The sequence below is a fragment of the Gopherus flavomarginatus genome, chromosome 3 (assembly GCF_025201925.1).
Source record: "Gopherus flavomarginatus isolate rGopFla2 chromosome 3, rGopFla2.mat.asm, whole genome shotgun sequence".
NCBI classification, from domain to species: Eukaryota; Metazoa; Chordata; order Testudines; family Testudinidae; genus Gopherus; species Gopherus flavomarginatus.
The window spans coordinates 177170947-177292842 of NC_066619.1; the positions used below are offsets into that span (position 1 = coordinate 177170947).

A 121896-nucleotide genomic window follows, 5' to 3' on the forward strand; every position below is an offset into this window, starting at 1 on the left:
GCTGGTATCTTTTGGGAGTTAATGTGACTGGACTAATTTTGTCTTGTTTCTTTGTATGTTGCTATTGGTTGTGATTGTCTTATGTTAGGGCCTCATCTTGCAAATGTTTGTTCCTGTTGTGGTTCTTTGCTGCTGTGAGTAGGTCTATTAACTTCAATATGAGTGGACCTGATAGAAAGTGTTTGCATGCAGTACTGGGCTCTTAATCAGCTATCTGGTTAAAGTGCAACCTTGCTGAATATTTTTTAGATTCTAAGTATACAGCATATATCAAGAAATACGTTGCTTTATCCCTGAGAAATGGCCTGCTCTTTATTCCTCCCTGGAAAAATGAATGACCACTCTTGTGAGCTTGCTGGTAAAATAGTTCTTTCTTGTTAGGATTCCTCTATTTCTATAGCAGCAGTTAATTAAAGCTTCCTGCTTCCCTGGCATCAGTTATGCTGGTGCACATGCAGATAGGTAAATAAAAATTAATGTTAAATTTTCATCTCTTTTGGAATACATGGTTGGTGGAATGAGGTGCGGAGAGCCTGTTTGCTATATAGAAAAGACCGACATTGGAAGGAGAGCCGTTTGATTTCAAGTTCCTGTGAGGTTATCATGAACAAAAGCCCCTGTCTTGCAATGAACTTGTTATAGGTGGACCCCATGCACCTGCATGAGTTTATGGAGTTCTGCCTGCTTTTACACAGTTCACTGCTGGACGGGATCCTTAGATTTAAAGAACAGTAAAACTGTTCTGGGGCCATGCCACCCAGCTGCCCTGCGTTCCGGGGCTGGTGACACTCGGGTGGCCTGTGGGGGGGGCGGGGACACCCACCGACTGTGCCCGAGGCTCCCAGCCACCACTGTCGCAGTAACTGGGAGGGCCTGGGCCCTTTTAGATCACCTGAGCAATTGCACGGCCTGTTTACATTTTACATTCTTGGAGGGTTATAACTTGGTTTTATATCTTTGCCTTGAGTCGAAACCTGGCTTATAACTGCTCAGGCTATAAGTGAGTTGTGTTTTCTCCATCCATGTAAGCACTTTTAATTACCAAATGAAATGGTCACATTTTTAAAAGTCTGACTTTCTTTAACTATGGAACTATTCTGTGCACATGATGATGCACTTTATTAAGCCTAAGTCAACCTACACTTAAAGTTCTGTCTTTAAAATTCAGTTGTGCAAGGTCCCTGATCTAGCAAAAACTGAGACCACAATTCAGCAAAGCATCGAATCTTCTAGACACTATTATTTGATATTGGCAACAGATTAAGAAATTGTCAGTAACATTATTGTAATAATGAAGTGAAATGTTATTTATTGTTCTGCAATAATATAGAGTGCTTAAATTAGTAATTTAATTTAAGAATTTCATGTAAACCTGTACAACGTTCTAAGAATTTAATTTCTTTCATTGGTGTATTTTTACAGGAACAAGGAAGAAGATTTATCCTCCTCCTTTAATATGAAACATGGTAACACTAAGCATTCATCCTTAAAAACTGCTTCCACAGTTTTCTCATTTTTTGCTTCATACAAAACAAGTGTGTAAGTTTCTTGTTTTTTCCTCAATACCCCCATTTTTGGTGTCTGTATACATTTAATTATGCAAAGCAGGCTGAATAATTGCATTATTTTCTGTAAAATTGTTCCTTTTTATACTGAAGCCAAGCAGACATTATACATGCCCCTACTCGTATGGCTAAGTGAAAATGCTAGCATTGTTCACATACTTCCATTTCTTTTACCTTTACCAAAAAAACCAAACCAACAACTTACTCAGTGGTGTTAGTACTACTCTACTGTTTTTGTAAAAACAACTGTGTAAATGTGACATGATTTTAAGTTTGGATCAAAATATATCTTCTTACAGGTACTCAGAATTTGTTATGAATATATAATACAGCCATATAATTTACCAAACAGAGGCCCTAAGTCTTCTCCTACTGAAGTCAATGGGACTCTTGCCATAGACTTCAGTGGGAGCAGGATCAGGCCCCGAGTTTATAACATTATAGATATACACTTTGAATAGCAATCATAGTGATATGTAGTCTTTAGGTTATCGTTAGTGTGTATTTTTGGCATGGCTTCAAACATGGTTGTGAAACTATCACAGAACTTGTTTTGATTGCTGTCATTTTTTATTTGCTCTTTTGTACTGTGTTTGACATGACAAGTTGCCTTAATCATGGCAGTTTTTAAATACTAGGCAGCCAGAAATTGAATGTAATCTTTTTAGACCCCAGTTTTAAAGGAAAGGATAGCATTTATTTTTCTTTAAGACTGCAGTCTTTTGTTAACTTTGTAACTTTGTTCTAAATTAATTTAATCTCAGTGATCCACATTACAAAGTTCCTTTGTTGTGTTGTTTGTTCAGTATTGTGTGCTTTTGTGTCCATTATACAGCTGATTTATCTGAGGCCCAAATTAACAATATATTTGCTTAAGAAATTTTTCTGAAGGGGAAAAAAATACAATAGATGGCTAGTCAGAATGGGACAGATATGGGCCTGTTATAACTCTGCTGAAGCTGGTGGTGTTATACCGATGATGAATTTGTCTTATTAAAAGAGATCTGTTACCATGATGGTAGGTCTGCTTTACAATTGATTTTAATCAATGACCTGCTCGTGTATTGATTGCCCTCAAAAAGTTCCCATACAAATCAATGGGAGGGCAAGGGATGCAAGACCAGGCCTATGGTATCTAATTTAAAGCTCTCTCAGGGGCACAGCATGCCGTCTATTGATGCCATTTAAAAAATTAAAATAAAAAAGGACGTGTATGTATAGATATCGAGATACATGGTTTTCTCTTATCGGTTCCAAAATATGCCCTCATTTTACAGTCTGCCTTTAACTGTTAACAACCTCTAATCTGACCTGGTCTTGATTTGTATATGAAAGAAAAATAACATTTTGTTTTTTAGTAAAATGCTGTGCTGTTCAGAGAATAGGGTAGAAATTTAAACCAGAACACCCAAATATTGTAGGGGACAACCTTAGCTCTGCCAATTCTAACTACATACACACTAGTTTCCATTGCTGGTCAATAATAATCTTCGATTCCAAAGCTTTGGTACCTAGAAGTCAGAAACTGTTCATAAATCATAGACTTTAGAAAATGAATGACTGAGGAGCCTCAGAACCAATTTTAAGATCAAGTAAACTTTCAGTTATTTAGAACACACACAGGAACTTCACAGCAAAACAAAATTACTCTTTTGTGTTGCTAAATTGTCACCTTTTGAAGGTGATTATCTCTCTTAGTTTTAGAAAACTCTTTTATATCATGTGCCATTCTAAAATACTTATGGCTTAAAATACTTAAATGTTTAGAACTATAACCTGTTTATCTTGTGTGAAAGATTTGAAGTAGACTTTTGCTTTACCGGTTCGTAAGAACTAAAAATGAGTGTAACTTTAAAACATCAGAAAGACTTGAGACTTCCCAAGTGTAAGAGAAAGCAAACTTTTCTTTGAGAGTATATCTCAAAGAAAAGTATATATTTAGTTCATGGCAAGCTGGGAAATCTACCTCGCGCTAGCCTGTTGTACATGAAGTGTTCATGTGGAGACTGTTGCTGCAGACTAAAGGTTCTATAGAGCTCTTTGAGCTACCCTGCTTTGAAATGGGAGTAGGTCAAAGCACCCTAGGGAACTTTCAGTATTTGTATAGACAGGTGCTTGGATGAGATGTGTTTCAGGTTCTTAAGTTGAGTAAAGAAAGATACTTAGTTTTGAATACTTATAAATATAACCATCTAAAAGAATGTTGACAAGATGTCAAAATTCAAAATGTCAGATCTTGCATTCTTTACTCCGTCCTTAAGTAAAATTCCCATTAATTTCAAAGCCTTTTTCACAGAGTAAGGAGACATAACCCAGTCTTGCTCCCTTAGCAGTTTAGCCACTGGCTTCAGTGGAAATAGGATCAGCTTATAAGTAAGGAGTGTGGGATTTGTCTCTAAATTCATTTAGTCATTTGACATATTTTAATATAAAAGGTTGTTTTCCATATTTAAACTTACTGCAGTTGAATTTGATCAATGGAGGAAACCTGTTCAAAAATACAATGTTTAATTGTATTGAATACCCAACTTTCTTATTTATGACTTTCTGCAGAAGAAAATATCTGGAGCCTTCTGACAATGCAAGCCTGGGAAGGCTGTGGCTTTTGGCTCTGGGAAGCATTGACCTATTCAGAAGAAAGGTCTGCCTTCCACTGAAGCCCTAATAAAATAAAATCTAACAGCTCAGTTGCCAAAAATTGTGGAACTGATAGACAGCTGGAAAGCTCATGCAAATAAATTTGCCTCCCAGAATGCCTGATTCTTGCTTTCTTTGTAACTGTCGTCCTCCCCAACCGCCTGTGGCCGTTCAGCACATTGGAATTATTCCAGCTGTAGGTCAGAGTAGCTCTTCTTCACAGGCTTTGGAGATTTTTCCTCTGATGACCTACCTATATATAATGTAACCTTAATTATGGTGTGATGACTGCTCCACTGTAGCACATGTTTAAGGCTTTAAAAATGACTTTAGAGTTCGGAACCTATTTGCCCCATGTCCATTGTTTAATCGCTGGTCTCTTCATTCTTTTCTGTAGCTCACAGGTTCATTTGTGAAACCAGCCAACAAGAGCTGTGATTCTGCGTGGCCCAAGTGCCATCAGTAATGGTTCCTGCACTACAGTCCATGGATCACAAATGGTCTCTACAACAAAATGTTTTCAAATTGAAACAATAGGGGATTGGGAGGAGAGATGCTATGAGAAAATCTCTCTCACAAACTAGTCCACAGAATGAAACGTGCATCCCTGCCATACAACAAATCCCTGTCATATATATGGAATACTCCATATATGGAGTATATGGAAATTAGACTCCTGAAAATGCGGTTGGAGATTCCATTGAACTTGCTCAGGGATTCTCCTAGGATTGATGTCTTGACCTGTCAGCCTAACAATAACTCAAATGCAGAACTTCTCCAGGTTAATTCCCTAGAGAACTCATTCCTTTAAGATATCTGGGGAATTGATCTCCCTTCTTTGGGAAACTAGCAGTTTGCTGGAGAGAGACATACGCTCTGTAGTGTAGACACACTCAGTGTCATTATAGCTATGCTGGCATAGCACTCTAGTATTGAAACAGCCTACACCTACCAAGTTTTTCCATCGGTGTAGGAACATCACCTCCCTGAACGATGTTAGCTAAGTTGACAGAAGCTACCTTCTGTACACATAGCTGAGTCTACTCTGGGGGTTTTGTTGGCACAGCATCATCTGTCAGAGGTGTGGGTTTTTTCACACCCCTGACTGACATAGCTGTGCTGGCATAACTTTTAACTCTCATTCAACTTTGACTTTCATTCAACTGTGTGCTCTAACAATCCACAGTGCTTGAGTTGCTCCAAACACAAGTGTCATGGATAGGCCGCAATAACACTCCAGTGCACAGCACATGGTTTGTCATTAAGGTAGGAATAGGGAATCTGAATCATTAGAAATGGATGAGTGCAGGTGTTCGGGAGTTTCAGTTCTCTATATAGTGTTCCCTGAGCATGCTCAGAGAAATCCCCTTGTTTCCTTACATGAAATGAAAGTCATTTCATTTCATGGAGATAGCTAATGCCTACTGAAGTGTTCTGCAGCTATTGAAGAGAGTACATTTCCACAGAAGGAAAAAAATTCAACTTAGGAAATGTAGAACCCAGGAGGTTGACACAGCTTTTATGGACCAGTAGCCACGTATTCTGCTTTCAGGTAGTTTGAGTCCTAAAATCCCCACTTTAATAATTACCAGTGACATAATAAAGGCAGTACAGGATTAGATGGTTCTGTCCAAATCATTTTGGGCTATTCTTTGCATTCTTTACTCTGGCAAAACTGCCAGTGAAGTCAATGGGAGTTTTCAATGAATAAAAATCTAAAGTTTATATGAAAATTTTGAGACTAATATGAAAGTTTTTGAAAAAGACCTTTATCAAAGTAAAAACAAACAAACAAAACTGCTTAAGTGTTTTGTTTTAATACATTTGTTTATTGTAGTGTTTGTCACATTTAAGGAAAATCTTAGGGTTTAATTTACAGTTTTGTTTCCACTGATGAGGTATAAAATATAAAAAATGAGCTACAATTGTCTTGAAGTACACAAGTGTGATTTTATTTCACCAGAATTTATTTGTTTGCAGGCACAAATTGAAATTATCCTCAGGATGAAATGCACTGCACGTATACAGGTAGTGAGTGATTTAACATATGCTGTTCTCATTTACCTGCATCATTGTGGAAATCAGGTGAAAGAAATAATGTTTTACCACTTTAAGAACTCTGAAGTGCACAACTAGAATATATAGCATGTAAAGTTCATCCTTGTGTTCCTCAATAATGTTGCCTAGATTTATAAGTTTTACATTTTTATCAGAATTTTACTTTTCTGTTCAGGTGTCTTTTAAAGAAAATGAATGCATCTTTGCCGTTTTCATGAATGATAATGATAAAAGTCTATATATGTTATAAATAGGATTTCTGTGTTATATGAAACAGACAGTACTTCAGACTGCAGGACAGTATAGCTACCAAAGTAGATTGACCATAGTCACACAAATATATGTATGGTACACACACTATAATACTAGCATCTGCATTTAAAAATATTAGCGACATCATACCTTTTTCTATAACGGTGCTCAGAGAGGAGTTTCACATTACAGTTTACAAGATGTAGGTTTGCACACACAAACTCTCAGGGTTTACAGTTTTGCCCAGTGTACTTGAAAGAAAAAAAATGGTGCCCTGTATTTCAAAAAATATTTGTAGTAAATGTTTTTGTTAAACTACCTGTAAAAAATGAAAGCAATAACATGAAGCAGTATCAACAATTATCTGTTTTCTCAGGGGAAATCTCTTCAATAGAATGTTTGACATTAGGATTGAAACAGTGTTTGCTTAATTTTGTCTGTTAATATTAAACAGACTACATGTTTGCATAAAGTGTCAGTTATGCAAGGTGTTGTGTGCTTTGGTCCTGATCCAGCAAAGCGCTTGAGTATGTCTTTACCCTAAGCACTTGAGTAGCCCCACTGACATGTTTAATTAAGCATGTGCTTTGGTGCTTTGCCTTGTTGGAGCCAGAACTCTCAGCATCCTGCAAGATGGAGCCCTAGGTCCTTCACATTATGTGTATACAAATAGTACTCCAGGTTTGAGTCTGACATGAAATGTGCAGGCATACATTGCTTTATGGTGCTTATGCGTGCTTACCCAGTGGTGAATTTGTCAAGTTAACGTAGTCATGTGTAACCACATATCTTAGATTAGAATCAAGCCCTCTGTGTCAGGTTCACAAGCTGTTAGTATTGTATGTTTCATATTGTGGTCATAGTACCTTAGGGTGAAATTCACCCGTCTGTAGAGAATCAGCACAAAACCCAGGCACTGCTCAAGTTCCATGTAAGCCTTGTGGGCCTGATCCAAAGTCCTCTGAAGTCAACATAAAGAGTCCTGTTGATTGCAGTGGATTTTGAATCACATCCTGCTTGAAGGCTTAAATGAGACTTGAGCGGTCCTTGTGTTAATATGCAGTGCAGGAGGGTGAATTTCACTCTTTTTAGAATTATTGGTACATACTCACTTCGGTGAATAATTTTAAAGGTATATTTATGGGTTGTGTGTTTATTCCCATCTGCATTTGAAGATGAGTTTACTATGTAGTGGTGATGGCCAGAGTGTCATTCCTTTTCGTAGAAGTTACCATAAACTTGTGGCTACCTGAGAATTCATACAGTACTTTAAAACATGCTTGATGTGGAAGATGATCTTTTTTTTTTTTTTGGCGGGGTGGGGGGACGCATCAGTATTAAGGCATTGAACAGCGCAAATATGAAATAAAGACAATGATTGTTAAAGAGAATGTGAGTGGTATGTTTGATTAGAGCATAGTGGATTACATTGTAAATGGTAAAGGCAGAGTGTTATGAAGGATTTGTAATGACAATGTATTATTGCCAGTGGAAAAAGGGAAGATATATACATGGAGAGAATTTGACTCTTTAAATTGCTTTCAACCTAGACAACATTTTGGCAAGTTCCTAGCTGAAGTCTGAAGTGATCACATTACAGAATGCTGTGAGCTTGGAATTTAAGGACAAAAACTACAGCAAAAAAGCTCTGAGAATTGCACTAACTGTGTGTTGCACAAGGCAACAATTTAATTAGATGTGAATCATGTGAGAATGGACTGTTTTAAACCATTGAATACCGAAGTTTGTAATTCATTGGCAAATATCTGCATATGTTTTTTTTGAATGTTATGACAAATGAAATGTATTTTTCAGTAAAAGACACATTGCAAACAAGCATAAACTGTTTGACCTTGTTTTTGTGAAATTGAATGCTTTTGTCATGGCATTATTATGGATGTTATTTAACATATAAAATACCAAATAACAGAAGGAAAGTTTACACTATATAGCAAGCCCCAAAATGTACACCCACAAATTCAAAAGATTTTTTAATTTGTATCTCAAAACGCTGTCACAGAATATAAAAGCTACATAGGAATAAGCAAATTCAGAACATGATTTTCCTGTCTGAACTCCTCAGTGATTTGAATTAGGGTGCAACTTTACAGCATTGGTTCATATGGGCTAATAATGTGGTTCATGGGCCAACCAACTGTCTACTTCCTTGTAGTCCACAGGCTCAGATATGTTAAGAGCCATGTAATTATTGGGGGTGTCGGAGAGGTGGAATCTATGAAAGGGTGATTCTCTTCTGAAATAATTTGTAGTATAAGTTGGAGAAAATCTACTCTGTAGCAAAGTATCCATCTTCCCTATGGACCCAATTCTGCAAGGTGCTGCAAGACATCATTTCTCCCTATCAGCAATTTGAGGCTCCTTCTACATTGAAAAAACATTTTTTCAGTGGAAAGGATATTTTGTGGGAACAGTAGTATTTTGGACCAGTTATTTTCAATACAACCTCACTGACTTTAGAAGGCGTGTAAGTGGCATAAGTCAGGGCAAAATTTGGTGCTTTGAGGCATTGTCCCGGTTCTTGATCAAGATATAAATCAAGTAGAAAATACTGTGCTATTTATTTAAGTAATCAGGAGAACAGCAAGAGCAGATCTCTGGTCCTCATTGAAGTCAGTAGCAAAACTCCAATTGACTTAGATTGTGCCCGATCAGGTCCCAAGATAAAGTACTCCATTATAATAGAGTATAAAAAGCGCTGACTGATAACCTAGGCAGAGTTTTTCTTAGGCTTTCACAGAGCCAAGCCAATAAGGTCCTTATCCTGCACCATTAATGTCTGTGTGAACTTTGCCATTGACTTCAATGAATACTGGATCAGGCCCTAAATGAACAGTGAAAAGACTTGTATTCTCTCATGGGCACCCCAGGATTCCAAGACTCCTGCTGTATGTCATTAGGAGCCTAATTCAGCTCCCAGTGAAGTCAGTTGGCATTTTCCCATTAACTTCCTTGGGAGAAAGATTGAAGTCTAAGGCTGTGTCTACATGGCAATTAAAAACCCCTGGTTGGCCCAGGCTCACAGGGCTCAAACTAAGAGGCCGTTTAATTACAGTGTAGATCCTCTGGCTTGGGCTAGAGTCAAGACGCTAGGATCCTGGAAAGCCAGGGGGGAGGGGTGTTCAGAGCTCAGGCTGCAGCCAGAGCCTAACTTCTATACCATGATTAAACAGCCGCTTAGCCTGAGTCAGCTGGCATGGGCCGCCCTGGGTGTCTAATTGCAGTGTAGACATATCCCCAGTGCTCAGAAGTCGCCCTTTAAAGGAGTTAGAATGTATGATATGCTCCGTGGCCCCAGTCCAGTGAGGAACACGTTGGTTTTCATGGGCATTCAGGGCCCTGGCTTTGAGGCTCTCTGCTTGTTCATGTTTAGCATGCTACAATCACCCTTTGTCAAGCAACTACAGTGCTCTTCTTTAAACATTTGCCTTTTATGGGAGCTTTCAAAGTACAAATGCTTCCTATCTTGAATCTTTTTTTTAAACCAATGGGCTTGATTGTCTTCTCCCACCTGATTTTTACTGGTGTAGCTGCATTGACATCTGTGAAGTTACACTAGTTTGAAAGAAAATCAGGCCCAAACCCGTTCTTACATATAGCAAGTAAACTATGTCTGAATGAGAGAATGACGGTGTAATTGGAAAAAGTGGCAGGCAAACAGAATTAGAATGGGAGAGGGTAAGGAACAATAATTGTGCCTATTTCTACCAAAGGAAATAAGCAATGACAATGTATCTCTTAAAGCAGCCCATTTTAAAAAAATTCCCAATCCCCTAAATTTCATTCTCTGAATGATAATAGAAGTATGTTTTGAATTAAAAGAGTAAGAGACAAGGTGACAGCTGGTTTTATGCAGGTCACCCAGCAGCAGCATGTGGTAAATTTAAACAATTATTGTTAGAAAGTTAGCAATGGAGTTTTAGAAGGTTGTCTTCTAAAATCATTCCAGATTAACTAGTAATGAGTAGGTTTATCTCAAACCATAATACAGTTGAAAGGCAGATGATTAAAAAAAACTCTTCAGCCCCTTGCCCCTCACCCCCCAAAAATTCTTTAAATTGTTTTTGATTAAATTTGATATATGATTTTGGATATCACAAGAGCCAGGTCAATTTCTCTCTTTATGACACTTCCTCCTTGTATACACAGATTAGTGAAGTTCATAATTCTTTTCCAGTCATTCTCTGTTGTTGCAGTTGTCTAATTTTGGGCCAGGATCATAAGCAACATCAGTCTGTTGGCATATAGTGGTATTGCCTGAATTATCTGTAGGCAAAATCTTCTGCAAGTCCATTGTGTTCAACATATCCCAAAGGAAGTTGGGCTGTTTTCCTGTATTGCCAACCCAAATATTAAAAAAATTAGTCAGGAACCGTAAAATTATTAGGCTAGTTTAAAATTCATGAGACTTTTATTTAAAAAAAAGGCTGTGTTTATATTTTCCTTTTTGTTTTGAGCTTTTAGGTGCACGAGTCATATTTTCAAGCTTTCCTTGTAACCATAGGGGGTTGAAACTTTTTTATTTTTTCGGTAATGAAAGCGGATATTCTCACCTAATCAGTTGTCTCTAGGATCTGGGGCTTTAAATCAAACATCAAATATTACAAGACTCATGTTAAAATAGCAGCTCTGTTTCTCTCTTGCAACAAGTACAATTGAATTGTGACTAGTGGTCCAGGTGGCTTGTTGATTAAAATATTAGCCTTTCACATTTTGGGTTGTTCAGAATTTTGAGCCCTAACCTGCATTTGGATTAAACCATGGGACATTCTAGTGTGGTGTTTCTTTAAGTGCTAATAGTAGGCAGAGTGCTTCTGTAAGAGACACAAAGGAGGCTATGGTCCCTGCCCTAAACAGTTTAACATCTAAGCTGACAGCACAAAGCTGAGATACAGTGTATCAGAGGGCCTAGGAAATGGTTCTGTCTTCGAGTGAACCATCTTTTATTTTTTAACAAGGGAGGTGACAACACCGTTAGGTTAGTATTGGAGAGCTTTGTGGAAAGAGTGATTTTTAGTAATTTGAATGAAGTAATGGTGGTAGCCTTGTCCACCCACCAACAGTGGGAAGGCATTCCAAACATACAGGGCAGGATGGAAGAGGGTATGAAGATGAAAATGGGAGAAGGACTTGAGGGGAGTGGTGAAGCCAGAGTTACTGAGAGAAGAAACACTGAGAGGGGGATTTAAGACAAAAAAAGAAATCAGAGCTATAAGCAAAGGGAGTCCTGCAGAGTTCTGAAGACGAGAAGCTTGAGTTTAATATAGGAAGTGAGAAGAAGCTGGTGGAAGGTTTAAAAGAAGGATGATGCTGTCCTAACATCAGGCACAGAAGTTTATTTTAATTACAGCAACTTGGAGAGATTGGAAAGGAGTGAGATGGGAATCAGGGATATCATAGGGGGGAGATTGGCATTTCAAGGCTAGTGGATAATCAAGGAATGTAAAAACATTTTTTCCAGAGGGACAGAAAGGAAGAGTCACTTTTTTTTATTTTATTTTATTTTTTTTTCATGTGGAGAAAATAACCAGTGAAATTTGGTGACAACATGGATGCATAGGGAGGAAAAAGCAGCGTTGTCACTCTGAGTGATGGGGAAAATGTTGTTAAAAGAAAACAAGAATCTCCTGCCATCACCAAACGAGCCATTGTGCACACAGTTCTCCCCCGAGGAGAAGACTAGAGCAAGAAGAAACCAGATGTGACATTAGTCATGTCACTTAATGCACTGGTGCTCAAATACTCTGGTGATGAACTTGTATAACAACTTGTATAGAATAGAAAAGTAATGGAGATGGCAGGGAGAGGACCTAGGAAGAAAAGTTAGTTCAGTATTAGTCAGCTTGTGCGAGATATCCCACATGATACTTAAGAAAAACAGATATGTGACTGGATTGAAGGGGGGAGGTCAGGCTGGACAAGAGAGTTATGAATCTTTGGTACAGAAATAACAGCTTGTAGTCATGTGAGCCACGGAATAGGTTGCCCAGGGATAATATTCACTGGGGGGAAAAGAGGGGATTTAGCATCTAAACCTAAGTCCCAGTTTTAGACACCATTGTGATCCACAAGCCTCCTGCCGAACCCTGTAGGCACCTAAGTGTTTGCCTCTGGGCACATACATTGCTGCCTTGTCTAGGTGTCTGGATGCCTATTTCTTGCCTAAGCCCCAGAGTAATCCATGAATCGACGGAAGGTGGGTGCTCCCCCATGATCTTGAGTGCACAGCCTGATCTTATAGGCATTCTCACTCCCTCTCTGACCCAATGACTGTTTAATATTTATCACAGCGGAGCAGTCATTGAACTAGAGAGAGAATGACTTTATACTCCAGTGGTTAGGGTGCCTATATGGGGAATGGGAGACCTCTGGGCTAGTCCCCCTGCTCAAATCACTCTTTCATTATCTGCAGTGGAACAGCTTTAGCAGGAGAGATGAAGGAAGCTCCACATAAGAATATCCCATAAATCAATGGTTTGAGCACCTCTCTGAGAGGTGTAACCGTTCAAAAAAGAACTGAATAAGTTCATAGAGGGATAGGTACATCAATGGCTGTTAGCCAGAATAGGCCGGGATAGGGTCCCTAGCCTCTGTTTGCCAGAAGTTGGGCATTGGCGACGGGGGATGCATCACTTGATGATTACTGCTCTGTTCATTCCCTCTGGGGCACCTGGCATTGGCCACTGTAAGCAGAGAGGATACTGGGCTAGATGAACCTTTGGTCTGAACCAGTATGGCCATTCTTATGTTAAGTGTGAGACCCTTATTCAGATTATTTTTCCCTTTCACGTAGAAAGGGGAGCTAAACCTGGGTGTCACATATGTGAGGCGAGTCCTCTAACCACTGGGCTACTGTTATATGGTGGGCAACACCATCTCCTGCAGCTGTTTTTGTGTGCAGTGATATAGGTGTCTAACTCATTCCCACAAGAATAACTTAGGCCCCTAAGCTGCCTGACTCCTGGAGAAGGCTTTCCATTTATGGATCACTGAACAGAGAAAGGTGCCTTCCCGTAGCCTGGACTTGGGGAGTTATCTCCGTGAGAGGTCTTAGCTCACACCCTTTCCATCAGGATTTCCCAGTAGCTAGCAAAGGTGGTTCCTCACTTAGCATACTAGCTTTTGTGGATCCTATCCCAACGGCCTATCTATTTCCATTCATTGTACAGGCACCCTAGGCACCAAACTCAGGCTTTGTGGATCACAGTGTTGTTCCTGTGATTTTCTAGCAAGAGAAAAAAGGATTTGTGATCCTGCTCGTAGCTAACCATAAAGGAAAGGGGGGTGGTTGTAACACCATCTGGACCTCTTGCTCACCCCCAGATTGAGAACTTTTAACTGAAGGCTATTCTGTGCTCATGCTATTTTTACATCTATGTAACTTTATTGACTTACACTGTGTAACGCCTGTTTTTACACTCATATCAGTGAGGACAGAATTTATACTGTCAACTCTTTGTGACAGGGACATTTATCATTTACTTGTCTGTATTGCACTGTGCATAGGTTTGGCATTGCAAACACAATTATAAAAGTAATAATGTTCAATCAGTCATAATACATTTCTATTTGTCACTGATTAATTTCAAATGATCAGTTAATGAGTACTCCAGTGACTACTCCAAACTACATTACTAGATGGAGAAATAAGCAAAATTTTTACAAAATTGTCTGTATGTCTGTCTATCATCTTACTAAAGTTGGTGAAAGAGTGGTGCCTTTAGGGCTGATCCATAAAAAGTTCTGTTAGAAAGAAAAGTTTATTTGAAAAAAGAAAGAGATTTCAGTGTGAACCACCTGTGTATTTTTCAAAATTGCACTTTTAAGTAAATTACACAATTCTTGAGCTGCTTAAATTTATTTACTTGCAAGTAGTTTCAAAATTTTCATCTTGAAATTAAAGATGTTGCATTTTGAATTGTAAGAGGGAAAACAACAGAAGTGAAGCCATGCAGGAGTGAGGGGGTATACCAAGGGAGGTGATGGCAGTGTAGTTTGGGTGCTTCTGGTTAGCTGATTTACATAGAAAACATGAGGCTGGTCTTTGAAATGGCAGGTCAGTGATCTTGCTAACTGTAGAACGAGCAACAGCGATGCCAACTGTCCATTAAAAGGAGAGGGATTTAAGAATATAAAGAAGAAAAGAGACCCTGAGAGGAATGCATGAGACTTCTGAGAAACTGATGTTTAAATTCTGCCTTCATTTACATCTGTTCAATCTCACTTAATTCACCTCCTCTCTGAAAACTAACATCTTTGGGGTTGCATGGATGCAAATAATGGCATTGTTTGGTCTTTATTGGGCTAATTGGACCTACTTTCTTTTTTTTTAAGTCCACTACTCTTTGGTGGCCAACTTGATACAGCTAAGCCCTGATTTTTTTCCCCCAGAGGTATTGATCACCTGCAATTTCGACTGATTTCCATCGGAGCTGTGGCCTCTCAGCATCACTGAAAATCAGATCCTACATGTCTCAAATTTCAAGTTGGCTGTCAGTAATTAGTTGGCAGTTTTGAAAACTTAGGGACACTTTTTACATTTATGTCAGCCACACAATGAATCAATAACAGAGCCAGGAATAGACCCCACAAGTCTTGACCTCTGACCTCAGGCTCTAACCATCACTTGTGCGCCCTCTTGTATCAAATAAGCATGCCCATAGCATGACATTTCCACCTGACAATGCCAGGGAAATTCTAAGATTTCTACTCCTGGGTCAGACGCTCAACTAGGGTTCATTGGCTTAGCTTATTGACATCAGTAGAGCTATGCAATTTTATACCACTTTAAGATCTGGCCCAGTGAAATCCGATCAATGGAGCGATGCTAATTTATATCGGTGGAGAATCTGGTCACATGAGGCAGAGTCCTAAACGCAAAGCTACCCTATTGCCTCAGTAGAGAACTTTTCTGGAAGAACATTATTTATGTATATAGAATAATATATAAATTTGTTTTATATGTATTTATATAGGAGATACCTTGATGTGACATACACCAAAAAAGTAGTAGATCACTAGATTTTTTTTTAAGCCGTTCGCATGGCCTTTAAAATGTTCATTTCATGCAATGTAGAGTTTCCCTCTAGAGAAACTGTGCCTGCCAAACTAATAGTTTTTTGTTTTTTTGTTTTATTTTATTCCACCACGTGTGCATGAAGGTACTATCAGGCCTGGCTTGAAAAGCCTTTATCAGGATATTTGTTTTTATATGAGAAATAGCTTTTAAAAATAGACTAAAATTATAAGGAGATGGTTTTAAAAAATCTATTTAATCATGGCTTGTTTTTTTTCCCCCAACTAGCTGTGTTTATAGAGGTCTCTTTTGTGGACTTTCCTTAATAGGAATTAATACTTCATGCATACAATTCTGTTTAGAGGAAATAATGTATTATTTAACTTCCACGTTTTGTCATTTGGAAAAATGACGATTTGTAACTATTTCAAAGGCTTAATAAAAGTAAATACATTCCAACATCTACTAGCCCCAAATTATTTGATAAGCATAAAAATGTTTGCTTTGATTGTAACTAAGTATGTTTTTATTTCAAATGTGGGCATAGGTGGTGTATTATGTTCACCTTATTTTTAGAAGATTGTCAGTTTTGTTGTTTCCGTAACTATAGAGTCAGTGTAAGTAAGCCATTACCTTCTATTACCCAGCTGTTGGGCTAAAACCCTTTAGGAATTTCCATTATGTCCAGCTGTTAGGGTAAAATATCTTCAGAAACAAGTGCACTGGAATGATACCATGTAGTATCCATTAGGACATTTATCACTTCTGGAGTAACACTGGCCTCAGAGACTTTCTTTTACCGACAGCTCCATTTGATTTAATTTCAAGGGACACTCTCAAAGTTGTCAAAGTCGAAAACTTGACCTAGTGAGACAGTTGTTCCATCTGAAAGGACTTATTTTTAATAATGCAGCTATATAGATTTTCTCAGTCTATGCTAGTGCCAGATGAGTAATTTTTTTTAAAAAGCCCAATCATATGAGTGTCTTAGGGGGACTGACTTACTCATGGTAAACAAACTTGTGCATGTTCTCATAAAAGATAGAAAAAGTTAGCATTATTGTATTTTTTGGGTACCTTGCTCTCCAACTGAGTGGCAATAATGAGGTGATCTTGTACAATTGTAAAACATTTTATAAGTGTTACTATTTTTTTGAAAAAGGGGCATATATTATGCTACATTTCCATACAAAGTGCCCAATCCTACAAGCATGTGCCCCAACTTTGGGCATGGGAAAAGTTCTTAACAGTTGTATATTATAAATTTGAGAGGGAGACTGGTCATGTAGTTTAGGTGTTGGTCTGGGACACCCACCACAGACATCCTGTATGGATGCACTGGAGCACTTAAGGCTCCTATCCTGCATTGAGAAGTCAGCAGTGCTCTAAGTGGGTGGTGGTGTCTGCCTGTGCTGATCACAGTACGTGTGCATGTGTCTTTGTGTGAATACATAGCACAACAGCACTCTGATCTCATATTTGATCTGTAGATGCTACAATATACAAATAATAGAGAGACAGGGTGAGTCAGGTAATAGCTTTTATTGGACTAACTTCTGTTGGTTAGAGACAAGTTTTGGAGCTTACACAGAGCTCTTCTTCAGGTCTGGGACCACCATGGCTACAACACTGCTATAAATAATAAATAGTAATAATAAGACATTGAAATAAAAAAGTTATTTAAAAACAATTTAAGATTGCTAAAACAGCAGTGTAGTTAGCTGACACATCATTTACAAAATCAAAGCACTTAAAATCAGGGAAATGAGTAGTTAAGCACAACCTAAAACCTACACTGTCCATGTAATAAAGGCATTATTCTTATAAAAGAACAGCATTTCTCATCACAACAGAAAAGCCTTAACTCTGCCCCCTGGATTATTGGGATTTTAATATATTATTTTTATCTTGATATTGGTATCTAAATATTTTCCTTTATGGGATACTGTAAATTATGGAACTTGATTAGTTAAGATATTTATCAATTGACAGAATAATTTCTTTGTAATTAACATTTATGATTGTTTCTTGAGAAATGCTGGAGAGATGATTTAATAGGAAAAGTGTATAATAATAATGTCAGTGATTTATGGGAAATGTCCTGTGTGGATTTGCATTTGAGACTACTTAAGCTGCATCATTAATGTGTATATGTATTATTCATTTATTTGCATTTAATTGCTTGTGTTTTATAAATGACTTGATAGGTAACTTTGTATAATCATTTAGCAACCTAAACAAGTCATTATGCTGAAGTTTTGTGTTTGGGAGTTTACTGGGTTTCTTTAATATAGTCTTTTTTTTTTTTTTTTTGGTAGGACATGAAGACCGAGTGTAGAAAATTTTAAATAAATGGGATGGATAGTTCACCAGATAATTAAGTTCAAGGAGTGAGCGACACTGGCCACACTAATATTAGCTCTTACAGAGCCGTGTCTCATTTAGTCACACCTGCCAAGATATGTTGTTTCACCGGGTAGCTAAGTTAGTCATGCATACTCAGCACAGCCAGACTACATCCTGTTTTCTGGGTAAAAGTGCCAAAAATTATAAGGTAGGTCTGACACTTAAGTTGCTATGTGTTGCTGCCACTAATGCCTAATACACTAGGTCCTCAACCTTTTCCATACCGAGACTCCTTTTGGACATTCTGAAACTTCACGAGGTCCTCCTCTGATCTACCTGGGCTCCTTCTCCCTCTTAGCAATATGGGAAGGGCAGAAAGGGTTATGATACCCAGACTGAGAACACCTGTACTAGGTCATAGTCATGGGTGTAATTTTAAGGAAGTGACAAGGGATATTTCCATCTCAACTTTGAGCTTGGGGAGGAAATGACGCTGTGCACTTACAACCAATTTTCAGCCCTAGTTGGAGGGGAGAGAGGTGGAAGAGGAGGAAGCAATCAGAGACTGTAGTTTAGTGCAGCTCAGAACTTTCACTGCACCTTACCAGCTGATCAGCTGGGTAAAGAGGCAGCTACAGCCTCTTGCCCTTAGGGGTAATTCTGTTCCTGCTGTTTCTGGAGAAGACACTGAACCTTTATGATAGGGGAATTGGCACTGTAGCTGATGGGGCACTGGACTGTACACAGTATTAGGGGGAGGATCTTGGGGAGTCACAATATTCATAATTAATACCTATGGTGGTCTTAGGAAAAAGACCCAGGCTTAAAGGGGTATCTTGTGGGAGAGTAGCTGTGGGTGGGACAGAGCCTCAGATGAGACACTGGAGGCAGAAGAGTTGGGAGGAGGGCACAGACTGAGAGAGCTTTGAGAAGGGAAGCTGAGCAGGGAGACAGTTTGGGGGTGTCTTGGGTATGTGGGTAGCAGCTGGTTTGGGAGTAGGGGTTTGGTGGGGGAGTGAAGGAATGTTTGGTGAGAAGGAGTTGTCCAGAGCCTTATTGGTAGGGAGTTGCAGGAAAGGAGGAGGAAATATGTATGACTGGGGGCCTCTGAGGGGTCTCATGGTACAGCAAGGATCCGTCTCTCCCCAGCTTTGCTGGCAAAATTACTCTACTGGCCACGTAGTGCATTTTCATCTCTGGACCGCTAACCACTTTACAAAGGTACATCTTAATATCCCAATTACACAACTAGTTGAAGCAATTTATATAAAACTGTGGTTTTCAGCCTGTGATCTGCAGACCCCTGGGGGTCCACAGACTATGTCTAAGATTTCTGAAGGGGTCTGCACCTATATTTGAAAATTTGTACGGGTTTGCAAATGAAAAAGATTGAGAACAACTGGTATAAAGGGTACTGTGATCTAGTGGCTTAGGGATGGGGCTGCTACTCCAGAGATAAGGTCTCTGTTTCCAGCACTGCCACAAACTTACAGTGTAAAATACTTGAACAACATTTCTTTAAACTTTCCAGACTCCATTTTCTTGACCTTCAGAGTAACCAGGTCAATTTTCAGACCAAACCAATTTTCCAAGCCAAAGATGTAATGGATCTAAAACAGGGCTATATAATGGAAGCTGCTCACATCCCTTATTATAAATACCTGTGGGTTGATGGGTTTTTTGTTTTTTTTCTAATTTGACTTTACTTACAACTTTTAAAAAGTTATCAGATATTCAGTATGTAGCACAGGAGTGTGATTTGCATCCGTTCAAATTGAATTCAGCTTAAGTCAAGTTCCAATTGACATTAGCATACTGGGAAAAGAACATTCCTACCAACTGTAATTGATTTTCTAGTATATTTCAAGATTTTACCTGCTGGTGTTGAAGATTGTTCCCATTCACAAATTAATTTATCTTTCTGTTTGAATCCTGAATGAAGTTATACCTCTGTGTTTCCAGTGTGACAACATTGTTATAATAACTGTGACATCACAACGAAAGCTTTATAATGTCTTTGCTGGTAAGGAATGAAGATAGGCTTTCAGCATTTTGCATTGCTAGAGGTATGATTCCCCATCCTCAGAATAGCGTGTAGTGGATCTTGTAGGGCATAATGGATTCTGTGGCTGTGTAAGAGGCCCAAATGGCTTCTGTGTGGGGTAAAACAAGATTTTAGCTTGATTATCAATTAGATGCAGAGTTGAGTTCCATGCATAGAGTGTACATTCTTTATTTGCCCTTCCTTCTCCAATCCTGCTCCTCCTTTGCATCACAGAACCGTACCAGTTCCACTTCAGGGAGAGGCTGCTTGGCTATGAACCAAAGGGCAGCATTTATCCTTGTGATGGGTTGCACCTGGCCTTTGTGGACACCTGGTGGAGGCCCAATGGTCCTCCTACACCCCACCCCAGGAAAGGAGCAGCAAAGGTGGGTCCTCCAGGCCTGTCTAGAGAGGCCTCATGGAAGCAACCAATCGGCACCCACAGGCTGAGATAAAAGGAGCTGCAGGACCATCAGATCCTGGTTGGGGTCAGACTATTGAGGAACAGTACTCCTCTCTGGCCAAAAGAGCTTGAAAAATAATCAGAGTTTGGTTCTGGCTGTATTTTGCTTAGGCTGGGAGAGAGGATCTAAGAACTTTAATCCTGAGGTGAGGGGTGAGAGTGCCAGGAAAGTAACAATAAGGAATTTAAGTGAGTAGTACATGGAATCAGGAGTAGTGGGCAGGCCACCATTGGGGCAAAGTGGTATAAACCCCAAGAAGAGAACAAGGCTCGTTTGGAAGCCCAAGAGAAGGGCTGAATTTGAAGGCCCAAGAGCTGGGGCTGAAGACCCTCATGAGGGTTAATAGACAGTTTTGTTAGACTCTTTGCTACCTGGAAGGGGTGCATTTTGTTGTGACACCTGACTGGAGGACTGAGCCACTGAGGACCCACCAAACAAGGTTGACAATCTACAAGGAGTGCCAGGAGCAGGAAGGGGCCTGCGGTACTGTGTGTAGCAGCAGAAGGAACTCAAGAGGTGAGCGTCCCCCAATTACCACCCCTTAGAGAATAAAACTACCCAAAACACACAAATAACAAACAAAAACCAAGCGTGAATGAAGGATTTTTGTTTGTTTTATTTTGCTCCATTTTATTTTTAGGCTCTGGCAAAAAATGTGCTGTAGCATCAACGGTGTATTTGGGAAATACAGTACTCAGTCCATAAATTCCTGTTTATAGTTCTAAAACAGATTAGCTGTTTGTGCTGAACAGACTGGCAGTTTTGTGCTTTATATCAGGATAAGGATTTTGGGGGTGGGGGTGTGCGTATGTGGGACAATCCAAATGCTTTTTCTGCCTGATTGCATGTTCTGAAATGCAACTTATCCTAGGTTATTTGAGCCCAGCACTTACAGTAGACACTCTGTCCTATGGAATGATAAATAAGGTGGATCACTTGGGAAAGTAGTGTGTTCTGTGATGGGAAATAGTTGTTTTTTTATTACATTGTAATAACTGCAAAATGGTTAACAAATACAGTATTTTTTTTCAGCCAAGGTTGGTCCTGGTCCTGTAAAACCCTTACTTTCACAAATAATCCTTACTGCCCTGAGTAGTACTGTTGATTTCAGTAGAACTACTTGTGTGAGTAATGATAACTTAGGCTCCTCTTTTAGTCTAAATAAGTCATTTCCCAAAGAGGAGAATACTAGAATTTTCTCTCTCCTGACTGGACCTGCTAGATGGTGCATTCACAACTCATTTTCAAGAGTTTAAAACTAATCATATTTCATACTGTTGCTACAGTGAGTGCTCATCTCTAGAAATGTGCCTGCTTTGATGCTTCATCGTTACATGAGGTTTCAGAGTGTGATCTTCAAACACGATCAGCATTGGCTTAACTTTGCTTCCATTAAAGTCAATAGGCATTCTTCAATTTATGTCAGTGGGAGAAGAGTTAGGCCAACGCGAAACACTCTTGAAAATTTCATCCTAAATTTTTAATCAAACGTGTCTAACCATAGCACTCCATTAAAAAAAAAAAAAGATATATAATACTTATGAGACTGAGGCTCAAAAAAAATTGTAAAAATACACCCTGCTTTTGATTAAACAGACAGCAGTGAGCAACCAAGAATTAATGGTCCTCCTTAGAACAATGCTGCTGTGTATTTAAATGAGAACTGGTTAGTTTTTTAACAAATGGCTGTCTCTAAATGTATTTATAAATAATCCATTCTTTTTACAGCATAATTGTTCTTACTGAAAATCAGAAGCATGGGCTTCTATATTCCCACTTTGAGAAAAATATGAATGTCTTTCTGCTAATGGAAAAAAAAATGGAAATCATGCCTCCCAAAGGGGAGTGAATGGATTGCCTCCAAACTGTTTTGTTTTTGTTTTTTTCTTAGCTTTTTACAAAAGTCTTAAATATATGTAAATATGTAAACACTATGCACATAATAAGAGTTTGATCCTGGGCCTGTTGGAAGTCAATGACAAATTTCCCATTGATATCAACAGTGCAGGATCAGGCACTGAGCTAGTACAGTACATAGACGCCTAAGTCACTCAGGGGGCCATGGGTTCAGTAAAATGAAAGAACAGGTGCCCATTTCAAAACCAGCTGTCGGAGAAGTCAGACTGAGTGCTGAAAACCTTTCTGCACATGTTGGAGTTCTCTTGATGGAGAGGGTATTCAGAACCTGCCAGCAGTTTGACTTTTCCTTTCCGAGAGATGTACCGTTTGCCAGATGGCAAGCTTTCGTATTTAGTCACATATTGCCTGCAAAGACACAACACTGTTATCTTATCTAGTATGGCAAAACTGATATAAAATCTGCATCCATACATGTGAATCTAGGTAAGGGCATACCACATCCTTGCCTGATTGATTGATTGGTTTCAGTGGGACTAGTGGTTTGTATATATAATCAGCATACATATCAGTACAACTAATACCATGTTTTCAGAGAGATGGGATTCCTGGGAGAGCTTTAGGAAATTCCTATCTATTGGGCCAATCATTGTAAACATTGTCCTCTGGCCAAGAAACACTAAATGGAAGCCTTTCTCACAGGGACAGAAAATGCTGTCACCAGACCATTCTCAATTCTTAGCAGATATGGACCAAGACGAAAAAGCGAACTTAGGCATCTTACATGGCAATGCAGTGCTACCCCTTGGAAAACATCTTTTACTTTATTGTATAGTTATTATAAATGTCAAGGTAGAAAACTGACTGTAGTCAAAAAAATATTTCCAAACCTGTTGAAGTACTGTATCTATTACAGAGCATGATAATTGAGCTGAGCACTAAATATTCTGGCTAATTTCACAAGCATCAGGAAGCAGTAGGTCATAAAGGCAACCTGGCAGGCTCAAGTGCTTTACAGCTAAGCACCTGCACCGTCATTGGCCTAATGAACAGAGGATAGACATTGCTGGTAGTGCTGCTTTGTTTGACACTCAGGTTTTTTCACCATCTATAATTATGACATGTTGGGGTAATTTAGTGGGGTTATTTCACTTGGTTTTTACTTCTAAAAGCGGGGTGGAAAATCTAACAAAAATGAGAAATCAAAGCAAGTGCAGTGGTGCTTGTCAAAGTCTCTACTAAACATTTATTCATATTTCTGGCATGTTGTAGGTCAGGGATGAATGGCATTAGCAGAGACATTTGTGTGTGGGAGTGATCTTGCACAGCACTTGCTTGTACTACGCTTAAATCTAGTCTCTGTTTTTAATCCCTCATGTTTGTGAACATCAAACACTTGGAAGGAAAAAAGATCTGGAGTTCCCAAATGGTTAATTGGAAATCTCAGATAGTGTTTTTATTTCTTACCTGAATGGAGATTCAATTTTGTCCATCTGCATGCAAACTAAAAATGGATATTCTGAAAATTGCACTGTGGAGATGAAGTTTAGTGTTGCCTCTGTTTCAAAACTGATTTCCATACCAGCCTTCACAAAGAAGGAATCCACAAAGATGTTACCAACTACCACCATGGCTCCCCTACAAGTAAATTCAGATATTAGAATTTATTATTAACAGGGCTTAGAAACAAACAGGAGGTTAAACTGCAAACAGTCCTAACACTTGAACAGTATAGTATTGACTGTTCTCTTGGAGTTTGTTCTTATGTAAGTGTAGCTAGAGAACTTCAGTTGACACCACTGGGGATTGTGCACGTGTGCGCATGCACACACACATGCAGATGCAGAGAGGAGAAAAGAACCATTAATGTTGGGTGGAACATGCATCCTTTATGACTGGAGCTTGCTGCAAAAGCATGGTGCGTAGCCTGTTATGATGTCCAGGGTTGATTCCTCAAAGGGCCTCCTTTAGTTATCTACATGAGATAAAGAGAAGTAAAAAACTACCCTGTTGATTTGGTAGTATTTTATACTCAATTTGTACTGGTGCACATGACCACACCAGGTGTCTCTGGCAGGGCTGGCTCCAGCTTTGTTGCTGCCACAAGCGACGAAGGAAAAAAACAACCCTATTGAGTTGCTGCCGAAGACTGAAGCGGAGGGACTGAAGGACCCACTGCCTAATTGCTGCCGGAGACCCGAACATGCAGGTGCCGCCCCTTTCTGTTGGCCACCCTAGGCACCTGCTTCCTTTGCTTGTGCCTGAAGCCGGCCCTGGTCTCTGGCAAATTTATACCCAAAATCTTTGCTCACTGGCATTTTTGACAAAGCTGTCTGGGGCTTGCAGAACTTACAAAATGTCATTGTCAAGGAGTGAAACTCAGACTTGGTGGAAATGGGACCAGTGGAGATGCACCCACTTACACTAGGATGTCTCTGTTTCAGGGTTATCTTTGAAAGCAGTGGCATCTGTTTTGTAATTGCTTTATTGGTCACCAGTCAAGAACTGTACTATATGGATGGGTAAACTTCACTCAGTATCTAGGAGAGGGATCCTTGCCATTCAAAGCTGGTAAAAGCTAGTAAGGAGAGCCTAAATCTATTGATGACAGTCATCGTTAATGTAAAACACACTACCCTAAAGCAAGTTGTGTTTAGATCTTGTTCAAGAAACCATCAGTGAACATTAACAACCTTGCCCATTTTCCCTCTTCTCTCAAACACCAACCCTTCTGGACTTCATCACACATCCAAAATGCCCATGGAAGTCAACACAACTTGAGGGTGCTCAGCATCCTACAGGAGATGCTTGGCATCTTGCACTGGCAGACACCTTTTCCACTCCCTTTGGAGACTAGCATCTCATAACTCCAGTTTCCATTCAGAGGGCTAAAGATGTAATTCTCCCAAGGGAGGCCACATCCTTACTTCTGGTCAGGATTTAGTGAGTAAACTTCTGCAGTACTGCTTCAAGCTACAGATCCAGTAATATCAAATCCATTCTCAAATTCTAAAGAGGCAACATAATCTATCAGGTTAGACATGAGTTTAGAAGCAAGGAACTCCTATATTTTAATCCTTATTCTGACACTGATTTGCTGTATATTGGGTAAATTGATCTCTTTGCCTCTCTTTACCCACTTTAAAGTGATGGTAATTATTTCACAGGTGAGGATTAACTAATTAGGGAGGTAACATTTTCAAAAGTGATTTAGGCACCTAAGTGCCTAACTCCCACTGACTTTCAATGAAACTTAAGTACCTGTCATTTTTGAAAATGGGATCTAGGTTCCTAAATCACATAGGCGCTTTGGAGAAAATTACCCAGCATATTTATAGCTCTTTGAAGACTGAGGTCAAGTTCAGTTCTCACATCCACCGGTGGGTGGAGCTGTCTCAGTCTAAAAGAGGGCAGAATGTAGCCTTTGAAGCAATAACGTTCATTCAGATTTTCTATAACAGGTTAAAGGTGATTCATTTTTATATCTTTTTTTCCACTGGCATTTGCATACAGACAACATACTTATTGCCACATTATTTTCCCCCTGAAATGTGACTCTAATATTAAAAGGCATTTAATACAACTCTCCCTTAATTTTAATGAAAATGCAAGGTTACTTCTGTTTTGAAAGCCTCAAAATAAACCAGCTCATTTTACATTGTTCGTATTTCAGAGTATAAGGTTACAGTGTGTACAGTAAGTATCTCACCGGTTCTTAACACTGGTTTTGGATTCTCTGTACCAAAGACTGAACTCCATTCCACCTGAAATGTCAATTGCCAGTCCACCCTGGAACTCTGCACTGGCCTTCAGCCCAGACTGTAATTGAATGACCTGAAAGCATACAAGAGCAGAGATCACACTCCATTTTGCTAAATGCAGATCAAAACGATGTTCATTTTCTTTGAGGACTGTTCAAGTGGGGAGAAAGCACATGGCGCTCCCCTCTATCCTCTTCCATCCTTGTGGAGGGGATGAACAGAACTTCATTGGGGAGCATACATAGCCTCTGTTCTTGCCCAGCACCCTTATGAAAAGGAGGGGGTGAGATTGGGACCACGAGCATGTCCTTCCTCCCACCTCACTCACCATACAGCATTACTGGTCAGGCGCAGAACAGGGAGCATCCTGCCCCCTTCTCACAAAGTGTGACAGAGCTACCACACAGGTCTGCACCTCCCAGGAAAACCACGGTGGCATTCTGGCTTACTCTTAGTTTGTCTTGAAGGAGCCTGCTAGCAGGGAGCACCCAGTATAGTATGTTGCCCCATAATGGCAATAGAATACCCACTGTTGCCAGCAGGACCTAGAATGATACAGAACTATAGTGGAAGGATCTGATCTGATCAATCAGGTGGCTACCACAAATAGAGAGATTTTGCTATCAGTGCACTTTTTGCCAGCACTAGGCATGCTTCTGGCTGCTTGAAACCTTTACAGCTGTACTGGAAATGCATTGCCTGGAGTCAGGTTCGGAAGTGATAATAGCTCAGCCTCAGAGCAGCTCGTTACATTTGAATTTTGACAGTCCGCCAAGTTTTTAAAGTTCACACCACTTGGTAATCTGATTTGCCTTATATAACTGCCCCGCTCACCTTAAAACTAGATGATTTCATTCATTTTTTTAAAAGTACATTTCATTTTGAAAAAGGGTGATTTAGGCCATAACCCCCCACCACCTAACTTTGCAGTGTCAATGGCTGGCACTAATCAGTAAATCAAACTCATTGCTAAGGTCCATGGAACAGCATTGGTGGAGAGAGAGGTACAGCACTGAGCACAGACCAGGGAGACAGGAACTCCCAAGTTCTAATCCTGGCTCCGACACCGAGTCCCTTTATAGCCTTGGTCAAGTCCCTTAGGGCCTGATCCAGAGCTCACTGAAGTCAATAAAAAGACTCCAGTTGGCTTTGGATAAGGTTTTTAATCTCTCTGCCTCAGTTCACCTTCTGTGCAGTTAAGACGATTAGAGCTATGCAGAGGATAATTTCATGAAGGATTTTAAAATTTGGCTTCATTTTTAATTGGAATGGAACACGAACATTTCAAAATTCTCCAATAAGGTAAATTCGAGGTGAAGGGAGGAGTGTTGGATCAATCAAAATGTTTTGTTTTATACTTTTTTAAATAATATATTAAAATAGTTCACAACAAAAAAAACCCCAAAAGTTTATTCTGAAAGTGTCAAAATGGGACATTTTGATATTGTCAAATGTTTTTGTTTTCTCCAAAACAAAATCTGAGTGAAATCCACAGGGATTTTGCAAAGCATTCTGATTTTGAAGGACCTGCACTTTCCAGCAAAAAAATGGATTTGTTGGTCTAACTCTAAAAATGATGATTTTCTACCTGATGTAGAATTAGTGAATTAAAGCAGCGCTCTGAGCCTCACTTGGGAGAAGATAGTGGTTGCCCAGTACATTTTTAACTTTTTTAAAAACTGGGTGAATGTATGAGCCCTCAGAACACCTTTCCCTGGCTACTGATGTCTGACAGGCAGCCTTGGCCTCCCGTGTGGTGGCAGCAGCAGGAGGCACTCAGGCATCTGAGGGTACATCTACACTGCAGTAACACACCTGTGGCTGGCCCACATCAGCTGGCTTGGGCTGTGGAGCTATAAAATTGAAGCCCGAATGTCTACACTACAACTTTATAGCCCCGCAGCCCAAGCCCCATGAGCTAACATGGGCTAGCCACGGGTGTTTTATTGCAGTGTAGACATACTCTGAGAAGCCACTGGGTATAAAGACCATTGGCTCCTCCATTCCTTCTGGGGCTTAAAGAAGCAGGATCAAGCTACTCTCTCCTCCAAAAACACCAGCAGTAATGGTGGGGGCAGGAGCCTCTGTCCCCTTTGCACCTGAAGGAAATAGCAGGTGTGGGGAGTAGGCAGTGGGCACTCTGCCCAGAGAACAGTCACAGGAGAAACGAGAATGGGAGCAGCCACTTTCAATACAATGGGAGCTGGCTTCTCTTTCCCCTCCATTCAGGCAGAGGGCCTGTCTCCCCTCACTGTTGAGGGAAGAGGGGCCTGTGGCTGGCCATCTTTCACCCCTGTTGTCCTAGGGAGATGAATTCCCCCACACTGAGCAGGGCCAGCCGTGTGAGAGGGGCTGGCCAGTGGAGGATGTACACACAAACTGCCGGTATCTACGCTCAGTTAAATCTGCTGCTCTTTCTCCTTTTCCCTTGTGACCATGGCTCTTTGGGATGAGGATACTTGTCCTCCCTCCTCCCCACCTGGGTCCCTCCCTCTGCCAGTTTCCCTGCTCCTGTGTTGTTCCCTGTACTACTGCAGGTGTCTGCAGCATGCAGGAGTGCTTGATGCTTCTGCCCTCCTTGCACGCCTAGGCTGGACAAAGGGGTCTCTCTATGTCCTTCCCTCAGGGCCGGTGCAACCATTTAGGCGATCTAGGCAGTCGCCTAGGGCGCTGGGATTTCGGGGGGGGCGCCATTTTCTTCAGCAGTGACCACGGCAGCCGGATCTTCGGCCTCCCTGGTCGCCACTGGCATTTTGGCAGAGCGAGCTGGGGCAGGGGAGCATGGAGAGGACTGCCTGCAGCAAGTGGGGTGGGGGCAGCACGCAGGGGAACTCCCCGCCCCAGCTCACCCTGCTCCGCCTCCTCCTTGAGGAGGCCATAGCTGCTTCACTTCTCCCGCCTCCCAGGCTTGTGGCACCTAAGCTGATTGGTGCTGCAAGCCTTGTAGGCGGGAGAAGTGAAGCAACCACGGCGTGCTCGGGGAGGAGGCGGGGCAAGAGTGAGCTGCTTCGCTTCTCCTGCCTCCCAGGCTTGTGGCGCCAATCAGCTTAGGCACCGCAAGCCTGGAAGGCGGGAGAAGTGAAACAGCCACGGCGTGCTCGGGTTGCTCATGCATGAAGCAGGGGTGAGCTGGGGTAGGAGGGGCATCTCAGGGCGGAGTGAGGGAGCTGCTGCAGGGGCAGGAGGCGGCACCTCAGGGAGGGGACATGGAGGCGGGGGTGCAAGGTAGAAGTTTTGCCTAGGGCGCGAAATATCCTTGCACCAGCCCTGCCTTCCCTTGCTAGCTGCTCAGCAGCTCTGCTGTCTCCTGCGGAACATGCTGCAGTGAGAAAGACCTAGGTTCTCTCCCCAACTCAATCAGCAGGGTCTGGTGCTTAAAGAGGTTGGTTGTGGGGGAGGGTCTTAAAACCTTTCACTCACAGTGTATGAAGCCTGGAGAAATGTGGTGACTGTATCTGGTTACTTCACCTTTTAAGGTCTGAATCATTCTGTGTTGCAGAGTTCAATAGGCTTGTCACTTGGCAGTCAGTTGCTATTGGAGTGGGCTGGAGATTTAACCTAAGAATGCAGTGGGCTTGGATGTAGCTTATAAAAAGGATGCCCCTCACTAGCCTGATCACATGTTGTTGTCCTGTTTTCTTGTTATCTAGTTAAAGTCATTGGGTGAAATCCTGGCCCAACTGAAATGAAAGGGAATTTTGCCATTGATTTTAATGGTCCCAGGATTTCACCCATGGTAGCTAATTACAAATGCCTGGCTCATTTGGATCTGGAGACATTCCATGCCTCTCTTTTAAAAATTAGAACCGGACTGGGCTATAACTGAATGTTTGTGAGTGTGTAATAGCATGCATTCTGAAAGTCATTTGTGCACAAACAGGGCAGCAGATTTTTTGAGATGCATGTTAAATTGCATTTAAGTATTTGAGTGAGGGATCAATTTGCAAAGGCTGAATTATTAAATTTAACAGTTACTGTGGATGTGACTATTTGGGACTTAAAAGGCTGCAACAGTTAAGTTAAATTTGCTATTAAAACTCAAAGAAAATCTCATGAACACCTGTGTCTCTTTGTTTAGTGTTTTTATGAGATTTGACAACAAGGTTGACCTGATCTTCCATTACTTACTCCAGGGCTCAATTCTATCCTCAGTTAAACATGTGCAAATCCCAGTAAAGCCAATTTGGCCTTTTAGAGGCACTCCTTTCCTTTGCCTTTCTATTTAAAGCTTACCAGCATCCTTTGTAATAGAAGACATGATATGAAAAACTGGGATCAATGTCTTGGTACTGATTCAAAATGCTGAAGTAGACCACATTTCAACAAAAACCCCACTTCTGTACTACTGGAATGGAATGCAAACGGCAGGGCTGAAAAAGGCACTTATTTGGGCCGGGCGTCTGGTTTTCATATGGCTGCTTTGACCTACTCATAAAATATTTGGTTTCCCTGCTCTTCTGGCAGGTGCAATACCGAGAAGAAATATTGTTCCTACACCCAGGAGCGTTAATGCAGGTGTCTTTGGGGCTCAAAAATAATTCTGTGAGAGCAGTTTCTTTTTTGAAGAGGACTATGATTTCACTCTTAACCCTTGAACCGAGTCTGGAAAGGTGGTAATAGATGCATAGTGCACCCTGAGGATTTTTGTTTGTAGATTTTTGAAATATCCTCTCTCACAAAAACACTGCATCATGGGTAGTGGGCAGGAGCAGGAGTTTACAGGGACATCATCAACTTAGAATTCACATCTGTCTGAGAATGCTGTCTACTATAGTAATGACTACTACTGCTGAAAGGAACTAGTGAAAGAGAACTATTTTTCCAGGTATTTTTATGTTGTATATTTGACACACTCTTTTCACCTGTTTAGTCAGTTACCAGTGGAGCAACTACTACCTGCAATGTTCCATATACAGATGAACAAAAGAGTAGAAAACCCTTTATAACAGTTCTAAAAAATCAGACTATACAGTTTTGAGACCCTATAAAATAGAATATTCTGAAATTAGTTTTGAAAAGTTCAATTGGCCAGTTTTAAATTCCTCCTTTCAGCTTTCAAGTCATTGTCCTATAAATACGATAGCAACTGTGCTATCTACATCCTTTACTGTTACACATTTGTTCCTGTCTGTGCTTGAAACCATATTGCCCCACGCCATGACTGACTGTGGATCAGGCTAGCAGGTAGCTGACCACTGGGCACTATAGAGAAGGATGAACAATGTTATAAACTCTTTTATAAAGCCATACCATTGGCCAGTATGGTTTATAGGGGCTGTGTGCCGCTCTCCATACTGGCTAAGGAAACAGAGTTAGCAAAAACCATGGGTAAGAAACTATGTGAATCATGGCTATTGGTGAAATGGCTCAGCACAAGTGCAGGCAGTGACACTTTTCCTCTCTCGGATCTAGATTCTTAAATGCCAGTCTTACCATTCAATTCAGGTTCCATCTACACTTTTTACACAGTTTCCTGATACAGTTCTAGTTCTGAGCACAGTTTAAAGGCACTTCAGGTGAAAATATTTCTAACACAGTGGAGTGGTATTATATGGAAGTGGCAAACCAATGTTAAGGCTGTTTCTAATCTTAAACATGATGGTTAAAAATAATCTCAGTCAGCCCCATACACACTGACTAGCTGTACTGTGAAAAAAAACAGTTTAGCCTGAAGCTTTTTTTTTTTTTTTTTTAAACAGTCTTGTGAAGCAGTTGAGGACCCTGTGTGAATGGGGCTTAAAAGGAACCAGTGGTTTCCTGGCTAGGAAGGATCAATTGAGGTATCTGCTACCTGGAACCCAGCTTGCTTCCACAGCAACTGTGCTGTCAGTAACACAGAAGAGAAAGCAGAGAGTGATCCCATCTGCTCACTGTGCTGTTACAGAGGTTCTACTGCCAAAGCTTCCTGAATTTCAGTGACTGACCTAAAATAATATGCCCTGCTGTTGGGAGGGATGGCATGCAGTTCCAACACTGGAGTGCCCTGCACTCTTACTAGGTTATCTGAAGTTAAGGAGTCCAGAATCCACTGGCTGGCAGAGTTCTCGGGGTGCCTAGCCAAGTGATTCTGCCAGAATATTTAGGGAGGGAGCTTTGGGAATGAACAGCAGTTGGAAAGATTTAGTTCTGGAAACACCGCCCTTATGTGATCTGAGCTTGAGAATATAAAGGTCTGATCATGTTTCCCACCTGCCAGGTTTGTAAAATAAGTCACTGACACACTGTCTGATAGCTGGACCTCTGGCGTGTAATCTTGTTAGATCCCAACCAGTTTTCTCAGTGAACTTTAGTTCACAGTTTGTGTACTGGATGTGAAACTCTTAGCTGACAGAACCATTTAAAAGTGACTGTGCTTGATCTGAAATGCAAATGCCAATCCTCTGGTGCAGAAGACTTGGGGCTCAGGATAATTTCTGGTTGGTATTGTCAAGGGTACAATGTTAGGTAGACTGTCTTTGAACAGTTTGACATTCTTCTCCACCAAAAAGTAGAGGAGATTAATGAGAGTCTATGAAGTGAGAAGTTCCACTACCAGAGCCTCTCTGAAATTTTTCAGTGGGAGCACTTTGCACCATGCTTGCTTAGTAATCCAATACAGTACTACTTTGGGATAAAACTGGACCCTACAATTCTTTATAGGTTGATTTCTGCCATTAGATCTCCCAGTTCCACACACCTGTATTTGAGCAGAACAGAAAAATCAATCCAAATGCTGTCTCTTTGATTTAGGTTAAGTGTCCTAGATTTGTGCTACTCAGATGCCTGGTTGTTCCATATCTGAAGCTAGATATACATATGAAGTAAGTAGAAAAACATATAACATAATGAACCATATATTCATATGGTGTTCGTTAAAGATGAAAAGGTTATCTGCAGTGCTATAGTCGGCACAGGAGTGACAACTACATCTAAAGTTGTATAATAGCTTCAATTTTAAATCCCTGTTTTCACACAGTTATAACGGTCTGAACCCTTCACCTTTGGTGATTTCCATCTGAAGAGGAATTGTTTGGGAAAGTTTGACCAAATATAATTCAGTGGCTTAGCAATACAAGGACAGTGAAAAACACTTGGCCCATCACACAAAAAGAAAATATCTTGTAACTTTTTTTTTTTTTTTTTAGCATCTCTGGTGCCAGTTTGGTTGAGGGAAGAATGTTTACTGAGAAGAGCCTTTTAGACTTTCGATGACAGATCATTTTGATGTCACTGACTTATTTTTAAGGGCTCATTGCACTCTGTGCATTCACAGTAAATTCTGAATAATGTTAGCACTAAGCTTGTAAAGTGAGCAGTTAAAGAAGATCACACGGTGCATGCAAGCCTGGGTAACTTAGCTGAGCATTTGACAACATGAAGAAGATGGGTGTCAGATCACTGGATAACTTCTGAGCTATAAAAACAGATGGCTATTGGTGACCCCACCACTTTAATAGGAACTGTACATTACAAAATAACTGGGTAGAGAGGAGGCTGTATCTACTACTAATATGTTGGAAGTCAGCAGGGTTTTTCCACAGGGAACTGGTTTTGGGTTTTTTTTATAGTATTAATGTGTTTTTTTTAGAGTGATATGTATTTGCAGCCTTTATCTTAACTCTCTTCTATCCAGGCTGATTTCCTGTCTTCTGATTTCCCTTTTGATAGAAAAGTAAGTAAAGTCCTATAGACTCTTCAGTATAAAATTAGTGGAGCAAACCGTCAGATTAATATAATGTGTCTGGAGGGGCAGGACTAGGAGAGCGAGAGAGTGTGTGTGTGTGTGTGTGTGTGTGTGTGTGTGTGTGTGTGTGTGCACCTCAGAGACTGAAAAAGTTTAGAATGAGATATTAGTACCTGTGAGTAATCTGTCAGAAGGATAAGTCCTTTCACCACATTCATAGGGTCTCCAGTTGCCGAGAACATTTTAGACATTAAATCTCCATACCCTTGGAAAAAGGCAACGGGCCTGAGCTGAACATCCAACAAGATTGCTGACATGCCAGCAAAAGACTCCAGGTTTTCCTCGCCTTCATCAGCAGATGCAGCTATTATGGATTCTAGACCTTGAGCTTCAATCACAACCTAAAAGGCAAAAGTGAGACACTATCCAGGACAAAGTGCCTGGTCTGGAATTTTAAACACTACAAGTATTTCTAGTACACAATAGCTGAACTTTAAAGTTAACAATTTTTTTTTAATTTTACTGTAGGTGAAAAAAGCATCTGATCAAAATATAACAGTGTTTAAAAGCAGTAGGAGAAAGAGACAGTAAAGGAGTCTCATATCAGCTATTGCTATTAATTAGTTGTGGGTGAAATTTGCGCCTAGCAGTAGACTATATTGTCTTTCCCTAGAAGTAAAACTTTGGACCTGTTATATAAGGAACTGCCTTTCTTTTGTAACTCATTGTCAGCAGTTTTTTCTGTTGATGGCATATTCTCTGCCTGACTCAGTAGTCCTTAAATGCGCATGCACACACATGCACTGGTTTTCAATAAGAGATACATTAGCTTAAAGGCTGCCAGAACAGGCCCATATGCTAGCTCAGTGTTTACATAGTGCATGACAGTTACCTGGCTGGCATGAAGTTGAGCATTTTTATTGAAAAGAAGGATGTTCATGTTACTACTTCTTAAAATCCCAGAGCCTGAGTAGAGGATGTCAAGGCTGTATGTGGATGATGCATCAGGACCACCTTAATCGACAAAGACACCAGATATGAATCAAGCCTGCAACTAAGTCAAGTTACCAGCAACATAAACAGGCTTAAAAAGTCATTTTTCTGGTTACATACGTGTCACGTAGCCAGAATAGGCAGAAGATGACCCAGTCTTGGAGAAGCGATCATAGTTATGCACAACCATGTCCTTCAGAACTTTACGAATCATTTTGCTGCAGTATTAAAAAATAAGAAAACTAGTTTGCTACTGTACTGTCTTCCACAAGAACTTTAAGAATGTTGGCCTATTAGGAAAGAGAAGATTTAACTTTGCTCACACTATTCTATGCCTGACTCAAGGCCTACTGAAGTCAATGAGAGTCTTTTCATTGACTTCACTGGGCATTGGATCATCAGTTCCTAAAACCTGAAGATAAATAGATACGGGATAATAGATGGTATTTCAGAAACCACCTAAGAGATTTAGGAGCACAAGTCCCATTGAATCACTTATGTGCTTTTGAAAATTCCACCCAATGTTGATTATTTCCTTTTTCTTGAAAGAATTTTAAGGTCGTAGATGGACAAACCGCTGGGGAGTAAAGTTCTTATCCACAGAACAGGTATTATCTGACTTTTTGGTGCTTCACTTTGCACCTTTAATGTTCTTTTGAATGTAAGATTTTTAATCTGTTTATATAAATTATTTCAATAAAAGAAATGTAAAATATTACTACTGAAAGATTTTTTTGTTAAGTACCTGGCTGGCGTAATTGTTGAGATACTTTCATAAGGTCTTGGCCACAGATCTGGGTTTGGTTGTAGGAAGGTTAGCAATTAAAATAGTTTTATTTGAAAACTAACATAGTCTAGAATGAAAGATGGTTCAATGATTTTCTTTTAATGCTGCAACTTTTCAAAGAGTTTCACTATTTGGAAACATAAGACATAGGCTCCACTGAACATCAAGAATGAAGACCAGGTGGGAAGATTTTCAAAGGCACAAATGGCAGGGAACCACCTAACTAATCAAAAATCATCAGGGAGCTAGGCGCCTCTGAGCCATTTGTCCCTTTGAAAATCTCCTGTCAGGCGTTCAGTGTCTGCCACTGGAACATATGGATTTATTTTAAAATGGCAGTACCCAAAAATAGAAAGATGAGCATGTGCCCACTTATTACCTCTTAAAAACTACACGTTTCTTAGCTATTAACTGAATACGCTTTGTTTTTATCCCGTGTCACATTAGTACAGAGAGCAATAAGTTTGTTTACATCTGTGTATGCCTGTACATTTGTGTGTGTGTGTGTGTATATAAACGTATATTACACATAATGTACCTTGCAGGCATTTCAAAACGAAGTATATCTTGGACTAATGAGAGCATGTACTTGTTCATTTCCAATGGCAGTTCTCCAATAGAAAGCAAGAGGTTTTTCACTTCCATGTAGGATGGGTTATTGCTGAAGATGATGGCAGCTGCAGTGGTTCTGAGGGTCTTCTCATAAATTTTATGATTCTGGTGATAAATCCTGTTCATGGTTTCCTTCACCTAATCAGAAAACAGAACATTCACCTAATAAGTCACAGGTATCTATAGAAAATGGAATCATACTAATTTATGATGTCAGAGATACAAACACATAGCCTGACTCCTGCCTAGTCTAGGTCCATAGCTAATATATTTGTTTTAATATGGTGCTTTTTATGCTCCCAGTGTCACTTTACATGTTAAACACTAGTAGTACAGTAATTGTGTGGGGCAATGGAGCTGCCGTTACATTTTCAACAATAGCTCACACGCGGCCTTACACATTAGCACTGACAGCAAGATTGTTGGCCAGAGCATAGTGGAGGAGAATTAATACAAGGCTGACAATGGCTAAGGAGATTTCTTTAAATGGTTAAGAGAAGAGGTATCTTTAAAAATAATCGTACATTTTCCAGAAGCTAAGGATTGTCTGCTACTGAGATATCCTACCATGAAGGGCTGCAGAGCTACTTCCTAACTAATGGAGTGACAGAGTGAAGCAGTCATGGCCTGCAGATGGACTGAGATGGTTGTGTGGTGAAACTGCATCATGGCAATGCAAGGTCAGCAGAGGTTGGTGCAGAACAGCAACAGAAGTACACAGTGCAATGCAATGATGTCAGGACCTCACTCTGGGGTCATCTTCTGTAGTTCCATTTGCCATAATCTCTCAGTATTCCTCTTGACCAATCCCTTTCCTGGCTGCTGGGAAGGAAGACAGAGGTGCCTCTCTCTCTTCCTTTCCACCCATTTTCCTTTGCTACTTGGGGGGCAAGGAAGGATCCTGTTTACTCTGATTCACATGTTCAGCATTCCCAGTATGTATTTGGGTGCCACACAGCAAAGCGAGCACATCTGTGAATGGAGTTCAGGTCAGAGCCGGGATCTCCACATGCTGTACCATAATTGTTGCATGTGACTCTGGAGCCACAGATTAATTCTAGATACTGGTCTGTGGGAAGAGAGATGTGTAGAGATCAAAACTGCCATGAATAGTTTTCTCGCTACACCATGAAAGGGTATAAAATACCATTTATTGAAAGAAAAAATATCTAGGGTAAATTGAAATGGGGTGGGATAGGAAGAATGGGCTTCACTTAATTTACATTTGATTTTAAATGTCCGCTCTTGTCTTTTTTCCCTTGCAGTAAATCTTCTCACCTCACTGGTGATGAAAGAGGTGTTGTATCTCTGCAGAGCTGTGGCAGCAATATTACTGATAGGCCCTTCTCCCGATTCAGCATATTTTAGCAGCAGCGGAATTGCTTCAGGCAGAAGGGCGTTCTTCATTGCCAGCAGGTACATCTTCACATCATCCTCTTTCTTTGCCCTGTCTAATCCTCCTAGGATCAGCTTCTTAGCTCGCACAACAGCCTGAAAAGAAAATAGACACCACATTTAAGACTTGATCCTCCAAGGTGCCGAGCACTTCCTGCAAGGTGCAAAGCTTGCTCAACACTCACGTAAGTAAGAGCTGCAGGACTGGGTCCAGATACCCTTGGCTGGTTTAAAACATGATTGGTCACATTTAGCAAAGGTATGACTTTTCAACTGTATACTGAAAACTTCCTTACATCTACAGGCATGCCCTGATGCATGATTCCGAAACATGCCACTCACTCAGCATGTACCTGTCGATTCAAGGAACATACTGACTCCGCTGCTGCGGCCAACAGACACAATATAAATAATTGACAGAAAGAAATGACACAGGAAATGTTCCTTCGTGCCTATTAACACAGTGGTATAGGAACGCATGGCACTTAACAGAAAAATAAAAGGTGTAAATCCTTGGGGTGCTGTCTGGATGCTTGAGACTCTTCAGCAGTGCAAAGGAGTCCTACATCCAGCAGATCTGACCAGCTGAGGATTCCTTGTCCCTCAGGTCGCTATACTTTTTGTCATGACCCATAGAATGGCATAGAATCTGTCCTAGGAGCTCCCTGCACTGAGCACAGATTAGACACAGTCCACCACTTGAACCAGTATTCCGACTCCAGTGAATCTATAATCTAAGTTGGTTCCATGTTTTAGGTAGACCCTGACTGCACAAAGTTCTCAGGGGATGCCAAAAACTTCTGTAAAACGAGACAAAAGTACCATGTCTACTGCCAGGCTAGGAATATACAGACATTTGGGATGAGAGAGAGGTCTGATGTTAGTTACTCTACTGTAAATCAGGAGGCGTTAGAGTTATCTGCATGCACAACAGATGTAACTGAGATCAGAATCTGGCCCCCAGAGCACAAAATAAAACCTGTTCTAAAGAAAGTCTGTCCATTGTATTAAAGGTAGGTGTCCGTAAGCTATGTTTAAGACATGAGGGCAAATTCTGAGGGTTGCTGATGTAAGCAGAGTCAGGATGAGCTCTACCCTGGCATCTGGTGGTGAATTATGGGGAATGCGGAAAGGAATTTCAGGTATTTGCATTGGCACACCCACCCCAACTAGCATAGCCCACGGCAGCCTGGGATGGTTATTTTGACAGCTCTGGGATCCCCACTTTCTTTGTTATTGGGGCAGGAGGAATAAAGTGTTGTCACCCTGATTATGTGAATGAGGAACTATGAGACTGCTTTATGACAGAGATGTCTCAACATCAATTAAGTAGCACTTACTAGACAAGGGACATGGGTGCCAAAACCCATTGAAATGAGAGAGGTTGGGGACTGGTGTGTGTACCTGATGGTATGGGCCCCTTTTGAGGGCCTGAAACACCAACTGCACATCCTCCTCTCTCCACTGTTGAAGAGCAGAGCTAATTTTGATTCCATTAGGAGTCCATCTAGAGGCTGCTGAGCTGAATTCACGTTGGGCCAATGGTGCACCAGCACTGGGGCTCTCCTACTACAAGCTGAAATCACTAAGAGCTGAAATCACTAAAAGAGCTAAGCTTACTGAGCTGAGATCACTGAGTACTGTGTTAACTAGTGGGGGAGCCTGAAGATCTATCGCTAAGCGAGTTTGCAGCATGTTGGAGGAGCCCATGGAACAGTGAGCGGAGCGCTTTGCAGGGACGGCTGGAGCGGCTCACGGGTCGGCTGGTGGAGTGGAGCTGGTCGTGGTGAAGGCTGCAGCAGAACTCCACAGAGAGGTGGAGCAGTTGGCTCTGGCCCACGTAAGGTGCCCCTTAACACCCTGTGTGTGCCCCCCCCCATTTCCACCCAGGCTGGGGGGGGTAAAACTCTGCAGATAAACTTTTGAACTCTGGGGTGGCACTGACCAGAGACTGTCGGGTTGTTGGACTTTGGGGTGATTGGACTTAAGACTCTAAGGGGGAAAGGACATTGCCAAACGTACTTGGAGGTGGGTTTTTTGCTTATAGTTTGTGTTATAATCCTGTTTGTGGTGTTTCTCCAATGTGATGCAGCATTGTTTCCCTCCTTTATTAAAAGGATTTTGCTACACTCAGACTCCATGCTTGCGAGTGGGGAAGTATTGCCTCCTAGAGACACCCAGGGGTGGTATGTAATTGTCCCAGGTCACTGGGTGGGGGCTCGAGCTGGTTTTGCATTGTGTTATTGAAATGGAACTCCTAGATACTGAACCCGGCCCTTGTTGCTGCCAACTCAGAGGGGCAGAAGGGTTACACTTGCATGGGTTTCCCAATATTTTCAGCAGGGGTTGTGCATGTGCATCCAATGGCAGAATTTGGCCAGTAGAAAAACAGCAAATACTTACTGGCAGTTTGCAGCCTCCCTTGTCACACAGCTTTTTGATGAGTGCACCAATGATGATGGTAACAGTTTCTCTGATTTCACTATTTCCAATCTGGCCCTGGAGTCTATTCTGGTATTTAAAGGGAACACTGTTAGCCTTCACATCTAAATAGAATGGTACAAATCCTGCAATGTGCTGAGCGCCTTCCACTCCTGTTGACTTCCTTGGGAGAGGAGGGTGCTCATCACCTTATAGGACTGCACTTGTACTCAGCAGAATACTGTTCTGCCGTCAGGTGTAATAACCAAATGTAGGTTTTTTTTCCCTTCTAAATTTCATTCAGAATATCTGGCACAGCAGTTCCTTATGAAGCTGATGTCAACAGATTATAGAAATACTTAGCTCTTATATATTTCATCTCTAAATTGGTATACTAACAAGAACAATTTGTAAAATGTTGCTTGATCTGGTAGTGTCTAGGATGAGCGGCCAAACTGTGGCCTGTCAGCTGTTTTAATCCAGCCCTTGAGATCCCAGTGGGGAGCGAGGTCTGGGGCTTTCCCCACTTCAGCCGGGGAGCAGGGTCAGGGGCCACTCCACGTGACTCCCAGAAGCAGCAGCATGTCCCTTCTGTGGCTCCTATGCACAGGGGCAGCCAGGGGGCTCCGTTCCGCATGCTGCTTCCACCCCAAGCGCTGCCCCCCCGCAGCTCCCATTGCCTGGGAACCATGACCAAGGGGAGCTGTAGGGGTGGCATCTGTGGACGGGGCAGCACATAGCAGAGCCGCCTGGCTGCGCCTCTGCGTAGGAGTTGGAGGGGGGACATGCCGCTGCTTCTGGGAGCCACTTGAGGTAAGCGCTGCCCTGAGCTACCCCCCGGTACCTCAACCCCCTACCCCAGCTCTGATCCCCCTCCCACCCTCTGAACCCCTTGGTCCCAGCCTGGAGCACCCTCCTACACCCCAAACCCCTCATCCCCAGAGCCCACACTCCCATCTGGAGACCTCACCCCCTCCCTCGCACCCCACCCTCCCTACCCCAGACCGGACCTCCCTCCCACACCCTGAACTCCTCGTTTCTAGCCCCACCCTGGAGCCTGCACCTCCAGTCAGAGTCCTCACCCCTGTGTGCACCCCAGCCCCCAATTTTGTGAGCATTCATGTCCCGCCATACAACTTCTACACCCAGATGTGGCCCTTGGGCCAAAAAGTTTGCCAACCCTATTCTAGGAGAACTGGGGACGTACCTACATATTGTTTATATAATAGGGTTTCTGTGATGTAAGCAGAAGTGACATTTTACAAAGTAGATATAGGTTCTGTACCAAAATCCTATGCATTGTGGGTACTCTATGAGCCACAACCTGCAGCAGAATATGCACACCTCAAAGGTATGAGGTGCTTGAACAACACCTCTTCCCTCCCCTCTCAGCATGGCTTAGGCTCTTTGAGTAATAAATGAGCTTGGTTTTTTTTTCCTGCCATTTTGACTTACAATTAAAGATTTCAGTAGCAACTCATTGGGGTGGGAAGCAAATCCACAGGCATATAGGAATCGCTCCTGCAGGACAGAGCTGCTTCCATTCTTAAAGTCCAGGAACTCCAGCATGGCCTCCAGTGAGGCTGGGGTCTGAGCAGAGGTTACAGCATCCACCAGCTGAGGACTGTAAAGGGAGGCGTGGAAATTAATAAGTTATTGAAGAGTGTTAAGCAATGTATTGAAAAGACACAGCTACTTACAGAAACAAAGAGGTTGAGCTATTAACAGGTCTGATCATGGAAAGTAAATCATAGGTCGAATTTATTACTCTTTTTGGCCGCTACTGCTTTCAGCATTTACATTTTTAGCAAAACCAGTGCTCCTGAAATCTTCCAGGACAAGATAGTTGAAGGATAGCAAGGGGCATCCATACATGTAGATGATATTTTGTTTTATGCCAATACAGAAGAAGAGTATGACAAAAGGTTTAAAAGTGTTCTTAGTGTTTTTAAGTCCACAGGATTAAATCTGAAAAAGGAAAAGTGTGTCTGTAAAAAGAAAAGAGCTATAACTGCAGATTAAGGAGTTTTCACTCAGCTTGAGTTCCAGCTTTGACTCTGTCGTTTACCAGAGACCACACTGTCTGGGATGCTATACAGTTGCCAAAGGCATCTAGGGGCTGAATAATAAACTGCAAGAACATATTATTGCAGAAGCAAGCACTATCCTACAAAAACTTCCCCTTCCCTGTAGATAGAAAAGTGATAACTATTACAGATCCAGCATATCACTAATATGACTACACATGTATGTGGATGACCTACTCTCTCCCATGCTCCCACCCCACATTTTTTGTGTTTTGTGAACCCTTTAGTACAGCATAAAAGTTTGCTCTTGGTGACTTACAGTACTGCATTTTTTTCACTTCTAAGAATTTGAAGTATCTCCTCTTTCATAGCTTCCCTGAGGTTCTGAATGAAGGACAAAAAACTTCTTGTTGCTTCAGCTTTGGCAAGGTTTTCAGGTTCCAATTGTTTCCTGATAGCCTGCCAGTGCTCAGAAATCTGCAAAAGAATTAAACAAATTGATGTCAAACCTTATGCACTGGTTTCAATTCTCAGAAATCAGTCCCATGATAGATATGTTGAGTATAGTTTATACTAGTTGAAATCTCATATACTGGAGATTCCTTAGATATCATTTAATATGCCTCTGCTATGGTACCATGTGTTTCTTAAACCTTTTCCAGGTTCCAGCAATTACATTACTGCAGCGAAACCAAAACTGAGCGTCTCATTGAAGTCTACAGTATCACTTGAATACTACATTATATCTGAAATGTGATATATTTTGGTCCAAAACATGGTTGCCCAGCCTCCGTAAATACGGTGTTCTCATGATGTGGCTCTAGTTTTCTTGAAACTTCACTATTGAAAGAAATGTGAAATGCCACATTGACATTTTTTTATACGATGGCACTTTTGTAAGAAGCCTTTGCAGATGCCCCCATATGACTTTTCCATTCTGTCTTCTACAATTGTGTATGGTGATGAGGAGTAGCAATTTGTGGCTGCTTTATAAAATGGTAGTTATTAGAGTATTGGAAACAGGATGCTTTTGCATGCTTTCAGTTGTTGAATCATTAATAATATGTTACATGTATATAGCACGTCATCCCAAAGTATCTTTAAAGTGCCCGACAAACTATACCAATATACCATTGAAATACAACTACCTCTGCTGTGATGGATAGCAATCAAGTGGGGCACAGCATGCTGTTGTAGAAGGGAAAGGGGGTGAAATTTAGGCCATGATAAAGAGTCAGTCAAAAGTGATGTACCAGCACTAGAGGAACACAAGAATTGCCATACTAAATCAGACCATATCTGGTTCATCTAGTCAAGTATCCTGTGCACAGAGAAGTACAAGATACTTGAGAGGGAGGGGGCAAGAAACCCTCCAGTAGGCAGTTATGGGACAGTATGTCCAAAAGAAAAGTTTCTTCCTTCCATCTGTGGTTAGAGATTAGTTTATGTCCTTAATTGTGAGGATTTATATCCCATCCAATTGTTGTCATCCCCTCTCTCTCTTTTTGTTTTTCTTTTTTTTTTGTAATCCTTACTATTGTACCTCTGGATGTTCCTGTTAGTGATATAAATGTCCAGTCCCTTTTTTCAATCCAGCTAAACTCTCGGCATCAATTTTATACATTTCCATACTTCCCATTTGCAGTGTTTTAGAAGCCCATGTTCAGCGTTAAGAAATCTAAAGATTGAGAGGGTTACTTTCAGACACCCTTTGGTAAGAAATCTGTACAGATATTTTGACCTTTTCTCTATTCTATCACCTGCCTCCACTTGTGTTATCTAGTATTATCTAGGACATTCCTTGGTGAAAACTCATCCGTTCTTTGCAGCAGTGTTTATTGCAGTTCTCCAAAGAGGGAAATCACATCAATACCAGTTCAATCTTTACTAAAATATTCTACCTTCATAGAGTTTGTATTAAGCTATAGCACTTGAACCTGCCTGCAGACAGAAATATCACTTCAGTGGTACAGAGTGTAATTTCCATGAACTGTAACAGACAGTAATTAGGCAACAATGACAGAGGCACTGGGTATTTCCTGAGGATTAATGACCATCTGGGAGGAACTGATGTCCTAGGTCACAGATGGGGGCTGTTAATCTCAGCTGGTCACTGATGCCCAGCATCAAGGTCAATATCACTATTGTCATCTGAAAATGAATAAATATACAGTGAAGAGAAACTAATTTTTGTGATGAGTTATGCCCTTCGGTTGGTGTGTTTAGACAGTCAATGTCTTTTGCATTACTTTAGATTACTCTAAAGCATCTTTTAACATTCATCCAGCTATAATGATTCTTTTGCATTTTCCAGCAGCTGACCAGTTTGAGGCGGCTAGACCCCAAGAAGAAGCTTGGGGTCTCGAATTCTGGCTCGTCATTAATTGCCAGGAAATGCTTCACCCACTGCAGTTAGAAATCATGTAAAATGGAAAAAGAAAAATTATAATGCAGTTACTATTTTTATATGTTGACAAGTTAATAGTTAAACTACATGAGAAGCAGCTTCAGATTTCACCTGTGAATCTGATTTACTCTTTAGCCTGGGGAAAGTTCCTTAAACCAAAATTTTCAAATGTGCGTGACTAAAGTAGCCATCTTAATAGATGACTTGATTACCAGAAATGTTGAGCACCCATTGAAGTAAGAACAATGATTGCTCAGCACTTCTGAAAATCAAGTGACTTATGTGAGGTGCCTAAATATGAATTTACATGCCTAAACTAACTTTAAGCTTCCAAGTGTAAAAATGTTGGCCTTCCTTTCTCTGTATCTAGGTTTCCTACTTGTAAAATGGAGATAATGGTTACTTTTACTAATTCTAACCACACCTAAGTGAACTAGGTAATGTTTGTGAAGGCCTTTGACAATGTGAAGGTGTGTGGCATACTATATCAGTGTAGCATTAATATATATTATGATATGGAAGTGCTAAATATTATGATGTTGCTGTTCTTTATATAGTGGTCTATTTATAGACCCAGTCTTTGTAGAGCAGTTACAGTAAAATATGGTAAGAAAGTAGGACTCCATTGTCAACATTCCACTAGGTTTACAGTGAGAATGCCATACCTCATTCCTCATGCAGTGCTCTGTAAATATACCCCATGACTTTTAATTTGGCCTGGAAATTCTCTCTACAACTATTATGACAAATTCAGATCCAAATGATTTGACCTCAGCTCTCACAATAAGAAGTGAGAAACTATTCAGTGTAAACATTCATAAGCACAACCCCATGGGGAAGGAGGGTACCTCTCTTTCTCAGCTGTTTGCCTCCCATTGATATACCCGCCCCTTCAGAACTTCTTTACTACCCGTGCAATATCCCTTCTGTTTGGCCATAGAAACTCTAGGAAAAAACCATAACATTACAGCATGATTTCACTGCCAAATAATTTACACAGGCTCCAGACCATCAAGGTATTTTAAGTGCATGAATAGACCCATTAAGACTTCAAATTATGCACATACTTCAGTGTCTTGCTGAATTGGACAGCTCCTTTTTTTATGTGGCTCCCATTGACTTCACAAGTATTTAAAGGCCAGGACAGAATTTGCCCTTTTAGTTTAAACTTCAACTTGTGATTGAAAAGTTCATCGGGGGAGCCTTTGGTACATTGTGTTTGGCTATATTCAAAGTTGCAGATGTTTAACTGTATAAGGTTTAAAAACTAATTTAGTGAAACCAGAGCTGCCCCTGCCTGAGCACACTTGATTTGATTTAAAAGTCCCTTGTTTCAATTTAATTTAGTTCACTAAAGAATCAACTTAAACTAAATCAACCTAAGTGAGGTTTAAATAGAATTAAGAGTGTTCAGGCAGGATTAGCAATGGTTTAAGTACATCGGTCTAAAATAATACATTGAGCTAAACTCATGAGACTTTGAACATGGACAAGGCCAGAGTCTTGCCAAAATTCACTCCAGCACAGGCAAATGCAATGCCATCGTCAACTGTTTATAATTTAACGTTTGTTTAATTAATGTTTACTTTGCTTCACATGCCACTAATAAAAAATAATCTCTGCCCATCCAAGAGAAAGTACTTTTTGCATAAGTTAAAAACATAATCATACAAACAAAAATAAAACCAACAGCCTCTCTTACCCCCACAACTAGAAATTATCATGCCAGGGGAACTGTCCATAAAAAAAGTAGCTTTTAACGTAGATTTTGCTAGTGTGTAAGTCAAATATCAAAAAATCAAGATTGTTTTGCTAGAGGGAGTGAGAAGAAAGGTTAGACTTTCAAAAATATATATATAAAGGCCCATTTTATTTGAAAGTGATTATAATCAATACATTTTTGAATTTACTTGTAAATTCTCAGAAACACCATTCTCTATTCTTAAGAATATGTGCTGTAAGTTTCGAGGGAGATACGTATTATTCATAGAAAACAAGAGAGATTAATTCCACTTTTAAGTACAAAACTCAACTCAGCCTTGTTTCTTGACTCACTACAGGACAACCGTAATGTTCAGACGTTTGGGGGAATTCCTGTGGCATTTATAATGATATATTACACGTCTTCCTTTGGCATATTTGTTGGATAGGCATTTCTTTTTCGAATCTGTTCTGCTCACCTCCTGGAAGGTAAGTCTCTAACAGTGTGGTTACTTACTGAGGGACAGTTTTTGCATTCATTCTTCACTGGCTCTGCCACTAGTGCCACTGCTATGTAATTAGAGTCCAAAGTATTGATAACGCTGGCAACCTGCTTCCCAGCAATCACTCTAGGGCCAGCTTCTGTTGACTTCAGTTCCAGTTTCTGCCTGCACAGCCACACATTGGAAAAAAACACTGTTAAGTCGAAATATGTTTTGAAGAGGTAAACGAATTATGTGGAGAAAGAAATATATTATTATTCCATTGATGTGAATCACAGAATCAATGAATTTCTCATTTGAGAAGTTATAGGAAAAGACTGTAAATCTTTTTTTCTCCATTTTAAGCTATCAGGAGGATTTAATACTAGTGGAGTTGTTGCTGGAGGGAAATGGAGGAAATCAATCTGTCTAATCAATAAGGTGCCCAAGTATTAGGCTATCTAGGATTCAACTCCATAACATATGGGAAACAGCCTTCCAGAACTTGTAGGTGTGAATATACCTTACTGCCAGATAATTTAAAGCGGGATCTCTAGTCTGAAATATTTCATGTGCTTTTGTATAAGAAACTTCTGACTACTGAAATGGCAAATGTCCTGCTTTCTTGAAACCATGTTATGCTTCCACCATAATGCTAGGGGCTTGTCTACACAGAGACGTAGTGCACTGCAAGCTGGGGTGTAAATCCACAGCACACTAACTTGTTGTGCACTAACTGTCCATGTGGACCCTGGCACCCAAACAGCAGTATGTCAGTGCTCACTGTGGATCTTTCAGTGTGCAGCAGCTAGTGAGTTGTACATTTGCAAAGCACACAGTGACTTTGTGTGCCGCAGGCTAGTAAGTTGTACATTTTCACCCTGGTTTGCTGCATGCGAAGTCTTAGTAGACAAACCTTAAGCATGTTCCCGCACCAATTCCCCGGATATGAATGTCTCCAAACTTTGGTGGAGATTTTGGAGTCTGGACTCAGACATTGTTCCAAATTTTGCAGTTGATCCTGATCTGTATAACAGTCCATGGTCCAAACACCTCTGAAGTTTCAGAAGCTGGAAGTCTAGATGTGGAGCTGCATCTTGCAGCTTGAGTCAATCTCTGTTTAAAATTCTACTAAAGAAATGAGAGGATGCAGAAATGGAATGACTAGAATGGTGTTATGACTTAATACCTCCATTAAGAATGTGATAAAAAATTTGGAAAAAAAAATCAGCACTCTTTAAAAAAAAATTTCATAGACACTGAATTTTTTCAAAATGGTTTTGACCAGCTCCAACTATTATTATTTCATTATTTATTACTTGCAGCATGATCGTACATTTGCACCCCATTGAACTAGATACTCCACAAACATATAGGTTAGACAGAAATCCTTTCTGAAGAGTTTATGGTCTTAGGCCATGATCATGCAGACACTTTACTCACACAAGCAGTCTCATTTCAGTCAATGGCACTGCTTGCATGAATAAAATACATGTGTTTGCAGACATGAGCCCTAATTTAAGACAAGACACCACAAGTGTGCATAACAAACAATAGGAAATAGGGAGGGAGGGAGGGAGAACGATGACAGAAGTGACTGCAAAGTATAGTCACATACACTAAATATATACACTAGTCAGTGGTTTTCTATTTTTAATTATAAGGTTAAGTAAACATCTAAAATACATATAATTAATTATTCCTACCCAGCCATTATTAGTTGGATTTAAGAGTTAAACATTTTTAAAAAATCAAATTAGCCACCTTACTTGGAAACTATTTTGGCATTTGTTGCTTGCCGGAAATTCAAAGACAAAACATGATTCTCTTCTGCTCTCACGGATTTAATAAAGCTGTCTTCTAGGACATAAACTGTAGCAGACGTGACTTTTGTACTGACATCTAAAAGCTGAAAAATAATAACAAACAAGACAATAGGGCCAGATCCTACAGTCCAAACCCAAGGCAAACCTCTAACTGAACTAAGGCCTTGTTGAGGAATGTGGGACTGGGCCTATCCCCTGGTATAGGAAAGGGATCTAAGCCCAGGACTGGGAGCCAGCATCTCCAGAGTTCTCATTTCATTTCTGACAGGATCACCTTATCTGTGACCATGATCCAATCACTTCCCCATTATTTGTCTCAAATTTTTCATTGGCAAATTGCAATAATGCTTCCCTACCTCACAGAGGGTGGTGGGGAGAGAAAAAGAGGGCTAGGGAATTGAATATTGCTGAAAAGACACCCAATAATTTGTAGATCAAGGTTTTTTCTTTCTTTCTTTTTTTTTTTTAAAGGCAACCATCAGAAAAGAAGATTCTCAAGCAAATCAGTGGGGCAACCCCTAAGTTGTGAGTTGGTGTTGCAGGATCTGGCCCAACATGGTAGGCCTCCCATATCTAGAACATATTGTGGAAAGCAAACTAGCTATCTACTCTAATGACCTATTCAGAAACAACTTGAATTCTGTGTGGTAAGCTTGAAATACTAGGCACTCAATGCTTAGATCCGGCCGGACTGCCCTCGGTGCAAGAAGGAGCAGGGCAAAGATGTCTGTATACCACCTTTGCGCTTTATGGATCTCCTCAGCGGACAAGGACATGTTTGGCCTCTTGGGTTAGCTCGAGTATCCTTAGCATGGTTCTAATTTGCACTTGTTAGTAACAGCCTAAAAGGGGCATTTATGCTAGGCATGGATCACTAGGGCACAGCCACTTTGTGGCCACATCCATTATATACCATACCTCCTTTGTCATGCCAGGGGAACCAACTGTGCAGTTAGGCCAAATTTACTACCTCCCTATGCCACCAAAATGCCATATCAGGGGTTGGGATCTGGCCCTACATCTGCAGTATGTACTAAACACATATATAATAGCTGGGGAAGGGTTTACAATTATTACTAGCACTGCCAACATAGACAGAAGCATTACCCACATAGAAAGAAACATATATTAATTAAAACCACAAAGAAGACAGGACATCCTGGAAGTCTCCATAGACAGTACAAGTAAAATACATCCTGGATCAGATCACCAGCAAGTATACATATTATAATTCCATTGACTTCAGTTGAACGATGGCATTTTACGCTGGTTGAGGATCTACCCCCATGTTTTCGTTTGCTGGTAATGCACATAGTATTTGAGGATAAAGCATATACTAGGAAGTGTCCTACATGAAACATGCAGCTGTAGCAATCGCTCTACAATGCAAGGAAGGGAATAATGAGAGCAAGTAAAGAGGGTATAATAAGAATGTATTTTAAGGTAAAACAAATAATGTACATTAAAATGACTTCCATCAGTCACATATATCTACCACTGTGTATGGGCAAACATCAAATAAACTATCACTCAGAGCTGGCTATTTTAATTTTAGACATTTATCTGACATGCTGATTCTTGTATTTATTTTTTCAAAAATGAACCACATTGTACCTCATTATGGCTGGTAAATCCTGTCTTTTCTATTTCACAGGTTCCCAGGGCTTTAATTTTAGTCACTTGACTTTCTCGAGCATGGTAAGTAACATTGCATTTCCCAGAGACATCCACCTTGAAAAAGGAAAAGGAAAAATTATTTTCAGTGTCACTCATTTCTCATTTGTTGTCATGTTTTTGATATTTGTTTTTCCCCTCTCATACATGTACACCGTCTATGCTGGATGGCAGGCTTGTAGTGTTTGCAACTGGGTAGGCACCTGCAGGAGTCTTAACCACATGTCCAGGGACAATTACTTGAATCAATCTGGTGTGCTGTAGGGTGCACTCCAGAGATTATCTGTTTTCTTAACTCTTGGGTACTTGTGTGAGAGGTGATGTACTGTCTGAGGTTGATTTTCATTTTGGGTTCATTATTTTCTAGTTGTGGGGGTAAGAGAGGCTGTTGGTTTTATTTTTGTTTGTATGATTGTTTTTAATTTATGCAAAAAGTACTTTCTCTTGGATGGGCAGAGATTATTTTTTATTAGTGGCATGTGAAGCAAAGTAAACATTAATTAAACAAATGTTAAATTATAAACAGTTGACAATAGCATTGCATTTGCCTGTGCTGGAGTGAATTTTGGCAATACTCTGGCCTTGTCCATGATCAAAGTCTCATGAGTTTAGCTCAATGTATTATTTTAGACCGATGTACTTAAACCATTGCTAATCCTGCCTGAACACTCTTAATTCTATTTAAACCTCACTTAGGTTGATTTAGTTTAAGTTGATTCTTTAGTGAACTAAATTAAATTGAAACAAGGGACTTTTAAATCAAATCAAGTGTGCTCAGGCAGGGGTAGCTCTAGTTTCAGGTTTAAATTAATTTTTAAACCTTATACAGTTAAACGTCTGCAACTTTGAATATAGCCAAACACAATGTACCAAAGGCTCCCCCGATGAACTTTTCAATCACAAGCTGAAGTTTAAACTAAAAGGGCAAATTCTGTCCTGGCCTTTAAATACTTGTGAAGTCAATGGGAGCCACATACATGCATTCAGGACTTTATCAAATTGGATTCTATCAATCTGATTATCTCTATATTACTAATGTAGTACAGTACCTCCCTGGCAGCACCAGAGTGCAGCTGTATCTGAAATAGACTAGCCAGACCTCTCTTGAGATTTTGAATAACTGCAGGTTCATTTTTGTAGGAGTAGAAGTTTTTAACCTGTGGAAACAAAAACAAACAGTAAATCTATACATCTGATTCAATCAGAAAAACACCACGTGATCCCCTGCAAACCTCCCTCCAGTTTCCAGAGTTCAGCTCAGGAAACTGAGCTTATTGGACCTTATTCTGTAGTTCTTTATTAAGCAAAACCCCACTGACAGAAGGATCCAGCCCATAACTGAAGGGGGTGGTGATGTTTCAAGCCTCTGGCAAAAAGTAAGTAAGGCCTCACCTGAGAGGACTTCCTGTGTGTTAATAAGAGAGAATTTAGAAAGGAAATGGAAAACTAAATATAAGATCACAAGTGGTTCACTCTTACATGCATGTTGAAATAGGTCCCCTACAGCATTATTATCTCAAAGATGTGGACAAAACCATTACATGCCATAGTAATCCCTCCCTTCACACCCCATTCCCTCCCCACATACATCTAGTACCCATTGCACTTTAACCACAAGTTTACAATAAGTCAGAATGAACCATAACTAAATCAGAGTTGGAGAGACTTAAATGATGTGTCAAGCATGCGCCAACCTTTGAACCACAAGGGAAGACTGTCCCGTCTGAGCTTTTTGTCTAGTAACAAAAGACTTTGCACCTTCAATCTGCATTTAAGGAGCTTTTATACTGCCCTTCTTCCTAGAAACAGTAAATGTAATCAATATGTTATCAGTGGGTGTTGCCGCATTAGAGGGAACAGGCATGGAAGAGGAGATCTTGTCATTGTGACAGGATAGAGTAGAGTGACCAGATGTGCCGATTTTATAGGGACAGTCCTGATTTTTGAGTCTTTTTCTTATATAGGCACCTATTACCCTCCACCTCGTCCCGATTTTTCACATTTGTTGACTGGTCACCCTAGGATAGAGTAACATACTAGTTGGCAAGAAAAAGCTTTTATAGAAACTGCTATATGGAAAACTACATCTCAGCCTCTAGTACAAGAGCTGCATCTGCCAACATATTTGCAGTGTATTGGGAGCAGATGTTTTCAGGTTGTGTTACTCTGATACTTTAATCCTGGTTTAGAGATGCGTACAGTGGAGAGTCAGTGCCATTCTGTTCCTTTCTATGTTTTGTAAAACGGATGACAAGGCTAAGTTTGAAACTTAGTGAGCAGGCCTGATGGCATCTGCAATGGGGCAGGCCAAACTGACAGCTAGTGTATGTGCTCAGACCTGTTAACAGCAGTAGGTGAAGATCCTTGAGGGTTAGATTGTCACAACCCTTAGTCAACTTTGGAGAGGGCTGAAAAGGAGTGACCCCCTCCACTCCACATTCCCCTAACTCCACACACTTCCTGCTCAGCACAACACAGGTTTGTCACTGGCTTCAGTTGGGAGAGCAGCGGCTGCTCCACTGATAGACTCTCTGTGAGCCAGTGGGTAGCAAGGGAATAGAGAGGAAGTGGGAGTAATCTTGGCTCCACCCTCCTCATTCATCGGTCAAAGTAGCTGGCTGGACACAGTGAGGAAACTAAGCTGCTCCATGAAAGAGGGTGAAGTAAATTATTGCTTCCCCCGAGTAAATGGGAGCTCTCTCTGAGTCACCACGGGTTCTCTGAGCTGTTCCTGTGGCACTATAGCTATGTGCTGCCCTTTACTTGGGACAGGTTGTAAAATGACAATTCAGCCCCTTGCCAGTGGGAAAGGAATTTTTTTTTTCCTGATTCTTGATGAAAATTTCACAGTACAGACACAACACGGAAGATTTCAGATGGTCAATCTCAGGATATTTTATCTAATTATTTTGTAACCAGTGGAGGCTCTACATGATGATCTGACACAAGTGCTGTGTTGGATGGTGATCTCGGATAAAGTTTTCATAAATACATACGTGACTTACAGCCTACGCCTCGTTTTCAAAAGGGAATTAGGCAGTCAGGAGCCTACATCTCACTGAAATCATTGATTCAGGGTTTTGGATATCATGCCTAATTAACTTATCTGACTACAGTAATTTGCACTAACACTGCTGTAGACAGTAGGGATATACTCAAATACTTACCTGAGTGATTAACATTGCTCCAGACTAGACTCAGTATTGTCTGCCTTCATGGTAAATAATATCTCCTCTTCTCCCTCTGCCTCTTGGGTGAAATCCTGGCCCCAGTGAAATCAGTGACACAACGCCCATTGATTGCAACAGAACCAGGATTTGACCTCTTATCATTGGGTGATATCTTTCAGTTTTGCAGCTTCAGTTACTGCCTGTATACCGATAACTCTCCAATCTACCTCCTCATCTCTGTTCCTCTGGGATGCTGTGGCCTGCTCTCTCTGCTGTGCCATGCCCAGCAACTCTGTGGGCTGGAGGGGGTGCAGCCATGGCTTTGCTTTTTCCATGGCTTATGCCCTTTGCATAGCTGTGTTCCTCCAGATGTGCACAGAGAAAGCAGGGATTAGTTTTGGCTGGCCCCTATCCAAGGTATTAAGAGCTGGTGTAAAGAGCTGCACAGGAAGCTATCTGCAATGCAAAAAAGCCAGTTTTATTGGTCCTACCTAGAAACTATGCTACATATTCTTGAATGAAATCTCCTGGCACCTTCCCCTGAGCAATTTACATATATACAGACATAGAGCACTCTCATAACACAAGAATCCAGGTTCCTTATGTCTTCCCCACAATGCATCCAAATAAGGGCAAGTCACAATCTAGCCCAAAATGAATGTATTTTATGTACAAAAGTAAGACAGGATGGTGTATTAATAACTCTAAAGAGACAACAAATTACTAAATCTTTTCATGCCAACAAGAAATTGCTTGTTCAGGGCTTCCGCAAGGAATGTGCATGAACTTTAAAAGGCAGGGACTTACCTTTCCACGGGTCCATTGGAGAACTACAGGCCTTTGTAAAGCTGACAGATATTCCTTTCCAAGTATATTTTCTGAGTGTTTCCCTTTAAAGATGTTTTTTGCTGCTGGACGTTCATTCACATTTTCAATCTTAACATCTTTTATCTAGAAAAGTAAAAGCAAAAAACACCAACAACATAGGGAGCAATCATAGGGAGGAAGGCACCTAACTGAAATGGCTAGATTTTCAAAAGTACCTAGCAAATCTCATTGTTCTCAACAAGAGCTGCTGGATGCTGAGCATGTCTGACAATCTGGCCAGCTCATGTTGGTACCTAAATGGAAGCTGTTGGGTGAGGAGCTGTTATGTTATGTTTTGGTACCACATAGTGATTTTATATTCTGTAGGCAGCTACTGAACTTACAAAACTAATTTTAGTTGGTGAGACTTAGATAGGATGGCATGGTGATATGCTCATCTTCTAAAAAAGAAGTGTACCCCAACAGGAAACATTTCTTCAAGATCTGTCTGCCTATACTGTCAATGAAACAGAACCTACTAGAATATCTGTGACTCCTAATAATGTTTACAACAGGGTCATACATAATGACTGTTTGATAAGGCAGTTAAGTTAGATTTTTTTTGTATAGACAGATCTTGGAAAACTTTATTTTTAGTTTGGATGGAGATTTGTTTAGCATCTGAGCATCGCTCTGACAAAGTATAATCACTCCAGTAAACAAAACATTACGTGCTGCCAAAATATTACATATGTTACATAGACATAATGGAGGACTTGTCATAGAGTCAAAACTTCAGATGGAAAGGACCCATTAGATGATCTTGTCCTCACATGGATGTCTCCTATAGCAACAGGAGGAGCTCAGAACCTTGTAGTGCCTGGGCTTTTCCTCAGATATCTTGTTTCAACAGGTAACAGATTTCTGGCTTGTAGATGTGTAACAATCTCTTTTGTTTGAGTAATTCATCCCAATTTTGATAAACACTCTAATTTATTGTACTTGTCACAAAGCAGCACACAGTGGGAACAGACGACTGAAAAAGGTGTGGTCTTTAAGTAATTTGTCTGCTTTCATATGCTTTTGAAGACTCCTACCATAATTTGGATCAATTGGTCATCATCATTGTTGGGGTTTCTCCATACTAGGTTGACATCCACACCGGATGAAATCCGGTAGCCCGCGCTATCCTCTGGTAATCCTTTAACCCTGTCGATAAACACTTCTGTTGAATAGGTGAATTTGTATAGCCTGTCATTATTTATTCTTGGTCCTGTAGTATGTCCTGGGTGGAGAAAGGCAAAAAATGCACATGGCATCATTTTAGCAATCTTCTCTCTCAAACGCGTAGAATCAGCTTTAGAAGAACTAAAGACATTTTCTCTAACAAAGGATTCAGTGTCTGAACCTGCAACCTTTACTGAGTTACATTAACTCTCAAAAGCAGTCCCATTAAAGTCAGACAATGTCCATAAAAAACCTTTGTAACTTTACACAGAGATGATAGACGGTTTAGCTTAAGTTCCAATTCTTCCCTTTGGATAGGTTTTTTAAAAAATGAATTCAGAGTGAGCTCAGAATATAAAGAATTTCCTATCACTAGAAAGCAATTTGTTTGGCAACCTGAGAAGTGCTGAGTGCCTTGATCTCCCATGGGAGTTAATGGAAGTTGAAGGCACTCAGCCTATATTAGGAATCACTCCTCATCTTTCAGGACCTTGCCTGTAGTCACTGCATTGAGACTCCATCCAAGGGATGACACAAATAAAAGTAATGAAGATCAGTAGAAAACAGTGGGGTTGTTTTTTGCACTCAGAGCAGTAAACCCATTTTCTTCAAATAAAATACATGTCTCTGGGAGTTATCATTTGATTTTGTTACATTTAGACCACACAATGTATTTTAAAAGACACATCCCCGCCCCCCAATAAATAAAATAAAATCACAGACCCAGCTTTCAAATTAGGCGTCTAATTTAGGGCACTCCCTGCCATAGGTGTCCTCCTATTGATACTTCCAGCGCTTCTGCACCAGCAAAAATGGCACATATTGTTCCCCAGCGGTTCAGCTCTGCTACTGCTAATGTAGGCCGAAGCTGGAGTGTGTAGACAAGGCTCAAGGGTTTTTTCCACCATCTCAGCTAACTTGCCCGGAGTGCCCAATGCCCTATCCCCTCCTCCCATCCCCCTTCTCCTCTGCACAGCTACAGCAGGGGAACACATCATATCCCAGTTCCACTGTCAGGGATCCCTCCACAGCCTCAGAAGTGGGAGCTAGATTTGCCTCTACAGGCCTGATATGAGAGTCACACTGCAGAGGTTTCACTCACTTTAATTGCAGCACATGGAACCATTACCCCATTTGATCCATAAAGTGTCTTGAGTAAAAGTGTTTGTTTTTAAAAGGATGCTATCAATTGGAATTTTTTAACTCACCTTTTTAAAAAAAATAGTTTCCGGTAGCACATCCTTTAAATGGTATGCCGTGAAATAAATGTATAAAATTCCCTTTAAATAAATGTTTACAAGGGTTTTTCTCCTCTCTTGTTGATAGTTATAAAGGTCACTTCTGTGCAAGGGAGTATTGACCAATTCTCTTGTCATATAGAAGCTGGGGCTGGAGATGGGATGTGAAACTGACTGACTACATACAAAGTGCTGCCAACAGGGCGCTGGAACAATTTGTATTGTGGGGGTGCTGAGAACACTGAACCAAACTGTAAATCCTGGATATAATAGAAACCACTTTAAGCCAGGAGGTGGGCCAGCACCCCCAGTTTCAGCACCTCTGGCTGCCAAAGGCATAAAGTAAACTAACTGGACAAAAATGAGATCTCTCCTCCCCCTTGCCCTCCAAATTACTTTCCATTATAATGATTTGACATTCTATTTGTAACTAAAGCGCTGAGTCCTACTAGGCTCCAATCCTACACTAATGGGAGGCTTGCCATGGACTTCAGTGGGTGCAAGATCAGACCCTTAAACTGAAGTAACTGCATTCAAACCTCTGCAACAGAGTTAAACTGGAAAAGGTAGTATTGTTTTCTACAGGATGGATGAATAAGTCTCTTGGCAAACACAGAAAAGGAAAATCCCCCACATCACCTCAGGCAGATTCTCAAACCAACTGGAACTCAGTGTGTTTGTCATAAACAGATAGTGAAGGGTTAATGTCTCTTTTACCTGTAAAGGGTTAAGAAGCTCAGTAAACCTGGCTGACACCTGACCAGAGGACCAATCGGGGGACAAGATACTTTCAAATCTCTGTGGAGGGAAGTCTTTGTTTGTGCTGTTTGTTTTGTTGGTTGTTCGCTCTTGGGGCTAAGAGGGGCCAGACGTGCAACCAGGTCTTTCTCCAATCTTTCTGAAACAGTCTCTCATGTTCAAAATATTAAGTACTAGCTAGAAAAGGTGGATTAGTCTTATGTTTGTTTTCTTAACTTGTGAATGTGTATTTTGCTGGAAGAATTTTTACCTCTGTTTGCTGTAACTTGTATCTCAGGCTAGGGTGGGAGGGAGTCCCTCTAGTCTATATAAGCTGAAGACCCTGTAAACATTTTCCATCCTGGTTTTACAGAGATAATTTTTACTTTTTCTTTCTTTAATTAAAAGCTCTCTTTTTTTAAGAACCTGATTGATTTTTTCCCTTGTTTTAAGACCCAAGGGGATTGGGTCTAAACTCACCAGGGGATTCGTGGGGGGAAGGTTAATTCCTCTCTGTTTTAAGATCCAAGGAGTTTGGATTAGTGTAGCCTCTCAGGGTAACCCAGGGAGGGGAAAGTCTAGGAGGGGGAATGGTTTATTTCTCCTTGTTTTAAGACCCAAGGGGTTTGGTCCTGGGTCCCCCAGGGAAGGTTTTGGGGGACAAGGAGTGTACCAGACACTAGAATTTCTGGTTGGTGGCAGCGCTGTCAGATCTAAGCTAGGAATTAAGCTTAGAAGGGTACATGCAGGTCCCCACTTTTTGGACGCTAAAGTTCAAAGTGGGAAAAATACCTTGACAGTATTCTATGTTCCTGTCAGAGAATTGACAGTACTAGGGTTTCCCAATTTGTATAGTATCTTGCACCATTTGATATGACTTGGCTAAATAAAAGTTTCAATACATCTAATCAAGAAAAAATGCAAAGTTTGTGTTTGTTCAAATGGAAGGTAAACGTTTAAATTCTTCCTTTGATTAGATACATGTTGGAGATCCACCATGACAGGATGGATTTCTTTAAAAAATCAAGTGTTCATAAGTTTAAAAAAAAACACTCTCATTTTTTGGTCAAATGTTTTCAGATGTGATAGTCAATAGCAGGTTAAGGTACAGTCAAAGGGAAACAAAACGTACTTCTCTAAGGGAGGCTGTACCCCCAAAGAGCCAGATCTTCAGCCACTGTAAATTGGCTTAGCACCATAGAAGTTCAATAGAACAACGCTGATTTGCACCAGCTGAGGATCTGGCCCTGAGATTTTGCAGGCCCTGATATTGATAACTACTACCCTAGAGCTGAAAGTTGGGGCTGTTATCTTGTTTTCTTGCTACAGTAATGATGCTGGGAAGCACTTGTGGGCAAGAGGGTTTTCTTGAGCTTTAAAAATCAAGGGCCTGCTCCTGTAATGGTCCTGTAATGGTCTGCGAGTGCTTCCTGTGAAGTGCTGAGCACCCTCTGCTCCTATCAACTTCAGTGGCAGGTGCTCAGCACTTCATAAAAGCTACTCAACATTATCAGACCCCAATTCCTGGAAATAAATCTTTGCTGAAGTCCCATGGCTTGTTTTACGTGTACTGTAACTTAGTACCAATTACACTGTTGAGTATTTAATATTTATTGCGATTGGGGTAGTGCACTGTGATAGGTACTTTCTAACCACAGAAGATGATGCTGTCCTTATCCCCGAGAGCATTCAACCTAAAAAGGCAAAGGCAAATGAAGGGTGGGGGAAAGGACATGTGAGTAAAATGATCAGGGCGACGATAGACAGGTCTTGTTAGTTACAGCATAGGATTGTTTGTTCTCTTTTTACATTTTTCTTAAATTTAAGCTCCCTACATTCCCCTTTTCTCACCCTTCTTCCACAATTCAGCCCATGTATATTTTTCTACAGTAGTTCTCATTTAATATTCCCTTTGTGATCCCCTCCCCACACAGAGAAGTTCACACATGCAGGAAACAGATATGCAAATGAATTCACCGGCTAGTTTCTCGTGGTAGTCATGGAAGCAATGAGTGTCTGGGAGGTACGGAAATGTGGGGAGGATAGTGGCTTTATGCACCAGCTCAGCAAGGGCATTCTATGCATAGGAGGCAGGATGGAAGAAAGTACAGACTGGTATTGGAGAAGCAGACACACGGGTCACAAGGCTGAAGAGGGTTTGTTGTGGGAAGATGTGATAAGAGACTAGGGAGGGCAAGTACGGAAGGGGGCAATCATGAATTTAGCAGTAGAAAAGGGGAAGTCAGTGTCGATTAAAGAGGCAGTAGGGTAACGTGGCTAGATTAACAGGCAAAGAAGATATTAGCAGCTATGTTTTATGTGGACTGGGTGATGTTATGCACAAAACCAATACCCAAGATAGCTTTACAAAATACACATACTATTTCCATCATAGGAAAAATAGCAGTACTGTTTATGTAAATAATTAAATCATGATAGTGTATAATATAGAAAGTTGCACTGCATTTCTGTTCCTAGCCAATAGAAACCTCTCCCAAAAATCAGAGACTTAGTGTTATGCTGCCTTTCGGAGATCTGTACTGTCAGTCCTAAATAATGTTGTGATGTTTATTCCTTTGATCCTGTTTCCATTGCAGTCAATAGCAAAACCCTCACTGGCTTAAAGGGGACCAGGTCTGGACCCAGAGACAGCATTCTGCTATACTGTGTTGGGGTCAGAAATGCCTGCATGGACTATGTCGCTTTCAAGGTGGAGTGCATAACACATAGTTTGACTAGTTATGTTAAGTGTCTGTCATTAAGGGTAACATGCCAATTCTATAATTAAATTATGATAGTGTATTATACAGAAGGTTACACTGCATGAGCAGAGACAGCTGTCAAATCCTGTGCCTTTTAATACATTTGGCATGCACAACATGTGCATCTCTAACCACTAACTGGCTCTATGACCATAAATTACATTGGCCAGTTCTTATGATATTGGATACCTTTAAAAAAACGAAAGCCATGTATTTATTTGAAAACATTTTATAATGTAACCAAAGCTAGAAAAGCATCATGTGCAATTATCCGACTGACTTGAACATAAAGAATTCTCTGTAAGTATTTTAAAAAGGCAGCACAGTCTGGTGGACTGAGTGCCAAGAACTGAATTCTAATCCCAGCTCTGCCATTGATGCACCCTCTGGCCCTGGACGAATCTCTTAACCTCTTTGAGTTTCAGCTTCCCCATCTGTGCAATGGACATAATGATTTCTCACAGGGCTGTTTTGAGAATTACTGAATGAGTTAATGTTCGTACAGCACTTGGGAGATGTAAAGTGCTAAGGATTTTTATTCCATATTATTTTACATCACGGAGTAGCTTGGCTAAAATAACATTATCTCAGAAGCTGAGAATAGCAAATACTAGAGGTACAGCATAAGATCGTTTTGGCAGCATGGTGAAATTCACCTAGTGGTAGAGGGATTGTATGATGAGCCCTGTGAGCAGAGAAAATGCACAGGGAGCCTCTGCACCCATTGCAAACTGAGGAGGTGGTTCCACATATGCTGGTGTGGAAGAGAGCAATGGGACCCAAGTGGCAGTGAGCTGGAGGAGTAGCCACTTGGTCTGTGCTTACACAGATCCAATGACCTGGATTCTCTACATGAGGGACAAGAAGAGGCAGTAACAACTAACCTGTCCCACAGGCTGCCTACTGCCTGGCCTAATATCAGAGGGTTGGTTAATTATGGATGCAGGGTACCTGCATAAAACTATATTAATTACTGTTTATCTGAGTTTTAAGAATGTGGCCCTTGAAGTACAGACTCAGAACAGAATGCTCTTACATCATTTTTACCCAAAATGTTGATTGGTTTGGCCTAAAAGTCTTGTACATTTACTCCATCATTTACAAACAGTGGCAGAATATCCCCACATAGGCATTGTGCAGGGACAACTTCTACTATTCCATAGGCTGGTGACACGGAAGTGTACAGAGGGGCTGCAGGGAAGTACTGTGTGTGGATTTTGTACCCCTGACTCTTGTGCAGGAAACCTGCATAAAGCCACTTTATGTGGGCATCCAGAATTTCACCCTGAGAGCAGATCCAGATCCAGCTCCAACTCCCATTCAAGTTAATGGGAGTCTTTTTATTGATTTTAATGGGAGCTGGAACAAGCACGTAGGGCTCAGTTATGCAGAGCTGAGTGCTCTGGCTCTGATCCATCAAAGCTCTTAAACAAGTGCTTAACTTTAAGCATGTGAGTAGTGCCCTTGAAGTCAAAATAGCATTAGCCCCATTTAACAATTAGGAAGCAGAGAGGTGAAGTGACTTGCCCTGGGTCACTTGTAATGCCAAGACTAGAAGCCAGGTCTTCTGACTTCTAGGCCAGTGCCAGATGCACTTGACCACTTGGCTTTTTCTATAAACTAGGGTGAAACTAACATTACAAGTGTGTGTGCTGCGTATTTATTTTCATTTAGTAAATCCATTTAAAAATTCTGCTCCTTGAGAACCCATTTAGCATAAGATCTTCCTTTCGTATGTAAAAAATATACCATTGTACATTCACCACTGCTAGCTACCACCAAAAGATTAATCAAACACAGCATAGACTTACCTTTAACTGAGGCAGAGTATGTGGAAAAGATGCAGAGGAAAAGCACAGTAAGAAGAATCATGTTTGTCTCGTCTGAGCTCTTGACTACAGCATTAAACATTAAAGCTACCAAGAAGTGAACTCTTCAGATTGGAGTGAAGTTTGCAAAGAGAGCCTCTGAATCTGCAACCGTGTTTATCTAGATGTAGTAAAGGTCAGATTCCAAATTCCACACTCAGGTACTAAGTTCATTGATGGTCTTCCAGTTAATCATTAACAACTGAGGTTATTGGGGCTTTTACCTATTTTATTGTTCATCTCAGTTTTCATTTTTTAATACTAATCAGATTCAGCCTGTACAAGCTCCTCTTCCCCAAGTCTGCACAGTCAATGCTCTATTTTGGAGGGAGTGAGTGGAATGAGCCTGACAGATGGCCATTGCCTCCCTTAAACCACCAGGCTTAAACCAAGATAATGGTGGCCTTATGCTGCTTCCACATCTGTGGCGTGAAACACTCCCCAACCCCAATGCAAGGGTGGGAAGACCGAGGCAGAGAGAGGCTTATGTGGAGACCACAGCAACACATATCCTTAAGGAATGTGGGGCCAGAGAGTAGGACTGGTTCTCCTTACAAGAGCCCTAATGTTCAATGGATTTCCCAAGATCTCGGTACACCAGTGGCTTTGGAGGTTCAAGCCCACTTCACATTCTACAAGAGGACAGCCGCTCACCTCAGCTTAGAAGATAGGTGGAAATTGATTTTCAGTTTATAATGTTTCCTAGCACCTACATGGGCTTTTCCCTTGAAGGAAATAATAACCTTTTATTTTGATGTTTAGGGTCAAATTCTGCTTTTAGTTACACCTGAGCAAATCCAGTGCAGTCAACAATATTTTATGTATTAACTGAAGGCAGAAATTGTTTTAGAGTACAAATTTGAAATAGGTTTGAATGGCGCTTTCTTTGCAAGTCTGGTGCAAGGCTGCCAGCTGGTTACATATTTTGTGGTAATTTTAATTTATTATACCTTCTATGTGATATACTCTCACATTACAAGAGTTGCATAATATATGTATGCCTATTTCTGGATTGCAGCTGATACTCCCGCTGTGTTCTCTATTGCTTGGAAGCATAGAACTTTGCAAACTGATGTACTCTTTGAAAACTGAATAATCTGTCACCTTGCACAGGTAATTTTATGGTTGGTGAGAGCATGGAGATGTAGATTCTGGGCTGGAAATGTTGAGATATGGAATTTTGTCTCCAAAGGAGAATTATGTCTGTTTTTGTGGAAATGCCTTATCAGCATTTTGCATCATTTTACATCTTTGGAATTTAATCCGGAAAAATATTTCATACATCTTGTCCATCCTTAAAATAAAGTCAAGAAGAGTGTCTTTTAAACACTTTAAAACATTAGGAGCCAAATTCTCAGCTGGTGTAAATCAGTTTATATCTTGTGAAGTCAATAGAGCTATGGCAATTTACACAAGCCAAGGAGAGAGAGAGAGAGTGTGTGTGTGTGGCCTCAGAAACAGAGGGCTTAATTGTAATCTCAATTATACTGGGTACAAATCAAGAGTAAATCCACTGAAGTCAAGGGAATTTACATCAGAACTGACTTTTAGGGGTGAATTCTGCACCCACTGAAATCAGTGGAAGTATTTACAATTGAAGTCAGTGGGTGCAGGACTGGCCACTTAATGTGCACCTCAGTTAAGCCCTGCTGGCATGTGTTTCAGGGTTAAAGTACTACCGCTGTCACCTATATTCCAGAGTCCAGACAATAAACTTATCATTATTACCTAATAAAACTAATTACACTCCTTTTGCTCATTTGAGTTCAATAAAATAGTCTTGCTGTTCTTCACAAAAGATGGAGTGAAATTTTAATTTTTCCCTAATCAATCCCAATCAAAATTTTAAAAGAAAGCAGTTGTTCTAAAACCTTGTCTGCATTAGGTAAGTTACTTATTGGTCATCATAATGAACTAGTTTGACTGAACATGTAGTTGCTAGGGTAGCCAAGAACAAACCACACTGATTTAGCTATACACCTTGATGGCAAAGGGTGCTACAATGGGTAATTTTATATGCTTCAGAGGAGTGGAAGTAGGAGGTTGTCAACCAGAATCCAGGGCAGGCAGCTCTGGGGAAATATGGCTACTCACTCTGTATGGTTTGTACTTTTCTGTTTTTTTGTTCTCAGTGTGAGATAACCTAGAAGAACCTCTGCAATCAAACCTTACTAAGAGACTGATTTCTGTGTATAAACCTGAGCCTCCAATTAATTTTGTTTCTCTCTCATTATTCTGCAACTTGCCCTGCATCACCTTCCCTATAGATGTTCTTATTATTAAATAATATCATTAGGCTGCTGATTTTTAGCTGCTCCTGTGCTTGTTTAGTTTGCCTCTTACATTTTTGTTTCATTTGTTTTTTGATTTTTTTGATACTTTTTGTATTCAGTGTACTTTTGTTCACACAAACTCACTTTTTAAATGAACATCTTCAAGGTTCACATTGGACTCTATCAGAATACTTAGTCTAGCACTATTTTTGAGCTATTTGCAACTGTTTGGGTCATCAATTTACACTATCACCACTTGGCATTGTGACAATTTTAGACCAGAACAGTTGCATTGCTCCACTACTGCTATTTAAAGAAACATAGGTTTGGATCCGCAATGCTGCCATCCTGGAAAATTGGAAAGTGTGTGTGGGATGGGGGGAAGGGAATGTTATGATAATCAAAATGTTTGAGGATCTTCACACTCCTAAGAAAAAACAGATTTGAATGCTGCTGTGTTTTTTAAAACAAAACACGAAAAGAAAGAAAGAGAACCAAACAAAAATGAATGGGCTTTGGTCAGCAACCAAACTGCAGCCCTCTACTGACCAAGTGAAAATGAAGGATTCTTTATTGGGACTGTGATGCAATTGAACGTGTGTGATTCTAGTATGTAAATCCAAATATAAATAGAAACATGATAAGGTTTAAAATAGACACTAGCATAAGCAAATGTAAATCCAGGTTTTTTTAAGTAACCCAGGATTTATGGGGCTCCTGAGAAGATCAAATATTAAAATTTCTACATATGGAGGAATTTGTGTACCAGTTAAAGGTAAATGTCTTACCATGGAGATACCACACTATTTTGTGACTTCTAATATAGCAGAAGTAAATCTAAAACTAACACTGTGACTGAAAAGCAGTGTATATCTGGAACCAATGAAACCTGAGATAAGCATTAATATACATGAAAAAGATATTATGGTTCCACAGAGTGATGTGTTTGCTGCCTTCATGTGGCTCAGTAATGGAGCTAGGAAAGTATCACCATCTATACCAGTGGTTCTTAACCTAGGGATGTGAGATGCCCTTTTTGGGGGTGCGAGACATGTCAAACAAATTAAGCACAGGCATGTAAGTACAACTACTTTTTCATCAAACCATTATACATTTTTTAACAATTACTGCCTTAAATTTTAACTGTGAAATTAAAATAAATATATAATTCACTCTTTTTCATTCTATAATTTACGATATATCTAGGTTTAAAGAACTGACCTGCTTCAACTATTTTTGATAAGGGGTACGAGAACATATTTTTGAGAACCAAAGGGGTGCAGGCTGCAGTAAAAGTTAAGAACCACTGATCTATACTGTCATGAAAATGTGTTTGTCACATTTCACACACACTGAACTCCAGAATTAAATCCAGTTCTATTGCAGCATTCTTCCAGCAGATTGTCTGGTTGGGAAAGATAAGTGCATAGTGTATTTCAACTCCAGTTAGGTAATGGCACTGCAGACTTCAGAACTAAGTGATAGTGCCAGTTGAATGTGAAATGTGAATACTGTAACACTTTTTTTAAAGGGGTGAAATGGATAGGGAATTGATTTTTTTAAACCATGGTTCTTCTCTGAAGAATGTGACACTGTAAATAGAACATGTTCTTACCCCTTGTGTGCACTCAGTCACATCACTAAAACAAGCAGATAAAAATAAAGTTTTCTTACTTTTCGCTCTTGAGCCTGTAGAGCCAACACAGCTAAGAGAGAATAAACTGAATTCTGAATTTCTTGCCCATTCTCAACAGAATTGTTAACTTACCTCCTCCAAACACTTATGCTTGTGAGTAGTCCCCTTGACTTCAATGGGACTACTCATTTGCATAAATGTTTGGAGGAGTGGAGCCTAAATTGCAATTGCAGGGTCCTGGTCTACACTATAAAGTTATGTTGACGTAAGGGTGCCTTGTGTTGACCTAGTCGTGCATGTGTCTAGACTTAAATTTGTCTCCCAACAATGTAAGTGCCCTGTTATGCCAACATAGTAACGCCACTTCCCTGAATGACATCAAGCCATGATCGATGTACTACGGTCAACACAGCACGAGTATAGACACTGTTACCTGTGTCGATCCTAACAGTCCTGTAGCAGCTGTCCCACAATAACTCAAACTGACTGCTCTGGTCACCATTTTGAACTCCACTGCTCAGAGGCCACAAAGATTGGAACCTCACCCCCTCCTCTTAAAAGGAATTTTAAACATTCCTTTTTCTGGTTGTCCAGCTTGGCAAGCACACCTAGCGGCTCTCCATTGTTGAATGCAACTGCCCAATGACGCACTCATGCCTGAAGTACACAGGAGATAGTGGATCTTCTCGGTGCATGAGGAGAAGATGCTATGCAAGTACAGCTCCAAACAAGCTGTAGAAATGTGGACATCTACAAGCAGATGGCTTGGGTGATGCACGAGAAGGGGTGCAATAGGGACCAGCAGCAGCACTGAATGAAAGCAAAGACGTTGCAGCAGGCATACGAGAAGGGCAGCCCAGGTATGCCAACAATCGATCCAGTGCCAAACTGCAGATCTCCTGCTCTTAAAACAAGCTGCATACCTTGGGGGAGATCCCACTACCATCCCACATATCACTGTGGATACCTCTGTGGAGCCTGAGTCCCAGGCCCCTGCCATGAACCAGGAGGAGGAGGTGGTGGATGAGGAGGAGGACGATGGGGGACAGGCAACTGAGGGATCCAACTGTGCAGCAAAAGGACCTGTTTTTGACTCCACTGCAGTCCAATCAGTCCTGCCAGTCAAGCACCCGTGAACCAGGTGGAGAGGAAGGAACTTCGGGTAAGCGTGTAGATAAATTTTCCATTACTGCGATGACATCCTCAAAATAGCAGGACACAGCTTTTGACTTTTCAGTAATTTGCTAGTGGTATAACAGAGAGAGAGTTGCTATCTTTTCATTCTCCTCTAGAGTTAGGCGGGGGGGGGGCATGCGGAACAGTTTATTACTTAGAGCAGAAGCACATTTCAGATGACTAGCATGCAGGAAATGTCAGTGACAAAACTGCCATTTGAAAACCTCCAACAATCCACAAAACAGTTACAGGCTAGACAGTGGCAGGATCAACTTCCCCAAGGCTGTATTACACTTTTACCTTCTAATGGTTGACGGGTGGTTTTAGTTGTTTGCTATTTTTATACCAGATTAAAAAGGTGACCTATATAGTAAATGTGAAAGGCTTCCTGTCCAGTTACTAAGCCCCTGAATCAAAAGACCCCACTCCTTTTGAGAAAAGATTATTAAGGCTTTTTCAACATTAGAAGAATGGTACTGTAAAACATGTTAATTTCTGTAATAGTCCCAGTGTACATAACAAGCTGAATGATGAATACATACTGTCTCTTCTTATGCTGCCAACTGTCATTTAAAATATATATATTTTCAAATTTTGCCACTAACAATGGCATGATATTTTTGACTTTTTTCCCCCTATATAGCATAGTCACTGGAGACATGAGTTTCAAAAACATTCTGGTCAAAAAAACTTACTCTGTGAGACCAAGAGACATTAAGCGAAGGAACAGTGAAGTCTAAAAATAGTGGGATGCATGGACATAAATAAAAATTAGCTATATCACTCACAACCTCCAGAACAGTGTACAGAAATGTCAGCCTGTAGCTGTACTGTTAGCCAGGAATACTTTAGTGCTTTAGGACAGGTACCATGATGACGCTCCTGCGTAAAGCTCCTCACATCTTCCTTAACTGTATTTGGGAGCTTTCTGTGAGTACAGGCGTGACGCTGTGCATAAAGATCGGGCTTGTTTGCCTGTAGATTGATCAGCCTGGTTTGTGCTGTTAGCGTTGCCTGGCGCAGGTAGGCTACACAGTCCTGACTCTGGCAGCTGAGCCAGGCTACACGGCTGGCGGGGCGGGGTCACTGCCCTCTGAGGCACCTGGGGGGGGGGGGTGCTCGCTGTGTGTACAAGGGGAGACCGGCTGACCGGCACGTTCCCGCCCCTCTGACGTCGCAGCCAGCCACTCCCGCGCCTCCTCCACCCTCAGCCCCGCAGCGAGACGCCCGCCCGGGAAGACCCAAAGACAGTGGCGCGGGGCGATGACGTCATATGGGCGACGCGGTTCCGGTCGCTGCCTGGGTCGCGGGTGCCGCCGCTGAGGGGGCTTTGGAAGTGTCGTGGTGGTGCTGGCCGTTGGGGGTGGGAGCTGCCGCGCGCCGGTAAGTGCGGTGCGCCCGGCCCCAGCGCGTGCGCGGAGTTAGCGCTGCCGCCAGCCGCCTGCGCTGAGCCTCGGGACTGGACTCCCCCGTCACGAGTCATCAGCCGCGGGAGCCGGGGCCGCGCGCTCTCCGCAGCCGGGTACGGGGGCTCCGTGGTCCCCGCGGTTGGAAGAACAGCGACTGTCCCCAGTCAGGTTGCAGGCGAGGCCTGTCTCCTGGCGCTGCGGCGCGCTCCTGCGGCTCAGCTGCCCCGGCACCAGGGCTCAGGCGTAAGTCCGAAACAGCTGGGGGTGCTGGTGCCCCACGCCCTGCGGCAGGAGCGTCTGTCTGGCTCTGGCTCTGGCTCGCCCCTGCATTGAGCAGACAGCGCCCTTTCCAAAGCCAACCAGAGAAGATTTTCTGTCTTCTTAAAATCTCTCTCCCCCCAGGTCTCTTAAAATCAAACTTCTGTCTGAATTAATTTCAACTTCTGTTGTTATAATTAATCTCTAACATTACTATAACTGAAAGGGTAGCAAAACGTGCTGTACTTTGTTCTGTTTCACTTTGTGCCTTTCAGGGTATTGTGTATTCATGGTAGTTAATTTAACTCTTTCCCCTATACAGTTGGTCTGGGATCGCTCCCTATTTGTCTGCAGCATTTACACAGCAACAGGATAGGGGAAAAGAAGAACACTTAAAAATAGGATAATGTGATTGGAAAACCAACAAATTATGAGACTTCCAGCTAAGAACTATATGCAACTACATATAATTCTTTAAAAAAAAAATGAAGGGGTGAAACTGTTTATTGAAAGTAGCAAAGAATCCTGTGGTGCCTTATAGACTAACAGACGTTTTGGAGCATGAGCTTTCGTGGGTGAATACCCACTTCCTCAGATGCATGTAATGGAAATATCCAGGGGCAGGTATATATATGTGTGCTAGCAAGCAAGCTAGAGATAACGAGGTCAGTTCAATCAGGGAGGATGAGGCTCTGTTCTAGCAGTTGAGGTGTGAAAACCAAGAGAGGAGAAAGTGATAGCTTTGGGAAATTTGCAATAAACAGGCTGTCTAAACAGCATGGAACTTTATTTAAAAAACAAACATCTGAGCCATGCTTTCAAAATTCTGTCCTCCTGGTATTCTTTCTTCAGCACATACGTTTGGAATCCTTTTGAACTCAATTTTGATTTGGGTAGTTGCAGAATTTAAATGAGTCTAGTCATAACACAGCATAGGCAGTCCCCTTCTGGGTTTAAAATAAATCATTAAACAGGTGGTTGTAGATTGCCACGTACTTTTAGGGGCAAAAGAAAAATGCAGACCTGTTATTTACCAGGCTGCACGTGGCAATAGACTGTATAGGTAAGAGATGCAAGGAGGGTACGGGTCACGATGCAAACTGCAGGCACGCAGACAACTAAAATTAATTAATTTAAAGTTTTATTAGGGATAGTTACAAGGGGTAGGGGAGCAGCGTATGATTAGCTAATAGGGTTAATGGAACTTAAAACATACAATGGCTAAAGTATTTACTATCAAACAATATTTATAAACAAAGATGGAGTAAACAATATTATAAACACGGATGCAGCATTTAGTAATAACCAATACTTACGAATACAAACCAACTCATAACAACCGGCAAACGTAGAAACTCTGCTTAAAACACGTGAGCTGAGAGAGGCTTCGAGGTGATCAGGCTCGGTTACGGGTGTGCACAAGGTACACAGGATTCGTTTTTCTTTCTCCTCTTCTACCTGCACATGGCAGACCAGCCTAAAATACCCACTATGACATCATAGAAGTGTAATAGGGGACGGGGTCCAAAAACGGTGTGTGTTCGTTTCTGATTGGTACAGGCAAAGTTTACACCAAGTAGGGGAGCAGGTGCCTGAAAGTCTGACTTCACCCCCAAAAGGTAAGGAAATGCATATAGTTCAGAATGCGTTTAACGAAAGAAGAGGTTAGGGCAATACCGGTATGGGCAAGTTTTAGGATGCAGACAGGAACTTATCTTAACAGTGGTATGCTATCTGTAGCTAAGAGGTGATTTTCTAGAAGAGTATTGAATACTACAGTTATATTTGTTACTGCTTGCTCTTGTGCATTAGTTGCTTGTTGAGGCACAGACCAAGGCTTAGAGTGGGGGAAAAGCTTGTCTACCGTTCTTGTTTGTCTCTCTTCCTCCCTCCCCTCCCCCCCATTTACATTTGGTTTAAAGTGATACTAATCTAAATTAGACCTCTTGTGCTATTTCTGAACTATTATTTCTTCTGTTTCTTGCAGAAACAGTCTTGGGGGGGGAAAAAAGACTTACTCTACAAATTCAAGCTTCTTTAGACAAGATCCACTAAAGCCATTGGAAAGCAAATGTCATCAGAAATGCCAGCAGAAAATCTGTTATCCACAGATGTTCCCGATGTGGAAGAAAAGATTAATTCAAATGAAAATCAAGTCAAGAAAGAGGAGCCAGGATCAGACAAGACAGAGAGCATTGGAGTTATGTCAAAGAGGCAAATGAAGAAGCTAATGAAGCAGAAGCAATGGGAAGAGCAAAGAGATTTACGCAGGTGTGATTTGAATTATGTCTCCTATGTTGCTGATTCCAATCCAGTATTTAATTTTAATGATTATATATGTGAACAGAATATGTACATAAACTTCGTGCACAGCAAAAAAGAGAATTAAAGCCAGTGTTGGTTCAAATGCTGGGCTTCTCTGTAAGAGCATCAAGGAGAACTTATTTTAGATGAATGTCCTCGTCAGTGGTGTGTGATTAGCAACTCTTTCTTAGGAGATTGAGGATGTCAGGAGGGCAAACCTGCAAATACTCTGCACTAATTGGTCAAAATGGTTGTTGCTGAGCAACAAGAGGTATTATTTCTACTTTCTGAACTGGCAGAGTGTGCTTCCCCTGTATTACTGCCAGTCCCGGTAGCTGGTGAGAGAGACTAAAACCAGGAATCAGTGAGAATCTCCTCTTTTTGATAATACAGGATGTTGTCACAATCAGATTGGCTCATCTTTTAGGATGATATGATGGTAGGAATTTATTTTGGGATAAAGAAAGGGGTATCAAAGCATGGGCTCTTCTAGGTCAAGCTGAACCATGGTGATACCCCAATTGACACCTTCCCAAGACAGTGGCTATTCAGAATGAACTTTTTGAGCCTCAGTTTCCTGCCTTGATCTTAAGCTGACCCTTCCCATCTCTCACACTGTAGCATACTTCCTTAGCCACTGAAAAGATACCTGTTAGAATCTGGAGTATAAAATGTATCGTTTCACTGAGACCCCTAACTGGCCCTTTTGTCCATAGTGGTTGTTACTAGTATATCACCTGATCCAAGTCCCATTGAAATGGATGGGATTCTTTCCGGCGATGTTAGTTAGCTCTGGATCAGACACATAGTGTTATAGGTTTTCTCACTATTCTACAAACAGAGAAAGATGAGCGTTGGGTGGTTTTTGAACTTGTCTCTATTGCTACAATACTACCCAAGAGTCTGGGGCAGCCTCACACTATCTCTTATTTGAACTTTTCAATAAAGCATATGTACAGACCTGGCAATCGTTATTTAACTTTTTTTATATTTTTTTAGGCAGAGACGAAAAGAGAAACGCCAGAAAAGAAAACTGGAGCGTCAGTATCAGTTGGAATCTAACAATGAAGGGAGTGACAGGAAGCGTATACGTAGGGATGTTCTTCCTAGTACTCTTCGCCTTATTATAGACTGCAGTTTTGACAACTTGATGGTATTAAAGGTAAATTAAATTTTTCTATTGGAAGCAAATGGATTATCTGATACTAATATGGCATGATCTGAAAATGGAAGAATTTATGGTCAGATGAAAATGAAATAATCTTTCTTGGTGTGTGAGGGATAACTTATATGTTAGCTTCTTAAATTTGTCAGATTTCAAGAGATTACCTCTATGTAAACTTGCTAAAAATAGCAGTCATCTTTCTGGAGATCTGTTCTTGAAAACTGATTTGATTCCAGAATAGAAAGTAGAACCTTATCCCTGATATCAGCCATTAAATGCTCTTGTGCTTCGAGAGCACTCTGCTGGAGGGTACAGCAGAAGTCTTTCCTCTCCCTGATCCCCTTTCCTATTCCGGGTATGTTTGAGGCCCCTAGCAGAGTTAGTGAGAACACATGGGATACTGCGTGTTCAATGTTATGGTGATACCCAGCTCTGTTTCAGTCACCTCAGAGCTGGATGGTCCAGTAGAGCAAGTAATCTAGAGTTTTAATGAAGTGTCAGGATAGATGAAGTTGAACTGGCTTCTAGGTGATAAAAGATTGGAGTGATTTTGGTGGGTAGGGATACGGCATAGGGAGAATAAGAAAGTACCCCCCCGTACTCTAAGGAAGTTTTTTTCACCATTTGTAAGCCAGGTGCCATCCAGAGCCGTCCCTAGGATACAGCAAATCGGGGCAACTGCCCCGGGACCTGCACTTTGGCAGACTTTGCGCCTCTTGAGGAGGTGGAGGAGCCCACCTACCAACCTCCCTTTCCCCCCAGCACCTCCTGCTCACCTGTGGGCCCTGCCAATCACCACCTCCCACACCCTCCCAGCGCCTACCACTGGTTCGGCATCTGGGGGCGTGGGGGGGTGGGGGGCAAGGGTGCAGCGCGCTTGGGGGAGGGGCAAAACTGGGTGGGGAAGAGGTGGGGCAGGGTGGGGCTGTGGGGGAAGGGGTGGAGTGTGGGTGGGTTCTAGGGGGAGCACCCCCCTGGCAGACAGGCACAGAGTTTCTGTGTCCCTGGCCCTGCACCCCTATAGGGACGGCCCTGGTGCCATCTTAGTTTTACTGTACTTCTTGTTGACTAAACAACCGCTGTAGCCAAAAAGGCATTTTTTCATCTACATCTGGCTAGAAGAGTGTACTCTTTTTTCTTTTTTGATGCAAGCCTTTCTATCATCACCTATGTCTTTATTATTTGTATTATTGTAGCATTTAGGAGCCCTTGTCGTGGACCAGGATCCTATTGTGGTAGGTGCTGTACAAATACAAACCCCAAAGACGGTCTCTGCCCTGAAGACTTTAAAGTCTGAGAAATGCTTCAAGAGTAGACCAGCGTATTGCACTCTGTGTGAGGCTGCATGCTGAAACACTCAAACTAGCACAGAATACACTAGCAGCTAGAGTGTAATACAGAGAGCATATAACACTAGTACTCAATGGCACTATTTCCAGTAGGTTTCTGGGTAGAGTTCAAAGTGATTTTCTGACCATACTTAAAGTCCTAGATGAGTTGGAACCTAGGTACCTGAGGCTTTTCTCTTTATGCCCTACCGTCACAACTGAAATCAGAGGTGCTCCTCTAAGATACATGAGAAGGAGCTGCTGGTAGGGCATTTTCCATAAAATTTTCTTGACTGTAGAATGCACTTCCTTCTTTTGTGTGCAAAGACCATAGCTTTTCTCAGGTATTTATGAAGGCTTAGGGATTAGAGGTGGAGGGTCTGGAGACTGATTGTTTCATGGTACGGCTGGTTAGAGAAAGGCCATTGTGTGTTTGTTTTTTATCTGTCCTTTGCTGAATAATCTAAACATTTATTTTTATGTAACTGAAATAAAAACATGGTATTGATGAACTTCATATCCGTGACTTGTTTGAAATAAAAAAAGAAAGTATAATTTGCATGAGGTGTTTTGTGTGGGTGGGAAAGGGTGTTTTTATAATTAAAATATGCATGGTGATAAAAACAACGAGGAGTCTGGATTCCTTGTTGTTGTTTTTGTGCATACAGACTAACACGGCTACCCTCGATACATGATGATAAAGGAATCTATTCTATTCCTGGAAGTAGTTACCCCTACTACTATTGAGTTACAGATTGTGTATTATTCAGTCGTTCATTGACTTATAATTACATAGAACAATGTGAATCAAGTCACAATTTGCGTAATAGTGGTTAAATGTACTCTGGGAGATGCATATGTTTGCGTGTACATAATTCCCTAACAGCTGTCATTCTCCTTTTCTCTCGAAGGTTCTAATGCCGTCCCACTCAGGAATCTATTTTGCTGGTTAAAAGCTTCCTTTCTCTCTCTCTAGCTTCTGACTGACTCTTGGTAAAGCATTTTGTGGTGATCTGTCTGAAGGACTGTATAAAAACAAATTGTGTTATATACAGGATGTCAAGAAGCTTCACAAGCAAATTCAGAGATGTTATGCAGAAAACCGTAAAGCATTACATCCTGTACAGGTATGTTACAACAGCTGTTTGTATTTGAGCACTGGCCATGCTTACTGATGTACGGAGCATGCAGAAGAGGCAGTCTTTGCCCAAAAGAGGGTACAGTTTTAGTAAAATGAAAAAAAAACTTAGTTTGATCATATCTCTGTACTTACTCTATTAAAGGAATGCTAACACTACCTTCCTGATAGTGAGCAACATAAAAATACTTACATAGATAAAAAGGCATGTGAATGCCAATATAAAAGCTGCCATCCCAAAATACCTTTTGGATGTCCACTTTTCTTTCTGCAGCACATAAGGCAAAAAATGCTTAGTCCTTAACCCTTTTGTACTGTCCATTCAAAAATCTTCTTACTGCCAGATTCCTTTAGTAAATAATGAAAGTGAGTTTTAGTTGACACTTCAGAAAAAAAGCTTATCTGATAAAGCATGCATGGAGACAAATCAGCATCTTGAATTTGGATATTGTACAGTTTTTTTTTTATTTTTGGTATCCCCAAGTTTTACTTGACCAGCCATGGAGGCCAGTTGAAGAACAACATGAATGAAAATGACAAAGGATGGATCAACTGGAAGGTAATGACAGATAATTAAGCAATTCTGTGACTCAGTATTTTTCCTGGGAAATTTCTATCTTAATATTCATTCAAGGATTGCTACAGTTACTTTGGCTTGTATCTTTTTTCCATGTACTGTATTTTATCAAGACATCAAAAAAGTGGTATTAGTTTATCTCTTAATGACTTCAGTTTTGAATGAATTTAGTGTTCATATGAGTGACTGCCCTGACTTAAGGCTAGCTTTGTATCAGTAGGCATTTCTTCAGTTAATATTACTGATGCATCTCTGTTCTGACTTGTAATGTTCCCACTCCTTGATTCTTGCTATTCATGACTTTTTATCTCAGATTGTGTTGACTAACAATAAGCTAAATACATCTGTTACGCCTTGATTTAGACTAGATTCTGGTTTCCAGAGGTGAAGTGTTAGTGAGCTGACCCATATTATCTTGCCTGGCTCCAGAAAATGACACCAGTACTGTCAAGAATGGCACATTCAGTAAGACTGCTGACATACTGGGTTTCTTGTAACTTCTTTTCTTTAATAATGTTCCCACACTATTTTAATTGTTTGCCTAGGAGGAGGTCAGAGTTCCTTACTCAGTTCTATCAAATGTTGTGTGACCTTGAGCAAATCTCTTTGGGTACGTCTGTGCTGCACTGAAACACCCGTGGCTGGCCTGTTAGTGTGGGGCTATACAATGATTTTAAATAATATAGGATCTACATGTGTGTCTGTCTTACCTAGAGGCTGGGTGACCCGGACTTCTTCAGATACCCCCAGTGGGTGGGGTCTAGTCTGTTGGTTCTGATTCGCCCACACAACTACTCCCTCTCTTGAGTGATCATTTTTAAACCCTGTGATAGATCTGTACGTAGTTTCTTTCCTAACAACACTTGAGTGTTTGTAGAGAAGTGGCATACCTTGAGGTATTCTTTCCTTCCTGCTTGATTTTTCTTACAGCTCCTACTAACTAAACCAATATATTCATACAAAAACTATATTAATAAATTATAGAGCAGTTCCATCACACAAGTCCTGGTGACTGCTTTTAAAAAGCAGTAGCAGAAATCTTTCTTCCCAAGCAATAGTTGAGCATTTATCCTGGCTTCCCTTTTGAAAAAAGATCTTGGAAGTGATTTAGGTCCACAGGGACTTTCTACAGGGAGTCACAAGGGTTTGGCCTCTTCTGAGAGTCCAGAGAAATTGCAGAAGGCGTTAAACTTTTCACAAGCCACTGCTTCTAAGAGCTGTGCTGGGAACTGTGGGATAGGTACCTAGAAAGCAGTACAGTGGATATGGGACAAAACTGTATTTGACTAGGCATAGACAGTGTCAAAGTTAGACTCAGGACTCACAATTTGTCAGACCACTCCGTTTTATTAGCACAGTGCTCTGCTAATAACACCCAGATAACGTGAGCACCATGCAAGACACAAACTATCTTATTTATACAGATAAAAGGGCGAGAACTTATCAGATTCTGCTTCCTTTGTTATCTTGTTAAGTTTACCTGGGCTAGGCATACATATCTTATTTCGTTACTAATTATTACCGATCTTCTGTTAATGTTTCACCATTAGCACCATTGTTTATGCCTAATGTTTCTTTTCCTGGCACCTGTATTTCAACATTTCTTATTTCTGCTTAAAGGTACATACAACATTTCTTTAATCCATTCATATTTTTACAATATAATTCATTCTACTTTCACAACAGCATGGTCACCTGCTCCATTGGTTCTTCTGTTGGTGTTTAGCCTGGCCAGGCATTATTCAATAGTGTAAGTAACCTCTGATCTAATTTGTATCTCAAAGGATATCCATATTTCATCAGAGCATTATAATGAACTAATGAAGAAGGAAGACCTCGTGTATCTGACATCAGACTCCCCTGATGTGCTGAATGAACTAGATGAGACTAAAGCCTATGTAATTGGAGGTCTGGTGGATCACAATCACCACAAGGTAGACGGATACTATGTTCTTTAAAGCTGCTCTTTCAGCATCTAATTTCGTGTTCTTACTGAACACGTGCAAATCAGCAAAAACGGATACTTTTAAAATAATATATTGGTTGATTTTGTGCAGTAAAATTCTTAAGAACCAAAAGTGGAGGTGGTTGTATGTAGTGACTTTTTGTAGTTCGTGTCATTAAAAAAATTGGAGGATAAATTGGCAAATGATTCTTCAGAACAAAGCAGATTGAACTACTGTCAAAACCAGAGAGCTAAATGGGGCTCTGTTGGCCTGCAGAATGTAGTCACTGCAGTACCAATTTCTTAATTTTTCATAAGTGTTAAAGGAATACTAGAATTTAAAATAACAAACCAAAAACACTACTCTCTTTTAAAAAAAAAAAAAATTTTTTTTTTTTATTTTTTTTTAAACAGCTCAGGTAACCTTGAGTTTTAATATTTGCTAAACAAGATACAATTCTGAAAAATTTGTATTAATTCTTAGTGTTCAACACACATACTATCTTAAAACAGACTGTACTTCACACTTTGTCTAACACTGCTTGCAAAACCCCTGCCTGAAAACAGTAATTATCTTACTCATTTTGTCTTTCTTTGCTAGTGGTAGAAAGCTCACTGTATTGTACAGTCTTATCAGAAATAGTGATTCTTGGTTAACTTTTTGGGGGGTTGTCTTTGCTGCAGGGGATTACTTACAAAAAGGCACTAGAACAGGGAATTGGTCATGCACAGCTTCCACTTGGAAATTTTGTGAAAATGAACAGCCGGAAAGTATTGGCAGTTAATCATGGTAAGTCATGAGTTTGCAAAATAAAAATGAAAATGTGCAGAATGTGTCAGCAGTATCAAATTATATGAATCTTCAAAAGTACATCAGAGCATAAAGACCTAATTCTTATTTCAGTAGTGGCTGGGTGCCTTTAATCTTTATAAAAGTGAGATTTTTTTCCAATTGTGCCTGAGTGACTTAGGAACTTAAGTCCCATTGAGTTGTCCTATGGAAAACATGGCACTCTGGAAAATCCTACCCACGGTGGCTAAATTTCCTCTTTGAAAACGGTTAAAGGACCAGAATATTAGGCTTTACCATTGTGTTTCTATTCCCTTTAAAAGATAAATGCAAGAGATGAAAAACTGGCCCTGTTTCACAGTTTTGGTGTGCATTGATTATGTGGTGGATAGTTGCACAATTTATTCAATTGGCTTTTAGCAATGTTCTGTTTTCTCTCCCTGATTCTCTTGCATTGGCATTCATCGAGATCCCAGAATGTATGTACTTGGTTTTCGCCATCTGATAGGTTGAGGTATACAACCACTCTCTCTACCTAATCTATCTTTCTTTTTTTAAAAAAGCCCTAGTACTTTCAGTTTTGACACCTGGGTCCTTTAAGTGATTAGTTACATTTAAATATAAGCATATGCAATATGGTTACTGCTCAACTTTTCTTTTTTAAATTTGGTTTTACTATTTTGTGTCTTTATTTTTCACCATTTGAATTTCTTCTACCATCTCTTATTTTATTTAAAATGGCCTTTTATTGTTGTTGCTAAAAGTATTTATTATCTTAAATATTATCAGATGTTGATGATGTGTGCAATGGCATGCTCATCCAGTCTCAGAATTACCAGTAGATGTACATCATAAATTTAGCAGAGAATCAGCTATAACTTTGCTTACTTAAGCTTAATCATTAACTAGTGACTTAAGTATTACCAAAACGCATATACTGGAAGCATTTCACACACACACAGCTGTAGCTTTTAATATTGTGTCACAAGGTAGAGAACAGGGTTCCACATATTATCCATTTAAAACTGCAGGATATTAGCTGGGTCCATTTTAGTAGTTCTCCTGCAACAGTTGTATACTGACCTCTAGTATCATTTCTAGGTGCCATCTTCTAGGCTGAGAGTCAGATCACAGTTCTGTTTCTGACTCTTCTGCTGATCCACTGTGTGTTTTTGGGCAAGTCTCTTAGCGTCTCTGAATCTATTTGTAAAATGGGATTTTTTATGTTTATCTGCCATTGTAAAGCATTTTGAGAACGATAATTGAAAAGCACTAAACATGTAAAGTACTTCTATTAAAATCCCATGTTAATGCAATATCCTTGTTGAGGACTTCAGGCACAAAAGACAGAAAATTCAAAAATAGGGTGCCTTTAACTATTGTAATTCAATCCCTTGTACATATTATAACCTTAATATTATTCGGCCCAATTTCAATAGGAATACTTTCATGCGAAGTACAACTTGTCATGAATAAGGATGTCAGAATTGGGCCAACGAAGCCCCATTTAGCTCTCTGGCTTGGACTTGCCGGGAATGCTTCAGGCCCGCCTCTTCCTGTCCCTGCTCCACTCCAGGCTCACCTCTTTCCACCCCCATTCCACCTCCTCTCCGGAGCACGCCACATCCCTCTCCTCCCCCCAAAGTCCTAAATGGCACCAAACAGCTTAGGACTTTCTGGGGAAGGAGAAGGAGGAGCAGAGATGCAGCACTTCCACGCTCCCTTCCAGAAAGTACAAAGTGCTGGGAGGGAGGGGGAGGAGCAGAGAAGCCCCATGTCTCCTCCCCCCCAGAAAGTCCTAAGTGCCGCCAAACAGCTGTTTGGTGATGGGGGAAGCACTGGGAGGGAAAGGCAGGAGGCAGAGAAGTGGAACTTGTGCAATGCTCCCTTGTAAAGTCATTGCTCTTCCACAGAATCTTACAAGCAGGCAGCCAAACGACGTTATAAGGGAGCATTGCACAACTTTAAACAAGCATGTTCCCTAATTGAGCAGGGACATAACATTGGAACAAGGTTAAGCGGGACAACGTTAAATGAGGAATTAGTGTATTGGAAAATGTTTAAAATTCCCCTCCACCTCTGAACTTTCTTTCTAGTTCTGGCTGCTATATTGAGACCACTCTCTCTATCAAGATTGTGAGCTAAGAACTGCTAGCTTGGATTCTGAGTCCCTCTCAGCATTAGGCAGAGAAGTTAAGCAACTTTCCTCCATTTCCCTATCTGTAAAATGTAGATATTTATTTGTCTGTTTGGAGGATCATTGTAAGGATCTAAGTGATTATAAAGCACTAAGAAGATTAAGCATACTACATAGAGTAATTATAAAATATTATAACAAGGCAGGTCAAATTTAGGGTGCACATTGACTTGTGTCCTTTTATTTAAAAACAAATACAACTAAATCAGCGTGGCACAAGTGTAACATGTCAGAGTGCGGTGGGTAGGAGGAAGAGATGACTGTTCTTTTTTGGGTAATTTATCTTTTCTTCACCATTCTTTAGCATAGTAAAAGGAAGCAGTACATTTTGTGCCTCGGTTGGGTATATCATCCATTACTTGGTACGGCTGTTCTAAATAATTTTCAAAACATACTTATTTGGGGGACAGAGGGAAAGCTCATACAAGAACAAGAACTGACTGCTGCAGCAGTACTGGATTTTCTGTTTAATCCAAAGAGCTTTATTTATTTTGCATTGTTGGGGGAAGAGGTAAGATCTTTGCAACAGCTGGCTTACGTTTTTAAACGTGTGTTCTTTAAGAATTAGTCTCTGTTCCTGTCAGAAATTCAGTTACTTCACTATTGAAGAGCTGGTGGTCTCTCTTGGTTGCAGTGTTTGAGATAATCCTCTCTTATCTGGAGAAGAGAAACTGGAAGGAAGCATTTTTCAGTGTCTTGCCACCACGGAAAGGGGCCAGTCCTCTGGACGAAGCCAATGATTCCTCCAAACATGAGCTGCATGAAGAGGAGGCTGGTGAAGATAATAGCTCGGACAGCGACTAAGCAACTGTGGAAGAGGGCAGGAATGAAAAGTGCATGTGGCACAAAGGATAGAAATAAGACATGAGTTAGATGAAACCTCAGAGAACAATCTATCTCACGAGTGTTATTTGTTTAAGTGGTTACACTTGGAAAGAAGTGGTAAAGATGAATGTTACTTTTACCTTGAAAATACTTCATTTTTGGAGCTTTTTATAAAGTACATTAATGGCAAATGCAGAACTTATTTTGTTATGGAAGCTAATATTTATTTTCTTTTAAAATATTTTATTTGATACAGACAGAGCGGTTTTATTTTATTTTCCTGAAGCATGTGATGAAACCTAATAATTAATGTGTTCGTAATTGTCCATGCTTTGTGCATGTATCCTTGATATTTTATTATTCTTCCCTACTCACCCCTATCTTATATTATGTCTTAAAAGCAATGAGTGTCAAAGGTTAATGAATCTGAAAGCTCCTTCTTGCATTGCCTGTTGCAAAGTATGTACAACTTCTCACCATCAGTGGGTTTTTTTCTGTGCAAAGATGGTCTTGTCTCTGAAAAAAACATTGGGAGCCAGGAACTCTGCTTTGGACACTTTAAAACATAATTTTTTTAAAAACATCATCTGTCACAGCAGATCTGCCTATAGAATGAGTATCCTACTTCTCTGGCAGGGTTGTGAATATTTAAAAAAAAAGTTAGTCTTCTTGCCTCCTGAACTTTAAGCTTTCTGTTCTAACTAAATTTTTAAAATAGCCATTTCAGAACTGAAGCAGGCCAGAAAACAGCCTTGGGGGCAGGAGGTGCCCTTGCACACCTGTGAGGCCATTCTCTCATTCCTTTCTGTGGGGGCTATCCAGAAGGTAGACAGTTGTAGTGTAGCTTTTGGAAGGTGGACAAGTACCTACCGAGAGCAAGTCTGCAATCATCAATAGACTCCCAAAGAGCATTTGGATGATAGCAGCTTCTGAGCACTTGTGACATGGGCTGGTTTTGAACAGAGAACATAGATGTCCACTGTCACCACTTTCAGACTGGGAATTGAACTGGAATATGTGTAGATGTGCATGTGGCCTATAGTTTTACAGGGTTGGCAACAAGCAAATTATGATTGGACATGTTCAGTGTGATCATTTTTGTGCTTTCCTTTTTTAATATAAATAAATTTTGAGAACTCATTAGGCAGCCATCTGATAAACTACAGTGAAGATTCATTTGCCTTAGGTTGTTGGCAACAGTTTGTTGCTCAAATGAAATGCTGTGGTGGGTTTATTGTGTAGATATGCCACAGAGAAATATGTTACATTTTCTTTCTGAACCTGGAGAAACTTTTGGACAAAAGCATTGTCTTGTTTTGTTTGAAGAGCCAAAGAAATGTACAGCATAAACAAAGTAAAGCATAAACAAAGTAAAGCACTTGCCAGTACCAGTTTCCTTTGTTAACAAACAAATGTGTAAAATAGCAAAGGTACAAAGTGTACATTTTACAGCTGAGGTATTGCATACTGCTGTACATAGTATTCATTAAATCTGATCTAAGCATTTGACGTTTCAGTTAAGATTTTCTAATTCTGCCACATGTCTTGTTTCCTTCTCAGATTTGAGCACATGAAAATTAAATGCTACAATTTATTCATGTGCAATTAATTCCACAACTCTAAAAGGTAGTTCTTCTGCATTGTTGTATTGACCAGACTTTTTTTTTTGGTATGGTGGACGTGAACATTTTTTACAACAAAATATATTCTCTTATCTCTTCACTGGTGTGATTTACATATTAAGGAAGAATTCATTTTTTTTAACCCAAAGAAGCTCTGAAATGGACACTTTTTACATCTTCTGCAGATAACTTTGAAATATATTCATGTCTTTGTTTCAACATATTACACACTATTTAAAACGATTTCTTTCTTACGTTTTCCTTTCTACTATGTGTTAGCCACTGCCTCTCTCATTTGGCTTCTGCCTCAAGTTTTTGGTTTCTCTTTTTTTTTTCTTCATTTGCACTAACATATCACCATGTCTTACTGTGTCAAATATAATGATTTGAAAGTGGTTATAGAGTGTTTATCACCATTTTTAAAATAAACAGTTGCATAATATGAAAATCAGTCATTTGCAAGTAGGAGACTCTTGATCAATGAAATAGAGCAACACAAAATGAAACATTCAGGACTTCTGTCATGGGCAAAGTGTTTCATTTTGGAGAGGAGATGTGACTCACTTCAAACTTTCTACTAACTTCAAATTTGCACTGTTTAAGACAAGCAACATCATTTTTCAGCTCAGTTGGCAACTGTAAGGCACCACGGTCCATACGTGAGCCAGATCAGTTTAACTTGATTCATTTCTCTCTCTCCTAATGCATCGTCTTCTCCTTTGTCAGTGTTTTAAAGGACATGCACTTTGGGGCAGGGACATCTTAGTTTTATTTCTTTTCCAAGGCTGAGTATATTGTTGTTGATAAACCATAAGGAACATGAATTGAGCTGTGCAATCCCGATGCTGCTCTGAGGCAACATCCAGAGTGATGACAAAAGGTAATCAGTCTTTTTTCCCCCTTCTTCTCCAGATATTTTGGTGGTGGTTATCACAAGACACTATATCTCCCACATTCATTTTGACATCAAGTTTAACTTTAATTCACTGTTTATAGTCTACTTAATAGTATTCAACATTATTCCTACTTATTTGTTGTTCTTTTATCTGCTTCCCTCTTAACTGCTTATTGAAATTACTTTGAACTTCTAACCAGCCAGCAGAGCTCTGTGCTCACTTTTACGAAGAGTGAAGCTCTTGAAAACTTGTCCTTTAGTAAGGACTGTAAAGGGTATATAACTCATCGCTATTTGTTTATTGTGCATCGCAAAGATTGTACACTTACTAAATCAGCCCAGTCTCCAATACCATGGGAATAGCTTCCAAGAGCAATGGAGTATAAATACTCTAAGGAGTATTGGAGTGCAACTGAGCACTTCATGAAGTGTTTAAAAATGCTTGAGGTGGACTGTTTTAAACTAGTGTAGCAAAATTCTCAATTACTGAGGGACAATCTCCACTCACTGATATATTTTGCTTTCTGCAACCAAATCTCTGTACAACTTTTCATGAGTGATATAGCCGAGTATTTGGATTCTAGTAACTATATTGTTGAATTCTTTTACCTAAAGCTGGGTTATTGCTGATTATGTACTCCATGTATCATATGACTTTTTAAAACAAACTTTGTATTTGTGGATAATCTAAGCACTATACCTAGATGTACAGACACTCTTTTCTTAGCCTATGTATTACATAATTTCTTTAGCTTTAATCAAATTTTAAAATTGAGCCTTTTCAACCAGATAGGATCCTGCAGACTCAGCTGTTAGTGTCTGGGACAGTGATAGTTTGAAGATAGGCCATCTCATTTTATTATAGTAGGATGAATGTGACTACCTCACAAGAATAGTTTTATGGGAGTGTCCATCATTGCTACGTACTGTCTTTTTGAAGGGAAGCCAAGTAACTAAAAGAGCAGGTGCTCAAGGGCATGGAGTGAAAAGAAGACATGCACACTTTCTTTAGCTTAAGAAAATTTCATCATGAAGCATTTTTATTAGGATCAGTCATGAATTGGATTAAGTACAATGGGTTGTCACTAATTCATTAAAGGACTATTTGACCTGTTAAATATATTTATTGAAGCACTTAAGCCACATTGTGAGTGTACATATCTTGCAACTTATCTTCAATGAGAGAGACTGGGGTGGGGGGGACTAGCTTTGTGTACTTACGCAAATAAGTGCAGATGGTATTGGAAAAAACAGAAAATGTTGATTGTAGTTGTCTTTGTAAACCAATACATGTCTCACTCTAATATATTTGCTCAATAACCTACCAGGACCACAAGCAGCTTCAGAGGAAAGTTAAGCATCCTATTGAAAGGACATATTAGCATTGTTACCATCAATTGTTTAGTAATGACTCTCTCATACTCTATTAGCAGGTCCACCATTTTGTCCCAGGCCCCCTGAATCCTCTGGGTGGCCCTGTCTGTTAGATTGGGCTTGTTCTACTGTTCTTCAAACTGACTTTGTATTATTTACTTTAAAGAACAAAGGTAAGTAATGAAATAAAATATCAACTCAACCAAGAGATTTCAATTGTTTTCCTTGCATCCTTAACTTCCCCTGTTGTCATTTACTCTTGGAGCAACAATAGCAATTGCTTACATGGAAAATTAGTATAATTTAAAATATTTCAAATTGTTTCCTTTCTTTTCAATGTGACTTAGGCGCAAACAAGGAGTGATAGCATCATGTAACCATTCTGTTGTTTTGTTAACCAGGGAGCCGCAGACAAAGGTTGAGAACCTCTGCCTAGATCTTTTAGCGAACCGAAAACAGAGGTGTGACTTCTCTTATCCAAACATGCCCAAAAGGGTGGGTTAAGGTAGGGTTTCAATAAAGGGTTCCAGTTTTTTAAGTAGGCTGCACTTGCCACCATTTCTGTGATCTTGGGTTTATTTAGCTGGGACTTCGTCCTCCCTTTCTTTCCCCTCATTTCCCTTCCGCCCCCCCCCCCCCCCCCCCAGTGTCAAATACGTGACACTTCTCAGCTATTACGAGAGGAATTGATTTAGATAATTACTTACTTTTTTTTGCAGAAAGCATGTCATTCTGCCTGTAGTCATGCTTTTTCTAGTAAGCTAGGATTGAAAACTTAGGGTCAGCTTTTTAAAAACTGGTGCATGACTTGCACCTTGCAAAACATACATGTGCCCATGTATCTCTATAATTACATGAGCAGTTGGCATATCCACACACAATGTATCCATTTGTGGGCCTGACTCCTGTGCACAAATATGTGTATACATGCACATACTTGTTAGGGGGCAAGTCAACTGCCAAGCTTTTAAATTTGTTGCCTGAGGTATTTTGATCAAGTTGCGACCCTCTCTTATGGTGTCATATGCTATACTCTAGAATGCAGAGAAAAAGATTAGTTCTGTGGTTTCAACTCCACCCACAGCTGAAGTTGTAATCAAGGTGTAATATAGTACTGCCCAATTGCTGTACAGTGCATCATTTCAGAGAGGCTAGAAAGCATAACAGCAGTGGATATTCTCTTCACTTGATATTCCAAGTTAATAGCAAATTTAGATTTCCTTAAAGATGAAATGCCTGTGTTAAAGAGTCTTGCAGGGTAGATGAAACATCTTTTATTTACAGTTCTCTTAACCTTACTTGTATAGGCATTTTGAATGAAATATCCAAAAGTTTCTGGAGAAATCATTCTGTGTGTACTCTTCAGTGGTTTTTGATGAAACACTTAACGGACTAAATGAAATTAACACAAGTTTTTGTTTTTAAAGGGGAAGCCAGTGTTAGGTATGTTTGTAATTATTGCTGCTAATAGTACATATTGTACATTATAGTAATAGTACATACACTTGAAGGAAACAGTTGTGCTGTTTCAGAAGCTTTAAAGAGGAAGTTATTCTATGGCAGTAAGATGTCTCTGATCAGTGGGTAACTTGCTGTAGCGGAGATGGGGCTTCTGTCGGAGCGCTAAGGAAGGACTGTGGCTCCTTCCTCTGTGTACGTTTTCAGAAATTGGGATTGTAAGTCTCTCCCCTCTTGTGGACAAATGACCATCTCTCTCCCTTTCTGGAAAAGATTTTTGAACAATAAAGCTTTATACCACATTAAGCTTAGGCTTTGTTTTTCAATGTTTGTTTGGCTTTTAACATGCGTTTCTGGTAGTAAGAAAATAGTAGCATGGAGGATCTCCAACTGCATGACTCTTTGAGAAGAAAAAATTGTTGGTCTCTGAGAAATCACAAAATTCCTTCCCTAGTTTCCCTTCTCATCCTTCCCATGTAAAGTCTCCACCCACAGGTATTATAAATTATGTACTTTCACTCACTGTAGAATGCTAGTAGTACTTTTGAACCAGTGTAAATAGAGTGTACCCCCCCTTTTTGGGTGAGGGGTCAAACTCACTATATCCTGGTGTGCTAATACAGGTTACTGCTAGCACAGTCTCATGATCATATAAACAACTCAGATTGCTACTTTCTTGTAGAAGGGGTAGTCTCCTTATTGACACTGTTGGGTTTTTTGTTTTTTTTTTTTTGGCATGTGCTGATTTGTTAACCTTTACTGCACTCCAGATGTATAACGCCTGTAAGGTGGTGATCTGAGGGAGGTGAAACTGTCTGGGTACAGGCTGTAAATGTGTCTTTGGTAGCTGAGGGAGACTGACTAGGAAAGCATGTTTTATTCAGAGGACGAGGGAGATGTGCTGGTTGATGGTGCAAGGCAAGGTGGAATCCAAAAGCTAGTTGACAGGAAGAGTTTGGGCACATTCTGAGGAATAGCAGGAGGTTTTTACTGTGTGGATGAAGAAATCAGGAGAATTTACAGAAAGGTCAAACCTAGTGGTGGTTGAAGTAAGATTGTCAGCAGCTGCAAATAAGTATACTTTGCACTGCTTTGTTAATGAGGTGCAGTGACTGGGGAAAGTGATACATGAATGTTCTTCCTAAAGAGGCTGAATCAGTGGTGGTAATAAAAAGAGATTCTCAGAAATCTAACTCCCAATTAACTTGGCATACTGCTGTATTTTTCATACTGCCATTGAATTCTCTCCATCCCAGTGTAAAAATAAACTCTAAACTGTTGAAAATTTTCAAGGAACTTACATACAAAACCTCAAAGTGCAATATGTCTACACTATGGCATTGAATACATTTCTAGCTGTATAGTGTCTTAGAATTTCCATCACCTACCTTGTTCCATTCCTTTACTTGCTTCTGATGCTTTACTTGAAGGCCTGAATAGAACAGGGAGAGCTTATAAAGCCATAAAAAAAGAAACAGCAGGCATTTTGTGTGAGCTGATATAGACAGCAATGGCTTAAAGGGTTCTTTTGATGCCTGTAAACCTTGGCACTGCTCCACTTGTATAACTTTGTACCCAAGAATGGAATCTCTCCTACCTAGCAACAGTTTCAATTCAAGCTCTAGCTGACAAGCTTGAATCACAAAACCAACACTTTCACCACTGACGTTTTTAAACTTAATTCCATTCTTCATTTCTATTCTAAATTCTCTGACTTTTCTGCGTGAAAAGTTTCCTTCCAAAAACTAGTCTAACTTGGTGAGTTAATTTCTTTAAAGAACAATTGAATAATACAAACAAAACAGCTCCTAGGTCTACAGGCATAGTCAGCAACAGATATACAGAACATATTACCCCTTGAAGATTTGTAGCCCAGGCTCACCTCTGGTAGTAAAAGGCAAATCTCTTCCCCACCATGTCATTTATGTGTTATTGATGACTGTGGGCAACGATGAGAAAAAACAACTTTCAAGATTTAGAAGCAGAATAATCCTTTGCCCCATGTAAATGATCAGGATTTGGGGGAGTTTTGAAATAGGAACATGTACAATTTCAAATATCTCTTGCAGAGCTTCATATAGTACCTTGCCAAAGCATGAAAAAGTTACAAAACCTATTACGCTTTTTTAAAAAACAAAACCAAAAAACTCTGTTCAATATGAAAATATGTTTTCTCCATCTTAATTAACATGGAGTGAGCTAAATTCAAACTGAATGTGTTAGGGCAGTTGTGAAAAGCCTGACTAATTGAAAGTTCTTTCTGTGCACTATTTTAGGCCCTAATCCTGCAAACGTACACAAATGGGCACAAAAGTAACTTCACCTGTAAGCAATCTGCCTTCAATGGAGCTACCCAAATGCATACATTTTAAGCACATGCATAAGTGTTTGCAGGCCTGGGCTTTTGTTTCTAATACAGAATCAGCCTCTGTGACAATATTTCAGTGCTTCTGTTCCTGGCATTATTTCTGCCAGGACCGGAAGTAGAGAAGCACCTGAAATCAGGAGGCAGATAGAGAAATTCTTCTCTCAAGATTTGCAGCTTCAGTTTGCAGACATCAGTGCTTTAGGTAAGTTTCAGAAAATCGTTCAAAATTTGAATCCTTCTCCTACAATGAACATGAACTCCTAACCTTTTGATTTTAACAAATTCCTGATCCTACCAATTAAAGCAGACTTTACCTGAACTTGTTCACTTCTTCCCTTGGTTCTGTCCCAGGGGCGTGGGAAAGCTTCATGGTATCATGCACATTCAAGTTCTCCACTGCACTTCCTTTTGGCGTATTTTGCCGATAATTCAGCAAGTCCCTGCTAGTCATTTCTGAGCGAATCAAATTTGATACAAACTCTTTCTCTGAAACACCAAAAACCGTCAAAAAAAAAATTCTTTGAATGAGATTGCTTTAAAAAGAAATTTAGGAAAATGGAAAATGCTGTTTTAAATCTGAATTGTATGTATGCACAGCATGTATAGTTCATGAGTGCTAGACTGTTCATATTAACAAACTATAATTGTTGGATTTTTCAGTTTAAAAAAGCTGGAAAGGATTTTCCAGTTAAACAATGACAGTAGTTGCTCTAACAATATTAATCACAGGTTTCTATTGTATATCCACCTTTGCCCAGCCTCTTCTCCCTACAGTGTTAGTCATATCTGCCTCCAAATTGGTTGGGTAGAATTTTTCTGCAAAATGAAGTGAGCAGAAATGTTTAGTAGAGTTGAAAAACTATACCACTTGCTATTTTGTTTCTTTAAACCCATAGCTTACTGACATCCCCTTTCTGTGAGATGTAGGCTGTGATATTCTGAAGTGGGGGTGGGAGGAGAGAGACTCTCTCTCTTTCTCTTCCAATAGCCTTTGGGACCTAGCTCGTTCAACTTGAATTTGGAACATCACTAGAGCTCACTGACTCTGATGAACTGAGTGTAGCATGACTGTTGGAGATCTAACTTTCTCAGGATAGATCTGAAAATGTAAACTAATGCCCAAGGAGGCTCATTAATTCAATTTTCTACCAAAAAGTTTGCACCTGTGGTTCAGGCCTATGTCTAGCTAGCAGCCCTAGCCAAGTTCCCTGCATAGACACGTCCAGGTAAGAAGTCTCTAAAAGCAGAATTAAATAAATTTATAGCAGGGCTGGCTAAATAAAGAAGTTGGCTGGTATGATCATCCGGGGCAGTGTAACTACTGTGACAGACCCAGACCAGTGGGGTACAGGAGTCTGGTAGAGGGCAAATATACTAGTCACTGGATGAGTAGCTTTCTGTTCCCTGAGTGACCAGAGCAGGGGCTGCGCTAGAGTAATCAGGAACCTACTAGAACCAATTAAGGCAGACAGGCTGATTAGATCACCTGCAACCAATCAAGCAGGCTAATCAGGGCACCTGGGTTTAAAAAGGAGCTCACGCCAGTCAGACAAGGGGGAGCCAGAGGAGAGGAAGTGCATGTGAGGAGCTGGGAGCAAGAGGCGCAAGGAGCTGAGAGTGAGAGGGTGTGCTGCTGGAGGACTAAGGTGTACAAGCATTATCAGACACCAGGAAGAAGGTCCTGTGGTGAGGATAAAGAAGGTATTTGGAGGAGGCCATGGGGATGTAGCTCAGGGAGGTGTAGCTGTCATGCAGCTGTTACAGGAGGCACTATAGACAGCTGCAATCCACAGGGCCCTGGGCTGGAACCCAGAGTAGACGGCGGGCCCGGGTTCCCCCCAAACCTCCTAACTCCTGATCAGACCCAAGAGAAGACCCAAACTGTGGGAAAGATCACTGAGGTGAGCAAATCTGCCAATAAGCGCAGGACCCACCAAGGTAGAGGAGGAACTTTGTCACACTACCCATAAGTAGGTAATAACATGACTGGCAAACATTGTGCTGGCATAACAGTGTGCATTAAGCAGGTGCTGAGGCTAAAGCCAAATAATGAGTGCTTGTAGCACTTGTGAATTGGTACTGTAGCAGTGTAATATACACGCTTTCCTGTGGTGTTTTTTTTTTTTTTCTTTCTTTGAGCTGTGTGTTTTCAGGGGCCTTTCCAATTTACGGATCAACTTCTACTGCCATCATTGAGATATGATCCTTCTTACAAAAGATGTACCTTTCAAAAAAAATAATTCAACCAAGGCTGCTTTGGGAAGGGCATGCTGTCGATACCCCAGTAATCAAAACTACTACCCCTAGTCCAACCACACACGACCAGATTCTGCCCTCACTTTCATCTTTGCAGTCTCATAAATTCAATTCAATGGGAATTCCAAAGGTATTGCATGAGTGTAAGGGAATGCAGAAAATGGCCTTGTGATTAACTGGGGAAATGTGTTTGTAATTTATAATGTGTGACTCAATTTTCCTGTTCAATTTTCTATTGCTTACTTTCTGAATGCATAGAGCTAAATCAAATGAGGTTGTAAAGGGGTTGTTGCAGAACTGAACAGAAGTGAAACAATGATTCAAATAAGACAGTCTCTCACATACCCACCTTCAAGGGAGTGAAAATAACAATGACTGGACTACCAGTTGGTGATGAATTGACTGGCTGGCTAAATTCAGGCTAAGATGTTTTACTCTTCCCAAGGCTAAGTCTCAGATCAAAAGACCCACACTGGTTAAAAAAGTTCTCTGGCAGACAAGTTTTTGTGGGGAGGTGAGCTGATGGAAGCTGGCTGGGATGTATGTGTCAGTGGAAAAGCTGGGAGGATCCACTCAGAGCCAGAGGGAGAAAGCCACAAGCAGTTTAGGGTGTTTCTCCCATGCAAGAGATGGGAAGTAAGCCAGACACACCTCCACTATGGATAGAGTGGCTAAGCTTAAGGAAGGGAAAATGGATGTAGGTCTTGTTGTTTTAAATCTGTTTCTCTAACCACTGTGTACCTTTTAGGCAAAAGAAATGATGCTGTGTTTTGAAGAAGCTGTGTCTGTCTCATCAGGGCGGATCTAGGTATTTTGCCGCCCCAAGCACGGTAGGCAGGCTGCCTTCGGTGGCTTGCCTGCAGGAGGTCCCTGGTGCCGTGGATTTGGCGGCATGCCTGCGGGAGGTCTACCAAAGCCACGGGACCAGTGGACCCTCCGCAGGCATGCCGCCGAAGGCAACCTGCCTGCCACCCTTGCGGCGACCGGCAGAGCGCCCCCCGTGGCTTGCTGCCCCAGGCATGTGCTTGGCGTGCTGGTGCCTGGAGCACCCCCTGTTTCTCATTGCAAATGTGTGCTGTCTTATGCTCCCAAAGAGAAATCCAGATGGAGCTGCTGAATTAGTCACAGTTAGAAATCAGGGAGCTGTAATCCAAGTCCTGGTCTGAGTGTGTGTGGATTGTGGAGTTCCACCCACAAGTTGTAAAGACCTGACACCTGTGGGGTTGCATTTGGTGAGACTGTAAGAAAAGATAGTAGTGCAGCTAGCTAGGTAACTGTGACAGGTCTACTATTATTTTAACAAACACGCTCATTTTACCTCTTATACTTGCCCTTGCCAGCCACTCTTGGATTTCTGCAAGGGAGTCTGTCTGTAGAATGTCACGGAGTTTTTCCAAGACCTGGAAGAAGGGCAGTACAATAATGACTAAAAAGGGAGTACAAATATGCCAGGCAGATTTATAGTAGGGCAGTGAAACGATTGTTTTTTTTTTTAATGTGAAATTTAAAAAAGTCTACATTCATTGCAGTTTTAATCACACTCTTAAACAATAATAGAATACCAATTTACAAGTTCACTCAGTCCTACTTTTTTCAGCAAATCACTAAGACAAACAAGTTTACATGTACGGGAGATAATACTTCCGACTCTTTCTTTACAGTATCACCTGAAAGTGAGAACAGGTGTTCATGTGGCACTGTTGTAGCCAGCATTGCAAGGTATTTACATGCCTGATATGCTAAACATTCATATGCCCCTTCATGCTTTGAATTCTAGAGTTTAAAGTTTTACATTGTTTGTTTTTGCTTTTGAATGCAGTTATGTTTTTAACAAAAATTCTACATTTGTAAGTTGCACTTTCACAATAAAGAGATGGCACTGCTGTACTTATGAGGTGAACTGAAAAATACTATTTTCTTTTTTTACAGTGCAAATATTTATAATCAAAATAATATAAAGTGAGCACTGTACACTTTGTATTGTAATTAAAATAAATATATTTGAAAATGTAGAAAAGCACCCAAAAATATTTATAATACATTTAAATTGATATTCTGTTTAAAATTGTGATTAACACTGCAATTAATCACAACTATTTTAATCTAGTTAATTTGTTTTGTGTTAATCGCTTGTGTTAACTGCAATTAGTTGATAGCCCTACTTTATAGCACTAAACTGTTTACAATTTTTGCCTGTTTGAGTTCAGCCCCAATTTTGTGAAATTGAGTGTGCAAAATTTTACAGCTGTACAAACTGCCCAGAATGAAATTGCCTTAAAAAAAAAAAACAGTTTTGTGCCACCCTGGTAGACAGACGTTCATACCATGGAATGAGGAGAGCACTATCTATGGAGCACTGCAGGGGAACTGGAGCTTTGGGGAGTATGCCATGTACATAGCATTGCAGAGAGCACTGATTGCAGCTCAGGTAACTACTCCTCTGCTCCGTCCATTTCTAACATTTCCAATAGGAATATTTTAAGGCTTCCAGTTTGGCAGGGGCAGCTCCCTAGGAACTCCCAAAATAACGTCTGAATACAAATTAACAGGTCAGCTAGATACAGGCTGCAAGAACTGAAACCTCCATGCGCCCCTTTCTGGGAAATGGAAACATAACACAAAAGGTTACCACTTACTTTTATTTCCTGATCCAGATAGTTTGGAACATAGTTTATATTCTCTCTGACTTCTGGCTTGTAGTGCATAAAACGGGCTGGAGAAGAGGGACAGGTAAGAGAAGAAGCATGGATCTCATGGCCAACTGCAGTCATAGGACGAGCTGGTTGTTTTTTCAAAGGATCTTCCTAAGTAGACAGTAAGGTATGAAAGGATTCAGCAGATAGCAGTTACACAATTAAAGGCTAAATGAAGAAGTACCCAATCTTGCATCCCTATAAGCTAATGATTATTTTACCATTGGCTTCAATGGGAGTAGAAATCATCACTAAAACTGTTAGAGATTCCATGCAAAAGGGCCACAAAAAGGAAGAAATACACTTCATAATTTAGTCTCCAATCGCTGGTCACAATAGGTGCAATGCCCCAATATGCCCATATGTTGGTGCCATTAACCCAGATCCACAAAGGGACTTTGTTGAGTGAGTTTAGGCACCTACAGAACTTTGTGGATCTGGGTCATAATCCTTAAATCTGGATTTTTCACATTAAAAAAGAAAATCTCTGTGGATATGAGTCATTGTAGGCAAAAGTTTGCCTTCAAACCCCTGTTATGGGAGAGTTATAAACTCCCGAAAAAGCAGGGAGTTGGAAAAACACTCTATGCAAACTGGTGCCAGGGGATCAGGACTCCTGGGTTCCGTTCCCAGCACTGACACTATATAGTGTTGCGCGAGTCACTTAATTTCTCTGTACCTCAGTTTACCAATCGGTGAAAAAAATGAGTATAATATTGCCCTTAACAGGATGTTGTGTTTGTAAAATGCTTTGGGGATCTTAGAAGAAAGGTGCTCCAAGTGCAAAGTATAACTGATTGAATTGTTAACTATAGCACATTACTGAGCATGGCTATAAAAGAAAAACTGTCCTCTTGTACATACTGCAGCACATGCTCAGACTCTTAATTAGTTTAAATTATTGACATGAAAATGCTGAAGAATGAAAAGTTAGACAATGTTTACACATTTAGAGATGAAACCACATCATTTCAAAGCTCCCTCCTCTACTTGCTTGATGTTTATGATCCCTCATTTTGGGTCCTTGTAATATGCAGTGTGTGTTGCACAGTTGCTCTACCTGGCAGTGTAAGAGCTACAAGTGAACGTACAGGACCTAGGTGCTGAGGCATAGAGCCGCTATGAATAACTGCAAATCTCTCTTTACCTTTCTCAGTAAAGCAAGGGAGTCTCTTGACCTTCTAGAGAACTCAGCCATTTCTTCTCTTCCAGGCTCTGGAAATTAATACAGAAATGTGTTTTCAGTTAGCTTATGCTGAAATCAAGACAATAAAATTTAATTTTAACAGTCTGTGGGGTTGTAGGGGCAAGGTTGCGGAAGATTGGCAAGGAGCTAAGTGGCAGACCGAGTATGTGATTGAATGTGGGCGGAAGATGCATTCAGTGAGCTTTGTCTGATAGACCTAAGATGTGGTTTAGTACAGTTCAGCATATTTTTGTTTGTAAACAAGTCAGCTTATATAATATGTACAATTTATGAATGTAGCCGGCTGTTGACCCCATATAACCCTGAGATAAGCGTGGGGGATATAACATCGCGAAAAACTCCCCTTGGCGGAGTCCTGCCTGGCAGCTGTCCCACGCGCCTCAGGGACTCCCCGCGCAGCTTGGAGTGTAAGTCCTTCTTTCAGTAAAGCCTTGCTTATTACCCTCGGACTGAGTGTTATTCTTTCGCCAATATCTCGGCCCCTCCTTGCGGGCACAGGGGTTATGCAAAATTGTGGCTACTCACGTGAGCCTGGTCCCACTGGACCTTTCCCAATGTGTGGATAAGCTTGGAGGCTTAGTGTAGTGCTGCTAGGAGATGGCGTGCCTATGCCTTGCCCAGTTAGCCCATGTTGCTGATCATATTCTCGCTGTGGGATTAGGATTTTGCCAACAGCCTGGTATGGTCTTGAAAAACTTCCTGCATCTCTCACAACACAGACAGGTGCATTATTTAACCCTGGAGGAGAGGAGCACACAGATGCAAACTTTATCACCATAAACAGACCATCTCAGAGATAGGGCCTCTGCTGGATGGGTGGAGGCTGCAGCTATCAAAACTCATTGATTTTTGTGAATTTAGTGCCTGTGAAAAGGAGAATGTATACAGTACCAGAATATGTGCCACACAGAAAGGAGAGTGCCAGCATCTCTGTGACTCTTATGGTAATCCAATAGGCCTTAATCGTGACTCTGGGTCATCTGCTTGGCCCCTCGTAACCTGTTCTGGCAGAGACCAAGAATGCTGCAGAAGGTGTGTGCACAGCCCTTGTGGGGAGTGGACACCTCATGTCCTTTGAGAAATGACTCTTCTACCTAATGCTTGAAGAGAGATGCTTTGACAAGTTCTGCATCCAGCTCTTTCTAGGTGGAGAAAGGAGAAATTTTTATTTACATTGCTTGCAGGATTGGCAGCTTCTGTGCAAGTTTCCTCTGCATCTCAAATAGTTCTGTGTGTTGCTCTGGGCTTCTTCTCTTAGCAGGCCGCTCTTGGAGCTTGTCTGCATGGGAAAGTTAGTGCACAGTAAGCTAGGGTGCGAATTTAAAGCACACTAAAAGAGTGCTCTTGAGTGGCTTAGCTTAATGTACTCCTAAAGCATTAAGCTACTGTGCATGAAGGTGAGAAATATATGTCCACACTGTGCACTAGTGCAGGGGGCTAGTATGCACTGGGTAATCCACACTAGCTATTGCAGACTTTTTCCTTCATGTAGACAAGGCCTTACAACCCACTGAGATTTGCTCTAGATTCCCTTACGTTTTTAAGTTGGTATGGAACCAAAACCCCAAGTGTAGCCCTTCGAGGCCACACCTGGGTAATCAGAAACCACCTGTTATAGTTCCCCCAAAACAGACAAAATTAAATCAGCAGGTTTTCCACAGTTCTGCTTGTGACCATACAAACACCAAGTCTCTGCTTATATAGCTAAAGGAGCCACTGCTAGCACAGCTGGCAGAGGGAACTAACTATTAAACATTTGAATAATAGGTATGATCTATTCCAGTAGAGGGCAGAGTAACATAGATGCTGGCCTGTTTGTAGTCACCTGGTAATCTAGTGATGATGTCCTAACTGCTTTCCATTTTTCCCCCTCGGGACAGCTGTCCAATATAGCAATACAAATTTACTAAACAGGTTAATAGATAGAAAATGTTAACAGACCGCTAAGTATTAACCATGGGCCTGCCTGCAGGCCTCCTTTCCTTGGATAAGGGATGCAACAGTTACAGTGTAAGGCTTTCTAATTTTTGTCTTTCAGATGCCATCAGGCACATGTGTTTTGCTTTTATAAACTTACTTTAATAACTTGTGTATCCTTCTTATCTCTGTGCAGATTCAGAGAGTTCAGGGCCAGAAGCGCCATTAGATCATCTAGTCTGGCCTCCTGTAAATCACAGGCCATTACATTTCACCCGGTTATCCCTGCATTGAACTCAGTAACTTGTTCGGGTAAATTGTATCTTCTAGAAAGGTATCCAGTCTTGATCTGAAGATAGCAAGAAATGGAGATACTGCCACTTCCCTTGGAGGTGCTTTCCAATGGTTAATTACTGTCACTCTTAAAAAAATTGTGCCTAATTTGTTTGAATTTGTCTGGCATCAACTTCTGGTCATCGGTTCTTGTTATGTCTTTCTCAGCTAGATTAAAGAGCTCTTTAGTGCCTGCTATTTTTTCCCTATTAAGGTATTTACACTCTGTAAACTAATCACCTTGCAGTCTGTTTTTTGATGAACTAAACAGACAGAGCTCTTTAAGCCTTTCCGCTCCAATTTTTCAACATCCTTTTTAAAAGGTGGTTATCGTAACTGTATGCATTATTTCATATCAGTCTCGCCAATGCTATAATAACCTCCCTACTGCCCTGTTTATACAACCCAGGACTGCATTATCCTTTTTTGCCACAGCATTGCCCTGGGAGCTCATTGTGAGTTCCATGTTCACTGTGACCACTAAATCCTTTTCAGGGTCACTGTTTTCCAGGATACAGGCCCCCATTCCAAAGGGCTGGTCTGCATTCCTTTTTCTTAGGTGTATAACTTTGCATCTGCCTGTATTAAAACACATTTTGTTTGAATCGTCTCAGCTTCCCAACCAGCCTAGATCACTCTATGGCTGCTTTGTCCTCATTGTTGACTGTTCCTCCAATCTTTGCGTCATCCACAAATATTATCAGGAGTGATTTTATATTTACTTTCAGATCAGTGATGAAAATGATGAGTAGTATCAGTCCTAGTACAGAACCCTGCTAGAAACACACCTGCATTCAATTATAATTCCCTATTGACAACTACTTTTTGAGATCCGTTGGTTAGCCAGACCTTAATCCATTTAACATGTGCTTTATTGATATTATATAGTGCTAATTTTTAATCAGAATGTTCTGTGGTACTAAGTCAAACATCTTACAAAGGTCAATGTCTCTTATATTTATGCAGTTACCATTATCAACCAAACTTGTAACCTCATCAAATGAAATAAGTTTTGCTTGACAAGGCCTTTTCCATAAAACCATGTTGGTTTGCATTAATTATCGGTTGACTCCCATATCATCTTTTCTATTATTATGCCCAAGATTGATGTCAGGTTAACCAGCCTATAGTTACTAGGGCCATGCTATTTGCCCTTTTTGAATATTGGCACAACGTTAGTACTCTTCCAGTCTTCTCGAATTTCCCCAGTATTCCAAGATTTATTAAAAATTAACATCAGTGGGCCAGTTATCTCCTCAGCCAACTGGGATGTTTTTAGCCAAGTTTTTCAGCCCTGCTGATTTTAAAATGTTTATCCTTAGTAGCTGTTTAACATCCTTTTCATTTGCTATTAGACTGGAAAGCTCTTCATTATCAGAATCATGTGCTTCTTTCCAAAAACAACAGAAATGTTTATTGAATACTTCCACTTTTTCTGCATAATTAACAATTTTACCATCTCCCTCTAGGAATTGGCCTACACTGGTGTCTCTCACTGGGTTCTAGATAGGTCACATGACCAGTTTGAAGGGGAGGTGGGGATGATTGGAGAGCAAGCCCGTCCCACAGTTACCCTTCAGCATTGCCCTAGCTGGGCCTGGCGCTGCAGGACAGGGGCCCCGCTGTGAGGTGAGTGCAGGACCTCCCTCCCCTCTGTACTGGACAGAGGTTGCAGGCTGTGGTGCTAGGGCAGAGGGCTCAGCTATGCAGGGGTCAGTGCACCCTCAACACAGGTAGGAGGAAGAAGTGGCCATGGAGGAGGAGGAGGAGGACACTGGCCTGTCATTTTGGGCCTCTTCCCTCTCCTCCCCGTCCCTCCCTCCCCCCGAATTTGGACCCTGGATGTGTTGCAAAAGAGGACAAAATGCAGTTGGTGAGTGTGACAGAGGCCCATTTGTGGTTCACTACTCTGTGTTAGCAGCTCTTCTCAGGCCTGACATACTTACTACACTTAGCACACTGTTGTCGTTATCTTCATCTAAAGGGTAGCATGTAAGATGCCAATGGAAAACTCATAACTCACAGATCATTAATATTCTTGAAAGATGTCTGCACAGGGTGTGTGCAAAGAGTTATGGATATGTGCTAGAATTATGTTCTTAAAATATGTTTGGCAAGCCATCCATAAGTCCAGTCTGCCTTAGACAAAGGAATGTGTATTTGTCTGTCTGTCCAGCCTGGGCATCAGGCAGAGACAATGAGAGTCCATTTACATATATAAGGTAAACAAAGCTATCCAGTGAGAGAGAAAACACCATGGCATTTACTCCCCAGCAAGAGAGAGAAATTTTCTCTTGGCAATAAAGGCTGGGTCTGAACCTCAAATAAGTAATTGAATTAACTGATTGTATATAATATACCGTATTATAGACGTGTGTCAGGTAAGTCTTCTTCTGAAAGCTAATGAGATACCATTAATGACAATATCATTCTGAAATGTATGTATTAACACTATATGAAGAAATATGGATACTCAGTGATCTCATGCTTTAACGTCTGTGACCAAACACAGGGAGAAACAGCTGCCTTCCTTCCTGTCTGGGAGAAATCCTATCTACCTGTCTCCAATGAAATTAAGCAAGGGGAAGCCTCATTTTCTACAACTCAGCAGAGGGATGGGAAGTCCACAGGAAGAGAAGAACAGCATGAGGTCATCCTGAGCCTTGGAACAAAACAGTAAGTTTGGGAAGATGTATTGAGAGAGGAGAAGTCATCTTGGCATCTATTATTGGACAGACACAAGGGGCCAGAGCTTTTGCAAGCTGAGAAAGATAGTCCTTCAACCATGGGGTGTCTCTGGGAATGGAAGAGTGGTAAAGACCTTGAACAAAGACTGTAGCTTATTAAGTTAGGCCTCAGCCATTAGAATGTGTATTTTTACTTTTCTTTGTAACCCTTTCTAACTTCATTCCTTCTACTTGGTATCACTTAACCCTGTGCCTTTTTGTTAATAAATGTGTTTTATCTTTCCAATAAACCAACTCAGTGCTGTGCTTGAGTGTGTATTTATCCCAGTAAAATTATTCGTAGAATATCAAGGTTGGAAGGGACCTCAGGAGGTCATCTTAGTCCAACCCCCTGCTCAAAGCAGGACCAATCCCCAGACAGATTTTTGCCCCAGATCCCTAAATGGCCCTCTTAAGGATTGAACTCACAACCCTGGGTTTAGGAGGCCAATGCTCAATTCACTGAGGTATCCCTCCCCTGCAATAAGCAGCAATATGTTTTTGTCTCTTTAAAGGAGTAAACAAACCTTATTATTTCTCTGAGTGTTTCAAAAGAAGGCTGGACCCCTCAGGTCAGACAGTTTGGGGGAAATTCGGGACTGGGAATGTGGAGTCACGGCTGCATAAGGTAACTGGGAGATCAAGACCACTCTAGTCTTATTGTCATCCTCATGTGTGTCCCTAATGCAGCTGTTCCCCCAAACTTTTAAACACTTACATGCATGCTTCAAAGTTGACTTCACTGGGACTATGCGTGTGATTAAAGTTGAACAAGTCTGTACTTATTTGCAGGATCGGAGCCTTATAAATTTAGGGCTTCAGAGCAGTTTCCATTATAACTCCATGTGTTAAACTTATAACATTCCAAAATGCATGTCTTTTGGGCTGAAATTTTCGATGTTTGTTCCCTGACAGAAGGTGACTGTCAGGTAAATGTAGGCGCAAGTCCCTTCAGCTAGGTTTTTAATAATCCAAGAATGAAAAATATTTTTTCATAGTAAAAATAAATTTAAAAAGTAAGCACAGTTTTTATCAAGTTTACAGCAAAACCAATGGATTTATTTTGCTGAGAACTTCTGATTTATTTTCTTATGAAAAATGTGTGACTGTTTCCCTTCCCCCCACTTCTGCCTTTGTATGGTTACCCCCCAGATGTGAATGGATTGTTTTGTTGTTGTTGTTCTTGAAACCAGACAAACAAAGACAAAACTAGACAAATGACTGTGGGGAAATCATCTAGCATGAATGAACTATCAGGAATTAAATTAACCTCAGTGATTTTATTGTAAATCTCTAGACAGATAAACATTTCTGGAGTAGTAACACACCCTACAGGGAATTGCATCTACTGCTTTGACCAGGTTCAAGAGGCTCAGCAAACAAAGAACTGAGAATTGTATAAAATGCCCAGCCTGATATAAAGGAGGGTTCACTCTCACTTTATGCAAGAACTAATAGGACACTTTGACCTAGAAGGACAAACTGGGCCAAAGGGTTTAAAAGATCTGGAAACCTACCAGGGTTCTGTGTGGTTTAATAGGTGTTACTTGGTAGTAGGCATGTAAGCTGTTTATTGTTTTATGGTATGTTTTCTGTATCATTCTTTTCCTCTGACTACATGCTTTGCTTTCTGCAGATTGGATGGTTCCTGGTTAACCCTTTCATTGCCCCCTGAGTGAGAACAGAATGGCTGTTGCTGCACTAAACTCAACCTTATTAAAGTGATCACAGTGAATTGCAGGAGGAATTGGAGCATGCGCTATAGATTCGCCCCAATCCTTTAGGTGCTGACAATGCACAAGGAAAGAACAGGACAGGTTTCATTTTTCTAGAAACTGGATGCCTGTACTGCTGGCAACACCACTGCGCTTTTCAATAACGGATATGAAAAAATTGCACAGGGGAAAGGAGTATGACAGGGATCAGCAGCAGTGCTGCACAAAAGCAAAGGAAGCATGGCAGGCACCATGAACAGACTCAGAAATACTGATTAAAAAAAAACAAACAAACCTCAGAATATATTTAAAATACAATTTGTGGTATGTGTGCATTATATATGGGGGAAAATCCTCCTCCTGGTGTGAATTTTAAGAATGCTGTTGTGACTAATATGCTGTAATAATTATGAATCTATGAAAAGTTGATATCTGTGTCTTGAGCGCTTGGGGATGGGCTGAGCGCAATCTTTAAATTTAAATGTTAAAAGGAAAAAGCCATGCAGATGCTTACCCGAGGTCCTTTCCCTTTCATCGGGCTCATCTGTAGTCAGCTGGTGGGATTGACTAGATTGTGGTGGAGTCTCAAATAGGTCATGGCTGGAACCCCCCACCACATCTCCCTCTTCCTTCCCATTCATGGCAGGTGTGTCTGTCTCAAGCTCCTGAGAGGTATCAGAGTGGTCTGTGGGGTGCAGGTGGGGTCTTCGCTAAGTATGGCATGCTGCTCACAAAAGTGACAGGTCTGCGGCTCAGCACCGAATCAATTGTTGCCCTCCTTGGCGGTGTGGTATGCCTGCCGCCAGTGCTGTACCAAAGGCGAGTGAGGCACTTGCCTCGGGCGCACAAAGTCGAGGGACACAGAAAGCAGTGGAGGAAAAATAAAGCCGCTGGCATGGAGATATTCATAACCTGGGTGATCTCTCCGCGCCTCCCCCGAGCATCCCCCGGCCCCGACTTCCCTTCCCTCCCACCTTCCCAGCCCTAGAGCAGAGAGTCCCTGTCTCTCCCCTGCAGGTCCATGCTGCCTCCCTGCAGCAACTGCTGCCATTGGGTCCTAGTGCCCCCCATCTTGACTTCCAGGGCAGACTGACTCTGAGCCTGCCCTTCCCCCTCAGACCCTTTCATTTTCCAATGGGATCCTCCATCAGCCCAGGGGGGCCCCCGCCGCAGTCACTGCTCCTGCCCCATGCTGGGCAGGGAGGCAGCCCCATCTCTCACCCCCAGTGACGCTACAGTCAAGGGCAACAGCAGGGGAGGAGGCGCACACAGCACCCTCTGGCACCCACCACAGAGGAGGGGAGGGAACTTCCTGGACCTGAGAGGCGCCCTAGGAGCACATGCAGTGACAGTGGTGGGGGTGAGGGTGCTGCTGGGTGGGCAGGAAAGGAGATTCTCCTCTCCCAGAGCTTGCTGCTGACGGCAGGGAAAGGGCTGTGGGAGGAGTCCTCCTCTCTGGGCCCTGTCCCAGAGCAGCCTGCCTGCATCCCAAACTCATCCCCAGCCCTGCCCCACCCCAGAGCCCACCACCCCAGTCAGAGCTTTCACCCCCACACACACACTGCACCTTCTATCTGAGCCCCTCCAGCACCCCAAACACCTCAGCCCCAGTCCCTGACAGAGCCCTAACCCCCCACACTCCTGCTCTGGCCCTGAGCCCGTCCTAGCCCCAAACAGAGCCCTCACCCCTACTCTCACCCTGAGCCCCTCCCACACTCCAAAACGCTCATCTTCAGCCACAGCCCTCATCCCTGCATCCTCTCCCTCTGCACTCCCTCCCATCTCCAAACTCCCTCTCAGAGCCTGCACCCCAATCCCCTGCTCCAGCCTAGGGCCTGCATCCCAGACCTCCTCCCTCACCCAAACTCCCTCCCAGAGCCTTGGGGGGGTGGAGTTTGGGCGGGAGTGGGTTCTGGGCACCACCAAAATTTCTACAAACCTGCCACCCCTGATCCTGATCCTGCCCTGCAGACCTGATTTCCCAGCATTCTCAGGACACATGCTGATCCCTAGTGGTCAATGCTGATATCCAACACTTCTCTCCTCTCTTAACCTGTGAGTCCATCTCTGGATTAGAACTGGACTGGAACCAAAGACCATCTTGGAAGCAACATGACCATCCCAAGCAGTTCAAAATCATGAGTTAGACCCCAAATCACAGGCTGTACTGCCGCCGCTTAATTAATTCTTCGGGGGCAATTTGGCAGCAGGCCCTTCCCTCCGAGAGGGACTGAGGGACCCGCTGCCAAATTGCCACCGAAGAGCTGGCCCTGGAGGAGGGTGCAATTTTATATTCTTGCCTCGGGTGCAAAAATACCTAGTTAAGGCTCTGCCTGCTGCAGTTCCTTGGCTTTCATGTGGCACTACTACTTATCCCTGTCACACCTTTTTCTCTGAATCCCCAGTGCAATTTTTTCATAGGTGTCTGTGTCTCTATGGCTGGTCCATAGCTGTGCTTGCACAGCCTCTTCTCCCCACCAGCCCAGGAGAGCCAATATCTCCTGTCTACTCCAGGCAGGAGTGTGTCTAGCATAGTCATTGGGCAGCTGCACACAAGGGAGAGCTGCTAGTTGTGCTCACCAAGGTAGGTAACCAGGAATAGATATTTCAAAAATACATGAGGGGCTAAAAAGGAGGTTGTGGTTGCTGGATTTCATGTCGTGTGGGCAGTGGAGTTTGAAATACTAGTTTGCCACCAAAGAAGTTATCTCCGGCGTAACGAAAGAAGACCCATCAACACAGCAGAAACCATTGTGGAACATGAGAGGACCAAAGACTTTGATGACTTCTCTTCCTGAAACCTCCCATGAAGAGGAAATGTGCAACTGAATTCCTCCCAACTGCTGAACTTGCAACTTGAAGCAGAAGGAGGGAAGGAATAAAAGGTGCTAACAAGGAGAAACTGTATCTTTCATGCTGCTTGGACTCTGAGGAACAAGAATGATGAAGCATAAGCAAAAGATCCCCAGTGCTGGGCCTGTGTTAGCATTAAAGGACATATAGCGCTTGCCTATTATAGTAGTTTCTATTACCTTTTGAAACTTAAGACTTCTGTGTGTATATATGTTTGCCTGCTTTAACCTTGTAAATAACTCTTATTTCCTTTTCCTTGTTAATAAATCTTTTTATAGTTCACTATAGGATTGGCTACAAGCATTGTCTTTCATGTGAGATCTAAGGTGCAATTGACCACGGGTAAGTGTCTGATCCTTTGGCACTGAGAGTAATCTAAATATTGCTGTGATCTTTCACCAAAGTATGCTTGCTTGCGTGTCAAAATAGATTGGAATACCCCAGGGGACTGTCTGTGACTCCATGTTAAGGCTTTTATAGTAGGAGGAGTTCACACTTGATAATTGGTTGGTGAAATCTGAGTAAGGAACTCGCAACCAACTTGGGGTTTGTGCCCTGTTCCCTAACAGTCTGCCATGTGGTTGATACTCATGCTATTGAGCCACTCCCAGGACCGCTGGACAGACACATGCACAAATAGGTAAACACAAGGTGACTTATGTCAACCGAACTTCATAGTGTAGACCAGGCCAAAGGCAATCTTTTATTCTTTCAAAAGCCTCCATTCCAGATACAAAAAATAGTGTTACCTGTTATGTATCTTTCAAAACTAGTGTGGAGCTGCTTTACCCTTCATTCCTCACTGCAAAAAGTATGTAAGCCAAGTGCGCCATAATTACTCCCTCCAGTCCTACATCCACTAATCTAATGCTTCTCTAATAACCAATTAGAGAGGGGGTTTTGTTCCCCTTAATGACTCACGATATATCTTTGGCAAAAGGCACCTGGCCATGTCTGACCACTTCCCCCCCAATACCACCCACCCAGTGTATTTATACAGAAATTACACACAGGTGGGAAGTTTGATGCTGAATATCCAGATAGCTCCATCAGTCACAGCCTTTCCCAGGACCCTGTATCATGACCACCACTATATTTCTGGAGAAGGGGTATTGAATAGGGACTCCCTCCAGGGCCCAGCAAATGGTAAGGACTGTAAACAAAAACCCCAGAAACAGCTGCCCCTGAACTTTAAGGAAGTTTTGCAGCACAGGGCCATTTTGTTAATTTGCTAAGTGACATGGAGCCCTTCCTTTCTCAGGGCCTTTGTGGGCTTCCCTCCTTGTATCTGCTGATTCAGGAAAGAAAGGAGTGGGAATGATGATCACACTGAGGGCTTATGTGACAGTGTGTAGCACACTATCTCTAGACCCTTGAGCTGGCATTACAAACTATATTGAAACGTATGGCTGCCATTGGGGAAGGGTGAGAGTTATTTAAGTGATGGCAGGTAGCTATGACATGTTGGTAGTAGTATAAGGAGATTTTTTCTCAATATGCTGCGCAGGGCTGTGCCAAATACAAGGTGGGAGGAGATGGGCTTCCTAAGGCTATGTCTACACTACCCTACAGATCGACGGTCCAGGGTTGATTTACCAGGTCCACCAAATCGACTGCAGATCACTCCCCAGTCGACCCCAGGACTCTACCCTGAATGAGAACAGTAAGGTAAGTCAACAGGAGAGTGCCTCCTGTTGACTCAGCGTAGTGTGGACCCCGCAGTAAGTCGACCCAAGCTCTGTCGACTGCATACTTGAATAACATAGCTGGAGTTGTGTAGTTTAGGTCAACTTACCACAGTAGTGTAGACGTAGCCTAAGTATGATTTCTCAGAGCCTACGTCTCACCTTGTTCCACGGTAATCATGTTACATCCAGCCTATTGCTAGTGAGTTCTCGCAGCTGTCATTTATTGTTGCCTGCTCGTTTACATTTGAATTGTGCTTGGTAACTGGTTTTTTAAAAATGAAGTAGTTTGTAATGTTTTCTCCTTCAGAGAGAATAGTAAAACAGAATAGGAAGGAGAAATAGGTCCAAACTCTGCTGTCAATTTCAATGTTGTAAATTTGCCTTGTACAGAACACAATGGAATTAACTCCAGATTTACACCTGTATAACTGAGAGCAGAAATTGGCACTTAGTCTGCATATGCAGGTCTATTTACAGGAGATGCCTTTTAATTTTTATTCTCTGAATGGAGATGTAGCAGCGAATGCTCAAAGTCAGAGTAGGTCTTCACTGCACAGTGAGGGTATGTCTATGCTGCAAAACAAACAAACAAACAAATAAAAACACAGCAGCAGAACCTGGGTCAACTGATGGGCTCTCGAGGCTTGTGCTGTGGGGCTCAAAATAGCAGTGTAGATGTTGTGGTATTACTGTAGTTTTAAGGGAATGAATAGAATCTTCGAGGTGTGGGAGCTGACAGCTGGAGGAGGCAGTCTGGCAAATTCTCACTGCTTTTTCCAGATTTAGATCTGGCTCCTGTAACAGTCCCTTTCTTACACTGATAACGTTTATACCCATCACAATATGATCTCCTATCACTGACTGTGATAAAGCCAAAGGAGACCTTTTCAAAGATTTATAGAAAGCTATTTAGAAAATTCTGTTATATATACAAATACATTTGTGCTATAAAAAAAATCATTAAAAGAAGTGAGATGTGATGTTAGTGTGGCTTTAAGAGGGTGACTACAATTTCCAAGGTGTGGGAGCTGACAGGTGGAGGAAGCTGTGGGTTTTAGCTTAGACATTAGGCTGACCTGAGATAAGATGCTCTGTGTATATGTTAACTATGTATCTAATAAAGACTGTTGTTAAATTACCAGCTATGAATTATTAGTAAGGCTAGCGGATTACTTGAATATAAAGCAACACAGTCATTTATGCTCCGGCTGGAGCCTACGCTCTGAAACCTGGCAAGGAGAGAGGGTCTTGGAGTCCAGGGTCCAGCCTAACCGGAATATCTACACTGTTATTTTTAACCCCATTGCGCAAGCCTGAGTAAGATGACCCAGGCTATAAGACTCACTGCTCTGTTTTGCGGGTGGGTGGTTGTGGTGTTCTTTTGTTACTGCAGCATAGACATACCCTGACTGTCACTCAGGTTAGCCTAGCCTGGGTTTGAGCATCCCCCCTGCTAAGCCATCCTTGAGTTACTGCATCCGCACTGGTGCTGCACCCCGTCCCACACACACACATCCCACAACGTGTGTGTCACTAGGACTTCTGGGGCAAATCCCATCTTTGTACTGAGATGCTCTAGGATTGTTTCCCAGTCAGTTGTGAGACAACTCATCTGTCTTGTGGGGATTGGAGGGGTGGGGGGGAGTGGGAGAAGGAGGACTGTGAGTTCTCAAGTGATTTATCCTACATCTTCACTGCAAAACTGGCGAGTTCCATCAGTTAAAGTGGATCCTGGGCTCTAATCTGTACCCCCTGCCCTCACTGGGTAAGCTAACCCTGGCTTATAGCACCTAAGAGTCTGGGTAAAAGGTTTGTCTGTGTGTACAGTAGAGGGGTTTGGGCTAAAACCCAGGTAAGAGCCAGGGTTAACTCTACAATGAAGACTTAGCAATTTCCATGTATTAAGGTATCTGGAGGAAGGAATCACAGGATTCTGAACATGACAAGATAGGGTAGATTGTATTCTGCATCCCAAAAGGGCTCAGGTCTTCAATACTGCACAGTATGAGACCTCAGTGCTTTTCTACCTGTGCTATGAACATGTAGTGGTACGTTCCTCTCCAGCAGGGGGTAGCAGGGCCTGGATGGTTATGCCCTATTAAAATGAAGCAATTTTGTTAATAGGGACAATGGGAGATAGGCACCTAATTGTCATTTGTGCCTTTGGAAATTTCTCCCTGAAGTTATCCTTTAACTTTCAACTTGTTAAAGTTAGTAACTTTCCAAATGGGAAGCAGGTGCCCTAGAATGTCAGTTGAGACTCAGCAGTTTAGTACCCTGTTAATTGATGGCAGACTCTCACTCTAAACAAGGCTAACTTTGAAGAATGGATTATGTAAAAATGACACCTTCTTACTCAACAAGTTGCTCCTGGTGTGTGTTCAGAAATGGAGCTGGTCAGAAAATGAGGTGGGGGAGCATTACAACATTAAAAAAATATATATCATTTGTGCTGAAATTTTCTGACCAGCTCTAATTCAGAGTCGCACCATACCATCCTCTTGATTGTAGGGATTTTAAAAAACAAAAGAAAAGCTAACTCGTGTTAGTTGTATTGTCTCTCGAGTACTATAGAAGAATGAGTTTGGTTCCAATATGGTTCATGAATCATTATCCACAGAATTGTTAATTAAGTTCCAACCGCAGGACCAAATTCTAAATGCTAGGCCCACAAACCCAGTCTGAGACCTTTTAGATTATCTGACTTTCAGTCTTTCAGTATCTCCGTAGCTCTCCATCTCCTTTCCTCTCATTCTGGTACCTAGAGTTACACTTTGGAGATTATATTTTTTTTTTGTGAAACTGGAAACAAGTGAAGGATTTTTCGTGTGTGCTGCTGAGTAATTTTTTTTTAAGAAAGACCTAAAACACACACACTTCTTTTCAGGAGAATCAGGCTGGATGTGCAACCTAGTTGTGTGTCTCTAGGAGGATGCTTTACCTTGAATATGGCAGACTGTCCTGGGATGTGGGATATGTCTGGAGAGAAAATAAGTTCCACTTGCTCTTCCAAAAGAAGAATCAGTCGGACTTCTCTGTGTTATTACATGGTAGTTGAACTCAGGCTCAGGCTGTTGTTTGAAATTGATATTCATGATGTAACTGCTATTGTCCCCACAGCGACTCTTGGGTTAATGGGTCCTGACAGTGTCTCAGCAGCAGAGGCCAAATGCTGGAAGTACAGAATAACAATAGTCATGGACACGAAGGGAGCAGAATACTTGAATTGCTACTTGTTTTTCTTGTGACTGTTTTACGTTTTGTTACTGTCTCTCTAATATTCCTTCTGGGGCAGCCTTAAGCAGGCACAGGCTCAGCAGGAGTCTGTCTAAGGCTCCACTTCTAGGGGATGGCATAACAGTCTTGGGACTATTGGTCAATTACCGCCAGCCAGCCCTGAACTGCTCTTCTACACATGCAAAGTCTCTGCCCACATGGTCCACCATTCATTGCTGCACACAACTGAACAGAAACAGGGACACCTCTTCGTAGAAGGAAATGACACAGAAGGGAGACTGGATTTGTTGTTGAGTTGTGTGGGAAGAAGAGGGCAGGCAGTAATGGGTGAGGAAGAGGTGGGGCAGAAATGCTACTTTCCTTAGGATTTTGATATATTTATTAATACTAGCTGATATGGTGATTGGATGGTAAAATACCATTCTACAGTTTGCTGTTGCCTAAAACTCAGATAGTGTAGTAGATAGATATATTTACAACTCACTACGTAGCTTTAGATATCTTTAAGACTCAGTACCTTCAGCTTGTTTCTCTCCCCCCCCCCCCCCCGTATAATAATTCTTTCACACTGTCTCTCTCAGCCCTGAATTTATCACCTTGGATAGGATATATTTGAGGCCACCAGCCCTAATGCAGCATCCTAAGAATATTTGAATTGTTTTATGCCATCTCTATACTTACATCATAAAAACCTTTCTCACTTATACCTCTTTCAATCTGTATCAAAAGTAATTATTTTTCCCATGTGTGTGTTGCCAGAGGAGTAAAACATGGGAGTTTTTCTGTTCAGTCATACTTGCTTGGCTGACCTTGACTAATTTTTCTTTTGTAGATTTCCAAATTGTTTTGCATGACATTGAAAATTCCTAAGAAAAGATGAAAGCTATTGTGTCCTTTCAGAAGTCAGAGGTAAGAGTCTTGCCACCTGATTTCAGGTCTGGGGTTTCTCTGGAACCAACATGACTATTTAATTCTTTCTCTTTATTACTGGCATTTATGTTACAGGGTTAATCATATAATGGGGAACAATCAATAAGCCATACATCCGTTGTGGGTATTCTGCATGTCACATCATATCTGTATTTCAATAGCTAGATGAGTACATAGGGTGTGCTGGTGGTTGTAATTTTCCACCTCCTCAAAGCTGATTTGAGAGAGAACTCTAGTTCAGAGGACTCCTAATCATTAGTAAATCAAATTCAGTCTTTCTAGGAAAAGAAGGAAATAAAATCAAGGCATCATCAGAAAATCCCTGTTTGTAAACGCTACATGCTGCCAGTTGTGGGTATGGCAGGGTGGTCTGCCCCTTTAAGGGCTAGGCAGCCTAGAGCCAGTCTGGCCTGTTCTGAGGCAGAGACCCTTTAAGAACAGGCCTTTGGGCTTGGTAGAGGGGGTTTTCAGACCCAGCTGGGATAAATTGTATGATTGCCTGTTGAGCACCTGAGTCCTACCAAGGCTGACACAGCACAGTTGAAGAGGGGAGCTGGAGGAAGCTGGCTGACTGCTTATGGAAGATGAGGTAAGAGCTCCCAGGGGCAGGGAGGGTTTAGCAAGGAAGCTCCTGCGTTAGGGGAGTTGTTCAGCTGTTGGCTATATGTTGAATGGTTTTGTTTGTAGGAAGGGGTGTTACTGGAGATTCTTGGTGCCACCAATAAGTGGTGCCCTGAAGAAAGTGTCTGAAGATCCCAGGGGTGTCACTAGTTCTTTCCTTGGCTGTGGAGGCCAGGCAGCAGTTTACAGTTGGCTTTGCTAGTCAAGCCTGTTCTCTGATAAGTTGCCAAATTCTAATTAGGAAATACTTTTGTGCATGATCTGGGAGCCCTGCCAATTAGTCAGCAGCTAACTGAGTAAGAAAAACAAAAAGCACTGCTGCCATGTATGGATTGTGAACTGTTGGCTAGTTCATAGGTAATCCAGATTAGTACAGTAGAAAGGTGGTTTTTGATGGGTTCCCTGAAAGATCCTTATAACAATTACATTTTAACTAAACTGCCTCAAGGAAGGGTTAATGTTTTTACTTAAACATACTAATGCATGGGTTATTTTACCTTTGGGTCTCCTCTGAGCACAGGAATCCCATTGCTTTCAACAACTATTTGTTTCTAGTAGCACCCGCAGTGGGGTAAATATTTTCCAGATATATATAAGAAGGCACAGTCCCCACCACAAAATACTCACAAACTAAGCACAGAGAAGGGGAGGTAGGCAAGGGAAAAACAAATTGGCCAGCGATTTACCTATGCCCTCCTCCTGAATTTCCCCATTACCCCCCCCCCGAACCCAGTGGTCAACTAAACTAATTTTTTAACATTGTTGCCGATTAGTCAGTTGAAAATTTGAATTGAAATTGAAACATTAATACATACTTTAAAAGCATATACAGTGTATGATCAAATACTTGTACCTGAAAAAGCATAATAGGTTTGAGAAGTATGAGCAAAAACTAGCTTCCTCACACAGCTGTTACTTTTTATGACAATGTCTGCACATTCATTTTCATGATGTTGGCCAACCTAATAATTTCAAATTCAGATTTGTAAGCAAGATCTGAATGAGCTGTCCCCCAACAGTTGGGAGGATTGAAGGGCAGTAGAAGGCTTTAGGACCAGACTATATTTTCCTAAACACACCTATTCTGCCTCGGTATCCAGCAAACAGAACTGTGTTGCTAGGGTTGCCAGTTTTGATTGGATGTATTCCTGGAGGTTTCATCACATTACATAGTCTTTAATTAAAGATTAGTCTTTAATTCCTGGAAACTTCAGGACACTGCTGGAGGGTTAGCAACCCTATGTGTTGCCCAAATGACCAATTTTGGCTGGTGTTGGGTTACAAAGCACCCCTCGGCCTCGTGGCTGAGGGGTGAAAACATTATTTATTTTGAGGGTAATGAAATGTTATCTTTATTGTATGAGTAAAGGGCATCAGAACTGATTGAGGGAGTCACCGTCATTGCTTGTTTTGTGCTAGGGCTTGTCAGGGCTGAGCTCTGGCACACCTAGGCTTAGCAGTTCATAGCCCTGGGACTTCTGGGCTTGCCAAATAAGTTATGAAAGTAAAAACTTGCTAGAACGTTGGCACCTCTTTCATTGCAAATTAAACACTGATCACCCTCAGCTGAACTACAGTCATTAATCAGGGGGTTTGGATGCCAGATTCCAGTGGAGAGAAACTGGATGGGGGAAAACATAGTGGGTGCTGAGCACCCAGCAGCAGCCCCGCCGATCAGCTCCTCCCACTTCCCCCGCAGTGCCTACTGCCTGCCATGACCAGCTATTCAGTGTGCAGGAGGTGCTTGGGGGGGGAAGGGATAGGAGTGATGGTGGAGTACACTTGGGGAAGGAAGCGGAATGGGCAGGAAGAGGCAGGGGGGCCTTGGGGAAAGGGGTAGAGTGAGTTCAGAGTGGAGGTCGAGCACCCCTGGCAAATGACAAAGTCAGTGCCTATGTACCTCACCATCCATTTTCCGGAGAAATTATTACATAAGATGAAATTGAATAAATTTTACCTCAGTTCACTTGCACAGTGATCTGATTGGTGTCCAATGGGTATAAATAGCACTTTCTGTGACCAAGAGTCAGATTCCAGTTTCATAGGCTTCCTGTATGATGGCAATGCTGGCCTCTTGCATGCATTCACAAGAGCCAAGGTTTTTCAATATTTAATTGATTAAAACTGTGCTATAAATGTCTAAACCCTATGCCTCTTTCATCTAGCTGAATGATTGCACAGGACAGACGCATGCCTTGCTTACATAACGGCCTAGGATGCATTGTCGTCTTGACAATCCATTGATTAAAATGGAACTTCTATAAGGAGAAAGTTGCACGGCAAATAGCAACATTAAATCTAAAAAGAACAAGGTGTACTTATGGCACCTTAGAGATCACAAAAGCTTATGCTCAAATAAATTTGTTAGTCTCCAAGGTGCCACAAGTATGCCTCGTGCTTTTCATTAAATCTAAAGGAATTTAATGTTTGTGGCTTTTTTTTTTTTAACAAATATGCAGGGAATGCTCTGGGCAGAAGGTTACTTACTGCTTAAAACTTTTGTCTTAATGGGTGCCTGAGCCAACTCTCATTGACTTAAATGGGTGTTAGACTGGGCCCTAAGTTGCGTACTAGCCTGTTTAATTTCAATAGGACTCCCTGGTAAACTTCACCATAGTTAATTTGATTACTGTGATTTGATTGCAAGAAGAAGTCTTCAAACCCATGTTGTGTTGTACTGCATCAAAGCAAAAGCTTCTATCTTTTTTTGCGATCTACCGTAACCAAGTATTCTGCAGGGACATCTATAAGATGACAAGATATTGTATATAACATTAAAATAGTATTACAGATCCAGTGTTAAATAGTTACACAGCACTCAGTTCAGATTTTATGAAGCTTCTGATTTGTTCTGCAGACTCTTGTTCTCCTTTGCTTGCCTGTACAAGGAAATGATCCCACTATAATTTATACTAGTATACCACCCTGTGTGGACACACTCTTATTCTGGAATGAGTATGATGGGTCAAGAGCTACTGCCTGGATTGTGGATTGTTTGGGAACAGGGAGAGTATGGAACTAATGGGATATGTTTATGTGGGAAGGGGAAAATACGTGTACTTGATTGGTGAGGATTTTTGTGGGTGGGTGGAGAGAATACTTTTCCAGGAGATTTCCCATGTATTATCAACTAAAGCAAAACACTTTTGAGGAAGACCCTGGTTGAAATGTTGCTTTCCTACTCTACCTATCTTCTTGGGGAAAGCATGAGTGAATAAATAGGTTTTGCAACATGCCCAGAGGGTCAACAAACTAAGGGTTCTGCCTGATAACAAGGGAAAGTGAATTCCAGAGTTGAAGGCCTTCTAAGGTGATCATCCTATTCCCCAGACAGACAAATCTAGGGATTGTTAGCTTGAGTGTCCCAGCTGATCTGAACTACAAGGTTAGTGCGCTAGGAAAGATGCCATCTTTAAAATTACGCAGGGCAGAAACAATCTTGTGGAATGGTTCTTTAGCATTTTTTTTCATGTAAAATTTATCTAAAATGCCTCAGTAGAGACCACAACTAACAAGTGAAGAAGAAAAATAACAGAAAAGCAGAAAGGGGAGGGGAAAAGGAAAGTGATAATGGAATAAAATCTAGTATTATCTTTATCAGTGAATTAACATTCAATCGCATATCCAGATTATCATCACATATCCACAGGGCTAAAATCAACTTCATTATTGCATTACTGAAAATGTGTTCTTTTAGATTTGACTGTACAGATCCATGGTGATCTTCTCCAACAGTTGAGATTAACACTGAAATCTTTTAATATAGCTTTTGTGGGCCTGATTTTCATCTTCCTTTATAGCAGTTTCACACGGGTGTAATTCCACTAATTTACTCCTGATCTAAATGAGGTAAGTAGACCCTATGATATTTATTCTTGCAAAAATTATAAATTTGCACACTGTTTTTAAAGAAATGCTTTTCCTCAGATTACTATATAAAATATGAAGCTGCAGCCTTCTGTGTTGCACTGTGATGCATAGTGTCCTCTCTGATGAACAGCTTACTATACTTGTCTAACTGTATGATTTGATGCTAATGTCCATGTGAAGACTTAAAAAAAACACAATCCAGTTGCAGAAAAATTGCGTGATGGTACATCTAGCAGCATAGCACCAATTCAAAGCAGCCTAGTGGTTTACTAATTTATATATTCCAAGGAAGATTTTTTTTATTCTGAATCCTGTAATGCACATACACGATTACACATGTTCTTAATCTGATATGTATTTTTTTCAGAGCTGGAAATGGTTTGCAAGTCCAGTTTTCTCTTCTCCCATAATAGGGTGAGGGCTTAGTGACTGAATTCTTTGCTCAAGTAAATCACAAAAAGAACAAAAATACGAACGTGCATGCCCTATGGAGCATTTTTCTATCTTAAGTCCATACTAATCCACACAAGACCTTTTTTTCAACTGGAACATAATCTGTCCAAGCATATTGTTATCCCATAACTTTTGTCAAGAAGGGAACAAGGCTTCGTAAATACCACTAAGCTCTTTCACATGGCTGCATCATAATAGCATGTCATCCTAGCTTTCAACTCCTCTGACTTTAAATGCAATCAAGTAACACAACAGGGCAGCAGAAAAGTTAATTGTTCTATATATTTAAAAATGAGACCATTAGATACCACGACCAAATTGGAAAGTAGTCATTAGAACTACAGAAGTGCCTAGTTATGGATTTTTCCTACCAGTATAGATAAAGAATAATGTCCAGTGGCTCTGGCACAGGCTTTACAACAGTTATCCTCCTCTGCTCCTGGAGTTTGACTTTTCTCTCTTATCATAAAGTAATCTATTCAAAGTCCTGAAGATTTGATTTGTAAAGTGGATTGATCATTTTGGATCATTAATTCTCAGTAGTCTAGGGGAAGAATAGCTTAAATCAGTGATTCTCATCCAGGGGTCTGGGGCCCCATGGGGAGCCACGAGCTGTTTTTAGAAAGCCGAAGCCCCACAGCATATGACTGAAGCCTGGGCCCCAGTGCCCTGCCACCCAGAAGGTGCTGAAGCCTGAGGAATGTAGCATTGCGGGGACACCTGTAGCGTGGGTTCCCAGACAACTGCCCTACTTGCCTCCCCCTAACACTGGCCCTGTCATTTCTATGCAGGAAACTAGTTGTGGCACATGTGGGCTGTGGAGTTTTTATAGCATGTTTGGGGGGGGCCTCAGAAAGAAAGGTTGAGAACCCTAGCTTAAATCATGCAAATGTCTTATTTCTGTAACACGTTGAGTACTTTTGTTTTAGTCAATGAATTGTTGTTTTATTAATTAGTAACTTCTGGTTAGACTTTTTTTTAAATCTGAAAGCTTTATAAGATCATTGCTTTCAAGGGGCATAATGTTCATCATTATACAATCTGACATTTCTTTAGCTTCAAATCCTTTTTACAAAACTTATCTGTAAAATCATTGTATGAAACAAGTCTATTTTAATAGTCTGTCTTGCATGTTTTTTTGGTAATTTTTTTGGCTATTTCTTACCAGGGAAATAGATCAAAAGATGTTGTCTAACTATATAATAAGATGATGTCAGGGGTGGCCCGTCCATATAGGTGAACTAGGCAGTCACCTAGGATGCCAAGTTAAATGAGGAGCCAAATTTGAGGGAAAAAGTGAGAAAGATGGGGGGGAAAAATGCAAATAAAATAACGAAGATGTCATTATTTCAATTCCTGTGCGTGTACAGAGGGGAATAGGAATTATAATTAATTTCTCTACATTTCTGAGAATTTATTAATGTCAAATGTTTTATTTACTGCAAAAATAAATATTTTAGTGATTTTTTTTTCAATTTGCAACATAGGGTCAAGATGATTTGCTCTGCAATTTTGATAAGCAATAACTCATCCACAGTGAAACACATCTGCCAGCGGCAAGCGCTGCAATGCTAGTGACACGCAAGGTCACAAAGCCAGAAATTCATGTAGAGCGGAGATATTGCAAGTTGTTACATGTCAAATGGTCATTTAACATATGTCACGGGTAGATGGTTAAGAATTGAGCAAATACTGTGGGAAAATTGTGTTTCTTGGTGCCAAAGAATAAAGAATAATGTACTTCAGCATTATAAATTCAAAATGTGAGTATCTTTAAGCATTATTAAACCTTAGAGTTATTATCGGGCTGTATAATTATGAACTTTTCTTTGTTATAACTGGTTCACATGTAGTAAATAAGGTCCATGAAAGAAAAATAACAGTGTTAACGCTTAATAGACTACAAAAGTGGTGACATCACAGTCCAAATAACCAACTGTGAGGAAGAGGATTACTTTCCAAACAACCAGTGTTGGGTTATAACATCAAAAAAGGACATTTTGTTTCGTTGTAAATGTTGAAACTAACTGTTTTAATAGGTAAGTGAGTGTATGTTACTAATTGAACCTTTAAGCAGTGAAAAGACATTTGGGATAGCTGCAATGTGGTTTAAATCTCCAACCATGTGGTGTGTCAGCCATCCTTAACACTATAATGCTTGCAGTCGGGAGCACAGTTAGTACATAACAATATTCAAATGCCACATGGCAGAAAGAGGAAAAAGAGAGCCCTCAGGAGTTGAGTATCGTAAATGAAAGTCTGAGAAGGAAAAGGACCAAGGAAAACAGCAGGGATCCTTCGTGAAATATCGTCTTTCTTCCAAATAAAGATGGAAGCAGTTCACAGCATCCAGACGAAGGAATTCTGCTTGGAGAGGAGGTTAGCTCACATCTGCATGGAAGCAGTTTGGAACATCAAGATGATGGAAACTTGCTGTGAGCTGCCTTCATCTAGAAATATCAGACTGATATGGAAGTGGAGAAAATTTATTCACCTTCAGAGAGACATGCAGAAATTTAAGTAGAAGGAAGAAAGGTTGAGGAAGTTGCAAACAAGTTACCGTATGGGGACCCAACTTCATGGCGCAGATGTGATGACTGTGCAGCAAATTCTCGTGGAACATGAACCAGACAAGTTCATGAATTTCCCTTCCGTAAGGATGGAAATAAAAGAAAATTCTCTACTCAGCATTACAAGAGGAAACTCCTTAATAGGGAAGAAAATTCATCGAAACTGGTTACAATATTCAATGTTGAAAGACTGTGTTTTGCTTTTGCTGCAAGTTGTTTAGAAATCAAGCTATTGGTACATCACTTACTGAAAATGGTTTGAAGGACTGGAAAAGCATCTTCAGTTTTCTCTTCACATGAAAGAAGAACAGAACATTTGGAATGTTTTCAAATTATGGAGAACTTGAATTATGATTGAAAAAAGGAAAAATAAGGGAAACTTACGTATGATCAAGGAAAAAAGATGATTGGCAGCAAATATTAGAGCATCTGATTGCTTTAGTGAGAGTTCTACTGCGGCTGCAGCAGGAATGGGAAAACTATACACTCCTGGTAAATGGAAACGTTTTTTAAAAAAAATTTGTTGAATACCTAGTTTTTTGATCCAGTCATGAAGGAGCATCTACGTAAAATAACTGATCATGAAACACAGGTTCATTACTTAGGGAAAAAATAGGCAAAATGAACTGATTCAGATCCTAGCAAATGCCATTTAAAAAGAGAATTGTAGAAGCTGCCCATTCTGCAAAATACTTTACAATAATACTGGACTGTACGCTAGATGTGAGTCATGTTGAACAAATGACGATCATTCATTTTGTGGATATGGAAAAGTCTGCAGATGAAGATAATGTTGAAGTGCTCATAAAGGAACATTTTTTTGAGGTTTGTACCGCTGAAGGAGGCAACTGGAGCATTTATTCTACAAGAGCTTGAAACAATGTCATTATCTGTTGAAAACTTACATGGCCAAGGCTAAGAAAATGAGAGTAATATGAAGGATAAAGACAATGGTGTGCAAAGGAGAATGATGGAAATCAATCCTAGGGCCTTTTTCGTTCCTTGCAGTATGCATTTTCTGAATTTGGTTGTCAATGATATTGCTAGATGCAGTTTGGAGGCAAGCAGTTTCTTTGACCTGGTGCAACGTGTTTGTTTGTTGTTTGTTTGGTTTTGTGTTCTTTTTAGACTCAACACATGGTTCAGAGATTCTGACTCACCATGTGAATTCTCTAACTGTGAAACCACTTACTCAGACAAGATGGGAGAGTCACATTGATGCTATGAACTTGGAAATGTTTATGATGCCCTAACTGAAATTTCTGATACTACTTTTACTGGATCATCTGCAAATACAGCACATTCAGAAGCTCTTGCAAATGGCCTTTGAGTTCAAATTTGTGACGTCACTCATTTTGTGGTATAATATCCTTTTGAGATTAACCTCACTAGTAGGCAGCTTCAAGAAAAGAACTTGAACATACATTCTGCTATTCAAAAACTGCAGCAAACAAAATATTCTGTAGGAATTCAGAAGGGATGAAGGGTTTGAAAGAACACTGGTAGATTCTCTCGAGCTTGCAGAAGAAATAGACTTTTCAACAGAATTTGAACCAGAGTCAGTTCACATTTGGCAAAAGAAACAGCAGTTTTCACATGAAGGATGAGACACACCCATTCAGAACCCAAAACAAAGGTTCAAAGTGAATTTTTACTTTGCAGTCCTTGATACTGCTAGTCACTCGGTTGATGAAAGATTTCAAACAGGTGCAGCCAGTAGAGTCAGTATTTGGCTTTCTATATGATATCAACAGCTTGCAAAAGAAAACAGCAAAACAGATAAGATAATTTTGTATAAAGCTGGAGTCAGCACTGACTCATGAAAATTCAAAAGACATTGATGCTACAGATTTGTGTAGCGAACTTCAGGCTTTTTCAAGACCACTTAAGAGTTATAGAATATCAGGGTTGGAAGGGACTTCAGGAGGTCATCTAGTCCAATCCCCTGCTAAATCATCCAAGCCAGGGCTTTGTTAAGCATGACCTTAAACCTCTAAGGAAGTAGATTCCACCACTTCCCTAGGTAACCCATTCCAGCGCTTCACCACCCTCCTAATGCAATAGTGTTTCCTAATATCCAACCTAAACCTCCCCCACTGCAACTTGAGACCATTACTCCTTGTTCTGTCATCTGCTACCACTGAGACCAGTCTAGATCCATCTTCTTTGGAATCCCCTTTCAGGTAGTTTGAATGCAGCTATCAAATCCCCCCCTGATTTTTCTCTTCTGTAAACTAAATAATCCCAGTTCCCTCAGCCTTTCCTCATCAGTCATGTGCTCCAGCTTCCTAATCATTTTTGTTGCCCTTCACTGGACTCTTTCTTTCCAATTTTTCCGCATCCTTCTTGTAGAGTGTGGGGCCCAAAACTGGACACAGTACTCCAGATGAAGCCTCACCAGTGCTGAATAGAAGGGGATGATCACATTCCCTCAATTTGCTGGCAATGCTCCTACTTATACAGTCTAAAATGCCATTAGCCTTCTTGGCAACAAGGGCACACTGTTGACTCATATCCAGCTTCTCGTTCACTGTAACCCCCAGGTCATTTTCTGCAGAACTGCTGCCTAGCCATTCGGTCCCTAGTCTGTAACAGTGAATGGGATTCTTCCGTCCTAAGTGCAGGACTCTGCACCTGTCCTTGTTGAACCTTATCAGATTTCTTTTGGCCCAATCATAGATTCATAGATTTATCAGAAGAGACCATTATAGTCATCTAGTCTGACCTCCTGCACAATGCAGGCCACAGAGTCTCACCCACCCACTCCTATAACAAACCCTTAACCAATGTCTGAGTTATTGAAGTCCTCAAATCATGGTTTAAAGACCTCAAGGTGCAGAGAATCCTCCAGCAAGTGACCTGTGCCCCACGCTGCAGAAGAAGGTGAAAAACCTCCAGGGCCTCTGCCAATCTGACTTGGAGGAAAATTCCTTCTCGACCCCAAATATGGTGATCACTTAAACCCTGAGCATGTGGGCAAGACTCACCAGCCAGCACCCAGGAAAGAATTCTCTAATCCTCTTATTTATCTAGGTCCCTCTGTATCCTGTATCTACCACTCCTCCCAGTTTAGTGTCATCTGCAAACTTGCTGAGGGTGCTATCCACACCATCCTCCAGATCACTAATGAAGGTATTGAACAAAACCAGCCCCAGGACCAACCCTTGGGGCACTCCACTTGATACAGGCTGCTAACTAGACATGAAGCCACTGATCACTACCCGATGATCTAGCCAGCTTTCTATCTACCTTAGAGTCCATTTATCCAGCCTGTATTTCTTTAACTTGCTGGCAAGAATACTGTGGGATACCATATCAAAAGTTTTGCTAAAGTCAAGGAGTAACACATCCACTGCTTTCCCCTCATCCGCAGAGCCAGTTATCTCATCACAGAAGGCAGTTAGGTTAGTCAGGCATGATTTGTCCTTGGTGAATCCATGCTGACTGTTCTTGATCACTTTCCTCTCCTCTAAGTGCTTCAGAATTGATTCCTTGAGGACCTGTTCCATGATTTTTTTTTCCAGGGACTGAGGTGAGGCTGACTGGCCTGTAGTTCCCCAGATCCTCCTTCCTTTTTTAAAGATGGGTATTAGATTAGCCTTTTTCCAGTCATCCGGGACCTCCCCCAATTGCCATGAGTTTTCAAAGATAATGGCCAATGGCTCTGCAATCACATCCGCCAACTCCTTTAGCACTCTTGGATGCAGCGCATCCGGCCCCAGGGACTTGTGCTCGTCCAGCTTTTCTAAATAGTCCTGAACCACTTCTTTCTCCACAGAGGGCTGGTCACCTCCTCCCCATACTGTGCTGCCCAGTGCAGTAGTCTGAGAGATGATCTTGTTCGTGAATACAGCGGCAAAAAAAGCATTAAGTACATTAGCTTTTTCCACATCCTCTGTAGATGCTTCTCCCCATCTGTGATTTAAGCAAGCATGTGCCAGATACAGTCCTACAGAGAGATGCAAAAAATATGCCCATGCCTTGCTCTAGCTGTCACCATTATCCAGTCCATTTAGTGGAGAAGCAACAAGACAGCAGCAGTTGTGTTCCAAAGCCAGAACATAAGCTAGTGTGGTGAGCCACAATGCCAAGTCATTCTCTAGCTGACTGACTTCAGTAAGTGTTAAAGCAAGACTAGTTGTGATCTTGCAGGATGTCAAGAATATGGCTAATTGCCAGGGATCAAATACGTTTAATATTTGTGATTACACATTCTAGTTACATTCCCTGGCACTGAAGTAGACAGAGGGCCCTAAGATTTTGAAGCATACTT

At 41.1% G+C, this 121896-nt stretch overlaps 4 protein-coding genes across 4 annotated transcripts in view; 2 read left to right on the forward strand and 2 right to left on the reverse strand.

The window, feature by feature from the left end:
- C3H4orf54 (chromosome 3 C4orf54 homolog) overlaps nt 1-8348 on the forward strand; it is a 17216-nt gene extending 8868 nt beyond the window's left edge. Inside the window, 2 exon segments of the mRNA XM_050945486.1 lie at nt 1423-1539; nt 6183-8348. The gene's annotated coding sequence lies outside the window, so the exon portion shown is untranslated.
- A 12687-nt stretch (nt 8349-21035) lies between these two features.
- On the reverse strand, nt 21036-67616 carry MTTP (microsomal triglyceride transfer protein). The gene is made up of 19 exons (XM_050945487.1): nt 67597-67616; nt 66693-66823; nt 55081-55268; nt 53984-54127; nt 51056-51163; nt 49947-50063; nt 48276-48415; nt 46542-46692; nt 42236-42393; nt 41345-41513; nt 39872-39979; nt 37352-37564; nt 36000-36211; nt 34795-34892; nt 34574-34695; nt 33855-34082; nt 25967-26091; nt 23725-23895; nt 21036-22665 (listed from the first exon to the last, which is right to left on the reverse strand). The coding sequence occupies exons 1-19, from the start codon at nt 67614-67616 to the stop codon at nt 22497-22499; spliced, it is 2772 nt and encodes a 923-aa protein (XP_050801444.1). The 3' UTR covers nt 21036-22496.
- Nucleotides 67617-68168: 552 nt separating this feature from the next.
- On the forward strand, nt 68169-84930 carry TRMT10A (tRNA methyltransferase 10A). The gene is made up of 8 exons (XM_050944473.1): nt 68169-68284; nt 70556-70839; nt 71872-72034; nt 74421-74492; nt 74988-75062; nt 76865-77014; nt 77710-77815; nt 80647-84930. The coding sequence occupies exons 2-8, from the start codon at nt 70640-70642 to the stop codon at nt 80814-80816; spliced, it is 936 nt and encodes a 311-aa protein (XP_050800430.1). The 5' UTR covers nt 68169-68284; nt 70556-70639; the 3' UTR covers nt 80817-84930.
- A 1347-nt stretch (nt 84931-86277) lies between these two features.
- Nucleotides 86278-109037, reverse strand: C3H4orf17 (chromosome 3 C4orf17 homolog). The gene is made up of 8 exons (XM_050944471.1): nt 108884-109037; nt 95236-95448; nt 94651-94718; nt 93447-93614; nt 92129-92210; nt 88869-89040; nt 87575-87618; nt 86278-86450 (listed from the first exon to the last, which is right to left on the reverse strand). The coding sequence occupies exons 1-8, from the start codon at nt 109035-109037 to the stop codon at nt 86278-86280; spliced, it is 1074 nt and encodes a 357-aa protein (XP_050800428.1).
- Between the last annotated feature and the right edge of the window lie 12859 nt (nt 109038-121896).

What these genes read in the sequence shown, in the direction of transcription:
- TRMT10A (XM_050944473.1), top strand. Translation starts at nt 70,640, where the DNA reads ATGTCATCAGAAATGCCAGCAGAAAATCTGTTATCCACAGATGTTCCC. An exon ending in GAGCAAAGAGATTTACGCAG is followed by an intron (nt 70,840 to 71,871) that starts GTGTGATTTGAA and finishes ATATTTTTTTAG; the next exon opens with GCAGAGACGAAAAGAGAAAC. An exon ending in ACAACTTGATGGTATTAAAG is followed by an intron (nt 72,035 to 74,420) that starts GTAAATTAAATT and finishes TGTTATATACAG; the next exon opens with GATGTCAAGAAGCTTCACAA.
- C3H4orf17 (XM_050944471.1), bottom strand. Translation starts at nt 109,037, where the DNA reads ATGAATATCAATTTCAAACAACAGCCTGAGCCTGAGTTCAACTACCAT. An exon ending in GACAGTCTGCCATATTCAAG is followed by an intron (nt 95,449 to 108,883) that starts GTAAAGCATCCT and finishes CCTCTCCTCCAG; the next exon opens with GGTTAAATAATGCACCTGTC. An exon ending in AAGTAAAGGAATGGAACAAG is followed by an intron (nt 86,451 to 87,574) that starts GTAGGTGATGGA and finishes AATCTTTTCCAG; the next exon opens with AAAGGGAGAGAGATGGTCAT.
- MTTP (XM_050945487.1), bottom strand. Translation starts at nt 67,616, where the DNA reads ATGTCTCTTGGTCTCACAGA. An exon ending in GATTTACCAGCCATAATGAG is followed by an intron (nt 48,416 to 49,946) that starts GTACAATGTGGT and finishes ATTATTTTTCAG; the next exon opens with CTTTTAGATGTCAGTACAAA. An exon ending in CGTTTTGAAATGCCTGCAAG is followed by an intron (nt 34,893 to 35,999) that starts GTACATTATGTG and finishes TTAATACTGCAG; the next exon opens with CAAAATGATTCGTAAAGTTC.